This window comes from Ascaphus truei, chromosome 2, assembly GCF_040206685.1.
Source record: "Ascaphus truei isolate aAscTru1 chromosome 2, aAscTru1.hap1, whole genome shotgun sequence".
NCBI classification, from domain to species: Eukaryota; Metazoa; Chordata; class Amphibia; order Anura; family Ascaphidae; genus Ascaphus; species Ascaphus truei.
The window spans coordinates 194,458,289-194,578,411 of record NC_134484.1 but is presented as its reverse complement, the minus strand read 5'-3'; the positions used below and the strand labels follow the sequence as shown (position 1 = coordinate 194,578,411).

Below are 120,123 nucleotides of genomic sequence, written 5' to 3'. Positions count from 1 at the left end.
ATTTAGGATAGCCTTATGTCTAAGCATTTATTTGTTTAGCCCCTTCCACCTCTGGGAAGCTATTCCATGAATTAACTCTCTGTGAAGAAGTATTTGCTCACATCTCCCCTGAACCGCCACCCTCCAGCGTCAGAGAATGTCCTCCTGTGCTAGCACTCCTCTTTCTCTGATATATGCTTCCTTCCTGTACATTGTGTAAACCCTTTATGTATGTGAATGTTTCAATCATGTCCCCCATCTCCTTCTGTCCTCCATGATGGACATATTAAGGTATTTCCTAATAAGTTTAATTATGTAGATCATGCACCATTTTAATAGCCTTTCTTTGCACAATCTTCCATATATTTATGTCCTTCGGGAGATACTGTATGATCTCCAGAACTGAACCCAGTACTCTTGGCGAGGTCTTGCCAATAATCTATAGATTGACATCGCTATCTCTCTCTTTCTGCTGCTATTACCTCTCCCAATACAAGCTAACATCCTAACATAATTACTCCCAGGTCTCTTTCCTCTATAGTAGTGGTCATTATAGTGCCATTAAGATTGTAGTGTTCCGTATGATTCTTGTGACCCAAGTGCATTATTTTGCCCTTTTTGAATTACATTGTAGTTGCCACACTCTTGACCATTCCTCTAATCTACCTATATCGTTAATGATTTTATTTACACCTCCTGAAGTGCCATCTGCAAAAAGGTATTCTTTGCAGACAATAAAGATATAAAAGATCACTGGTCCCAGTACAGGTCCCTGAGGTTCCTCGCGAGTCATCTTGCCCTCCACTTAATGCTCTCCATCTATCACAACTCTATGTCGCCTCTCCTACAACCAACGTCTTATCAATTCAACCACCTTAGAGTCCAATCCCACGCATTGCAACTTGTTTATCAGTCTTCTACGTGGGACTGTGTGAAAGACCTTCCTAAAATCTAGAAAAGCTCCATGTACTGCTCCATCCTGATCTATTACCGTAGTCACGCAGTAAAACATCTATTGGGTTTGTTTGACAGGATCTCCCCATGTAAATCCTTGCTGCCTGGGATCTTGTAGATTGTTAGACTTTAGATATTCAACAATTGAATATTTTGGCAATGTTGCCATTAAATTACCCATTACGAACATCCGGCTCACTGTTGTTACCTTCCTCTACCCTTTGATATTCCCCTTCCCCAATTGTTGACCCTTCACATTTAGCTGTGAAGTACTTTATTTATTTTATTTCCCAAACTACAAGATTTTAATACTGTTTTTCTAAAAATCCTGTTTACACCTCCTCTGCCTTTGTTATTGATCTTTCTTCAATGTAAGCTGTCTTCTGTTCTCCTGGATGTTTCATGGTGTAAAGTCCCACCCAATCACTACCTCTAGCATGAGGGTGGTGACAACTGGATTTATCCTGTCACCTCACTGCCCAGCCACTCACCCCTCCCAGAATAATGTGCCAGCTCTGGATAGGGCAGGAAGATTAAAGGAGCCGCTCCTTTAGATCTCATGCCCTGTGCATCCCAATTAGTGGTCGATGTTCAGCATGGATGGGACAGGGACAGGGGCAGGAGCAGGCAGCCATAGACAGAACTTGGCAGCCCCCACAGAAGAATAAAATACATAGATATATGAAATTACTTAAAAAATAATTTTTAGGGGGTATGGGACCATTAGGGAGCCTTTGTAAGTAAGGACCTCATTTTTAAATTTATTTTTAAAAAGTCACCGAGGCAGAAATCCCCATGCAAAACCATTAATTCTCACTTGTCCTTTATTTATTTTATTTATAAAATGTTTTACCAGGAAGTAATACATTGAGAGTTACCTCTCGTTTTCAAGTATGTTCTGGGCATAGAGTTATGATGACAAATAATACATTGTTACAAATAGAGTTACATAAGTGAACAGGGTATACATTATATACAAGGCATTGCATGCACAGTTAGAGATAATATATATTATAATCATTGGAAGTTAACATTTGTCCTGGTTGAATATATGGTACTTACTCAAGGCGTGTGTCTCCGGCTACTGAGGTCCTCCTGGGTCAGATCAATACAAGCTGCTGCCAGCTGCCGTGACATCACAGTCACTGTATGAGTGACATGTGGGCACCATGCAGAGCAGCAGCATACACCTCACATACTGTATACAGTGCGTGTGTTATGTACTATAGATATAATATCGGTTATGCAGCTTGTGACAGTAGAGGGATCGGTGCCTAAACCATTAAAGCCAAATAGATTAAATACACACTTAGATATGACAATTTAACCCTGTCACTGCTAGAGGGAGCTGCTAAGCTTTGCGTTGCTGGCTTCTCTGGCAGCGAGAGAGAAATGATTCATTGCAATGCAATGTTCTCACCTTTTTTTCTTAGAGGAAACTATTTTGGGTAATGCAACAATTAAAAACCGTTGGCAGCCTGTAGGCCAGAGGTCACTCTGCCTGCTTCTCCTTGCATGTGTTTCATTCCTTTGGTGGTGAAGCTCCTGCTATATGAGTGATACACTGTATAACGCTTGCTGCCATCTTTAATAAAAGTAACATCTCAAGTGGATGCTATTGGGGCCACATGCGGCTGGATTTTTAAATGTATGATTTGTGGCTCCGTCACTACACGGGGGGGTTCTTCCTTTCATTCTTTATTTTCACGTTGCTTTCGCTATGTGACTAAGCTGACATTCGGAGGTATCAAATGGGTTTCCCTGCACAATATTCCTCTTATCCCGATTTAAATATGGCTGCCCAGTATAACGCAGCAGTCGTAGAGTTCAGACTTCCCCTGCCACACCCGTGTCCCGGGACAGCACGCGGCACAGGGAGGATCGTGAGCTCCGCTGTGCTGGGCCTGTTTGATGAGGACGCGGATGAACCGTAAGGGGGCATAGATCAGACTTGGACCCCCCTGTGGGGCTGTGACTGGAGGACCTAACATCTCCAGGTGGTCTGGGACACCGCTCACCCCATTTTTGTTTCCACACTGGCTTCAGTGTAACCTCTCCCAGAATAAACTAATGTGTTTATAAATGAAACACGTCCATGTTATTCAGTAAACAAGTGTCCCCCCTTCTTCATACTGGCTAATTATCCCTGATATTCAGCTGAGAAACCGTATACAGATGTAGCATGATGGTTGGTTGCAAAGTCGGCAAGGAATCCGCCAATGGTACTGGAATCCCCGCGACAAGACACATTGACGATCAAGATTAACACAGCGTTCGTCCCTGCTTCTGAATGGGACTCCGGCTGTGCAAATCCTACCGGGCTGCATGAGTCTGTAAGAGATGCGCAGTGGGAGTAGGCATAATCAGTCACTACAAAACACAAAACAGCGCACAAGGCTCATGGTGAAGTAAGAATGAACAATTTATATTAAAAAGTAATTTAAGGTTCTGAGTACATCAGATAAAGGTAAAACAGGCATGTAACTGTAACTATGACAGTTGTTACCACTCAGGTATCAGGACACAGGAGAAGGCTGCAGCGGATCACCCAATGTCAGGAATCTGCAGTCATATCAGGCTGTGCTTTCATCTGCTGGGCTCTTTAGAAGCGGAGGGTTCCCTTTATGCTTCCACGTAATCCAGGTAGATAAGTCCCAAGCTCCGTTTAGGAGTAGCTGGTAGAAGGACAGTCTCACCCATCAGGGTCAGCTCTGCCTCCCACGCCAGCTTCACTTAACCAGCAAAGTGATAGAATACTAAGGGTACCAGTAGATCAATAAAAGTATAATTCCAACTAGTTTCGTAGCAACTAAAATAGCATCACAAAGAATATTACATTTTATTAATTAGTATTAAATTCACAGTTTAAAATATAATTGTTATTGATCTTTAGTAAGTTAATTGTGCACTTTATAGATTATTGCCATTCAATATTTTATATCAATATGATGGCTTATTACACAATTATAAATAATATATATCTAATTATTCAATATACATAAATATTATTTAGTTCTATTTCAACAAAATGTGTCATTTGATATGTCATATTCTCTAGCCTGCTGTTCCCATGCTTGGCCACCGGGACTGCTGCCACTCTCAATGTCTGGTTCTAGCCTGCAGTACCTATACTTGCCCACCGGGAGTGCTGCTGCTAAACTAAGGAACATTCCAGACTCTGATACCTGACACCTCTGCACCTGTGCTCCACCTCCCAGCCTGCCTATATAAACCTCCCTTTCCTGTTCCTCTTTGCCTGTTTATACTGGTTCCTTAGCTTCTGCAAGGTTCCTGTGTTTACTGCTGTGCTAGCTATTGCTATCCTCCTGTTCCAGTTTCCTCGTTGCCGACCTCTGCTTGTTTCCTGACTTCGCTACCTGCCGCCTGCCTCGGACCCCTGCTTGTTTCCTGACTTCGCTCCCTGCTGTTCCTGCCACTGGGATCCACTTCAGCCGAAGTCCAATCCTTGACATGATATATGATTGTTGTATGGACAGTGTTGTTTAGGTTGTGATACTGATTGGCTCAAACCTCACTGGTGAAGATGTCCTAGAAAGGTCTCTTTCTTTCCCCTTTGCTCCCTCCATATTTTATTAATAATAAAAATGTAAAAAAAAAAACTCATCAAATTGAAACTATATATATATATATATATAAATTTTAAGTTTTCCATTAATAAGAATATTCTATTGATAACATCTAGTTATATATATATATATATATATATATATATATTATACACACACACACACACATACACATACACATACACATACACACACACACATATATAAACACACATACATATACATACACACACACGTGTAGAAACCAGGGGGATCCTGATAACAAATTGAGACCTGAGCTGGCTTCAAGAATTTTAAGCTGAAATATTTTCTAAGTCCTGACTATTTGCGGCCAAGTTCTACGAACTGAACGTAGTTGTCGTGGCTGGAACTACATGCCGATTTTAGTCCAGGTGGTTTGGGATTTACTCGCGGTCAAACTATTTAAACACTCCGGAGCTTAACCAGCGGTGGTGTGTGGAACGTCATGCCGATTTGAGTTCCAGGACATTTCGGGACAAGTCCCGGTCAAAATCAGCTTCATTACCTTGGTGGCTAGCTGCTAAGGTAATGAAGGGGTTAAACCAAATGACCTGATTTGCTGGGGGTAGAGAGGGCGGGGGATGTGGTAGTTGCCCCCCGGGGGGGTGGTTAGGCCTACCAGGAAGCTTGCAGGCAGGACTAAACCCTTAATTAGCTTAGAGGTTACTACTCTCCCCCTACTCACCGAGAGGCCTAACCACCCACCCTGGGGCAACTGCCCCCTTCAACCACCACCTCAACCCCAAATAAACATTAAATTACAATACAACAAAAAATACTAGCCAATAAACCTATTGGTTGCTACGGTGGTTACCTATACCCTGAATTTGAGTACAGATAACCCAATGAATGGGCACCCCACTTCCCACCTCCTCTAACCGCAACAACCCCCCTCCCCCTCAACACATATGTAATGGGCAAAGCCCTATTATCCAGATCGGTTTAATAGAGCATTTGCCCTTTGAAAATAAAACATTAGTCAGAAAGAATACAGTAAATAAAAGTTGTACTTACCCCTGTCAGGATGAAGGCCATCCTTGTCATTCTGGTCCTCCGCGTCTTCAGTGGAAACCGACAGTAAAATAAAAAAAAAACTAGCTAGTGGCTTGTAAATGGTTATTAAACACTATGCCAATTAAGGGGTTAACCCCCTCTTGCTACCCACCCAAATATGATGCTATTTAGTGATGATTAATACTTCATTTAATTATTAGTGATCTTGTGAATTTCAGTGATAAGGAATTATTAGTGAAAGCTGGCTGATATTATAATGTGTAGATTTTGACTTCACCAAGGACCTCTCACAAACAAGAAACAAAGGGAACATGCCAAGCATGTTCTGACCAGACCTCTAAACCACATTGATGAGCAGGAGAAGGAGATAACATTAAACTACAGTACTGATGTGTATACATTCATTTAGACCTTTTGGACATAGTCTATCGAGTACATATATCCAATGTGTCTCTCTAAGATTTAATCTTTTGTGTCTATCTCCACTGAGTAAGGAGGACCCAATGGCTTCAACACCCATTACCAATAAAGAAGTTGGATCTTTATTGTGCTTATCCATATAATGTCTGGATATGCTGTGTGACTGTACACCGTGTATACTATTTCTGCAGTGTTCCAAAAAGCGCATACTCAAAGTATGCGCTGTCTGCCCTATATATTGGAAGCTACAAGGGCAACCTATAATATAGGCAATGAATGTAGATTCACAATTAATCCTGCCTTGTACTGAATGCATGGATCCATTGGAATGAGATCTAACTTGATCAGTTTTATTGAGATGCTTGCATGTCAAGCATCTTGTTCTCCCACGTGAAAAGTTACCATTTGTAGGTTTACCCATCACAATGTTGTTCTCAATCATTTTTAATTTGCTTGGTGCTATCAATGTTTTCACATTGCGTGCTTTTTGAAATACAACTGGTATTTTCAAAGGGCAATTTTAAACCGATAATTGGCTCATTTAACATGATGGGCCAATGTTTCTTTAGAATAGATCTAATTTTCCAGGCTGCATTATTAAATTGCATGATAAACACTGGTATTTTTTAAATGGCTTCTTTACCCATCAAGTGATTTTCTCTTGACCCCAAGTTTAGTTTTTTACTTGACCTTGTAGCGATGGAGGGGATTTGGCCCGGGATTAAAGGGGTTGCACCCCATTTGGCCCCCCTGACCTCACCTGGGAGTCAAAGGGTTAACTGGGCTAAGACCCAGAACTGTGATTTAACCCCTGTAATGACATGTACATGTGTATTCCCCTGTTCCCTTGTTCCCTTGTAAGGTCTGGTTAATCAGTGTCTGCATCACACACACACTAGAATCCATCCGGGAGCACAAGGGTTAATGTGTCCCCAGGTATGGACAAAGCAAAGGAATGTCTCTGAAGCTATCAGGATGACAGATGGCCCTAGAGTCCCAATGGCTAGAACTTAAGTTTTGTTCAAAAGGTTTTATTACCCTCCCTGTCTGTGAGTATGGGGGAGGCGCATACCATAGCAGTTTTTAAGTGTCCCACTTATCACTGTCCAACACAGGTTATCTTGTCCAAGATCCGGAGGGGTAGCTGGCCTGGCATTCCATTTGCACATGTGGGGCCTCAGAAAGGAGACCCCAGAGTTCTACTGCAGATGTGCCAGCTAGCAGGGGGGCCTGTCCTAAAATGTGTTCCCCCACCAAAGATTGGCTGGAGATAATTGCAAACCAATCCCAGGGTCTTAATGTTACAGATAGAGGGACAAAGGGTTTATAACCTGCTGTTTCCCATCTATCCTTTGTCTTCATTTTTGGTCGCCATGCAATGTCTTGGGCTGATTGCTGGATGAAACTGCCAGTTCAGATGGGACTGTTTTCATTATTTTCATCTTTTACGTAAGTGTCTATATTTTGCCTGTTATTGTATAATCTGTTGTGTTCACCTTTATCAAGGAATAAATTCTATTTATCATATCTAAGTCTCGTCCCAGTTCAAACCCAGGTATATATATATATTTATATATATAGTTTTTGGTGTACAATTACAGCCTGTCGCAAGCTCTCGTGACAGGCTTGTAATTAACTGGTGGCAGCGGCGGGATTGAACTGGACCTGGATTACAGTATTCTGCGGGGTACTGTGATCCAGTGGGAACTTGATGGTAATTGCAAGTTCCTGGGACTAAAGATATTGAACACACAGTGTACAACATATAACACAAGATATGGCACCTCCTCACTGTTCCCCTACTTCTGAGAAGCATTTCCTCCAGAACCAAAGTGCCGGCCATCCGTCTGACTGGAGCTGGGCACTGAGACCAGAGGAGTGCATCAAGTCGGCGCAGGGAGCAGCAGCCAGCAAGGCTGAGAGAGAGACAGCAATCGGTGAGCATGAAACCCGGCAGGCTGAGCAAAGATCCACTGCTGCAGCTGCTGTAACCATCACACCGCCCGGAGAGCAGGGAAGGGACCCAGCTCCGGGACGGCAGAGACTTGTGGAGGGAGCGGGTGGTCTTGCACCAGGAGAGGTATTGGCCGTTGCGGCGGCCAGTCCATTTTACCCAGAATTGCTGGCCCTGATGTTTGCACACGGAGAGATGTCCCCAGCAGAGCGGCTCGAGCAGCTGAAGCTGGCGATGATCCGACCCACTTATCCCCTTCCAGAGCCCGGCGCTCAAGCCTCTCCGCTCTGGACTCCGTTGCCCCTTGCTGGGGTTAGTCCACCGGCGGCGGAGAAGCTCTGGAATGAGCCTGGCGCTCAGGCAACTCCGCTCTGGACTCTGTTGCCCCTTGCTGGGGTTAGTCCACCGGCGGCGGAGAAGCTCTGGAATGAGCCTGGCGCTCAGGCAACTCCGCTCTGGACTCCGTTGCCCCTTGCTGGGGTTAGTCCACCGGTGGCGGAGAAGCACCGGCAGCTGCTGCGGCACTGCCAACAAATGGGCCACAATAATGCCCAGTGCCCTGACCGTGCGCGGTCAGGCGAAGAAGCCCCTCAGGGCCAACGCTCACGAGCTGCGGAAAAGATGACCCAGTTAGCGGCATCCTCTGATGGCTCCCGCCCAGCCAGGGCGACAACCCTCCTCGGGACGTCTCCTGGAGAACCTGGACGGGCTGCATCAGCAACAGTGGCGGAGAGCAGCGGCCATCCACCTGATCCCGGCGGGGAACCAGCGGTGGCGGCAGAGAAGACGCCGCCACTCCGGCATCCTGCCGGCGGCAGTTTTATTCGGGGGGAGGGACAGGGGTTGCGGGAGGGGGTTATTTTACCAAGTTTGCATGGAGCTGAGTTCCTCCACAAAGACCTGGGACCCTTGTCCTGCACCGTTTTACCTGTACCCAACCCAGGCGCTGTTGCGGCAGCGGCCCGGCGCTGCCCAGCCCAGATGGGGTCGGCGGCGGCCGCTCCAGTCCCCCTGCAATTGGGACCAACGAAGGCGGCGGTCTCTGCGGGGACCAGCAAGGTAAGCCAGACCAAGTCGCAGACTGACTCTGACTTATGTTTCCCTATGACTGTACCCTGTTGTTTCACTCTAGGGGTGACTGGGGGGTGGCAGGAGATAGGGGCACCAGGGGAGGGGAAGGAAGGGCAGCTGGTAGGGCAGTCAGGATTCCCCATTACCCTGGCGGGGCAGCAAGGGGACTCTCAGTTAAGAGCCCCACTGTTGCAGCCTTGCTCTGGGCTGGAGGTATCAGGGGTTGTGGCAAAGTTAGACCACCCCCGGATTACCTGCCAGCCAGGAGCTAAGGTGGGTGCATCTGCACCAGCAACCCTGAGCTCATCCCCGGTAATGGGGAGACAGTGTCAGGGAGATGGCCTCACTCAGGTGTCCCTAGGATCCAGGTTAGGATTAGTTAGGGAGAAACGGAGTGAGGGGAGGCTGCAGGTAGGTAGCCCGCATCAGTTACCAGGGGAGGGGAAGGAAGGGCAGCTTGTAGGGCCGCCAGGCTTCCCCATTACCTGGGCAGAGCAGCAAGGGGACTCTCAGTTAAGAGCCCCACTGTTGCAGCCTTGCTATGGGCTGGAGGTACCAGGGGTTGTGGCACAGTTAGACCACCCCCAGATTACCTGCCAGCCAGGAGCTAAGGTGGGTGCATCTGCACCAGCAACCCTGAGCTCACCTCTGGTAATGGGGGCACAGCTTCAGGGAGAGGGGCTAGCCCCGTTAGCACCCAGCTCTAGGGTAGGATTGCCTGGGAGAGGGTTGGGTGGGCCAGTGGGAACCGGGGAGGGAAGGCAGCGAGTGAGCCAGCCAGTTTTCCCCGTTACCCTGGCAAAGCCTCAGGGGGTGTCTCAGATCAGCAACCCCCTGTTGCAGCCTTGCTATGGGCTGGAGGTACCAGGGGTTGTGGCACAGTTAGACCACCCCCAGATTACCTGCCAGCCAAGAGCTAAGGCGGTTGCATCTGGAGAGATGCCCCTGGGCTCATCCCCGGTAATGGGGAGACAGTGTCAGGGAGATGGCCTCACTCAGGTGTCCCTAGGGTCCAGGATAGGATTAGCTAGGGAGAAGCGGAGTGAGGGGAGGCTGCAGGTAGGTAGCCCGCAGCAGATCTCAGTGAGAGAAGGAGGGCTAGTGGTAGCCAGGGAGGGAAAGCATCAGGTAGTGACGCTAGAGTTTCCCGTTACCCTGGCAGAGCCCCAGGGGGTTTCTCAGATCAGCAACCCCCTGTTGCAGCCTGGCTATGGGCTGGGGGTATCATGGGCAGTGGCCAGTTTTTGCCACCCCAGGGATACCTGCCAGCCAAGCGCTAAGGCGGTTGCATCTGGAGAGGTGCCCCTGAGCTCATCCCTGGTAAGGGGGAGACAAGGTCAGGGAGGTAGGTGCACTCAGGTAGTTCCAGGGTCTGGGGTAGGATTGCCCAGGGAGGAGAGGAGTGCAGGTGGGCTGCAGGGAGGTAAGCACAGGCTGAGGTGCTGGGCCTAGGGGAGGCTAGGCAGGGAGGCACCGTGGAGCAGGGGGAGATAGGAGGTCAGTGGGGTGTCAGGCAGCTGGCAGAAGCTAGGGATGGGCTAGGTAGGCAGAAAGTCCCTTGCTATGACGGGCCAGGAGTGACCCCCCTGACAGATTCCCCCGGGTCCCCAAAGGAAGGGCTGTGGGTAGATAGGCAGCCAGGGAGGAGAGTCAGGAGTATGGCGGAGCAGCTACAGGGTGTCACAGAGCCAGGGCAGGTAGGGTCCCTACAGAATAGTGACATAGCCCTTTCCCAGACTTGGTTGACAGGAAAGCGACGGTCTGTGCTGGATAGCTGGTCTCCTGCAGATGCAGAGACATGCCAGTCTCTGGGCAGTGTGCAGCCTGGACTGCACCGGGGCCCCTTCACCACGGACTTGGTTCCCAAGGCACTGGGTGGGGGGCAGAGGGAGGCAAAGGAGAATGCCCGGCAGCCAAGGTGGAGCCCTGCTCCCCAAGATCTGGACTTTACAATCCACTGTGGCCAGGACAATGTACTGGACAATGCCGGAGGACAATGTTGCCAGGCCAATCCCTCAGGACTTATTGAGTGCGTCAACGGCGCCAGTGGTACCCCAGGGCCTGGGGGAGGCGACTGGGGCACCAGGCTCCATTGAGCAGGGGAGGTGTGGCGATGGAGGGGATTTGGCCCGGGATTAAAGGGGTTGCACCCCATTTGGCCCCCCTGACCTCACCTGGGAGTCAAAGGGTTAACTGGGCTAAGACCCAGAACTGTGATTTAACCCCTGTAATGACATGTACATGTGTATTCCCCTGTTCCCTTGTTCCCTTGTAAGGTCTGGTTAATCAGTGTCTGCATCACACACACACTAGAATCCATCCGGGAGCACAAGGGTTAATGTGTCCCCAGGTATGGACAAAGCAAAGGAATGTCTCTGAAGCTATCAGGATGACAGATGGCCCTAGAGTCCCAATGGCTAGAACTTAAGTTTTGTTCAAAAGGTTTTATTACCCTCCCTGTCTGTGAGTATGGGGGAGGCGCATACCATAGCAGTTTTTAAGTGTCCCACTTATCACTGTCCAACACAGGTTATCTTGTCCAAGATCCGGAGGGGTAGCTGGCCTGGCATTCCATTTGCACATGTGGGGCCTCAGAAAGGAGACCCCAGAGTTCTACTGCAGATGTGCCAGCTAGCAGGGGGGCCTGTCCTAAAATGTGTTCCCCCACCAAAGATTGGCTGGAGATAATTGCAAACCAATCCCAGGGTCTTAATGTTACAGATAGAGGGACAAAGGGTTTATAACCTGCTGTTTCCCATCTATCCTTTGTCTTCATTTTTGGTCGCCATGCAATGTCTTGGGCTGATTGCTGGATGAAACTGCCAGTTCAGATGGGACTGTTTTCATTATTTTCATCTTTTACGTAAGTGTCTATATTTTGCCTGTTATTGTATAATCTGTTGTGTTCACCTTTATCAAGGAATAAATTCTATTTATCATATCTAAGTCTCGTCCCAGTTCAAACCCAGGTATATATATATATTTATATATATAGTTTTTGGTGTACAATTACAGCCTGTCGCAAGCTCTCGTGACAGACCTATCTAAAAGTCTATTTTGATTGGTTTGACCTACCTGTTTAAATGTTTCTAAAATCATTTTTTTGTCATATCCCTTGGCTACAAATTTGTCCACCAGGGTTTGACCTTGGGCCATGAAGTCAGAATCCATGGAACAATTTTTTCTAATCCTGAGGAATTGGCCCCCCTACATGAGGCTAGCCCCAAAAGAGGAGCAGCAATGGCTGTGCAGCCGGTACAGCAGAGGAACCAACCAGAGGTCCCCACAGCAGTTACCAGCGGCACAGTAGAGGATGTCGATGGGCATCCGATCACAGGCATCGGGCTGGAGGACCACGCGGTCCGCAGAGAGTATTTACGTCCAGGGGCCATGGGCAATCGGTAGGTGATTGGCCTGATGGATCAAGGCACTATGGCACATCTGGAGCAAGCTGATATGGTCAGCCCAGAGCACTTGCACCCATGGACGGGGATATGGGTGAAGATGCCAGCAGGAGCCTCCAAGTCCCAGCAAGTCATCCGGAGTCCCCCGACTGGGATAGTGGCTTGGGGCGCTCCAGTTTTACATCTGATAAGAAAATGCTCCCGTGGTTGCGGCCACATGGAGCCAAAGTCGGGCAGTTGCCCAGGCAGAGGTGCCTTCGGCACCGCCACCCACCACCTGGATCATAGCTCCCCAGCTCTGGGAGCCTACATGTACCAGGGTCACTGAGGAGACCAGGCAGGTAAGCCAGACCGAGCCCAACCTTTGTCCTGACAAGTCCATCCCCCATTTTGACCATTTTTCTGACAGGGTGACGGAGGGCGAATGTCTGGAGCTCAGTGAGCAGTCGTGGGGAGAGGTGCGGTCGGACCCCGATCTGAAGGGCATTAGACCCTGGGCATCCGAGTCGGCCACTGAGATCATATCCGACTCCTTGGAGTCGATCAAAAAGTTCAGCAATCAGTGGTAAGGGGTAATGTTTTTTGATGGTGATCTTATAATCAATACATGGACGTAGTGACCCGTCCTTTTTCTTCACAAAGAAGAAGCCTTCGCTGGCTAGAGAAGAAGATTTTCTAATAAAGCCTCTTTGTAAATTTTCATGGATATACTCCTTCATAGCTTTCGTCTCAGGAAAGGAAAGTGGGTAAGAATTTTCCCTGGGAGGTACAGAGCCAGGCAGCAAGTCGATAGGACAATCTAAAGGACGACGCGGTGGTAAGACCTCAGATCTGGCTTTATCAGAAACGTCGCTAAATTCAGCGTAGACCTCGGGCAATTTTACCTTCTCTTCTTTGGGAACAGTGACCCCACCAATAATCTTGATGGGCCCAGTGCAGTTCTTGGAACAAAAGGGGCTCCCACAGGACCAGTTCCTTGTCAGACCAATCGATACGTGGATTGTGGAGTTGCAAACATGGGAGGCCAAGAATCACGTCCGCCGAAGGATTGTGAATGGCATCCAGCTGGATCTCTTCCGTGTGGTCCTCATCTGTACAAAGCTGAAATATTCATAGTCTAGAACTGTGCCCCCTGTCCTATTTTCTGCATACATTTGTGGGTTCATGTGTAAACCTAATACATGGTGGGAGCATACTTAGACTTCTTTAGCCATATACAATTGCAATCTGTAATTTGCACATCCAATTATCTCACATAATATATCTTTTAAAACGTATAATTTGTTTACTTATTGATTTTTTTTACATAATATATATATATATATATATATATATATATATATATATATATATACACACACACACAGATGCAGCGGCCTTTATTTGATCATTTCTCTGCGCCGTTTTCATAAAGTCTGCTGTATTGCACGCGGCATTCACTCGTTAATCTTCCATGAAGACTGTCAATCACACACATGTTTACCGTTGTTGATTTTCCGTGATTACTGTGATTGTGATTTGTTTGGGTGCTGTTCTGCGTGCTTCCGCCCGATGGCAAAAGTGAATCCCTTTGCACATGGCAACCAGTGAGTTGTGTGTAGTCAATTTGCAGGTGTTTAAAAACTATATAAAAAGAGTGGCCACAACAGTCATCCATTGTAAATTGAACTTGATCGCTGAAGACGTTATAAAATGTAGGCGTTTCATAATTAAAATCTCCACAGTATACACAATGCTTGTCCCGTTATTCTTTATTGTAATCCCTGCTCTTGTTGAATGGACATCATGTCAAGGCCTTATACCAATGAGAAAAAGGGGTTAACTTATGCCCACATATGGTCAAAATACTTTCAGAATTACCAGTGCTCTTGTACTGAGAGAGAGCCTGCTGGAGACCTAAATATTATCAGGAAACAAGAATGACACAAGGCACTTTGGATTTCCTAATGCTGAATTAAATTAAATTAAATTCAGCATGAGAAAATCGGAAGTATTTTGTGTCATTCTTGTTTCCAAGTCCTTATACCAAACCACATTTCTCATATTTTCTGCAATTTATGCTGGAGCAGATAAGAAGACGACTTTAGCAGATATTTACGACTATATAATTGAAAAATATTAATTCTTCACATTTTCACCGAACCAACGTGGATGGAAGCATTCGATAAGGCAAACATTAACTAATGAGGATTGCTTTTTTCACGCAGCCCCTCCTCAGGGAGATTAGTTTAGAAAGAAACTGTGGCGCTCCCCTATAAATTTCCCTTAGATTACAGTGAATAAAAAAAAACCTCTAATAACCAGATAGCGATAATATACTGGCCTTTTTCAGAACTGCAGCTTCACCGGTAACGGATCCTCATAAGTCAGTCGTTGTGAAGTTGTGGTGAGCACAAAGAATCGCCAGAGTAAATATATAAAAACACAATTAATGATAGAACATCTATAGGCTTATCAATATAACCAATGCTCTAACCTAGAAAACATAGTGAAAGTGATGGTTGGTAATAATAAAAGCTGATCACAGCTATACTCACACGGGCAAGTGTGAGCTATTCACATCAAGGTATCTTTTGTTGGTACTCCTCTCTGATCGAATCACCAGTCCTAGGGACTATTTTAATTGAATGGTAGTTGTCCTTATGGTACTCATGTAAATAAAACACTTGTTATAGAGGACAGTTGGAGACAAGTCCTTACCAGAGGTTCCAGAGCAAACTTCAGCCCAAGATATTGTATACTTAATATTTATTTACCACTGTATTGTTCCACTTTTTCACATTTATACTATTGTGGGAGCGCCGTCCAATTCTCTTTTGACGCGTAATAAAACAGCGCTTTTTGGAACACCGTGGGAACATACTCAAAGGAGTGATGACCCACGGTGTTTCAAAACATTTTTGTATCAGACACAATAAAGACCCTCAGGGGCTTAAAATTATAGGGATAGAACATGTTTTGAATAGTGATTATGGAGGCAATAGAATGATGTTACTTAGACAGAGGGAGACGCATTGGATTCATGAACTGGGCACTATGTCTCCCAACGGCCTTAATGAAGATATAGATTTGGCAGCCTTTTTATAAATATGTTTTTAAAATGCGTTTTATTCCTTGGATAGGTGGTTATTTGGTATTTACATTTCTGTGCAATATGTGTTATTACTACTAATGTAAACTCTATAGCTGTTGAATTCAACACGATCATCAATTGATATTTTGAATTTTAGTATCCTATTGTATTTTATTGCAAATATTTAATATTGATTAATTCAGGAGATTGTTAAATTTATTGTCTTTTTTATTATAAGCATAAACACCAAATATTAAATCCAATAATATGCAAATATACCTAAATTTCTACTATGTCAACTGTAATTTTATTTATAATGGAGAGAAAATGGAGTTTTATACTCTTTACATTTATCTTCCATTGAGATTCTGGCGCCGTCTACTGGTTATTTAGAGCCAGTACATCCCAGTTGTATTTAACAGCTATTGAGCGACTAAGGGAAATTGTACCCATTGGTTGACAGCTGTTGGAATTATCTATAAATAGTTAGAGCAGCAGCCTTGTGGATACAGAGCCCCTGACGAAGAGAAAGATTCTCGAAACGCGTGGGCTGTATCCACTAAGGCTGCTGAATTGCAAAGCAGGAGATCCTGAGTCTGATCTGTCAGACTGGTGGAGACAGAGCATCGGCCCTAAGCCCAGCCCCCTGGGGTAACGACGCGAGAACACGAGTGCGGTGACGTCACGAGCGCACGTGACGCGGAAGCAGGAGTGGAGCAGCGCCGAACCTGGGAGGAGGGTGTCTGGAACTGAGGCTCTTTCCACACAAGAAGACGGATACTGAGGCTTTCCCAGCTTGCTGAAACTTCGGAGCAACCATTCTAGATGTGCCTATTACCAACTTATGTCTTGTATGTGTTTTTAACTGTGTTCTTTTAGCATTAAAATTTGACATTTTGCACTATGGGTCTTGCGCCCTTTTTTCCTTTTTTATCTTTGTAGTTGTCTTGGATCCGAGGGTTGGATCCATCCTGAAGGAGCTGCACTTCCCACATGTGAATGGACTGGACAATTAACCATTTTGTATGGTATATTTATTTTTCTATATGTGTATTTTTGGAGACAGTAAGCATTACTGTAATTAATGGCATGAGCGCTAGCTGATTCTATGAATTGTAAGTGATCAAGTTGAGTACAACTTAATAGATTTTTGGGACTAAAGTACATTTGATCAGCCATTGTAGTGTTTTATTCTAGATGCAAGACTAGCAAGATGCAAATTCAATGTGAAATAGTATTTTTTATTTTTGTAATTGTGAGGCGTTTGCTGTTTAACCCTTTGAGTGCCCCCAATACGTAGTCACAATGTCATGGGGACTCACACTCCAGGGACCAATGAGATAGTGACTACATCATCCTAAAACGGCCTGTTTTTTCCTGCTTTGATCGCATTCTACATTCCCAGGGTCTTAGCATCACTAAAAATGAAAATTTATAGTTTACTTGCAGTGCAAAATCAGTCAACTTACATTTCAAAGCAGTAAGAAGACATCAGAAAAACGAAGTTTCAGACCCACACAGCTTTTCATCAGGTACGTTTGTTTCTGATGCTTGTCTACGCCATTGAAATCAAAGGCGACTCAGGGTGCACTGCAAGTATGCTTTCATTTACCTGGTGCTAAGACTGTGAGTCTGCAGTTTGAGTGTGCTGCTCCCTTCTCTGTGTCTGCCTGTGAATGACGTGAAGTGACCACACTTGCAGGGGATACATGCTCCTTTTTGTGATTTTTCTAAATCTTCTTTTGCTCTGTGGCGATATCTGGGAATTGTCCCTCTATTGACTTTGTAGTTTGTTAGTACAATTTAGAAAAACAAAACAAGAAATGTGCGGTATGTACTCACAGAGTTAAAAGTTGAATGCAGTTTTAAGGGTTAGTACACGTGTTAATCCGCCCTATCAGCTCCAGTAAGTGAGTGGATTTGTGTAGGATACAAGCATAAAAAACTGCCCCCCCCCAAAAAAAAGAAATTGTGTGTAGCCCTCTTTCCTCCACCCTAAGTGAGATTGAGATGGGTAGGTGTATCTGACTACGTATCAGTGTGGTGCTGTACCTGTTTGGCAACCAGGAGGGCTGAGCTTCCGCCACGGGGAACATGCGGTATATACTTACACTCGGTGCAGCGCCTCCACTGATGAGGGATCCCAACGTGGTGGGAGTGTGCCCTCACCAGAACAACCATACAGTAAATACACACCATGTGAATAAACAGTATTTACTGAGCATGAGCGATAACTTCAATGAAACTCTCTTTGCATAATATCAATACATCATAGGAATAACATTGCATCACCCTGAATGCAGACCATCCCCTCACCCACATGTCCATCATCACATCACCCTCAGTCCCTTTGATAATGATGTGCTTTATCCCTTGAGTGTCCACAACAATAAGGTGAGTGTGAGGGATAGCGCTTCGGGCCCGGTGGTGCACTTTTATACTACCTCCCTGATCACTGCCCCTGATCAGGAAAATCCTTGGAACTCAGCAACACTGCAGTGATCCCACGCCACACTGCGCTGCTCTCTGCAGGAATGGATACACACGCTGACTCCACAGGGGAGGGACCCCAGCCGGAATGATCCTTTACCACAGTCTCTGCTATGGAGTCAGATACTCTTTCTGCACTCAGGCTGCACGGGCATTCAGGCACTGTCCTGCAGCATGTCTCTTCTTCTCTGAGTATGGGGAAGGAGTCCCTGTCTTAAGGCAATCCCTATCACATACAGTATTCCTCTAGTGTCTCAGGGGACTAACTGGGCCCTGGGGGTATACCTCTACCCTAGCCCCTGCATGCAGAAGATCTCTTGCTGTAGATTCTGTCTGATCCCAGACTCTGGCAGCTCACCGCATGCAACTGGCACTGGTGATATTACACACACTGTATAACTTAGAAAGCAACCTCCCCTTCTTCCTATAAGGGGCTTTTCCCTGACACAGCCAAAGCAACTCCTCTAGATGCACTGCACACAACACTGTCTCTTCTTGTCAGAGCACACAGCACTGCAGCTGCATCACTGACTAGACTTACACTCACCTAAGGGCAGGGTCCCTATCTAAGGGGCCTTCCCTATGAACGTACCCACTAACCTAATGGGGAGTGGGATCTGCTTGGGGGGTAACCTGGCCTAGTGTAAGAGCCACTTGCTCCTTACACACTTCCTCCCCCTTCCTGCTCCCAGCTCCAACTGACTAGCGTGGTCTCTGCAACATTGTATCCTTATCCCACAGGAGAAGCTGCAAACCCTATTTGCTGGCTGGCTGCACGTGATGTGGGTGAAAGGGCAGTCCTCAGAGGCTGCTGGGAATTGTAGTCCACTCAGGACCTCTTTACATTGGGACCGCTTGCGCTATCTTTACTGTGCCTGTTCAAAACTGTAATGGCCGCCGCTATGCTTAACTGCGCCTGCGCGACCTCTAGAGGGCCTTCCTGCCTCTCTGCCTTCTCAATGGTGAACCGGGGAGCCAAAGGGGACCATGCTACATGTGCAATTCTGTTTATTGAATCAATATAATGAAAATAGAGTTTCACCCACATTTAGTCATTGTCTTATACATATAAATGTTGTTTCAGCCTCCACTGAGGTAGTTGAAATGAATTGATAGGATGGAGTCTCGCCCTTTTTCTTGTACATACTGTATACATTTATATACACGATTGTAGTAGAACGAATTGGGCTCTATTTATTTATTTATTTATAAAATATTTTACCAGGAAGTAATACATTGAGAGTTACCTCTCGTTTTCAAGTATGTCCTGGGCACAGAGTAAGACAAATAATACATGGTTACAAATACAGTTACATAAATGAACAGGGTATACATTATATACAAGACATTGTGTGCACAGTTAAAGAAAATATATATTACGGGCGTATGAAACAGTTACAGACCAGGTTAAAATGTGAGACAGCCTTAGATTTGAAAGAACTTAAACTGGTGATGGATGTGAGAGTTTCTGGTAGGTTGTTCCAGTTTTGGGGTGCACGGTAAGAGAAGGAGGAACGGCCGGATACTTTGTTGAGCCTTGGGACCATGAACAGTCTTTTGGAGTCTGATCTCAGGTGATAAGTGCTGCATGTGGTAGGGGCGAGGAGCTTGTTCAGATAGCTGTGTAGCAACACAGCTCAACCAGCACTTTTTCTTTGCACTCAAACAGTGCTATAAAATCAAAAGCAAAAACAGAAAGGCCATCGCATCATACAAAATGACACAACATATAGTGCAATACCTCAGTGCTTATCTGCTCATGAAAAAGGGTCATTTAGTTAAACCTTTTGGGCAAAAGGTTATAAGCCTGCAGCCACTTCACGGCATGCCCAATCTGCAGGTCCTAACACTACCTGGCACAATTATAAAATCACAATAGTTTATTGTAGCTGTTCATTTAAATATAGAAAGTATCTGGCAAACGTCTGAAATTAATAAAGGGAACTCAGCTGCCAGTGCTCACGGAAGTGAGGGGATGTCCTGAAAGGTCCCAGTAAATTTGCATGAAGACAGAAGAAATCCAGGCACACGGGCTTCTCTTTAAGAGGTTTTAATTAGCAGTAAAGACCAAAGTTTCGAATGCCACGCATTCTTTATCAAGGTGAGGGCTGACAGATACATCAAGACACATACATATACCCTATGCTTACCTTATCATGAATCATTTTAGGTGTTATGGCGCAGAAACAGACACCTCAGTGACATACGGCCGCGACAGAGATCCACGCATGCGCATCAACCAACCCACATGGATGTGAGCTCGATGCCAGCATGCGGCACAATGGCCTCATGCCACAGAAGGTCTGGAATGCCCCATCACTGTTGCCAAGGCAACCGGATGCAGTGCTTCTGAAATACCATAGCGCTGTAAACGGGACCAGCCATGGCAACAGAGTTACAATGATACAATGAGGCAAAGCTTCTTGGTGATAGAAAATAGAATAGAAAACCTAATCCTATGCTAAATAGTGCCACCATATTCCCATAAATATAGGGTAAATACCCTTAAGAGCATAAATAAGACGTACAAATCAATAGTGTATATACATGATAGGGAAAAATAAAAAGTTAGGTGGACATATATAAATAAATAAAACCCTACATACAATACAAACTACAATGACAAACTAAATATATCACAAACAGAACAGGAGTGTCACTGAGCAAGGTGTAAACCATCTCATATTTAGAATAAAACTTCCAGTGTGCATATTGGTATAGAATGAGGCAAACGGAGGTAGAAGGCGCAGGACCAACACTGCAATGATACGATCAACGCACGTCAAGAAAACATTTAAGGTTCAATTGTTCATTGAGTCCACCTCCAGTACTTGTCCTTAATTGAGATACCCAATATGCTTCCCACCTTAAAAGTTCCTTGCAGGAAGCGTGGGAACCCTGCGCGTGCACCTGAGATGCCAACGTGCGCGATACACATATGAGGCCCATAATATAGTGTGTGCGCTCGCACGCGCCTGTGTTTTCGTTATTAAGTAGTTTTTTGGGAGATTGTGTTTTGTTTATTTACTAATTCAATAAAGTTTTGTTTTATTTGAAAATGTGCATTGACGCGCTGACGTCACCTCCCCATGCCACGCATGACGTGCTATTCATGACGTATTCAGGTTGTGGACCGAAGGGGACAGACGGCGGAAAATGCAGATATATAAGATACCTGGTAAGTGATGAACATTATGCACCTTGACAAAGAACGTGTCGCTCGAAACGCATTGGTGGAGGCCTGTGGGCTCGTTTTTGTGGTTGATGCCTTGATCCATTAAACATTTTTTATTTTATGGGACACACTCTCTTGCAGTCTTTTTTCTACTGTTTGCAGTGGTGCTCTAACTTTCCTTTGCCTGCCTATGGGGGCAGCCAGGTTGGGAACTTTAGGGTTAAGTAGCAGCCTGTGTGAGAGTTGGCGCGTGGTTTCACTGCTAGTGCAGTGAATAAATTATCCTTGCCCGGCGCGCGCTCTGTAATGCCCGGGACCAGAGGGGGCCGCCAGAGCACTGAGCGTCCGCGGGGTGGTGTTGGTCCGTCGGGAACGACAGGGGCGCCCCCGCACACAGGGAGCAGGTTGGGAGAGATGAGGGAGATGACTCACGGCAGCGAGGGCATTCCGAGGTAAGGAGGGGACGCGCCGTGAGCGCAGCGAGCCCCGCATCCTTACAGTACCCCCCCCTTCAGGGTCGGCCTCAGGACGATCCTCCAATGGTTTAGATGGGAACTTTTTTCGGAAATGTTTGAGAAGCCCAGGTGCATGAATGTCTTTAAGAGATACCCATGATCTCTCTTCGGGTCTAAAGCCCTTCCAATGGACCAAGAATTGAACCTTACCTCTCGAGAGGCGGGAATCCAGTATGGTTTGGACCTCATATTTTTCATTGGCCTCTATGATAACTGGGTCTGGTCTCAGAGTGTGGTCCGGAAAGAGAGGACTGGAGATGAACGGCTTGAGAAGAGATGTGTGAAAAACATTAGGAATTCTCATGCTTTGAGGTAATTGAAGATGGAAGGCCACCGGGTTTACCTGCTCCATGATAGAAAATGGCCCCAGAAACCTAGGTGCCAATTTAGGGAAAGGGGTTTTGAGGTGGATATTTTTGGTAGACAACCAAACCTTGTCCCCTGGCTTGTAGTCGGGTGCAGGTCGGCGACAACGGTCAGCCTGGATTTTCGAAGTCAGGGAGGCCTTTTGAAGTGCTGATTGAATTCTAGCCCAAGAGTCCTGTAGGAGGGAGATGTGTTCATCCACAGCTGGTACTCCAGAGGAGATATTGGAAATAGGTAGGCGAGCCGGGTGAAATCCGTCATTAATAAAGAAAGGCATCTCACGAGTTGATTAATTCCTGGAGGAATTGAAGGCATACTCAGCCCAGGGATGTAATTCCGCCCAGTCATCCTGGGAGTCAGAGACGAAGCACCTTAAATACTTCTTGAGAGATTGATTAACCCTCTCGGTCTGCCCATTAGATTGAGGGTGATATCTTGAAGAAAAAGAGGAAGAAATGCCCATTCTTCTGGTGAAGGTCCTCCAAAATCTGGAAACGTATTGAGAGCCACGATCCGATAAGATGGATGTGGGAATGCCATGGATCCGGAAAATGTCTTTGTAGAAAATATTGGCTAGGGCAGGTGAGGAGGGTAATCCTTTGAGAGGAATAAAATGTGCCATCTTTGAAAACCGATCCACCACTACTAGAATGGTGTTCATGCCAATCGACCTAGGCAATTCGACAATAAAGTCCATGGATATGTGGGACCAGGGGTGCTCCGGAATGGGTAAAGCCAAAAGAAGACCATGGGGTGTCTGACGAGGAATCTTATTGTGTGCACATACCGGACAGGCCCGAGTAAATTCAAGGATGGATTTGGCAATATTGGGCCACCAGAAGGTGCGACGGATGATATCCAAAGTCTTTTTGAATCCCGGATGTCCTGCCGAACGGGAAGCGTGCCCCCACTTCAGAATCTCAGGAATAAACTTGGGCTCTACGTATTAGGTGTCCTTCGGTATCTCGAGATCACTAGGAAGGTGTTTTTGAGATTTGATGATTTTCTCAAGATTCTTGAATGCAGAGACCGCGAGGATCTTTTGCTTGGGAAGGATAGACTCTGTAGTTTTCTCCGGTCTCTCTTCAGAAGAATATTGTCTAGAGAGAGCATCTGCCTTGATGTTCTTGGTGCCGGGAATGTAGGTCAAAATAAAATTAAACCTGGAGAAAAATAACGACCAGCGGGCTTGGCGGGGGCCTAAGCGGCAGGCACTCTCGATGTATAAAAGATTTTTATGGTCCGTGAGAATAGTGAACGGCTCTTTTGACCCCTCCAGAAGATGATTCCATTCCTGAAGGGCCAACTGGATGGCCAAAAGTTCCCTATTGCCCACGTCATAGTTCCTCTCAGCTGGGGAAAACTTCTTAGAGAAAAAACCTTAAGGGTGAAGTTTATCCTGGGGAGAAAATCTCTGGGATAGGACTGCGCCGGCCCCGCAGTCCGAAGCGTCTACCTCTAGGGTGAATGAAAAATTGATGTTCAGGTGTCGGAGGATGGGAGCAGAGACAAATGCTTGTTTCAATGTTTTGAAAGCCGTGACTGTCCCAGGAGACCAAGACGAAGGATCAGCTCCTTTTTGGGTTAGTGCCATAATAGGAGCGATGATGGTGGAAAAGTTATGAATAAATTTCCGGTAATAATTGGAAAACCCAAGAAACCGCTGAATAGACTTGAGGGAGTCAGGTTGCGGCCAATCCACTATGGCTTTAAGTTTCTCTGGGTCCATGGCCAATCCCCTGTTGGAAATAATATACCCAAGAAAGGAGGTGGTAGACTGGTGAACAAGGCACTTCTCCATATTGGCAAACAACCGATTCTCTCGGAGGCGGTAGAGCACAAACTTCGTATGGATGATATGATCCTATAGATTCTTGGAAAAAATAAGAATGTCATCCAGATAAACAATTACAAAACGGTTAAGGACATCCCGAAAGATGTCATTGATAAAGTCCTGAAAGACCGCCGGAGCATTGCATAAGCCGAAGGGCATTACAAGATATTCGTAGTGGCCGCTACGGGTGTTGAAGGCGGTCTTCCATTCGTTGCCCTCCCGGATGCGAATGAGATTATACGCCCCGCGAAGGTCTAGCTTGGAAAACAGGTTAGCACCTTGAAGTCTGTTGAAGAGTTCAGAGATAAGTGGGAGTGGGTAATGGTTCTTCACCTTAATGCGGTTCAGTCCCCGGTAGTCTATACACGGTCTGAGAGTACCGTCTTTTTTCTTAACGAAAAAGAATCCAGCCCCCGTGGGCGAACTGGAATGCCGTATTAAGCCCAGCTTCAAGTTCTCGCGGATATATTCGTCCATGGCTTCCGTCTCAGGCAGAGACAGGGGATAGGATTTGGATTTGGGCAATGTGTGTCCAGGTACCAAGTCTATCAGACAATCGTATGATCTGTGAGGGGGTAGTAGTTCTGATCGAGTTTTGCTGAAGACATCCAGAAAATCTGTGTACGGGGCGGGTAAATCTCCCTTACGGTTGGATGTATTGACCAGCAGTTGAGGCGGAAGTACAGCTGGTGGGGAAGACTCCTCTGACCTTGACCTCCAGACAATGGGATCTTGGGATGTCCAGTTGATGTGAGGATTGTGCTTCTGCAACCAAAGTAAGCCAAGGGTGACTGGTGCATGGATCACATCAAAGGCCAGGGTCTCTTTGTGGGAGTGAGAAGAAAGGGTGAGTGGGCAAGTCTCCAAGGAGATGTATGCCGGGGTGAGCGGACGGCCATCGATCCCGACCAAAGCAACGGGAGACTTCTTCCTAACGAGTGGAATCTGGCTCTGTTCAGAGAAGGTCTGGTCCACGAAATTTCCTCCCGCGACGGAATCAATAAATGCCGCAGTGAAGGTGCGGCAGGTAGGACCAGAGAGGGAGACGGGAATGGTCAACTTTTTGGGAAGTTGCTTCCTGGAAAGGGGACAAGGAGATTTAGCACCCAGGGAGAGCCCATTTGTACTCACTGGGCTTGGTCGTTTCCTGGGCATAGTGGACATTCACGGACCAGATGCTCGGAAGATCCGCAGTAGTAACATAACCCACTGGCTTGGCGAAATTGTCGTATCGGTGCCCGAGGACGCTGGACACCAAGTTGCATCGGCTCCGAAGCCTCCAGAGTGGGCAGCGGGGAGACAGCAGGTCCTGTGGTTAAAGAGAACCTGGGAAAAGGGGCACGGAAGGGCATAAATCGGGGATGCTGGCGCTGAGCGCGGCATACCTGAAGGCGCTGATCCACTCGAATGGCTTGGGATATGTTCCTCCACAATCCCTGGCCTGGGTTGGGTGGTGAGTTCGTCCTTCACAGAATCCGTTAAGCCTCGCCAGAAGACCGAGACTAAGGCCTCCTGGTCCCATCGTGTCTCAGCTGCTATGGTCCTGAACTCCAACGCGTACTGGGCCACGGAACGACGTCCTGTGAAAGCTGAAGCAAAGAGTCAGAGGCAGTTTCTTGGCATGCGGGGGTATCGAAGACCTGTCGAAAGTCCCGTCTAAAGGCTGCGTAATCTCGGGTGATTTTGGGACGTATTTCCCAAATCGGGGAGGCCCATGCCAGCGCATTTCCTGTGAGTAGGCTGTAAACATATGCCACTTTCTTACGACCAGTGGAATACTGCTGCGGGGCCATCTCAAACTGGATCTCGCATTGATTGAAAAAACCACGACAGGCTTGCGGATCCCGAACGTACGGCTTAGGTGCCGGAATCTTTGGGCTTGGGGTCGTGGCGGATACCGGTGCGGCCACAGGTGGTGCCTGAAATGAAAGGTCCTGTACCTGTTGAGTGAGGAGAGCCATCTGATCAGTTAGAGCCTGGACTTGTTGATACATGGCTGTCATCATGGAAGTCATATCAGTCTGGTTTGTGTCTTGTGGGCTCGACATAATGTTACGCCGGTGCTGCCCGCAGACCAGGCTCATCCCTTATACTGAGGTGGTGACGTATATGTGCACGCACCCGCAGCAGAAGGAGCGTGTCCGGAGTGTGGTGTTTCGGCATTGCCAGGCCAGGTGGGAATAGGTGTAGCAATACTTGCCGGTACCAGTAAAGGAAGAAACGTAGTCGTTGCCATTAGCCAAGGTCAGGGAGAGGGAAGATCCGGAAGGTCGAGGTCCAAGCTGAGGTCGAGGGACGTGAGAAGCAGCAAGGTCAAGTGGGAGCCGGGGTCCAGAGCCAGAGAGGAAAGTCCGCCAAGCCGGGTTGCAATCTGAATAATGAAGAGAAGAGGGAGAGCCAGAATAGATGTCAGAAAGAAGAGACTATGTCGAGCAATGTGAGACAGGTACTATATATTGCGGCTGACCAAAAGGGAATGGAGGCAGTCCTGGAGGAACACAAGGAGCTGTCCTGGATTGGTTCCTATGATAGGCAGCCAGACGGGGAGCTTAAGGGTTAAGTAGCAGCCTGTGGGAGAGTTGGGGGCGTGGATTCACTGCTAGTGCAGTGAATAAATTATCCTTGCCCGGCGCGCGCTCTGTAATGTCGGAGAGCGCGCGCCCGGGACCAGAGGGGTCCGCCAGAACACTGAGCGTCCGCGGGGCGGTGTTGGTCCGTCAGGAATGATGGGGGCGCCCCTGCACAGCGGGAGCAGATTGAGAGAGACGAGGGAGACGACTCACGGCAGCGGGGGCATTCCGAAGTAAGGAGGGGACGCGTCGTGAGCTCCGGGAGCCCCGAATCCTTACAGTTAGACATAGTTTTATTGATAGGGCCTATTAGGCCTTGTACATAGTAGGCACCGGCGATCCATAGCCACAGGGATCTGGAGGAGGAGACGCGAAGGGGAGGCGTTGAAGATCAGCAATGTTTCATCGTTTGGAGGCACGCGCGTGATGTCTCGCGAAAACTCTGCCACGCCATCACTCTCATGCATGCGTGCTCTATGCCCGTGCTCATTGTCTTACAGCATTTTGTTTGCAGCACACGCACCTTCGCGCTGACTATGGAAGTGGCCTACAATTGTTTATCTGTCTATATTACCTGTCTCTATCTGTTGTTCTTCAAGTCACTCCCAGAGGCTTCTCTTGCTCTATTTGTAGAAGGGAGCGTCTGCTATAAGTACATAGCAACAGATGGCTCTAAAATATGCTTTCCAATTTGTTTTTGCATATCTCTAACCTCGTCCTTGCTTCAACATTCCCTCATCCTCTTTTGATTCCCTTCATCTCCCCCCCCAAAGGTGCACTTCCCTGACCTCGTTAATTTCTGCACCACCTCCTTTTCACATGATAATAACCTAATTTACCACCCTGAACTACTTTGCACCTAACTATCTTGGTCAGTCACCATGTATTTCTGCTTAGGCTCCCCACATTAACACATGCTTTGGTTCTACAGTAGAAATGATATAAAGTACATTGCAACTGTTCAAAGATCCTTAACTGAGCTCTAAACCTAAGTGTATGTACAAGTGTAGCCAACGGTATCGCAACCCATGGCGCACTCCTGCGGGGGGAATAGCGCCATAGCCCAACCCTTTATCGCATGTGGCTGACTCGAAACTGGGCACTTCACAGCCTTGACGATGTTCTATACACGTGTATAGTGACGTGACGTCACAGGTAGCTGACAAGTAGTCCTGTTCCCAAGTGATCTCTTTCAGAATTTGCAGTACTTGTGTTGTATCTTTAAAATGAGAGGGTCATTTTTTTCACAGAGGGTTGGAGGAGTGTGTCTATATAGGATGACAGGTTTTGTGTTAGGGACCCTATTCCCTATTCCCATCGCGTCACTAAGCTTAGGAGCTTTGATGGATACTGGCAGTGTCATCTGCTGATAGTCTCCCCTAGGTGTGTCATATATTACTTGCATGGGGTACAGTGATAGACCAGAATGGCTAAGTGTGATCAAATACAAAAGCATCCACAATGTTGTTAAGTGAGTTAGTGAGTTAAAATATGTCTCATGGTCGATGAAGTTTGGAGATATCTCATGCATTGTGTTAGATCTCCTCCCATAGGTACAGTGGTTTTGAAAGATGGTAATCATCATGGGCACACTGGAGGGTAGCCTTGTCCAGTCACTATGTCCACTGGGACATATTTTGGAACATTCCTTATCTGGTCCCAATGTTTATGCATAGAGAGAAGGATAGGAACACAGAATAGGATTCTACTAAGCACCAATAACAGATATCAGAGTTCACTTCCAAGTTAGCCATTGACTTGAACGGCAGTGAACGCGGGCTCAATCGCCGATATTAATTAATGCCTTTAATGAATCCCCCCGAGAGAGAAAAGGAGAGAACATATGGGACATTTAGATCCCTCGTTCCTTATTTAAACTATTTAACTTGTGGTGGAAAAAACCCAAATAGTGTTATATTTCACAAGTCATTTTTATCACACAAAAAATGCATGTTCTCTGCAATATTTTGGCCTATATGATTCTTACTGAATACAGCGAGAAGTCCAGATATTTATTGTTATTAACAGTCCCTCACACGAGCATTAGCTCAATTATTTAACAAACTGAACATAACATGCGATATATCTTGCGAATATTGTTTTTTCACCAATTTCATACCGTGAGGTAGTAACATGCAAACACGTTCAATTTTGCAATGATACAATCGAATCTAGTAGAATAGGCCCCGTAACCTTCTAAGGCTAGATAAGATTACCACACAAGCAACTCCTTATTCAATATTATTTTAGCTTAATTTGGGGGATTTTGTGCTACAAACTGTAACTGAAAGTTGTGTTCAAAACAAATGTTATGTTTTTTTTTAATGGGAACATGAAAACCAATGTACGTATAGCAAACATGTCAAATCATCCTATTCCTTAGGTGGTAGTCCTGACTAGGACGTAGGTGAACTAAGGTCAGTGGCATATCATAGATTAATGTAGCTGATTAACACCTTTAATTTATGTAGCCCTTTTTCTGAACCCTCCCAAAGGAACTACTGGTCACTGTACAACACCTGCGGCTCCAGGAGATCTGAGCCTCCGCTAGCTGGGAGCCTGGGGTAACACTCATACACTTACTTAGCACAGCGCCTCCACTTACCCAGGATCCCCGTGATGTGAGATTCCCCTGGGCAAGAAATACAACAACACACATATATGATGCAACCAGTTTTACTATAAGATAATGCACGATACCTTATCACTCTATCTTATAGCAATATGACCCAACACATATAACCTTATACTATAACTGAATAACCTTAGTGGCTCGCCCACTCATCAGGAGTAACGTCTCCGTCCCTTCACCGCGTGCCCCACACACGGTGTCCATATATTTTAAAGTGATGGTATAGGCTCAGTTCTTTAACCACTCGCTCAGTGTTCCTAAAGAGTTTAGCCTAAGGCGGGATCAGCGCCTGTTGACCGGTGTTGGTGCACTTGATGTTATAGTACCTTCCGGTCACGGCGGTGACCGGTACCTCTTCGCAAAGGGTCAGATGAATCACGGTCTGCCTCTTGGGTCTTAATGTCCAGCCGTCTGGTCCCAGGCGACTCGCCAGCAACCTGCTCCGCACGCTTGTCTCTTTGTCCCTAGCTGTCTACACAGTAAGGGTGATGCTCGCTACTACTATAGGCCGTCCCTGCAGCACAGCAACCTTCGGTGACTTCAGTGAACACTCCTAGGGGCCTACGGGGTAGCCTGTCCTATGCAGGTGGGTCACTGACCCCCTGCATCCACACTACCTCTCTCTTCACCTCCCGGATCCCCTCTGACTACTCAACCTAAACCTGCAGCAAACACACTGCACTCACACAGTACCTGCAGCAACCGCACTGCACTCACTCGGTACCTGCAGCAACCGCACTGCACTCAACCGGTACCTGCAGCAACCCACTGCACTCACACTGAACCTGCAGCAACCCACTGCACTCACTCGGTACCTGCAGCAACCCACTGCACTCACACTGAACCTGCAGCAACCCACTGCACTCACTCGGTACCTGCAGCAACCGCACTGCACTCAACCGGTACCTGCAGCTACACTGCACTGCACACACACACTGTGCCTACCTGTCAGCGCTCACAGCACTACCAGCCGTGACACTGACAAGACGGCACACTCACACCTAAGGGCAGGGTCCCTACCTAGGGGCCGTCCCTCAGTACCTACCCACTACCCTAACAGGGATTGGGGCCTGCCTGGGACTTGGGGATCTACCTTACCTGATGTAGGAGCCACTTGCTCCCTACACCCTGCCTCCCCCTTCCTGCTCCCAGCTCCAACTGCCAAACGTGGTCCCCGCAACATTGTAGCCTTCCTCCACAGGAGAAGCTGCAAAACCCTATTTGCTGGCTGGCTGCACGTGATGTGGGTGAAAGGGCAATCCCCAGAGGCTGCTGGGAATTGTAGTCCACTCAGGACCTCATTAGCATTGGGACCGCGTGCGCTACCCTTACTGCGCCTCCGCGACCAACGCGCACGCTCACGCAACCTGTCATGGCGGCCCCCGCTAGCCGGGTGTGCCGCAGAGCCTCGGAGCGCTACATGGGGGTCCCTGGGGCTGAAAAGAGACCGGGGTTACATTTAAAAAAACTAAAATTGAACAAGAATAAGATTTCTTGTATACTGTATAGTCTTAAACCTTTAATATTTCCATGGTAAATAAATGAATTTGAAGAGTTTTTACAATCTGCATTTCATTTATTTTGCTCAAATTGTTTGCTTTGCCTTTGACTGCAAAGTAATTATTAAGCCATAATTAGTCAAAATATAAACCTGAGTAGCTAATAAGCTTGAATCTCGTGTTCCTGATGACAAGAGATACATATTCATTTTTTCATAACATACAAATAAGAGAGATAGTGGAGGGGTGATTTAAGCTCTTGAAGGGTTACTCAGTGGCACTGGATCTCTGACGCTTCCATGTCATGTGATCTTTCCTGGAGCGGTTACATACAGTACTGCACCCAGGCCCCGGACTCTTGAAGTGAGCAAATGCCCACGACGTTCCGGATACATCACTAGGCCTCTAGGGTGTAAGGAAGCCAATGACACTGATAAGTTGTATGTTTTTTTTTCCTGACCCATTACATTGAACTGCTCATTTGAGCACTTTCCTGCCAGAGGTACAATTCAGCACTCCCTTACAGAGCTGCAACCAAGCGCAATGCCCTCTAGTAGCAATGTATGAATATCAATAAGGCTGCGCTTATAGTGCCGGCGACGCTCGACCAAGCGACAGCGCTACCAAAAATCTGGTAGTCACTGTTATTTGATTTTTTTTCAGCGACGGTCTCCCCTTGTGGCTAATCAAAGAGCTTCTCCGTCCCTCTGCCTTCCGCCTTTCTGATGTCACTGGCCTTGCAGCCAGAGACGTCGCCTAAACTTAAATTACAACTATCGAATGGCGACAGTGACGGCGGATGTCACCGGTCGCATCGCCGGCAGTATAAGCGCAGACTAAGGCCTGGGACATAGCAGGTTCAGCCGCGCTGAGCCGCGATCCTGCTCTGCCTCGCCTGCTCAAAATAGAGCTTTTTCCTGTCCTTGCAGGCGAGGCAGTGAGCACGCTCTGGGGGCGGGGCGGAGGCGGAGCAGAGGCATGTCAGGAGGCGGAGCGGGAGGCGGGGCTAGTCCTTCGCTCCCATTGGATGTGACCGCTCACATCGCTTCCCCGAGCGGCAAATTTGAAACTTGCCAGTCTCTGCAAAGTTTCTGAGGCTCTGCACGCATCAGCACGCATGCGGAGGGGGAAACTATAGCCGCGATGATGACAGATGCAGGGGGTTAGTGAATCTGCTCAGCGCGGCTCAGCGCGGCTCAGCGAGGCTGAAGCTACTATGTCCCAGGCCTGAGGCTGCTACCAAGCGACAATATTTATTATAAATCCAAATCAGACAAATACATGCTTCAGCCCAATTTGATAGCAACAATCATGCCCAATTTAGCTAAGGATTATTTAACAGCGTTCGAGCCAGGAGGTCCGCCGGTTCCTGAGATACTCACTGATGTAGTAACCGGGGTTCCCTCATAGACAGTTAAGCGGCGATCCAATAGGAAGCCACCACGTCATCCCGCCAGTTACATTGGGGCTTGCTATTGGCCCCCGGGGTCTGTAACACTTGTTTGATATTCCCTAAAGTGTAGCACACCGATGGTGGTTCTGGGAGCTACAAATAGCACGATTTGGCCCCCCGAGCACCCCTTCCACTGCCACCGCCCACTTCCTGGGTTCAAATTCTGTAAAAAAAATCAGATGTTTTAAAATATATATAGACCTGGTCCCCTTACCAGAACGGGTCCCCAGCTTAGGGACGCTTCCCCGCGCTCTCCCTGGCATAAGGGCAGGTGCCACTCAGTTAGTTATGGCGGTGCGGCGAGATAGCCAGCAGCAGGAGGCGCAGGGAGGCTCCAGCGGCTCTCCACTGGTTGGCGCCGCCATCCGGGCGTGTGCCGCCATGTTGGAGTTGACCGCGCGTGCGCGAACGCTTGCGCAGGAGAAGGCAGAAAGGCCCTCTAGAGGTTGTGCATGCGCAGGGAAGTGGTACGGCAGCCATTAGGATAGTGCAGGCGCAGACAGGAAAAGATAGGCGGCCATTAGAGAGGCACCCATGCGGTCTCCATAGGCAGGAGCCTCCTTGGAAACTACAGTTCTCAGGAGACATAGCTGCAGGCAGTCAGATGTTTGAGCTTAGCCAATAGGACTCAGGAATCCTCCTGTTAAGGGGAGGATCTAGTTAGGGATATTAGCAGGCTGGCAGGAAGGAAGTGACTCAGGGTGGGGAAGCAGACAAGGGAGGAGGTAAGTGTGCAGGGCAGGGACCCATGCATTAGGCCAGAGTACCCTCCCCAGGCCCCAGATAGCCCTGAGTCACCAGTGAGTTACTGCAGCTAGGGACAGACCCCAGATAGGGATGCTGCCACTTTAGCTGAGCAGGATAGCTAGTTGCAACAGTGTTGTTTGCAGTACTGCCAGAGTAGTTAGCTTTGGCTGTGTCAGGGAAAGGCCCCTCATAGAAAGAAGCGGGGTTGCTTTCTAAGTTACACAGTGTTATGTAATATCACCAGTGCCAGTTGCACGTGGTGAACTGCCAGAGTCTGGGATCAGACAGAATCTACAGCAAGAGATCTTCTACATGCAAGGACTAGGGTAGAGTCCCCTGAGACACTGTAGAGGAATACTGTATGTTATAGGGACTGCCTTAAGACAGGGACTCCTTCACCCTACTCAGAAAGAGAGAGAGATGCTGCAGGACAGTGCCTGACTGTCAGTACAGCGTGTAGCTGGAAGAGTATCTGACTCCATAGCAGAGACTGTTCTTAAAGGATCATCCAGCTGGGGATCCCTCCCCTGTGGTGTCAGCATGTGTATCCATTCCTGCAGAGAGCAGCGCAGTGCGTCGTGGGATCACGTTGCGGAGCTGCTGATCACTCAAGGATTCTCCTGGTTAGGACAATAACCAGGAAGGTAGTATATATTAAGTGCACCACCGGGCCCCAACACAGGGAAGCGCTATCCCTCACACTCACCTTATGGTTGTGGATACTCAAGGGATAAGTGCCCAAGCACCTTATTATCAAAAGGACTGAGGGTGATGTGATGATGGACATGTGGGCTGAGGGGATGGTCTGCATTCAGGGTGATGCAATGTTATTTATATGATGTAATGATGTATTGATGTTATGCAAAGAGAGTTTCATTGAAGTTACCGTACATGCTCAGTAAATACTGTTTATTCACATTGTGTGTATTTACTGTATGATTGTCCTGGTGAGGGCACACTCCCACCACGTTGGGATCCCTCATCAGTGGAGGCGCTGCACCGAGTGTAAGTATATACCCCAGGTTCCCCGTGGCGGAAGCTCAGCCCTCCTTGTTGCCAAACAGGTACAGCACCACACTGATAAGTAGTCAGATACATCTACTGAAAGTATCCTATTCTCTAACGTCGCTGCGTTAGAATACGTCTGCTGCCACTCGAATCGATTCACCTCCGGAGGCTTTAAACCCACTCTGAAAGCGCTGATATCTGGAAAAACAAAATGGCGGACGAGCTCGGGAGAGGGCAGTAATTGAGTCAGACAACCAGTGAAGCTTTGTCAAAAACTGTTCTCTCGTTTATTAAAGGGTTTACAGTCAGTTTATATAGCCATCTTGAACATAGAAAAAAACACAGATATGAGTAACATACTTCCCCTTTAATTCATAGTCTGTCTACCTCAGCAAATGACAGTTAGACAGTTTACGATCTGGGAAGTGGCCTGAGTACCAAGTTTGGAGGCAGTTGAAGGAAATGTCATTCTCCAGGACAGTATATTGTGTAAGACATTCGTAAAAGTCATGCTCAGCATGGCTGGCGACATTTCCTGTTTCTTCAGAGCTAAATAAGTCTGAACAAACATAGTTCAGTTTGGCATTAACTGGGTGAGAGGTCACTTTCTCACATCTGACTTGAAAAGACAATTACGTATGACATTTGGCATTTAGTTAGTTTCTGAGATCTAAAATGTTAGTACATAATGGTTATAGAGAAATAGTTATATAGCAAACAAAATGGAGTCCCCCCTGATATACACATTATCAATCCCTCCTTTTGTCATCACAATGACAACCTCTAGGATATGGGGGTCTCGTACTGGATTTGAATATTATCATAATCCACTAAAGGTATTTGGACTCTAGTAGTATTAGGTCTAGAGTCATGGATCATATTTGGGAAACTATGAATGGGGCATTAACGTTCAGTGATGCATATGTGTGATCAACTGACTTACCAAAAGGCATAATCATTTTACATAAAGATAAACACATTAATTTGCAACATGAAATAATAACAACTAATACTACAAATATGCAGACGATAAATATCAGTCCCATAACAATTCTCTTTCCCTCATTTTGTCATGGGTCCATAACCTAACAACTACTATATTGTTTTTGATATTGTTGATATACTTTGTCGTACTGAAGTAGTGGTGCAGGTTTTGGGGGTCCGAAGAAAATAAAAATATATATATATGGCCACAGGAGTTCTTGTTTGTAGAGAGATATATATCGGTGTGGCTGGTATAATATCTTTTCTGTTTACCAGGTTGACTATTACTACAAAACCTATTACCAATTTCTAAATTACTATTCACACTGCTCTTCTGTAACTACTAGCACATTATGGCGACTAAAATTTGTGAAAATTGGTGGGGGCTAATTTCTACCGGGAGCGATTGCACAAATATCCATCTTGCACGCATCTTTCATACTGCATTTATTCAGAATGGCAAAACAGCAGAATGGCTGCTATGGTAAAAAATGGCTGACTTATGATCCTTTCCTTGTGGCTGACACACGCCTCTGGGTGACCTCCCACTTTCCTCATAGCCTCATATCCAATCTTCTTAGTCCCCTCTTATTCTTTAGAGACAGTCTATTTAAAGAACAGTTAACCATTGCATAGTCCTGCTGGACCAGGAGATTGTCCAATTGTGCCTTGTCATTCTTTTTCGGCCATTATATCGGCACAGTTGATTTCTTCTCGGTCTCTTCTTCTGGGGGACTGCTGACATCACCGAAAAGAGGCATAGCGTCGGTGGGGGTGCAACGCACTTCTGGATCAAAGTTTACTGCATATGACACATACATAGAGAGTGATGAGTAGGACAGACACACACACAAAAGCATCCAATAGCTTCGCTTCCAGAGAACTAATCCAACCACCAAGTCCCAACAAATCCCATCCGTCATCTCTACCTTTAAACACTGGACTATTTTCCTCCAAATAACATGACCTGTTCTAGTTGCAGGGTCATATTCTATCTGTCCTCCTATCACAGAGTCAATAACTTCCCTAGGGCAAACTCGTATTTCTACACCCTTCGTAACCAATTTCTTATAGATGGTTCTACAAATGTCTAATTTCATATTGTCTTTTTCTCAAGGGGTTAAATATAACACTAATTTTTCCTGGGGTGCAACCTATTGAATATAGATAGTACATTGGGTTATATTATATATAAAATATGGGCTTTGTTTACTAGGATTCCATTGTGTGACAAAAGGTGTGCATATATGCTATACACAAATCAATAAAAACAAAATAACAATTACTAAACAAAATATACCTGTTCCTACCCTATCACACTATTGTGTGCACACTATTTACACAAACCTAATAGACTATACATTTATAATTAAAATAACAAAACCTGTAAAGAAAAAAGATTATTAAAAAGTTCAAAGTTCATATGTTGAGGCCTGGAATTTTGGCTGTGTCTCTAGGCTTTTCCACTTTGGATACGGTGTAGATTGAAGCAACTGTGGGTGGTGCTGGGATAAGTTTCATATGCGTAACGTGGATCCAAAAAGAGACCTCTGCCATTTTATTTGCTGTAATGGTGATGAGTAGTACTTTTAATAGTAGTAGTAGCGCCTTTTCATCTGGGATGAAGAACGTTCTTGCGTAGGAAATGCTTGACCATTAACCCATCTCTCGTAGGTGCACTTTCAACTTTGACATGTGCCTAGAGAGACTCAAAAATATATTAGTTGCATACAATACTTACTAATTGTTTTACTAAACAGTCACTGTTGTCTTGACTTGCTACAATCTAAATTCATTAAAATTGGTGCCTCAGCTATTGCCAAGCCAAAAGAAAAAATGGCTAAAATAATTCTGAATAGAACTCCAAACTAATTACTTGTAATATAATTTCTTTGAAAAGTGCCGAGCACACTGCCAACCTTAAAAGGCACGCAGCATTATTCTTAAAAAATAAATAAATAATAATTTCAGATTTCGTTCATCCCGGGCACTAAGCCATCTAACTTCTGGGCATAGACAGCTATATGATAAACAGCAATAATACCCCTCTTTTGTTCACATAATTTTTTTATATGTGAAAAATATTACAGAAAGGATAACAACATTCAAAACGTAACTAACTATTGTTGCTCGATCTGTAGCTAAACTAACCTGAATCCTTTGGGTATAAAATTTGCATTAAAAACCCTGAAAACACTACTGAATATAAATATAATCAGCTATTGTCTTCTGACAGAAACATCCTGTAATATAAGAAATTATAGACACAGATTTAAAAACTTTTTTTTTTTTTTTCCGGATTGGAACAAGCTTGAAATAACTTTCTGGGCATCCTGCCAAAACCTTGGAACAAAACAGATAAGAAAAAAAAAAAAGTTAGTACATAATGGTTATAGAGAAATAGCTATATAGCAAACAAAATGGAGTCCCCCCTGATATACACATTATCATCTACCCACCTCAATCTCACTTAGGCTAAGGCCCCGCTCCCAGAGTCAGCGCACCTGCGCTGCTGACAGGCGGTGCGCTGAGATACACAGACCGCGATATGCGGTCTGTAGGGAGCGGGAGCCGGAGCGGGAGGTGGGCGGTTTGACAGGGAGGGGGGGCGTGGCTTGAGCGGAGGGACCCGCTACTCTCCCCCCCCCCCTCCCTCCACGGACTCGGGCTGGAGCTGGAAGGTAAGTTTAAACACACACACGCAGGCACTCATTCATACACGCGCACACACACACAAACACAGGCAGGCACTCACGCACTCATACACACACACACACACACACACACAGACAGAGGCAGGCACTCGGGCACACACACACACAGACAGGCACGCACTCAGACACACACACAGAGAAAGGCACTCACCTGCTTTCACTCCACACTCCTCCCCGCTCCCCGAAGCCTCTCCTCCTCCCGAAGCCTCCCCTCCCCATTGGCTCACAGCCACACACGTCACGCGTCAACGCTAGAAAACACCATTCTCTGGTGTCTCCAGCGGCTGACGCGCTACAGCATGTAGTGCTCTGTGCAGCCAGTGGGGACCGGGACCGGCTCGCGAGGATTCCCCTGCTGGTGGGGAACTCGCGACATAGCCGCCCGCGCCAACGAGCGCAGCGGGACCGAGGCCTTAGGGTGAGGGTAAGAGGGCTACATATAAAACAACTGAAACATGGGATCCTATTGTTTTTAACCCTTCGAGTACCCTATGACTGCTTGTTTTCTTTGGAGAGATCACACAGGACATGATCTGAACTGATGGCAGACAGAAGAGGGTGGCTCATCCCCTTCCATTCTATTGTAAATAAGCCCAACCCTCTCTAATAGTGTCTGACATCAGATGCATTGTAAGTGTAGCCCCCTTTCCCTATGCCTAAAGGAAATACACGGGCGACTGTGTACTGCTGATACCTCTATGCTCACAGGAGGCCTAAGCCTCCGCTTCTGGGAGCCTGGGGTGAGCTCTGTCTCCTGGAGTATAGCGCCTCCACCTATGAGGGATCCCAGCATTGACGGTATAACCCATCACAGGAACCAATACAACCAGAGTAAGCAATAACACAACACAATGTATATAACTGGTCTTTACTGTAACAATACTACACATAACACACAATACTACGTAACACAGTATAGTGGGGTGACCCCAACACTTAGTGGTTCCTCCAAAGTAATGAGGGTGCGGTGGCACCAATAAGCCCTGGTGTCTGTCCCAGCAATCCCACCCAAATGTGAGGTAGTGCTTGTCACGGGAGACCAGGCTAGTTAAACCTTTTACTATAAACAAACACAAACAGAGCCCAGTGCTACATCCAATGGCACAAATACACAGTGAAATACCTATATATTCTCTTGTAAAAAGGGTAATTTAGTTTAACCCTTTGGCCAAAGCGTCTTAAGCCTGCTGCCACTTACATGGCATGACCATAGCAGGGCCTAACACTGATTACAATTCTTAATAACCTGTACAATACTAGGAAGAATTATCATATTTGATCTGTTTGTTTATAGTATATATTGCCATGCCCAGTAGCACTCCGTTTTGACATTTATACACACACATATATATATATATATATATATATATATATATATATATATATATATATATATTTTGGGGCTTAAATGAGCTTACTGGGTATTTGTGTGTTTTAGTTACACCTTTAAACCAGGATCATTTATTGAGCAAAACAAGGTAATGAAAAACATTGAAGTTTATTAGCACAAATTCGCTTACACACAATGATACACAAAATACAGACAAAAAGACACACTTACTGGGGGTCTGGGGTTGAAAGGAATCCCTAGTTGAAGGGAACTCTAAAAAAAGAGTTTTATCCTGACCGGGACTTAGCCCGGAATCTCCTGGAACCCAAATCGCCCTAAAGTTCCATACGCCACCGCTCCCTTCTGAGAACGTGGACTTTCTTGACAGCGAGTTACTCAAAATCTCATGGAAATCAAATCGGCATCAAATCCCAGCCACGTCAGCTACGTTCGATATTGAGAGCTTGGCCGCAGAAAGCTGGTCTTAGTCTCTGGCAGGCAGGCTTTTCTGGCTTGAAATCGAAGCCGGTTGCTCTGCTATTCGCGCAGAAGCAACTTTGAAAAGCCCGCCCGCGCTCTTGCTACCGGAGGACACGAATCTGATTGGCTCACAGGTTCTTATAGCATTCTGAGTTTCATTCACAAAACTCAGTAACCAATCAACACGTGGGAAAATTCCCAAGCAACCAATCAGAGCCCAGCCAACTGGAAAAGCCGGGTCAGCGGGAAATCTGAAATAGCCAAGAGACATGCGCAAGCTTGCCACCTCCGTCCCTGGCTATCTCAATGCCACCCGCTGGGAAAGGCTCCACCAGGTCTGGCAGAGCAAGAGCAGCCCACTTGACTGTCATTGTTCTCCAGACCTGGTACTTCGCCTTTCCCCACTGACCAAATGCTTTTCACACCTCTGGCATGCTCTGACTGCTTTGAACTCCAATGTCCAGCAGACTTACTGGCGCCTATGGGTTAACTTAGGCAGACTGTTTGGACATTGGTTCAGAATGTAACAAGCACATTACATTATATTTTAATACTCTAAGGTACAGTACATGTTTAATTTACTTCTGAGTCTCTGGGAACAGGGGACAGAATAAGAACGATGATGTACTTTATTTCTAGCTGCCTTATTCCTATACACTATCTTTTGGACTCAGTCTGGACTCTGAGTCCCCCCTCAACCTTATATACGGTTGGGGCACCCACAAACCCTACACTGAGTTTGGGTTACCTGGCACTAGCTGGTGTACCCCCTTTTAACCTAGGGATTCCCTCAGCTAAGGGATACCTATTCATCCCTGTGCCTCATATGTTAAGGCTGCCTTTTACGCAGGACATGATTGACAGGTAGTGCAACCAACCATGGCTAGCACCAATTCAATTTGAGTGACATTCTTTCTAACCAATTGTGAGTGCCCTGTCTGTATATAAAGTTGTCATGAACTGTGCTCATCATCCCCTGAAGAAGTGCGCATGCGCACGAAACGCATTGGGCCTTTGAGAGCTATTCACCAGCTGAACTGGTAGAGGAGCAGACTGTTACAGCAGTTCCTGGAGTTGCGGTGCATAGGAGTTGGCATTTGCAGTGCGATCCGGTGTGTTGTCCCGCCCGCTGTGACGCAGTTCCGGGCGCAAACGGAAGGCGTCCTGTGAAGTAGAAGGCAGTGTCGCATCTTCGGCATCAACCCGAGGAGGTACCTGCAGGACTCTACACGTGGCACGCGTCCACCAACATCTGTCGCCGGACCACCATTACACCATCCACCTGCTTATATCCTGTGGACTTGCTGTAAGTAGGATTCCGGTTTTAAAAACACCGGATCCTATACCTGCTCGTCACCAGCTTGCTGGATTTTACTGTGTCTATTAAATCTTCATTTATTAGTCAGCCTACTTGTTTAGTGTTGTTTGTGTCTGTTTGTCTATGTTTATATGTTATATGTTCTAACCATACTTTGTTACACTATGATCTTGTTCTCTTGTTTTCCCTGCATGGCATATCAATTTTGCTGCTGAGGAATCTGCTGTCCACTGGACTAGATCACCATTTATTGGATATCCCAAGCCATCCATTGGACTTTCTATATATCACCTATTTGGACTCTAAGGCGCCGGTCTGTATTTGTTTTCTTTGAGGTTCACTACAGATGCCTTGGGGCATCAGGGTGAACTGATAAAACCTGAGGGGGCAGACAAACGCTGTCTTGTCCTGGCCGTCGGGACTCATGGGAACCTGGTAATACCCAGACCTCAGGTCCAGCATGCTGAACCACTGACTTCCGGATAAGGCACTGAGAATCTCTTCAATCCACGGCAGGGTATATTGATCCGAGACATGCAGTGATTCAGGGTGCGGTAGTCCACACATAGGCACACAGATCCGTTCTTTTTCCTCACTACCACAATAGGGGAGGCATAGGGGCTACAGGATTCAGTCACGATGCCCGCCATCTCCATCTTTTCAGGACATCCCTCACGTCATCCACATCTCTGGGAGCTATGCATCTGGAATGCTCCCGGAATGGAGTGGCATTGTTCAGTCGGATCCTGTGTTGAGCACTCTTGCTGCAGCCCACATCCATTTCACTAGTGGAGAATACCTCTTTGCATTCAGCCAACTTGTCGCTCAGTTGCTTCTTCCATTCCGGTGGTAAGGACGATTCACCGAAGTCAAAAGGGCTTCCCGGATGGTAGCTGCATTCAAATGAGCTAGAGATTCTACTTGAACCACTAGGTATTTTTGACCCAGCGCTTGACCAACGTCAAACCGTATAGGGTGAGGCGAGGTGTTCTGTATGGTTATCATGAACCGACGAGGAAGTGAAGACTTCCACTCCTTCATTTCTAGCACCACTTTGAACCCTCTGTTGGCGTCCTCTTCGGGCATGGTCTCTAGTGAAAAGTACCAGTCGGCTTCATCGCGGCCCAGGTAGTTAGGTACAGCGACCATATGTCTCACTCCCCCTTGTGGAATCTCTGTCAACCCCTTCTCAAGGTTGAAGAATTGTCCAAACCCTTCTTGGGCAGAGATTCTGTAGCACTCCTCTTTGAATACTGGGTGTATCAGTAGAGATGATAGAGGTAATTCTCCGGCTTCTTGCAGATAGGCCCAGATCAGGGCTTGCACCACATCCGCGTTGATCCCCAATTTGATGGGGGAATTTGGATGTTCCTGGGGCTCGTGACATACCAAGGGTTTCACTTCCATGGGGTGGATTTTGTTGGTGTTAAGCTTCGGTATATCCAACCGTACTTGAACCATGCCATCAATGGGGTAATCTTCGCTACTGAGGCCCCACAACTTTATTTTTTTGTCTGCGGACTGCATAGGCAGATGCTTGAGGTGCAGATTGTAAAATGGCCGGTAGATGTATCCAGCAATGCGGAGGAGTATATAACCTCCACTAGTACTCGCACTATGGTCGCAGGTCCTACTCTATTGTAGGCACCCAATTGGGGCTCCTTTTCAGTGTTAGGCGCAGGGGCACTACCCAAGGATGTGGACGGCTGTTCTGCCGAATGCCCGGTGAAGGCCATAGCTCCAGGGGAGGGAGTGTCAGACTTCGGACAGTCCCGTGCAAAGAGACCTTCTTTGTGGCATGTAAAGCAGCAGTTGTTTCGGGTCGCATTGGAGCCAGGGTTAGGAGCTGAGCTCAGAGGCGTTTGGGGTGTCTGGCGGGGAGGTTCCTGGGGGATGTTCTCCTCGGGATTCTCCTTCGCACTAGGCTTCTTGGATGGGGTTCCCTTACTCTTTCCCGTGGGAGACTCTCGAGAGGTCTTGGGAGTGTGGAATCATAATTGAATCATGTTTCCTTATGTGGCCCAGCAACTCCATGAAGCTGGGGGTTTCTCAGCTAGAGGGGCGCCTCGCATCACAAGAGCTATAGGGTGAAAGGGTAGAGATCCTTTCATAAGTTGCTTGAATCGGTACTCATCCACGACCATTGCAGGAATGACTTTCTTTGAGAGTAGTTCCCACAAAGATAGTTGTAGGCGTCGGACAAACGTGGATAGCTCTTTTCCCTCCTGCTGGACAGCACGAAACTGGGCCAGAAGTTCATCTTCATCATCCTCTTCACTATAGACCTGGTTGAGGAGTTCGACTAACTCTTGGGCGGTGGCTTCCCCCTCTGTCTTGCAGTGCATTTGCACAATTTGGGCTGCTGGGGGCTGTAGTCATTCGACTATCCATTGCCTCTTCAGAGCTTTCTGAACAAGACCATTCCTTCAGTATTTGCAGGGTATGGTCTCTTCAAGTCCCAAACTCTTCTTCCCTGATGGGGGTGGGTGATATCCAGGAGAAAGCCTTCAACTTGTGGTAGTTGTGTGTCTGTGAGGACTGCGATAGACCGTCTACCAGTTGCTGTATTGCTTCCCCGAAGTCCGAAACTACTGTCGACCATGGCAGTCAGACCGGCAGCTGTGGACTGACTCTGGACTAGCTTAGTTCTTTCTGGGACTATTGGAGGGATATGGGAGTTCAGCCTTCAAAAGGTACCTCAGGTGCTGGTCCGGGACTGAAATCCGCCATTGGTATTGGTAGGTCTGGGTATATTAAAGGGCAACCAGTGGGCAGGGCTTCCGGAAAATGCAGGGCCCGGGGGCCCTCATCTTCGCTCAAATCATTGCCGGCGGTAACTATGACTATGCTCTATCGGTATGTAGGATCCCACTTTTGACCTAGGGACCGGGCTCTGGCTATACCAGGAAACCACCTTAGGGAGGTGCAGGCTTGATGTGGGGGTGTGGCGGACGAGGTGTCCCCGACAGCGACCATGTGGCGGGAGACTCTTGGAACTCCATGGCCCACTGACAGACCTTTTGTTTGGAGGGTATGGACATGGCTCCCTAAGATTCTGCTTAACTCAGGCACCCCAGGTCTGAATCTCAGCAGCGCCTCCAAATGTAGCCCCCTTTCCCTATGCCTGAGGGAAATACGTGGGCAACTATGGATGCTGCTGTACAAGTATGCTCACAGGAGGCCTAAGCCTCTGCTTCTGGGCACCTGGGGTGAGCTCTTTCTCCTTATGCACAGCGCTTCCACCTATGAGGGATCCAAGCGTTGGTGGGATAACCCGTCACAGGAATCAATACAACCACAGAAAAGCAATAACACAACACAATGTTTACAACTGGTCTTTACTGCAACAATACTACACATATACCACACACTACTACGTAACACAGTATAGTGCAGTGACCCCAACACTTAGTGGTTCCCCCAAAGTATTGAGGGTGCTGTGGCACCAATAACTCCTGGGGTCCATAAGAGCAATCACACCCAAATGTGTGGTAGCTCTACCCCCTGTAAATGTTGGTGCAGGTTGGGTACCTGCCTGGATACTCCAGTACCCAGGTGCCGCTTGCGGAGGTGTGTTGGAGTAGGTCCCATGCAGCGAGGCCTACGACAACGATTCCCCTCTCTCCTAAGGGTCCCACTCCTCGTGGGGTGAGCTCCAGCTGGAGTGTCTCACCCAAGTGTTCTGGAATACTGCAGCCTGGTCCCAGGTCGCGGTGTGGACGTTCGCCACCGGCGCAGCAATAATAATAATGGGAAGAGTCCCTATCTGGGTCCTTCTCTGCAACACGGATCTCATGTGGCTCAGGGCCTGACTGGGGCCTATGGGGCAAAGTCTAGGCCTAGTCCAGGAAGCACTGCTCCCCGGACACTACCTTCTCCCCTCCGTCAGGACTGGCTCACAGGCTTTCCGCCCGTGGAGGAAATCCTGTCCATCCTGCTGCAAGAATTCCATTGGCTGGGACGGTCCCATGTGGTCTTCCCTCTCATCTGAGGATTCTGGAACATGTAGTCCCGCTGCTGCATATGCGGAGCCATTCTAAGATGGCTGTTGCACTCCTGACACTGTGCATGCGCGCCGCACCGCACATGCATGCCTAACCAAAATGGCCGTCTCCACACTCCCAATCATGCGGAGCTCAGGCCAAACAGCAGAGCAGATCCCCGCACCGGAGGCAGGGCAGGGGACTCAGCTACATCAGGAGCCCCAACCCTCACTATTAGTGTGTCTGAGAACAGATACATTGTAAGGACCCCCAATCCTCTGTAATTGTGCGTCTGAGATCAGATGAATTGTAAGGCCTCGGGCATGGTCAGCGCTTAGGCGCTGACCCGTGCTGAGGCGCGCTGGTGCTTACCAGTGAGCCCCTGCAGCCTCAATGAGAGCGGCTTTAGCAGGGGCTCGCGCAAGCATGCGGAAGCGTAAGTCTTAGCAAAATTTTAAATTCAAGCGCTCAAGGGAGCGCAGGGCCGGTCACGTGAGCGGTTCGCCCAATGAGGGAAAACCAGATCCGTGACGTCACAGCCCCCCCCCCCCCCCGAACGGCATGCGGACCAAGGCCAGGAAAAGCACCCGCTTTCCCTCAGCCTCAGCGCACCGCCGTACGGCTGCTGCAACCCTGAACGCAGCTTAAGGAACTCCAACCCTCTCTAATAGCATGTCTGAGATCACATGCATTGTAAGGAACCTGAACCCTCTCTAATAGCATGTCTGAGATCACATGCATTGTAAGGAACCTGAACCCTCTCTAATAGCATGTCTGAGATCACATGCATTGTAAATTGTAAGCTATTACTATACCAAGACAAATTTCCCTAGCCAATTCCAATCTGGCTTTCGACCCAAACACTCCACGGTAACTACCCTGCTAAAAGTTTGCAATGAAATCCAGTGTGGAATGGAACTAGCACAACTTACTGGTGCAATATTCCTAGATTTTGCAAAGTCTTTTGATACTATTGTTCATGTTATCTTGCTTACCAAACTCCAGTGCTCTGGAATAGGGAAGCATGCTTTAAACTGGTTTCATGCCTATCTATCAGGTACTGTAGATCCCAACATGTGTCTATCTCAGGCTCTAACTCAAACCCCTTAAATATCACCCGTGGTGTCCCAAAAGGCTGTTCTGGGGACCCTACTCTTCTCAGTGTTCATTAATGATCTTCCTACAGCTTGAAAGGGAGCTTCAATATACATGTATGCAGATGACACAATCTTATATACACACAGCCCTAGCCTCTCCGATCTTGAATACATACTTCAGTCTGTCTTTTTGAGACTTGAAAATTGGATTTCCCAAAACAAACTGTTTTTAAACACTGACAAGACTGTAACAATGGTATTTATTTATAAAATATTTTACCAGGAAGTAATACATTGAGAGTTACCTCTCGTTTTCCTGGTAAAACATTTTAATAAATAAAAAAATTCTTCTGTATTTGAAAATTGCAGGTAACCCTTTAGGGGTGCTCAGTGAAGCCAAGGATCCTGTGTTGAAAAACACTGGCCCAGAGTATAACTAGCAGCAAACCTAGCTTCAGCATAACCATATGTAATGATTCAAATAAACCCCCTTTCCTACAAAGTATTGCCTTGCAGGCTTCTCTGGCAGCAAACAGGTTAATGATTGCATCATACTGCTTGACGGAGGATCTTCTGCAACACCTCTTTTAAACGCTGATCGCGCATGCGGCAGCTGCCAAGCCGGCATGCCGCCTCCAAATTCTGCCACCCCAGGCCTGGGCTTATCGGGCCTGATGGGAAACCTGCCACTGGCAGCAGGGAATTGGTTAAATAACATAGGGTTACCTGTAGGGAGCTGCCCGCAGCACGGAACCTGCCAGCACCATGTACTAGGGGAGAGTGGCCACTTAGCACAGGCTCTGGGCCTGCAGTATTATTGCACACACATGCTCCAAGTCTCTCCCATAGGCGCCTCCCAGCACTGCACAGTTATCAAAGCACTGCTCAAAGTCCTCTTCTAACAAGTCTTATCCACACCCCTTTAGCTCATGGGCTCAACTGTTTTTATTTATTTACTGATTGTGACTTGAGAACGAGAGTTCAAAATAGTCTAAAAATAAAAGTTGTTTACGTCCTCTTTTTTCAGTTTTGCATGTGGCCATTTCCCGATTTGTCTCCTGCAAACCTGTTGATAGGATTTTATCAAAGGGAAGCGGCCCCCATGTTTATTTATTTATTTGTATATGAGCAAAAGTCTGCATTTCATAAAAAGTTTTAAAAAAAACACAAAATTGAAAATATGTTTGGAACAGCACATGACGGACACAAAATGGCCACTGGGTCAGTATCTCTCTACAGGCCAATAGCAAGTTGCAACGTAATCGGGAGAACTTTCTATGGTTGGCCATATTTAAAAATTATTTCAAAGAAACAATATTTTTTAAATAAAGTCTATTTTGCCGCCCACCAGGGGACTCGTTGGTCAACAGTCCATGGATCATCAGAGTGCCCTCCCCCCCCCGCTACAGGCAAGGTAAAGAAAAATAAAAACATTGGGGGGTGGGGGGGGGGGGGCTTGCCTCTTTAATGGAGGGTGAATAGATGTAGGGAAGAGGTGTGGGGGAAAGATTCAGAGGGGAATGTTGGGTTAATGAGGAGGGAATTGTGGGGATTTAGGTTGGTAGTCAATGGAAGTGAAATGTGAGACGGTTGTGAAGGGAGAGTAGAAAGAAAGGGGCTGCGGGGGAGGGGGAGCAGGAGAGAGATGTGAAAATAATAAAGGTTTAAAAGGGAAATGACTGGAGAAAGATAAGGATGGGAGATGGACACCATAAAAATGAAGGGCAAGGAAGAGATGAAAGGGGCACCACTTCTCATCGGCTCAGTGGGAAGGAGCAAGAACAAAATATAAAAAAAAGTGCAGAAGTACACACTTCGTTTAATTTATGTTAATTGAAATACTCTGTGGTTTGGGAAAGTTATTAAGCCGGAATACAACATATTATTGCTGGCTGGTGGAATGCCAAAATATGTTGTAGTCCTTATTACAATAATGGTTACTTCCTCCCTCTTTTATATCCCGTGTGCTACTGTATGTTAATGACTGTGGCCTAGACAGGTTTATGATCAGCTATACAACACTCCGGACGTCACTACTGAACAAGACAGACTCTACATAGCTTTGGGTTGCTTACTGTTGTAGGCTGAAACAGGCTTTATTTGGTCTACTTGACTGCTAATTGAGCATCTGACATTGCAATGCACACAAGATCTTTCAATAAAAATACTTTATTTATAATAGAAATATTATATAATATAATATAATCATGTACCATCTGTATATTAACTTGTAAATATTATCTTTTATTACAACGCACGATGAATTTTTGGAGGCAGCTTCCCAGATGTCTTTCCAGGTATCAAGATCTATACAGACGTTAAGATCTTTTTCCCAGGATACCATATATTTATCGGGGGTTTGATTGCTCTTGATAGAGGATAGACTTTGATAAATTCTGGAGATGATGCCCTTTGTGTGGGGCGGGTGTAAACACCAATCCTCAAACAGAGTTAAAGTATGGGGTTGGCTTGATTTATAGGCTGATTGGATATGTCTAACCTGGAGAAATCTGAAAAAATCGGAAGAGGGGATATCATGATTCGTTTGCAGAGAAGCGAATGGGGGGACATTCCCTTGAACGAGAATATCTTTGACTCTCGTGAGTCCTTTTTGAACCCAGGTATGGGAGAGCGGGTTTTCTGTGTAAAAAGGAAGAGAGGGGTCCGAGAATAGGGGTTGCATGAGGGAAGGGGTACCGATTAATTGAAACTTGGATTTGAGGGAGTCCCAGATATTACAGGCAAAGGATATCACCGGGTTCTTGAAACTCTTGGTGGTCTAGACTTTTTGTTGAGCCAGAGAAGATTTTTTATTCTGCATGGGGAGCAAATCAAATCCTCTATCTCGACTCACCTCCTTTTGGTTGGGTTTGAATGCCAGCTTACAAGTTGCCCTAATTGAGCTGCTCTATAGTAGTTTTGTAAATTTGGAAAAGCTAAGCCTCCTTCTGATTTGGACTTATAAAGAATATCTTTGCGAACTCTAGGTCGCCTGTTTTGCCAGACAAACTTCAAAATTTTCTTCTGAATATTATTTAAATCTTTCTGACAGATTTTAACCGGGAGAGTTTGAAAGCGATAGGAGTCTAGGTAAAATATTCATTTTAATAGTAGTTATTCTCCCAAACCAAGATATTAAATATGGGTTCCAAGTGGCTAAGTCCTTGACTATCTGGTCAAAGGGTTTAAAATTTGCGTTGTATAAAGTTGAATAATTTTTTGTTAGTTGAACCCCTAGATATTTAATATGGTTCGCGTTCCATTTGAAGTCAAAATTTAGTTGTAGTAATTTTACTATTTCTTTGGGGAGATTTAAACTGAGGGCCATGGATTTGGAATGATTAATTTTATAACCTGAAAGTGAGCCGAATTCTGATAGAACCTGAAAGAGGTTAGGGAGGGATGTGAGAGGTTTTGAAAGCGTCAATAGTATATCGTCCGCAAAAAGAGCTATTTTGAATTCTTCCTGGCCAACAGAAATACCCGCAATATTGGGGTTCATCCTTATTTGGCATGCTAATGGCTCTACGGCTAAGGCAAACAACAAAGGTGAGAGCGGACACCCCTGCCTAGTTCCATTTAATATTGGGAAGGGGTCAGACAAAGAGCTGTTCGTCCTCACAGTGGCCGTTGGTGTGGAGTATAGAGTGTTTATACTATTTAAAATTTTGGCTGTGAATCCCATCTGCGAAAGCGTAGCTGACATAAACTGCCAATCTAATCGATCGAACGCTTTTTCTGCGTCTCAAGAGAGTAATAGAGATGGGCACTTTGTAAGGTTTGCTACGTGTATTAGATTCACTGTCCTCCTTGTGTTGTCAAGGGCATGTCTGCCCAGCACAAACCCGACCTGGTCCGGATGAATCAATTTAGGGAGGATACTATTTAATCTGTTGGCCAGGATCTTTGCGTATAGTTTTAGGTCTGTATTTAACAGCGAAATAGGTCTGCAGTTAGAACACAACAGAGGATCATTCCCCTCTTTAGGGATTACCACCATGGTAGCTTGGAGCATGTCTCTAGGAGGGGGAAGGCCTAGTTGCATCTCATTGAATACTTTGGTAAGAAATGGGAGGAGAGTTGTGGAATATTTCTTGTAATAAAGATTAGAAAATCCATCCGGACCAGGGGCCTTCCCAATTTTCAGGGATTTTATTGCTTCCATAATTTCCAGGGGCTCTATAATTTTTTCAAGGTTTGTGATGTCATTTGGGTCTAGAGTGGGGAGTCGGCATTTTGCTAGGTAATTCCGGATCTTTATTGCTCTTTTCTCTTTAGCCGAGTCTCCCACTGGGCCTGGTAGATTGTAAAGGGATGTGTAGTAGTCCCTAAATGCATCACTTATAATTTCGGGGTTGTGGGATACTGAGCCATTTTTAGTGTGGATGTTATGAATTTTAGCCTTAGCTTGTTTTTGCTTTAATGTGCGTGCCAGCATTCTATCTGCATTGTTACTTTTTTAATAGTATTTCTGTTGAGTCCATCTTATAGCTCTTTCTGTGTTTGACACTACCAAAAGGTTTAGTTCGCCCCTCACTGAGATTATTTGCCTGTAATTTTTCCGGAAGGGGTTTGACTTGTGAATAAGTTCTAATTCTCATTTTTGTGTTAGTGTTTCAATTTGGTTTTTTTTCCCCCCACTATGCTGGCGTGGTTGTGGCGAAGTGGGGAATATTCTGCATATATTCTGGTCATGTCCCAAAATTCAAACAACATGGACAGAAGTGTTCACCTTAATACACAAGATCCTAGAAATCACTGTCCCACATGACCCAGTATATATATTGTTAGGCAAGCCAATAGCCAAAATTCCCCGAAAAAAAGCTAGGGTACTAGCCCAAATGTTAAATGCTACACGGTGTAAAATTGCCAAAAATTGGAAACAACCTGCCCCCCATCCTTAAACCAAATAAACAATAAAATCTGTCATATAGTTTATATGGAAAAACTCTCAGCCTATCTGAACGGTTCTACCTCGCGATTTTCTGAGATTTGGGCCCCCTGGTTTCGCCATGCAGTATATCCCCATATATAGATTAGAATATTCGGAACAGAGTGATACATGTGGTAACTAAATTGTTGTGTACAATGCTATATTTTTACAAATGCTTCCCCTCCACCACCTTCCCACTCCCCCTTTTTTATCTGTTATATGTTTTGTTAATTCTTATTTTGTATGAAAAAACGCTCAATAAAAATTCAAGTAATAAAAAAAAAAATACTTTATTTAGAAACATTATTGCTTTTTTTTAATGGCATTTAAGTATTACAGCAGTTTGGTTATGATCAGGTGGCCCATTCCATGATTCCTCCAAGAGAAAGCCCTGCAATGTGTTCCAGGTTCCGTATGGCAGACAGCAGGTCAATGGTCAACATGAAACCAGGCTCCATGAAACAGCAATGACACATTCCCCCTTAACAATGAAAGTTTTAGGTGCTTAGGACTATAGTATGTGCACTCAAAGTAATGAACAGCATTCTAGGAGTAAAGGCAATTACACTATGAACAATGACGGTGAGTTTGAAGCAGGGGAGTCGGGTTAAATTCCCAGTGTCCTCTCCTTGTGACTTTGGGCAAGTCATTTGATTTCTAATTAATCGCAAAAAAAAATAAAAAAATAGACTGCAAGATCTAGGAGGCAGGAACTCGTGTCTACAAAAAAAAGTATTTGTACAGGGCTGCATACACGGTCAGTGCTATGGGATGGAAACAATTATTATTCACATTTGATTCTTGGTACATAAGTGAAACACACACTATCCCATTGACAAACTTCTATTCCAGGTCCCAGTTACAAAATATAAAAAAAAATCACCCTACTTTATAAAGTAATAAGAATGACGCAGAACAATTTTTGGATCACAAAAAATAAGCCTTTAAAAAAACCTACATGTTACCTCGTAGATTTTTGTTTATAGGTTAATAGTCATATATTTGGCTCAGAAACGCTTTACCTGAGGAAGGAACGTTGTTTTTTCATTTTTTTTTTTTTTTTACAAAAGCCATTTCTTAAACAAGATGCCATGCTACTGTGCCGAAGACTAAACTAGTGAGGCATTTAATCATGATGTGATATTGGTGCATTGTTAATGAGTAATTTTGTATTACATCTATATTGTATAGAAATAGGAAGCTACAGTTCTGAACATGGTTATTATTATAGTTTTGTAACTATAGATGCAATAGTAAATGTAAACTTTAGCCATCATTAAGTATTTAGGTTTTCAAGCTGTTTCAAAAACGGACAAGAACAAGCTCTGCAGTATTGCACTTGTGATCAGAGCACATAATTGAATTAAAACGTAAAAGCTTTATTAGGAACATAATTAAGAAATATATGGTGAAAAGAAACTAAAAGTGCCTTTAACGAACACATTACATATATACAAAAGTTAAAAACTAGTCAGAAGAGGGTCCGATATATCAAGGTAAATAAGTTAACAGGGACATCATGGCTCGTGGGCAAAAGACGCTCTGACGCTTTTTCACCTGTGACACACAGTTAACCCAATCTACCCCAACCTATACTGGAGGTATTTATTGCTGAGGTCAGCCTTCTAATATAACCTTATTGTCTCTTATCAATATTGTATGGGGAGACAAAGACTTATGTTACTAATTAACATCTAGCTGTTGTGGGACTATTTACAGGTCTGCAGGTAAGAGACTAAAGTCCTTGTCCACACTAATTAAACACCCCTTTTCCTAGGTGATTTGTATATTCGAGGCTCCATAGGGCTATCCTATAATGATGCACTCAGCTGTCACTTACCACAGTGAACTTCAATATTATTTTGCCCACGAGTCATGATCACCCCTAGGTTAACTTACTTACCTTGATATATCGGGTATACTTCCCACTAGTTTTTAACCTTTGTGTATATCTGAATTGTTAAAGGCACTTTTCATTCCATTTCACCATATATTTCTTAATTATGTTCCTATTAAAGCTCTATGTTTTAATTAAATTATACACCTTGATCAAAAGTGCAATACTGCAGAGCTTGTTCGTCCCTGTTTTTGATTACTAAGTATTCTGCATGTACCTTGATCCACTTTACTCTAATTTAGGCTGAGCAGGCGGTGATCTTTGTATTAGTTATTTTTCAATCAGTTTCCTAAGAACTTTAATGAACTTAAGAAGAAGAGGGTTCTCTGAGATCAGATCATAGAAATATGAATTTCCTGTGGAAAAAAAAGCCATGAAAAACATGGACTTAGGCCCTTATTATATAACGTGACTTCAATGGGCTTTCTGTGCAATAGATTGGAGTTATCCCACTTTATAAAATAAGGACCGTAATCCATTAAAATGTAACACACTTAAAATACATTTTCTTCTACTGTATATGCTCACATTGCACCATGGGGTGTATAAAAATAGCTCACATACTTCATTCAAAAATACAGGGCCTCATGCAGAGAGCAGCGAATTTTAAAATTGGAGAGTTTAATAAAAAGTAGCTTTTTTGGAGAGTTTTATTCTCCATATGCAGAAATGTGCGAATTCTGCAATGTTTGTCATTAATGCGTGTGGCGAGTTAGAATTGGAGAGATGCGCGCTGTAGAAATGTGTTAAAAAAAAATCGCGCATTTTTTTTCCCTTTCCTATAGGCGGCGAGCTCCATGTAATTGCCAACTTTTCTTGGCGAGGCAAATACTAGCAAATCGCGCCATTTTCTTGGCGCGAACAGCTGCTAGATGCCGTTCGCGGCTCTCTGCATTAGAAGAGTTTTAAAACTGGCGAGATGTAGGTTCTCGCCAGCCGCGCGGCGAGATTTTGAAAACGAAAAAAATAAATGGCGCGTTTTCCGTAACTCGCCATTTTCGTGCGCGAATTTCCCCAAAAAATGGCGAGATTTGAAATAGCGCTGCTCTCTGCATGAGGCCCACAGTATGGTAAAATATGTTTCATATATGTATGCTGAGTTTGAGAGTGTGAAAGCTAAAAGTGCTTTGCAAAATTTGAATTTTGCTTCACAAAAATGTTGGCCTTGTTGGAGCTTGCAATGAGCCAACATTTTTGTCTTAACCGTGAAACACTCATCGAAAATAATTCCTTAAGGTTTTGTAAATGTATAACACTGCGCTCAGGGTAAAATGATCACCTAATGTAAAACAGGTAAACCACGCCTACTAGTACTAACTCATTGGAAGATTTAAGTTTAGCACCATATGGCATATTTGTACTGTACGAACATAGAGTAAAAAGTAAATTCAGTCAGTAACAGAGACAAAGCTCATATTCCTGCATGTTTAGCTTGGTGCATACGTGGTATATGTTTGGTGTCCGCTTTCAGTATTGGGTTTGGCCTGGAATTGTGTCATTCCCACCCCTGTACAATGGTGTGAGTGGAGAGGACTAGAGGGAAACTGGTTGATGAAGATAATGATTCACATCTCATGCCTACCATAGCACGGAGCTAATGTGGCATACACCACTGAAATCCACGTTCCCATTCAACACTGAAGATTTGAGCTATCATGATTTTGGTGCATGGCGTAAAAACATAAATTTGTGGTTACTCGAGCCAAGATTTTCACAAAATCAGCTCAAACTAAAAGCCACTGAAAAAAACAGATTCCATCCAAGAACTCCTCAGTGATCCAATAGTATACTGATAGGAGGGTTTCCGTTATGTGATCTGAGCAGAAGTGGGAAACGGAAATGGCTGCGACCCAACATATTTTGTAGCAACCAGTAAGAGAGACGATCTGAGTATTACATTTAAGGCACGGACATCTTTTCCCCCTATGTAAATGTGCACAGTAAGTGGTAAATTTAAGAGCTACCAGCCAAGAAGAAGTACAGTTTGTAGATGTCCATTTAGACCTGGAGCTACTTGTCTTTCCTAGTGAAGTTTTTGCTAACCACATCCCTATATAATGCATTTTGTGATATACTGAATAAGGTGCTTTCCTGAGCTCCACTAAGAGACACGATGGCCCAAAGTATCAATCTTTGATTTAGTGGCCAGAGTAAGCATTAGAAAGTCACTGATTTAATAGGCTGTATCCGAGTCTTCACAGAGCATTCCACTTGTTTATAAGTAAATCAGTTTTCAAGTAAATCTTCCCATATGCTTCTTAGACAACCTAATAAATGCCACTCAGAGCGATGATGTCATCAAGAAGATCCATTTTCCCCAAACCATAGAGTACTCTGGCTACCTTCCCCACTGTGGCACTCTTGGAGTCTTTCATATGCCATTGACGCAGCATTTGATACACTTTTTCTTTCAGTCCATCCCTGTCATAGTCATGGTCAATTTCTTCAATTTCTGGTTCGCGAAAGCCAAGGTTGCGAGCAAATTTTTTCCAATCTTTTGATAAACTATCCCTTAGGAGTTTCAGGTGTTGTTCACCAACCACAGTGGTGCAATCTGAAACAAAGACAGAAAAAGAACATAAGAAAGAATGTCTAAATCGAGCATAATAAACAAGCTACAGCCTCATATTGTCTTGCATGACATAAAAATACATTTGTAAACAATCATGTAGTAACAGCATCATTATTGCCTGATGTAATATGAGGCATTTTAATACTACAGTAAAATGTTAAAATATTTGTCAAGTTGTTATAACTTTTGGTCTGATTAAAGAGATGTTTGTTCAGGTACAAGAGCGTCAGAGAGAAGTTTCCTGAGGCAGAGGTGCTCAACTCCAGTCTTTAAGCCCCCCAACAGGTCAGGTTTTCAGGTGGTTCAATCGGAGGCTCCCAACCTAAAATAACACCCATATTTCATTACTAAAACATACCAAATACACCACGTTCTTCATAGTATGAATAGTCTGGTCTTTCCATCCTTCTAGCTTCGCTGCTCTTCTCTGCGCTCATTTCTCTGGTAATGCTCATAAAATTGTGATTTCCAATCTGAATACCTTTACTATTCGATATACTGAGGTTTAGAGCTTTCTCTAAGGAAAGACAAACAGATAGGGAAAGTAATGTTAAGATTTTTAGTGCATCTGCTTTTTTTTATACAAGACACGCAAACTTAAAACAAAAATCATTGATATCAGGCACTTTTAGTCCTTCCTATGGAAGCAGAGTACAGTGTGTAAGGAGACATATTATAATCAACCCTCTTAAACAAACTTGTAGGAGCAAATAAGATTGTGCATGAGTGCACATAGTCTCATTATTCCACTTGAAGAGTGTGAAGCAAATAAATATTACAGGCATACCCCGCATTAACATACGCAATGGGACCGGAGCATGTATGTAAAGCGAAAATGTACTTAAAGTGAAGCACTACCTTTTTCCCACTTATCGATGCATGTACTGTACTGCAATCGTCATATACGTGCATAACTGATGTAAATAACGCATGTGTAACAGGCTCTATAGTCTCCCCGCTTGCGCACAGCTTCGGTACAGGCAGGGAGCCGGTAATGCTGTTCAGGACGTGCTGACAGGGGCATGCGCGAGCTGCCGTTTGCCTATTGGGCGATATGTTCTTACTCGCGAGTGTACTTAAAGTGAGTGTCCTTAAACCGGGGTATGCCTGTAGTGACCAACCCGACAGTAATTAATGTCCACACTTCTTACTCTCTAACCTCAAACTCTGATCGAGAAAGCAGCCAAGGCTAAGGTATGAAAGTAGTGGATCATTTAGCCACAGTGTAAGAGCAGAGCAGGCAAGCACAAAACTATTTCTTGTGCTTTTAGTGTCATTCAACTGGATGAAGCTGACCTATTTACCAGCACTGGGAAGTAGCTTCACTGTTCATTAAAAAAAGGACCATGGGCCCCTTTTGCAATATGTCGTTCATTTAAATGGAGCTAATCTCTTCTCCAGCATAGGCTTCCAAACATTGAAGTTTTAGTTGAGAACTAACAAATAGAAACACATTGATGTTTAGATTCCCAGGCTCTTATTAATTAAATTACCCGTGCTGCAGAGCGCAACAAGACCAAGGACACTTTGGTCCCTATTTGACAAGTGGTGCTAAACCATAAGGAACCATAACTGGCACTGCTGTCCAATGGGATAGCACCCCTTAGTAAATATGGGCCTTGGAATGATTGTAATGATTGATTAATAATTAAAATAGTTTGTCCAATTAAAGACATATATCAAAATTCAGTTGAAAAGAAAATTAAAGATCCCCTGTGAATAGGATCATATTGGACTATTTGGGAATAAAATACAGTAAACAAAATGTGTTTCTGCTTCAAAACAATTCAATGGCAGTATGACCCCGTGTTAGCTCTACAGAACAGTAGGTAACATTTGTGCTATATATTTGTATAGTAGCAACTACAGTATGTACGTAGAGCTTTCTAGAGGAATCATAAAAGACATAATACATGGATGTATAATACAAAATAACACTATTTGAATATGGAAATAAAGAATACAAGTGCATAGATTACGAGGCACGGTCAAAAGTGAGAGAGGCTGGGCACATTTTCATTTTTCTTATAGCTGCACAACGACAACATTTAATATAATGTAAAGAATAACATAAGAAGAATCCTGGTCGTCCTAATAAATTAGAGATAAATGATAGACTAGTAGAACTGAAACAGGACTTTTAATTATCATGCAATGTATCAGTAGTGACACTTGAAATGGTTACAAGCCGTAGAGGGTGGGACTGTGTCCACTTCAAGGAAATACTGTAGGACACAGAACAGAAAGACTGGAGGAAACATAATGGACAATATAATAACCTTTGAAAGGCATTTACAAACTCTACTAGGAAACAATCCATTAAGGGTACTTTTGAAATACTCCAGTTAACTTTGTAAAAGGTTATGTATGATTTTATCAACATAGACATTGTAGAAAGAAAAATATCCTTTTGGTTGCACTGTAGATAATCTTCCGGATTATAGAAAATGTGAGAAAATAAATAGAGGAGAGGCAGCAGTCTATCCCAGATAAGTGTAACACACACAATGCGGTGCAGGCCATCCGGATTCATATCAAACAGCACACAGTGGTGCAAAAAGTTACCTTTATTCTAGAAAAGGAAATTGGCGTTTCAGGCCCGTACACGGCCTTTCATCAGGTAAGTGTGACAAACAAGTGTCAAGCAGTGTACTTTATATACCGCTCAACCAGTCCCCGGATCTATAGGAAGTGACATCTTCGGACTGGAAATTGCAGCTGCGTCAAGTTGCTAAAGAACCAAACCCGCACAGCAAAAATTCTGTGTCCAGACGGATATGGATATAATTTGTTTTAAATATGCGGAGATAAACATCACAAAGTTCCAGCTTGCAAACAACTACCCAAATTTCTACTCATACTATTACTCTCTTTAGCAGGTGATATTGAACCTAACCCAGATCCTCCCATTTCAACTATGTCCCATACCCCTGAGAATTCCACCGTTAAATTCCAAAAAGGGCTATCTGTCGCCCATATAAATATCCGGAGCCTGCTGCCCAAACTGGACGAACTAAGGGCATGGTGCCTTATGCAAAAACCCAAAGCCATCGTTCTTACAGAAATATGGCTAACCCCTAAAACCCCCGATGCAAATATCGCCATTCAGGGATACTCCATTTCTAGGAGAGATAGGTCAAAGAGAGGAGGAGGTGTGTTATTTTATAGTGCAGACACCTTACAATTTACACTGTTAAATTGCCCCCCAAGCCCACCCTCTTTTGAAATTCTAGTTGGCAAAATCTGAATCCCCTTTTCTAAGCCCATCTTGCTTGCTGGCATCTAAAGCCCCTCTACAATCCCTGACTGATATCACCCAGTTTCTTGGCTCCATTTCCTCTCTGAATGAGAAGATTGAGCTACTAGTTCTTGGGGATTTCAAATACAATTGGCTTGACCCTAAAAACCACAAAATCCAGATACAAATCAAATCGCTTAACCTATCGCAACTCATTTCCCAACCCACATGGACAAACCTGAAATCGCACAACCATTCCTTGCTAGACTGGATTCTCTCCTCAAACCCCAGCAGAATCCAATCCTCTGGCATCCTTCCTGATATTTTCAGTGACCATGCAATAGTGTACTGTGTAAGGAAAATTAAACCACCCCATTCAAGCCCTAAAGTTCTCCTCACTAGAACATTTAGAAACTTTAACCCACAACAGTTTCTGGATGACCTTACCAACTGCACATGGCACAGAATCAATTTAATTCCCGACTCTGATTCTGCGCTCGACTATTTCCAATCAGAGTTCTTAAAACTCTGCGATACCCATGCTCCACTACGCAAAATAAGGGTACGGGGGACCCACCTTCCATGGGTTACAACTGACCTTATAGTACTCTACCAGTTCAGGGATACCTTGTGGAAAAGCTACAAAGTAACTGGCACTACCAAGGATCTCAATCAATACAGATGCCTGCGGAACATGTGCACAAGGCAAACAAGGCACGCAAAAGCACAATATTACTCTGACAATCTCCTCCAAAATACATCAAACCCAGCTAACTTCTGGAAGGTTATCTACAATATATTCCAGCCTCCTAACCATCAACAACCAAGTAACATCACTAAGGGGGATATTACTCTGACAAACCCCACTGACATTGCAAATGCATTCAATGATTACTTTGTGGGGTATGCCACTAACATATTAGCAAAACGCAGCCCAAACCACAAACCTGAATCTCATCCTGGGTGTACCTACATAGCCCCACCCCCTCCCAACACTGCCCACAATTTTCAATTTGGCCCAGTATCCGAAGGAGATTACACAAGCGCTCCTCAAATTAAAACTAAGCAGCAATGTAGACCTGACTTACTACAATCTAGGTTCCTACGACTTGGTGCCCCAGCCATTGCCAAACCAATTGCTTCCATAGTCAACTCTATCCTGTCTGCAGGCCATATCCCTAAGACCTGGAATACTGCCAGAGTTGTCCCAATCTTCAAAAGTGGGCACAAAAACACTGTCTCAAACTACAGGCCAATCTCACTTCTCCCAATTCTATCCAAAGTCACGGAAAAATGTGTCCACTCCCAATTAAGCGATTACTATACCAAGACAAATTTCCCTAGACAATTCTAATCTGGCTTTCACCCCAAACACTCCACCGTAACTACCCTGCTAAAAGTTTGCAATGAAATCCAGTGTGGAATGGAATGGGAACAACTCACTGGTGCAGTATTCCTAGATTTTGCAAAGGCTTTTGATACTGTTGATTATGCTATCCTGCTTAACAAACTCCAGAGCTCTGGAATAGGGAAGCATGCTTTAAACTGGTTTCAGTCCTACCTATCAGGTAGATCCCAACATGTGTCCATCTCAGGCTCTAACTCCAACTCCCTGGATATCACCTGTGGTGTCCCGCAAGGCTCTGTTCTGGGGCCCCTACTCTTCTCAGTGTTCATTAATGATCTCCCCACAGCTTGTCAGGAAGCCTCAATACACATGTATGTAAATGACACAATCCTATATGCACACAGCCATAGCTTCTCTGACCTTCAACACATACTTCAGTCTGACTTTTGAGACTTGAAAACTGGATTTCCCAAAACAAACTGTTTTTGAACACTGACAAGACTGTAACAATGGTATTTGGGACCAAGACTACATTTTTAAAGCTTCCAGCGACTGAGCTCCAGATTAGAACCAACGCTAACACCACCCTAACCCGTCACTAGTTTTAAATACCTGGGCATATGGTTTGACTCCACTTAACATTCGGAATGCACATTGATACCCTGACAACCAAGACCCATGCCAAACTAGGGGTACTTTACAGGAACAAATCCTCCCTAAGTCTCCTGGTCAGAAAGCGTATCGCACAGCAGATGCTAATGCCAATTATTGACTATGAAGACATAGTATATGGCTCGGCACCTCAAACACACCTTGGCAAACTTGACACCCTCTACAATTCAATTTGTCGTTTTGTTCTCCAATGCAACTATAACACACATCACTGCGAAATGCTCAAAGAACTAGATTGGTCATCACTAGAGTCTAGGCGCAAAGTTCACCTTTCCTGTCTTGCCTTAAAATTCTTTATGGGCAAGCTACCCAGCTACCTGAACAAGCTCCTCACCCCTACCACATACAGCACTTATCATCTGAGATCAGACTCCAAAAGACTTCATGGTCCCAAGGCTCAACAAAGTATCCGGACGTTCCTCCTCTTACCGTTCACCCCAAAACTGGGACAACCTACCAGAGACTCTCACATCCACCACCAGTTTAAATTCTTTTAAATCTAAGGCTGTCACACATTTTAATCTGGTCTGTAACTGTTTCATACGCCCATAATATATATTATCTTTAACTGTGCATGCAATGTCTTGTATATAATGTATACCCTGTTCATTTATGTAACTGTATTTGTAACCATGTATTATTTGTCTTAACTCTGTGCCCAGGACATACTTGAAAACGAGAGGTAACTCTCAATGTATTACTTCCTGGTAAAATATTTTATAAATAAATAAATATGTATATACATTTTATTGTTCTATAAAACATATTTCTATGTCTCTACTAAATAGAGTCTAAATGACTCTTTTATACAGGCATGTAGGATCTTCTGTTTACATTTATCCCTCCACTTGTGTTCTCCAAGTTTTATTTGAGGGTGCCGTCTGGATACGGGATTTTTGCAGGGGACATTTGGTTCATTAGCAACTTCTGCAATTTCTGGCCCGATGAAGTCGCTTCCTGTAGATCCGGGGATAAAACATAGATTGCGGCACTCGCAGCCAAAATAGCTGGCCTGGGTGCACCTGGAACTGAATTGGAGTGTCAAAAAGTAGAAAGAAATTCAGACACTCGCATGGTTAAAAAGAAAATGCAAAATAGTAATCTATGTATTGTGTGAGTATCCGGTGTGTGCTTCTCTGTATGGTGCGTGTATCTGGTGTACACATCTGTGAATGGAGAGTGTATTTGGTGTGCGCCTCTGTGTGTATATGGTGTGTGAGATGCCCGGTTCTTGGGCCAGTTTGTTGGGCTTGCCCCATGGGCTAACATTTGCCAGTCAGCCCCCGATTTCCACACAATGTGGGGAAAACATTTGTACTCAACTGTAATGTGTCAGTTTTGGAGTAATCAACTTTTGATATTGATACCAAGGGTTGAATGTGTGAGGGTATTTGGCCTATTATGGCTCTTACCTGAAGTATTTGGGTGTGGATTGTATCCAAAGTTTCCCGTCTGAAAAATATTGGGATTCATTTCACCTAAATCACAAAAAGAGACAATGCTAAATAAGCACAAGATTTGCTGTAATGTATAAGAGAAAGAAAGTAGGGATGTGAAAAGCTTTAACATTGTTCTACCCAACGTCAGAGGGAAATTAAGTTATAATTAATAGTGTAAAACCTCACACTTTGGGTGGGACTGTTCTACGGACACCGGGTGTTTAGGTGCCAAGGGCACCCTCAGTACTTTTGGGGTCACCACACCGGGGTGTTGGGTATTGTGCTGTGTATTGCATTATGATATTGTATTGTGGGTGTGTTTATTGTTATAGTGTGTTATAATAAAGAAGTTATATTATATTCAGTGTATAGTGGTTATTGAGTCCTATGTGGGACCATGTTGCTCTGCTGGGATCCCTCATAGGTGGAGGAGCTGCACAGAATGGAAAGAGAGAGGTCAACCCAGGCTCCCAGTAGCAGAGGCTTAGGCCTCCTGCGCGCCAACAGGTACACTAGCACGCGTAGTTACCTGAGTCATAGGAAAAGGGGGCTATACATGTATAGTAAAATAGAGGTATCATTTTCTGAACATGTTTCCCCTCTCGTTTTTCCTGCCGTTTCACTTTCTGGAGATGATGTATCAAGGCAAATTTGGAGCAAAATCGATATAAAGTGTGTCCTTTTCATCTTGCGTGTCAATGCATCAATTTCTTTGCTCCAAGTTGGAGCAATGTTATCTCCCCCATTTTGTACAGTAGTAGGAGATTGCAACGTGTCAAATAATCTTTTAGCAGAGCAATTGGGAACACTTTTACTTATGTAAATTTTGGATGATCTTACCCAAAATGCTAAAAAATGTAAACCTAGATTAAAAATACTAAAATCTTGAACCCATTCTTTCAAAGAACAATAATATCAAGGTAGATTAGGGTGGAAACAGATATTTGTCCATCAAGTTCAACTGTAATTTGGCAAGATAACCTAATTTATATAGTTTTATTAATCCATCAGAAGGCAAACAACAATCCCAGTGTAACATGTCCATATTATTTATCATGCTTCCTTTCACTAATGGCAATGAGATCTCTGAATCAACATCCTTCCTATGTTTTGTATATTTGGTTTATGCCTTCCTTTCTAAAAATGTGTCCAACCTTTTCTGAAATATATCTACTGTATCTGCCATTAGTCTCCATGGGTAGTTAATTTCACATTTTGACTTCCCTGTAAAGTACACCTTTCCTTTGCTTCTGGTGAAATGTCCTTTCCTCCAATCTCAAGGGATGACCCTGGGTCATTTGTACTGTAATAGGGATGAGAAGTTCTTAGTTCCAGAATGTATTTTTTGCCGAGTGTATTCCATTAACAGGTTCTTTCCTCCCTGACCGTCCAATCCAATCCTCCTGATATACATGATCCCAGACCAATCCCTAGGCGGCAAGCAAGTAAGCACCTCCTAGAGGCAACCATGTCACTAGGGGCGACGGCGAGAGAGGAGGACCGCGGGAGCGGAGCAGCCGAGCAGGGTGGTGGCAGAGGAGGACGGTGGTGGGAGAAAAGGACGGAGGACCACCAGTCCGGTGAGTGGAGCATGGCGGCAGAGGAGTTGGATGTCCCGGCGAGAGCGAAGCAGGGCAGAAGAGGATGGCCGGGGAGGAGCGAGCCCCAGCGGTTTGACCCGGAAGTCTTCACTGACTTCCGGTGCCTGCAGCTGCTACAGCTCGCTCCTCCCTAGCTGTCCTCCTCCTCGCTCTGACAGCCGCCCTGCTTCACTCCCATCGTCCAACTCCCCCTTTTCCACTGCCCTGCTCCACTCACATGGTCCTCCATCCTCTTCTCCCGCTGCCCTCTCCTGCCACCGACCTGCTCCACTCCTGGCCGCGGTCTTCCTCCACCAAAGTTAGTTAAGCAGCGCCGCAGCAGCATTGTTAAGGGGGTGAAAGGAGGAGATGAGGAGAGGGGTGCGCGCACTGCAGCTTCCTATTGGCCCACGTGACCAGTACCTGAGAATGACATACCTGCACCCCCTATGGAGGTATGTATCTCAGGAATCACGGAACCAGAGCAGAAATTAATGCGGTTCAGCTCCGTAGACCCCCTGCTTCCTACCTAGGGGGAGAAAAACTTTGTGGGAATTTTGTTTTGTTTTGCGGGGGGAACGGGACAAGCGGCTTTAAGTGTGCTTGCCTAAGGGCTGGACATACCCTAGGGATGGGCCTGATCACAATTATAATTCAAAAGCACGCTAGCAGCCAATGAGTGCCCCACCTCTCTGAATACGAACCTATTTTAGGACAAGTGGTACACCTCTCATATACACTAGCTAAAGATTTGGGTACCATAAAAAATGAATGCAAGAAGAGGTGCTGGTGGAAGTAGTGATTTAATTTACACTTGCATGATTAAATAAGTGTAATCTGCCCCTTATTGGATAAGAATGTGCCCTGGGCACAGGGATCCAGAATAGCACAAGAAATCATATTAAACAATAGGGTATCTGCTACAGTTAATTTCACGGAAAGGGACAGACATGAGACGCGGAGATAAAATACAAAATGGTATAATAAAACTATGTATTAAAGCACATTCCTAATAGCCTGCGATGTGCATGGACAGAAGACATTCCTCGATATAAAGCCACTCACCTCTTACATGCCCTCCATCTCTTGGAAATACATATTTCGGTTGTTGTAGATATGGATCTGCGATTCCTGATTCAGGTACTGGAATTTTATAAGGATCAGGCACTGGAAAATTGGTGGGTGCAGGCCAAAAGGCACGGGGAGCATGAGGAATTGATGCAGAGCCAGGTATACTCCTCAGGCCATTCCACATCTCAGGTGCTGCGTGCGAACTGAAGGTACTACCCTGATGTCCAGGGTGTTGGTGGTAATCCTCCTGTCTGAAATCTGAGCCATGAATACTCGGACTGGGCATGACGTTTCCATAGTTGTAAGATGCTGCCGTTTCAGCTGGTTTATTAAATGCACCTATGGGGGGACTATTGCTTAATTCACGATTCATTGGAGGAACTGGGTTCATCTCGGAGGCTTCATTGAACACCCTCCTGCTTCTCATTTCTGCTGCATTGGGAGTCTGAGAGTAAGGTACGCTTGCCATGTTGTCAATACGGCTGCCACTTTCATGATACTTGTACTCTTCCATCAATTTTCTCTCCAAGCTCTCATCGGCTTCACACTCTATGGGCTCATTAGAAGCAGGATAAAACAAGAATTCATCGCCAGAGTTTCTGGTCAGCGGGCCCTGGGAACTGTGCAGTGACTGCGGCTGATCTACACAAGGACACATTAAAGTATGCTTAGTCTTCCCCTTGTCAGGTTACATATTACCTACATTACACATAACCAAGTTCGAAAACAGATCACTTGCAATATTAATGGAATGGAATGAGGGCAAGGGTTCAGAAGAAATAAAAAAAATCATGTAGTGGTTAAGATATATGTTTAATGGGGGAGGAACAGGTGGTATACAAACAACACAGATCCATGTTGCACAACAGCAATGGAAAAAATAAATATATAGAGGATACTTACACCAGCCCCCAATCTCAGATAGGGAAGGCCCTCTCAGCTAGGGAAGGCCCTCTCAGCTAGGGAAGGCCCTCTCAGCTAGGGAAGGCCCTCTCAGCTAGGGAAGGCCCTCTACATTCCAGGACAAAAAGGAAGAGTAGAGGCTCCACAGATTTTGAACATTCAAATTTTTATTGAAGCCAAAAATATTCCAGCGTTTCGGCTGTCTAAGCAGCCTTTGTCAAGGAATGGCAAAAATGGCAAATGTCGAAACGTTGGAATATTGTTGGCTTCAATAAATATTTGAATTTGCTTAATCCGTGGAGCCTCTACTCTTCCTTTTGTGGAGGAACAGGTGGTGTCATAAAGCAATAGATTAACACGGACAGAACATGTCACATCCTTTTATCATTGTGCAAACCGTGACCCTGTCACTCTGTTTTATGTAATGCTTTGCTTTTTGTTACATGCATTTTAGTTTTTGATGACATGATTCAAGGGATTTTGTATCTCAAATCAAAATGGAAAAACATACAGTATCTTCTAGATTTGCAAGAAAATAATATTTATATCTACAATAATACTACAGCTCAACCCTGTTATAACACGATCCGTTACAACGTGAATCTGCTTATAACGCGATGCAAGCGTGGCTCCCAATTTTCGTACTTATGAATACTTTACAACACGATTATTGGTATCTTAAATACGTTATTGTATAATGCATACAATTGTACATTATTTCTAACACAATCCGCTTATAGCGCGATGTGATTCTTTGGACCTCAAGCACAGTTTTATAACGGGGTCGAACTGTACCTCATCAACTTTATTGGCACAGTTTACTCATGGTCTGTGATGGCGGCCAACAGTATTATTCAACCCGACTTAAAAACATTGCCAGCCCCTCCATCAGGGAAGGTGTTAACATAAGTTACCTCGTGGCTGGATACTTGGAGGTTCTGCTCCACAATCCAGTTGTAAGGACTCCATTCGTTCAACAAATCCTTTTGGTTTCGGAAACTCACTCTGAAATATATAATATACACAGCTTCCTCTTGAAATAGATAATAGAAAATAATTGGAACAAATTCCACAAATCCCACTTACAGGCTTTTATTCTTCTATTTTTAAAGTTGACATTAACATTATACAGTATATTCAAATTATTTCAATCTGGAACTTCATGGCAAGTTCAAGTTTTCTGTTTAAACCCATGCGACATTTAAATGCAGATCTTCATCTTTTACCTACAGATGTACATTTGCCATGTTTTTGCTAGATACCAAGTTAATGAAAAAATAAATAATTCAATTGTTATTAAATAATTATTATGAATTACTTTTGGGAAAAATCAATAACATGTGTAGTTAATGTGCAGATGACTAGTGCTTATTACCCATAAAAAGGCACATATTCCACACTTTTTGGGGATTGTATATGGGAAAAGTATGAAATCTATTTCATTTACACTAGGTCTTTGCATCCAGGATAGCAATGGTTTGTGTCAGATATTGGTTGTATAGCTTATAGCAGCCTGTGTGTAATGCACCTCTTGCCTCTAGAAACTATGGGCATGTCTGTCTTTTCATGTCTCCTTCATTCCACACACTGGCTTACACCTGACTCCTTTTAATGTATCCAGTTTTCGAGTCTCACCACTCCACTTGAAGATTCACTATATAGAACACAGTCTAGTTTATCTCAACCCCATATAAGCTTTATTTGGTATAAATGTGCTTCTTTCCTACTTTGTGGGGAAACACTTGTGGGGTTTGAAAGCTCTGTACATGTTACTGCATTTCATCTATAAAGAACTCTTGTTGATCCATTAAAATGGTGGTGGGTTATGGGGTTAGAGCTTGCAGGGATTGTGTGTTCATTAATTTTTTATTTTCAACTGATATCAGTAGTTTGGAGGCTGGTGGACCCTCCTCCCTGGGTTTAAGCTCACCCCACCCCACTTAAGCAGCAGGTTATTCCATGTACTTGTGTAGAACAGGCCCGCAGAGGCCATTCTCCATCCACTTCAGGAGGTAAATGAGAATTTTCACAGGTAGTGTTAGGACCTTCATACTAGTTATGCCGTGTAGGGGCTGCAGGTTTATAACACTTTGGCTAAAGCGTTTAACTAAATGACCCTTATTTAGGAGATTACTAACATTGAAGTATTTAACTATGCATCTTATCACATTAGATGTAGCATTGGGTATTTTTGTCTTTTGTTGTATACATTTGGCCACGCTCAGTAGCACTCGTTTTGACACAAATATATATGCACGATATGGTGGGTGCTGGGGTTAGAGCATGCAGGGATTGTGTGTTCATTAAAATGAATCACTAGGAAAACACTATATTTAATACTGCGTTGTGGGATGAGAAGAGTAAACCCAATAGGATAACGATTCATAACAAGGACTGAAACACATGCAACATTTGGCATTTGACATTTGGATTTTGGCATCAAATCGTCCTAATACTGTGAAATTTCAGTTCAAAACGGTAATGTGTGGCCAATTTATTTCGCACACTATTGTGTAGTACTGTATTATAGGAGCCTATAAATAAAAAAAGTTGTGGTAGTGTGTCGGCTTCCCCTCTGCTGCTAGACCAATCACCGGCGTTCCGAATAGCCATCCTGCATTCGGAGGCTATTTAAAGTGCATACCAAGCAGGGTTTTAAACATACACCTTGATAAAGCGCATTTGGAGCGTGAAACATGTCGGTGTGCGCATTTTGTATGTCCATGAGACGCTAATAAGATTAACAAGTGAAGGTGATCAAGTAAAGCGCAAAAAACAAAGAGTGATCACTATTCTTAAAGTGAATATTAAACACTGTAAAATACAGTAATAAAGTGAAAAAATATGAAATAATTAATATCAGTGCAAATACAAATATAAAGTTGTAACTTCCTGCTCAAACCCTCTGGTGGGGCCGGTTTTCACAGGTCCCAAAACGTAGGAATATATTCTCACAATCCAGGGGGAGCATACTGTACATGGAAAAGACAACAGCACAAAACAATATAAGTGCAGGTGTAGTGCAAAGGTGAGTAAATGTCAGTCTTTATCTTGGGTCTATATCCAGCCAACTCACAAGATGTAAGCTGTTTTCAGGCAATATCAAAAGCTGTCGCAGTCTGCTGCCTGTATATCAGGTAGAGCTGTATCACCACCCAGAGAGTTTAGGAGAGACGAACCTCAGCAGTAAAAGACAACAAATAGCTCCATACCACAGATCAATTGAGTAAAAAAAGGTTTATATTCAAAAAGTATAAAAAAAAAAACGCACTTACAAAAATGCTATATAATAAGGGCACATAACACTAACGGAGAAGCCACACAGTATACTCGCTCACCACACCGCCTCCGCTGGAACTCCGATCATTCACAGGAAAGCCCTCTGGGGTCGTTAATCAACCAGCTAGTGGTATCTGCTGCCTCCGCTCCGTCGTGTCCACGAGGTAGTGACGTTACCTCCGATCCGGCTTTCGTGGTGTGTGGGCAGTTTGGCGCCGCGTCTCCTACGTGCTCAGTGCAGTGCTGTGTAAAGGGGGGTACTCCCACTCAACGCGTTTCGCCCAATCAGATCACGGCTTCACCATCAGGAGTGTACCTCCCCCACCTATCCAGTTGGTTTATATACCCAATGCAATTCTAATCTCATTAAAATATACTAATGATCTGTGCTAATTGATTTTAAGGAAACATATACACAAATACAGAGTTGGTAATAAAATATGGAGTGATTAACACAATGTAGCTATTCACAGGAAATATCAGTAACATGATTCATACAGCATATTGAGAATAAACTTCACTTGTTTTAATGTTAAAAATTAGCTCTAAATAAAAACTAAAAAAAAAGGACTCATGGGAGATAGATATATCCCTCTCTGAAGTAGTTAACCTCTTACTTGTCTAACAGTTCACTCTCACTTTGCCCATTTATTCCATCAGGTGGTCTTTTATTTGAGGTAGTTCTTTTTGGATGCTATGTATAATGTCTGTCTACAATAATAATAATGTCTACACTGTCACTGTGGCTTAGTGTAGTCAGTTGCACTTCTCCTGGTGTTACATTGTCGCCTTTGCTATATTTTAGACCAGGCCTGCACAACTCGTAAAGCGAGAAGGGCTGCACTGCTCCAAGGATAAAAAATTTGGGCCGCACGGGTAAAATCATCATCATCATCATCATCATCTTTCCTCCAGCACCTCTCATCATCATCATCCTCATATATCTCCCCCAGCACCCCTCATCATCATACTCATATCTCCCCCAGAACCCCTCACTATCAACCTTTGCGATACTCCCCATCTATCTCTCATACCCCATCTCTCCCCTTCACCCACACACATAATACTCCCTCTCCACATCAAACACACAATACCCCCCTGCACCTCACATCCTTCTCCCCCGTGCACTTCACATCATATCACTCTCCCCCCTGCACCTCACATCACTCTCCCCCTGCACCTCCCATCATTCTCACCCCTGCACCTCCAATCACCCCCCCTGCACCTCCAATGACCCCCCCTTCACCGCCAATCACCCCCCCTTCACCTCCAATCACCACACATCACCCCACTGCACCTCACATCACCCCGGCACCTCACATCACCCCACTGCACCTCACATCACCCCGGCACCTCACATCACCCCGGCACCTCACCCCCTGCACCTCACATCACCCCTCCTGCACATCACCTCCCCTGCACATCACCCCCCCCCCTTCACCTCACCTCAACCCCCTGCACCTCACATCACCCTCTGCACATATCCACGTTGGGAGCAGGGGGGGGGGGCGGCCGCAGAAGAGCTCAGCTGGCTGTGACTTCGCCCTCCGTCCCACATTGCGAGCGGGGGGGGGGGGAGGAGGGTGGAGAAAGGAGGGAGCAGGGAGGGGGGGAGCGGGCCCTGCGCATGCGCGCCGGGATTGCGGGGAATCGCCGCCATTTTTTTTAAACTTTATTTTTTTATTTATTTATTAAACTGGTGCCCGGCCGGACTCATCGCGGGCCGCACAGAGAGGCCAGACGGGCCGCATGTTGTGCAGGCCTGTTTTAGACCATGCAATGCTCTTTTTTGATGTTGCATTTTGGATTCATGACTCATTATCTGCGTTAAACACCTTTTTATTTACATAAGGGCCATAGCCAGTCATTAATTATTTTTTTTGTAAACAAGCATCTCTTTTTGCAATGAGTATCACATTTTGCAATGAATATCATGTTTCAAATGAGTATTATTATAGCCTGCTCTCTATTTAGAGCTAATTTGCATATCATTATTATTGTTCATCTGATTCTTCTCCGTTATGCCCCCTCAATTATGGGATTATTGATTGGTATTATAGTGTCTATATTATGGCCACAGCCTGTCATCATTTTTTGTAAATAAGCATTTTTTTGCAATCAGTATTAGATTTTACAATGAGTATCATTTTTTAAATAAGCATTCTTTTTGCAATTATTATAGCTTGCTTTTTATTTAGAGCTAATTTGTATATCACTATTACTATTCATTTGATTCCTCCCAGTTATGCCCCTTTGTTATATGGGTCATATCCTTAGCTACTTGTGGATAGTTTCTCATTAATCCAATATATGTTAAGATGATTACTTGTTTAACATTAAAACGAGTGAAGTTTATTCTCAATATGATATTACTTCTGAATAGCTACATTGTGTTAATCACTCCATATTTTGTTACCAACTCTGTATTTGTGTACATGTTTCCTTAAAATCAATTAGCACAGATCATTAGTATATTTTAATGAGATTAGAATTGCATTGGGTATATAAACCAACTGGATAGGTGGAGGAGGTACACTCCTGATGAAGCCGTAATCTGATTGGGCGAAATGCGTTGAGTGGGAGTACCCCCCTTACTATTGAGCACACAGCACTGCACTGAGCACATAGGAGACGCGGCGCCAAACAGCCCGCACACCACGGAAGCCGGATCGGAGGTGACGTCACTACCTCGGGGGCGCGACGGAGCGGAGGCAGCAGATACCACTAGCTGGTTCATTACCGACCCAAGAGGGCTTTCCTGTGAATGATCGGACGTCCAGCGGAGGCGGGGTGGTGAGCGAGTATACTGTGTGGCTTCTCGTTAGTGTTATGTGCCCTTATTATATCGCATTTTTGTAAGTCCGTTTTTTTATACTTTTTTAATATAAACATATTTACTTAATTCATCTGTGGTATGGAGCTATTTGTTGTGTTTTACTGCTGAGGTTCGTCTCTCCTGAACTCTCTGGGTGGTGAAACAGCTCTACCTGATATACAGGCAGCAGACTGCGACAGCTTTTGATATTGCCTGAAAACAGCTTACATTTTGTAAGTAGGCTGGATATAGACCCAAGATAAAGACTGAAATGTACCCGCCTTTGCACTACACCTGCACTTAGATTGTTTTTGTGTTGTTGTCTTCCTTTCCATGTATGCTCCCCCTGGATTGTGAGAATAAACATTATTTTATGGGGCACCTTGTGACATCTGCCTTGATTAGTGCTCCGTTCCATCATCTTTTGTACTGGACCTACATCACGTATTGCACATGGGGGACTGGCGGGATCTAATGAAGGACAGCAGGCATGCCTGGAGGAATTTATAGGGACTGGCATTGGGCTTATATGCTATAGTCCCTTATATTGCCTTAGGCCGCACCTATTGTACCGGCGACGCGATCGATGACGTCACCGTCGCCATTGCGAAAGTTGTAAGCAGATTTGGAGACGTCGCTGGCTACAACGGGAGTGACGTCAGCAAGGGGGAAGGCAGAGGGGCTGTGTGATTGGCTTATAGGCAGTCACATGGGGAGACTGTCTCTGCAAAATCAAATTCTAGTGACTACAATGATTTTGGTAGCGCCGTTGTGTCCACTATAAGCACACATGACGGTATCAATACAATTGTTTTAAAGCGACATTGCGTCGCCGGCACTATGAGCGCCTATAGCCATTGTTGTGAGTACTAGGCGAAGGATTCTATCACTTTCTGAGGACTGCTTCCAAAGCCTACTCAAATCCCATTAAAAGCAGTCCCATTTGGCAATTATTATGCTGCATCATTGTGCTTAGGAGGGTCTGATCAGCTGAGCACCATTACCTGGACTACAGCTGAGACTATAAAGAAGCCCAGTTTCTGCTGACAGTCGACGCACAGGTAACAAAATTGGCCTGAAAGTTGGCTATTGCCTGGCACAACGATCATGCACTGTCTTGAAATCAAACCAAAATCTAAATATTGAATATCACCTCAACGCTCACATTATTGCAACTTGAAAAGAAGTATGATTAACATAATATCACAAACTGCAAAACACTTCCATGTAACACTGACAATCTCAGTCGCAACAAACTGTCCGAAAGTTGAAAAAACACACACACACACACACAACACACACAAAAAAACCCACATACAACTAATTCTCAACAAGAACGTGATGCATGAACAATTGTACTGATATTGTGGAAAACCAAATCAAAAACGTATTGTGCAGTAAGTAATTATCACTGCCACCTAGATGTCAAAGTAAAGCAACAGGTTGTTGTATAGTGTTTGTTATCGTGGTCACCAATTTATTTATTTTATATATTTAATTTCTCTGAAATGGTTCAAGCAAACTGTCTGAAAATTTAGTACAAGCTGTAAAATAATACTTGTAATATTTTGTATCATGAATCTAGTCTTTGAGACGTAGTTTTTTTTTTTTTAGCAATTACAAAAAAAAAAATGATTTGCGAGACAGAAAGTACCCCTCGCATTTTCAACAGAATCGGCCACGGCGTTTGGCCTGTGCAGAGAGAACACAAACAAAGTCTAGTTATTGTCTTCACTTTGCTCGCTCCTTCAGCAGCCTATGCCCAATATAGATTGCATTTTGTACACTAGAACATGTTTTAAACTTAGATAAACCAGATGGTCAATCAGGTTAACTTACTTTAATTTTAACCACATCTTCATCAACATGCTTCTCTTGGTTGCCGGTATAAAATGGCCTGAATTTCTGATCACATTCTGAAAGACAAGAGGCACACCAGATATTTCCCATGCAACATAGAACCATTTTAGAGAAAATACAAAAAAAACAGCGCACAACGCTAATAGTGTAAAAAGTTCAAATATAATGACTAACACAATAAAGTAAGTATTCTGCGTACATCAAGAAATATTTAAAACAGCATGTCGGGGAATGTGTTACCCATGCACCAACCGCAGGAACAGACGTCACTGGCAGGATCTCATCCGATGCTTCATAAGCTCTTTTATCCCAGTATCGTCACACTGGTAAGTTGGTAGCTTATAAGCCAGTCCTATTGTCCAGGTAAATTCTGGTGCAGGTATAACAGTCCCAAATTGGTAATAAAGCTCCTTGTTTGTGGCGAGAGGTTTAGTCACGGAGAGGATGTATTGGCGGTGATGCAGTGCATGTCCGCGTCCCGCTGCTTCTCCATCTGCCTTTCGATGACGTCACCCGGCTGCACCGTGGGGGACTATAGGCTCGACCTCTCACCAGACACAGTTTGAACAAGCAGCATTGCAATGGTGTAGACTTGATCGAATCACTCAAATCTTGGCACTTATCCAACGCGTTTCGAAACTGGCACGTTTCTTCATGTTCTTCTAACATTATTGTGTTGATCATTATATTTGAACTTTTTACACTATGAGCGTTGTGCGCTGTTTTTTTGTATTTTCTCTGTTCTAGCCCTGGGGGTGTCTGAGCCACCCCTCTCCCCACGGCTGCAGACGCTCTCCTGTATCATACAGAGATTCACGTAGTATTTTATGCACCCTTGCACCCACCTATACACCTCACTTGGTTGTTTTTTGGTTGGTTAGATTTAGAGGTAGATGGTAGTAGCGCACTTTCCCTTCACCGTGTCTCCTGTATAGAACTATTTTAACTTGCTCCTGAGGCCATATATTATTTTTTTATAAACAAAGGTTCATCTATTCCAGTGGTCCTCAGGCCAGGTATTAAGGTTATTACTGCTTCAGCACAGGTGGCTCAATCAAAGTGACAGACACTCAGGGCTGCCGACAGGGGGGGGGGTTTAGAGCCAGGAAAAATGTCCTGGGGGCCCCGGCCAGTGCTGGAAGTAGGGCCTGGCCAGAGGTCAGGCCCAACTTTTGCGTTTGGCTGCTGGGCTCCGATTGCCGCAGGACCCCGACTCTCCCCAGCTGCTTTGGGCCTCTCTCCCACCGGAAGCTGGGCCTGACTTCACTGACTGTCACTGGCAGGAGAGGGGGGTCAGCGTGGCAGAGAGGCAGAGAGGCCAGCAGCAGCTATGGAGAGCTGAGATCACCCCCATGTTAAGTGTGTGCGTATGTATGTATGTATGTATGTATGTATGTAACTCGATATCTCAATAGATCTATATATATAGCGCCGCGTAACGTTACCGTGGCAATGTAGCGTCAAATGATGCCGCACGGCCATTTTGAATAGTGCTGCAGGAGAAAATCATGATTTTAAAGCCAACAAGACAGCAGAAGGCTGGCAGACTCTGTCAGAACCCTGCCGCAGGTAAGTGTTGTGGGGAGGAGGGGGGGGCAATTACTTTTTTTTGTCACTTTTTTTACCCACCATAACTTAACTAAGTATGGTAAAACCTATCCCTTCCTTATTTTTTTGCATAGCCAGTATAACCAACCTCACACTGATGAGACCCATTAAGGTCGAAACAGCTGTCTGTGGGTGGGTTTACTGGCTATGCATCTTAACCCTGGCTGTGCTCAAAGCTGTGACCATGCAGCAAACTTAAGCCTATAGGGAACCATGTTTATGGTTTTGAAGCAAAAGGTGGAACTGTGTGCTCATTTGCATGTCATTTCCCAGAATCCCTTGCTGCAATGGAAGTGCTGTGTGATAATGGTGAAAGGCGGGGTTGCAGACCTGTCTAAGAGCGCTCTCTCTCTCTCTCTATTTTGTAGGAGGGGGTATTGTCATTTGTATTTTGGGGGGTGTGGTCGTTTGTAATGTGTGTGGGGGGGGGGATTGTGTGTGTGGGGCGGAATTATGTGTGCATATGTGGCGGGTTGGGGGGGGATTGTGTGTGGCGGGGAGGGAATGAGTGTGAGGGGGGGATTGAGGGAGTGGGATTGTGTGAGAGGAGGTAATTGAGTGATGCAGGGGAGAGGGGGAACAGTGAGAAAGGGGGGGAGAGAAATACATAGGGGGAGGGGGGGAGGAAGAGGGAGAGAGAGGAGGTGTGAAGGGGGGGTGGGAGTTCGCTGGGCTGCTGACACTTGATTATGACAGTAATGATTAACTACAATAATTAATCTGCAACTATCCATAAAGCTGCATCAACAGATTAACCTATATTAAACAAAATAATATAAGGAGCAGACAGCACTCAATAAAGTAAACAAAGAAGGATAAGATTAAGCTAGTGGTGTAACGGGAACAGTAGAGGACCCTCACACCTCCAAACTACAATAATAAATAATATAATTCCAAGCACTCAAAAAAGCAAAATGAATAATAACAGCTAACCTGTAATGAATATGCAATAGATATTTAATAGGATAGTGTATACAGGCATACCCCGCATTAACATACGCAATGGGACCAGAGCATGTATGTAAAGCGAAAATGTACTTAAAGTGAAGCACTACCTTTTCCCACTTATTGATGCATGTACTGTACTGCAATCATCATATACGTGCATAACTGATGTAAATAACGCATTTGTAACAGGCTCTATAGTGTCCCCACTTGCGCACAGCTTCAGAACAGGTAGGGAGCCGGTATTGCTGTTGAGGACGTGCTGACAGGCGCATGCGTGAGCTGCCGTTTGCCTATTGGGCGATATGTCCTTACTCGCGAGTGTACTTAAAGTGAGTGTCCTTAAACCAGGGTATGCCTGTATAATGCAAAGGAACACAGAATGCAAAATGAGTGAGTGAACTAGAACTCAAAGTCATAAATAACACCCAAGGGACAAGGGTAAAAATGAAGGATGTGGATGGGGGAGGGAAAGGTAAGGTAAGGGGGGGAGGAGGGGGGATAAACACAAGCAAAGGAGGATAAAATGAAAGGTACAAAGAGGGGGGCAATGTTTCAGGGATGAACCCCTTCTTCTGGCCCGTACTCTATGGTCTAAAAAGACCATAGGTACTTCCCTCTCCCTAAATCCTAGCCTCCAAAAGGACATCAAAAAAGCCTAATAAAGGGATAAGCCCGAACAGTGAAAAATACAAAGCTGTCAGATGAGGAGTTTTAGGCTCAAACAAGCATGTTAGTCAACCAGAGTCCAAAAGCATCAGGTAACAGAAGTAAAGGGACAAAGCAAATAATGGCTAAATGATACAAGCTCACAATAACTGGAACCCTGGAGGACTGCAGTCAGCTGTGTAGAGTCTGTACACAGAATTTAGGGAGAGGGAAGTACCTATGGTCTTTAGACCATAGGGTACGGGCCAGAAGGGGATCATCCCCGAAACGTTGCCCCCCTCTTTGTACTTTTCATTTTATCCTCCTTTGCTTGTGTTTATCCCCCCCCCCCCCCTTACCTTTCCCTCCCCCATCCACATCCTCCATTTTTACCCTTGTCCCTTGGGTGTTATTTATGACTGAGTTCTAGTTCACTCACTCATTTTGCATTCTGTGTTCCTTTGCATTATATACACTATCATATTAAATATCTATTGCATATTCATTACAGGTTAGCTGTTATTATTCCTTTGGCTTTTTTGAGTGCTGGGAATTATATTATTTATTATATTAAACAAAAGATTCACCTTTAAAAGTAGGCCTGTCCTCTGGTTTATCTTTCCAGCATAGCTGCATCAGATCTAATGCCTCTGGTGGGCAGTCCTCCGTCAGGTCTTGTAGGTCTGGCCTCTCCCCAGCAATGATACGAAACCCTACTTGGTTTTCATGAAGTGCATCTAGGACAAACAAAAGATAAATGTGATGGGGAGGGTCACATAAATCCGAGCACTTTCCCCATGCATAGCTATACTTTTATTACACATTGGCATTGCATGGTGGATCCACTTATTCACTTGAGTCCCATAACTGTGCTTAACTCATTGTGTACCAAGGTGGCATTAATATGGCTTACTAATAGCATAGAGCACAAATAAATCTGCTGGTTGCCACCATCTGAAGCATGCCAGGAATAACCACTTGTACAAAGCAAACATCACTATTAGTTTGGGGTCTTCCTCAGTTCCTTCGATGTTCAGTACTCATTGTTTAATACGACTTGAAGCCAATAAGTTACATCAAAGTGCAGACATTGTGGGTGCATTATTATTGTGTTGTGATAAATTAAAATCGCTCAGCCATATAATTCCTAAACTCTTCTTCTCCCCACTGGGGCGGAGAATATGAAACAGATTGAATTGTGTAGTTCAGGGGTGGCCAAGTTCAGTCCTCAAGGGCAACCAACTGGTGGCTCAGGCATTGACTTTTAAATACCAAGCAACTCATTCAGTTCTGGGCTTCTATTTCCTGCCAACTCATGCCCAATAACAGACTGCAGAAGACATTTTGAGCAAAAGGATCAGGTCAGTCATTGACTGAGCCCACTGATCGACTGAAGAAGAGATATCCTTAAAACCAGACCTGTTGGTGGCCCTTGAGGACTGGAGTTGGCCAACCCTGGTGTAGTTCAATCGTTTTTTTTTAGTCCGTTCTACATGGTCTATATTACATGTAGGAACGTTACAAATATTGGACTTGACTTGCTTAGTAAGATGAGCTATATCCCACCTCACTCTTGCAGGTTATTTACATAAGTAGATAAAAAATAAAATCTACTAATCTAAAAATGAATAGGTCCACAATTACATTCTATTTCTTCATCTATTAAACAAGTGGGGCAATATCAGAGCAAAGTATATTGACTGACACAAAGTGGCAGATATTAATATAAACTCAATTAGCATAAAGTTCATTTCTACATAGACACTTTTTAGAACTTCATACAACGACCTAGTGTTATTTCCCTGCACATATTTACTGTTCTTTATCTTTCTTGGTTCATGTTTCTCTTTTTTTAGCCCGTATTTCATATACTGTGGAGAAGAGTTCAACTCTAGTAAAATTAATGAGAATAAACATCTTCTCTGGTATGGGGAAAGCCTCCCAACTGGAACCACTGTCTTGGTGTGTGCCTCTTGGTTTTAATGCAGATAAGTATTATATATAGCGAGCAACAGAGAAAAACAGCCGTGAAAGAGAAGCTGATAAAGAAAGATCAGCTGGGTGGGAGACCATACTTTTTGCCCAAAACCTCTCCTGTAGTATTTTATTGCACATGATTAGACAGGAAAATAGAAGCCCAGGACTGAATTAGTTGCTTGCTATTAAAAACTCTGTACATACTGCACTCAAAATAAAATGCATAAGATCACTGTGCTAAAGGCTAACAGACAAAGGAGGACAGACCGTTTCTAAATGAGTTTAACTGGAATTATATTAATCTGAACGAGGCTGTAATCTTCCCAAGTAAGCCGGAAGATGATTTCACAGCATATTAAACATGGCTCTAAGTGTAGGAAAAGGTTCATGCACAAGTTAAAAGTAACATGGCAAGTTACAGTCTAACACAGATCTACATTTCGTCCCAGTTCACCTACACTTTAAAAGATCATGTTGTATTATTAAATTAGGGTTCTGTTAAAAAAAAAAATGTATGTAAAAATCTGGAATGTGGCAGGAAAAACAAAAGGCCACTTTCTGATCCAATTCCTATTCTACTGAAGATATACCCCCGATTGACAGTATTTAATATATGTATATTAACTTTAAGATGTTAAAAGAATGATGCTGGTGTCTTACCTTCATAAGGTTCCTTGTTAGTCAAGATCACCCAGATCACTATACCAAAGCTATACACATCCGACTTCTCAGTGGACTTGGCGTTTAAAGACTTCAGGTGCTCGGGCGCCATATACATCAAGGTTCCCGCATTGTCCTTCTTATTCTTGCTGGAGTTACTGCTCCTGCCTTTTTTTCTCTCTTCTTTTGTCAGTTTGCTCCATGTTTTGAAGATGGCTACACCAAGGTCTGCAATCTGCCCAGATAACGTAACATGCATATATGTATGTGTGTATAAAATAAGCATTAGGAAAACATTTGACATTTGAGAGGTCAGTCGTACACAGTGTTCTAATATGTCTTACTAAAAAGCCTTCATTCTGGGCGTCACTTAATTTAAACGATACTGGTGAGCGGTTTAAGCTGGCCAGGAAGTTTTATGTTTTGGGAGCTACAGCAGCTAAGTATAAAAGGCTAAATTGGAGTAATTCTGGAGCAAAAGAAACGGTACAAGATATAGCAAAGAAAATCCTATTTCTTTCAATAGGTCTTTTTTCTGTGATACATACAGTATGGTTCAGTTATTTTGTCCCAGAATTGCTCCACTTTTGCCTTGGTACATATTCCCCTATGTATCAATGCATAGAAAAGCGTGTTCTGGCACAATGCTCCACTGTTTGCCGTTTGTTATACGCAAGAAGCTTGCTGGACATGGTTCTTACATCAGGACTCGGTCAGCAGGGAGGTTTATGCAGAACGAGCAGATTTGGGGGTAAATAGTGGGAGGGGCAGTACAATATAGATGACGAACGTGACACATACCATTATAATATGTGCAATATTGATAAACTGGTGCACAAGACAAAAATGCCCTTTTGCCCCAGTTTGCATCAAATGTACATAGACTCCCGATGTGGACACAGATTCTTCACTCTGTTATTTGACTGACTCCTGCCAAGAGCAAATGCTGACAAATAAAACATTTACCTTAATGTGAAAATCATCATCCAGCAAAATGTTTTCTGGTTTTAGATCTTTGTGAATCACATTCTGGTTATGTAAGTAAGTCATTCCTTCCATCGTTTCCACAATAAAACGGCTTTTCACTGAAAGAGGGACATTAACCTACAAGCAAAATACATGAAATAAGGATGTGTTACTAAATGTAGAAGCGTTACCCTATAAGCATTCAACACAAAACTTTTTTATGCAGTTCTTTATATCAGATTACTATTAGTGTCAATGGTGAGAGAAGGTTATTGGCACATGAAAAAGGACTGTGGTGTGGACAGAACATGTGCAGAAAAAACACTTGTTTCCTTCCTTATCTTACGGTTTCAGCTGCCAGGATTTCAGGAACTGAATGCACAAAAAATACCAAAATACTGTTTTCAAGATCTCAGACACAGTATAGAGCAAAAATGGAATGTGTGTCTCAACATTGAAAAAGCAAATTCTGCTTATCAATCTTTTTTTCATAAAAAAAACCTAGAGGATGTACAGGCAGTCCTCGGTTATCCAACGGAATCCGTTCTGGAAGTAGCGTTGGATAGTGAAACCGTTGTAAAGTGAGTCCCATGTTAATCAGTGGCGGTGAGCGTTGGTTAAAGTATTCCGGTGTTGAAAAATGGCCCGCAGGGTTGCGTTGGATATACCATTAGTTGTAATGTGAAACGTTGGATAGCGACGACTACCTGTACACATTTCTTGCATTCTTTATTTAATGGTAAATATCCATTGAAAAAAGGATAAACGTACAGCATTTGCACATCTATTATAACACAAGAATACAAATATTGTAAACCAAAGTCCCAAAAGGTAAATCATATATACCTGGTACTTCGGAGTCATAGTTTTTTCTAGTCTTAAATCTTTGGGAAAATATCTGTTATTCACAAAATATATGTCTTCTAGAGACGCTCCTATTTCAGAACTAAATTCAAATAATGATTACACCCAGTCTATATATGTATATATTGCATGTATATTGTAATGCATGTGACAATTTAAATGGTTCTTTCCTTTGGGTTAGCTTGTAATCATTATGGCTTTAATAAACAGCAATCATCATCATCATCACCTCTACTTTTGAAAACTCTGTAACTAAAGTATAGTAAACCATCTCTAATATCAAGGTAAATTACAACATATACTGCACTTTTGTTTTTTATATTTTAAATGGGGTCATCATCAGTAACCTGTTTTACCATGTAAATTAATTACCCTATGGATAAAGAGGAGACATTAGGTTTAAACAATACAGGCACACAGATATATTGGAGTCATTTCTCAGCATGTAGGGATTGTTTCAGTAATCCCAAAAATATAAATGATGCATGGTCCGGATTTACACGGAACATTATAAAGGACTTACTAAGACAATAAGTAGCAAGATATTGTTCAACACGTTGCTTTGAAAAGATACCTAGATGAATGGATGTACAAGCTACATAAGTTATTGAGGGACAATTGTGAAGTCGTGGGCCATTTCACTAGCCTTTGTACTCAAACTGTGACGTTTATGCTTTGTAAGCTTATGCTAAACAGGTAGAGTAGTAGACGCATGTTAGGAAAATATAACTGCCATTTCAGCAGCTGAATAAAATATTTTGACCTAACATTGGAAAAATTATCTGTGTTGTGTATTAAGTAACATACAGTGTGAACTTTCACTTCCTCGTTTTAGTATCATAGCTAAAGGAACTGCCTGAAGCAATCTCTGAATGTCACAAAATGAATAATGTGGATTGTATTGATGCACATATTAAAAGGGAGGGAGAAATAAATATTAAAAAAAAAAAAAAAACAAGCCGCAGCTTGGACTGCTGCTTTAAAGAACAAAGAAAATAGTCAGAAATATTCTTTCTACACTTTTAAACCATTTAAGAGACAGATTTGCTTATGTTGGCACTTTGTGTGCACGCTGGCGAGTGAGAAGCAGAAGTGCAGCAAACCTTTTTTTTCTACAGAAGAATATTTGTGCATTACTTCTCAGCCACTACAGGAGCACTATTCCTGTCTTCAGTGAGTAATCTGTTGTCTGACCCGTGAATAACAGAATATATACAGTGACTGGTGTGTTTCACATAACAATGGAATGGAACCTCTGGTACAGAGAAAGGAAAAACATTCCAAACCCCTTTGGGTAATTTTCAGATCATCCCTCAAGCATATTTCAAAGGCATCTACCAGTGTACTAACACAACCCATTATTTACGTCTCATTCTGTTTCAGTCACAACATGAACAATGAGAATACAGGGTGGAAAAGTGAAACATGCCCAAACAAACTTGTGGGTACAAAAAAATATGCTATATAGCACCTCTGCCATGTAAGGCCCAAAATATTCTGCTGCCAAAAAGTTCAGGATTGAAGTTATTGTAAAATATCACACAGCCCTAGTTTCATACCTGCATTAGAACAGTCATCAAGTTTCCCTTCTTCATGTACTCCATCACGAGAGAATAGTTCCCATCTTGTATGATAAGGCCAAGCAACTTCACGACCCGGTCATGCTTGAGCCTATGCATTATCTTACCCTCTTCAAGAAGAGCAGAATTGTACCTTGAAAACACAACATAATATACCATTAAAAGAAAGCTTCCGGACAACCATAATATAAACAATATACAGCTCAACCTTGTTATAGCGCAATCCGATACAACACGGATCCGCTTATAACACGGTCTGAGTGTGGCTCCCAATAACATAAGCAGCAAATCTCCTACCATGCGGTTTTCTATCTTCCCTGCTTTTCATTTGCCAGGGAGCTTGCTGCCTGTGCCCCTCCTCTCCGGCGATAAATGACGCCACAAGGTCGTGTGACGTCCCGTCGCCATGGCAACGCAACGTAATTTGACGCTGGGTTACCATTAATGCGCGGTAATCTGTTGTGACATGATGGAAAGGAAGGATTGGGTTTATCGAGCGGGATTTTGGTTCAGACATGAGATAAGACAAAACCGTCAGCTCTATGGAATGTAGCATTTCATGCATGATGTCTCCCCATGCTCTGAAGGCGGATATGCTGCATTGTAACGTTATATTAAGTATGACTACGTATTGAAGCAGCTTGCGGAACATGACGCCTCAAATTACTGCTGTCCCTTAGTATTTACAGTTGCGGGCCCACTACTGCCTTTTGCATGTGCCCTGTATACCGCTCATTCCTACCCATAATGCCCTCTACCCTGCCACTTATTACCCTCCTATAATGCCCTCTAACAGTGGAAGTTGCTCCGAGGCCCTCACACAAGATCCGGATGGTCCGCTGGCAATGTGATTTTGAAGACATCAGTTACATAAACTGGAACAACCTACCGGAGACTCACATCCACCACCAGTTTAAGTTCTTTCAAATCTAAGGCTGTCTCACATTTTAACCTGGTCTGTAACTGTTACATACGCCCATAATATATATTATCTTTAATTGTGCATGCAATGTCTTGTATATAATGTATATACCCTGTTCATTTATGTAACTGTATTTGTAACCATGTATTTGTCATCATTACTCTGTGCCCAGGACATACTTGAAAACGAGAGGTAACTCTCAATGTATTACTTCCTGGTACAATATTTTATAAATAAATAAATAATATAGTCATGTGCGTGTCCTTGTTTGGTCACTTTTGTCTCACCATTGTATGTTTCAGGTTCTTTGTAGTAGAGCTCCATGACATAATGTATCACTGTATGATTCAACCTAAATTTAGGAGGTTTTTTGTTTCACCTTTTGGAGGCTATTCAGCGACAAAATTATGACACTCACTGTCCGATTCTTGGAATCATAGGTTTGAGAATTATGCCAGGTCATGGATGGCTTTATGCCATATATTATTTTGTTTTTTATACAAATGTGACATATCACTACCCCCCCTTTTTGTGTACTAGGTTACTTCAAAGTGTTAATATCTGCATAGTTAATTCCATTGTTTGGTAGGTTGGATGACGTGTTTCTTTATATTCCTGTTTCTCCTATAGTTTATTGATGGATGCTTCTGTACTGTATATGGTGCATCAATTTAACACCATATTATTTTTGTTATTCTTTTCTTATCAGTAGCTTTTGTATTTTCAAATTATGATTAATTTCATGATTTTATAACGTTATCAGGTGTCTTGAGAATTCGCTTTATACAAATAGATTTGTTTGACTTTGAATACACAACTAATGTTAGATCTTAGCATTAGAATTAAGAGATGATATACATTCAATGTATCATTTTATTGTCAGTTTATAGTCTTTCTATATATGCATACTATTTTGTTTTCTGATCTCCGTTTATGTGTTCTTTTAATATGTTTTTATTTTATACAAGTGTTTAGCACTGTTCCCCCAATCAGCCAAGCCTGTTTGCAATTTTTATAATTACTCAGCATCTATGAGTGCTCATTTCCTGCTAGTCCATTACTCATTGAGAAAGCGCATATTCTGCGTGAAATGACTAGTTTGTTCACCACTTTTTGTATGTTCTAATAAAGCCTTATCATCTGTCACTATTTTGGGGACCCCATTTTTTCATATTGCCAGTGGATCTTGTGTGAGTGCCTCGGAGCAACTTCCACTGCTATTGCTATCACTCTGTCTTCGGCGTCACCCCAGGTGGGGAGGAGGAGGTGTTTCCCACTGTGGACGTGCAGTCCAGTACAATTAAAGAGAACGGAAGAAGGCTGACATAGGGCTTACATTGTGAGGAAAGACGGCATTTCCTTACTCTCACGGCCCCTCATTCGGCCCTTCCGACAGAACCACCCTGCACCATTCCAGACGGCGGAATTCAGACATCGATACGGGGTCTACATGGAGGGGTAAGATGATATTCCTTACCCCCCCTTACTCTGTTCCTCCGGTAGCAATTGTTCCCTCCATCAAACACATAGTTTTGTCTGGATTTACTTTTATCACGCTCCCCCCGATCTCAGTGAAGACCCTCGCTGCGCTCTTTTGAACGCACTCCAAAGTGCAGGACAATTTTTTCTTTTTACCCTATAATGCCCTCTACCCTGCCATTTATTGCCCTACTATAATGCCTTCTCTCTTGCCACTACATGCTCTCTAGCGCTCCAGTGTCCTCGATTAGTGGTTATATAATCTCCCTGCATGCTCCTTGGAGCATCAGATCTGAAGTAAACCTTTATTGTATAATTCTCCCTTTGTTATACAATTGTCCTGCAGTGCCTCACATGTGTGCCTCCCCCCCCCCCCCATCAGCCCGGACATTAAATACCCATATTCCCAGCAGTGAGTGGTGCCCACCGACTTTAAAAACAAAGAAAGCATAAGGCTTTGCACAAGTGTTATTAATCATAGCCTGCACTGTGAAGTGAGGAAATGAAAGAAAATGAGGGGGGGGGGGGCTAAATGTCTACATTTGGGAGCACACACAGACACACAGTCTCTTTATGGGAGCTGGCTGTGATTTTCCTCTCTATCCCTGTCTGCCAGAAGTTGAAGGCAGACGCAGGGAGAGGAGAGAGCCGACAGCTGATGCAGATGCCGGATAAGTCCTGCGTGGGGGTGCCGCCGGGCCTGGGACAGCTGCGAGAGTTATCCCAGCTCTCCCCCTTCGGCGCTGCGGAATCCGAGCAGTTCAATGTTCGTGGCCCAAAAATGTTTTCCGCGATCCGCATACAACGAGATCACATTCTGTGGACCCCAAGCACCGCGCAATAACGGGGTTCAGCTGTATTTAGATAGAAACTGTATTAATAGCCAATTCACATAGCTCTTCTGGGTCTTAAAACACACATTTGTCTTGGTGAGGGTCCATATTGATAGTCAATAATGTGTAATTAGTCTGACAGATACCAGGCCAGTGTATAATGAGATTTAACAAATTGTATAAGAATTCACCCTACCCCAATTCTATTATCACCTACTGTTTGTCCCCTCTGCATGTCATCTGCAACCTAAAGTATGGAGCCTGCCAAATTCTACAAGCCAAAAACAGTTGACAGTCCTGAGTCCATGCAACAACATACTGTACCCACTGACAAATCATTCACCTTCCCTTTCCCTCAACAGCATGGAAAAAGCTGGGCAATGAAAAGGTCTATAAATAAATCATGCCTGTGTGTCTGAATAGTTATCAGCAGAGTCCATGTCATGCATAGTGAGGAGTGTCGGGCTAGTAAAAGAAGCATGTGTATGTATGCATGTATGTCTTTATTTATATAGCGCCATTAAAGTACATAGCACTTCACAGCAGTAATACACGTGACAATCATACAAATAACAGATCATGGGAATAAGTGCTTCAGACATAAAAGTAACATTTCGGAAGAGGAGTCCCTGCTCCGAAGAGCTTACAATCTAATTGGTAGGTAGGAAGAACATACAGAGACAGTAGGAGGGAGTTCTGGTAAACGCATCTGCAGGGGGCCAAGCTTTATGTATCAGGTGTATAGTATTCCCCACTGTGCTACTCATATGCTTCTTTAAGCAAGTGTGTCTTAAGGTGGGTCTTAAAGGTGGATAGAGAGGGTGCTAGTCGGGTATTGAGGGGAACGGCATGCCAATTATTATTGCAAATATGAATAAACATGAAGAATGTCAGGTTGGAATGAATAGTTTGGCCGATATATTACACTATGGGTTTGAAAAATATCACAGACAATGTCCACCATAAAGATGTATTGTAAAGTAGTTCCTGTCTAAGGCACAGAAAACCAACTGACACCTTATCAGGGGCACAATAACATTATCATCAAGAAGTAACCGGCGCTTCAGGACATAAAGAATTAGTGCAGCTATGTAGGTGCACAGAGGAATTAGTCCTGTGTCTAACTCTATTACCAACAGGGCGGCAATTGTGGGCTCTTTTTACTTGTTTGATTTGAAAGTAGGGCTGCTAGTGTAAATAACATTACAATGTGTTTTGCAGAAGCAAGGCAGCAGAGGAAATACAAACAGTAATGCAGGAATGTCCTCTATGAGGCAACAATTGTTGAGGTGAGCCATTACAGGAAATAAAAGGTGTAAAAAAAAAAAAAAAAAAAAAAAAAAAAAAGAAGTACTGTAGTATTGTTCAAATAATAACATTGCATCTTCAATTGACACTGTAGTCTCCAATTGATTTGGAGGGCAGCATAAAGGTATGATATGTCTAACGTTTGGAGTTTCAGCAAAGCAAGAGTCTTCACTGGCATCGACTGAGGAGGAGAGTTGAAAAACGTTGATGTGTGGTTAATAATGCAATCGGAAGTGGTGGAGAGATGATAAAAATAAAATAAAAAGAAGGCAACACTATCAGAACACTTTTTACTGTCCTCACCACTGCTCAATCTCGGTCAACAGTCCAGGAGTTTAATATCTCTCCACTTAACACATGCTTAGCCAATTACTCTAGTCTTACTACTGATAATACTTGCTTAAGAATGTATTTCACAAAGACAAAATCTGACCTGTCGGTAGCTCTCCAAAACTGAACTTGAGCACCACCTGCTTTAAAAAAGGGACAGTCCCATTAAAAGTAGCTCACAAAAAAAAAAAAAAAAAAAAAAAAAAAAGGAAGCAACCTCATAGCCGACTTCCTTAACTCTTAGAGTGCCCTAATGATGTACCGGATATGGCACAGGGCACACGAGTCCCTTGTGCCGCACCAGATATGGCACTATTAAAATGCTAATTTTCGAGGGGTCGGTCAAGCTCACTACTCCATCTGAGCATTTGGGGTCAGGTGCGACTATGTGGTCACATTTTTTTTACACTTCCCTTTACAGAGATACTGATTAGAACCAGGTCTTGCCTCAGTTACCATCTTTAAATATTTGGGTATGTGGCTTGATTCCAATTAAACATTGATTCCAAATTAACAAACGGACACCCAAAAGCTATCCCAAACTGAGTGTACTTTATCAAAATAAATCTTACCTAGGCCCATAGGTCACAAAGCACATTGCACAGCAGATGCCAATGTATGGTACAGCACCCCAAATTCACCTCAGCAAAACTTGACAACTCAATATACCGTTTTGTCTTATTATGTAACACCCACCATTCCGATATGTTAATTGGACTAGGTTGTCTTTCCCTTGAATCCAGACGCATTATACATCTTTCCTGTCTTACCTTGAAATATTTTATTGACAAGTTACCCAACTATCTGAGCAGGCTTCTCAACCCTACTACACACAGCACGTATCTCCTTTGATCCGCCTCCGGATACCCGCTTATAGTCCCACGGTTCAATAAAGAATCTGGTCGCTCTTCCTTCTCGTACCGATCACCCCAGTGCAGGACAATTTACCCTCAAACCCGCTTCCTGTCTACGTTCCTTCAAGACTTTGGCTGTTTCCTACTTTAAACATGTTTGTAACTGCAAATTGGAAAGTCAACTTTTTTTCCCTAGCAAAGTAATTTTATAAATCATTCGAGTCAATAGCTGTAAACTCAGGATCCCGCAGCGATACCCTGTATCGGATCTTAGTGAATCCTGGCCTACTTGTCCTTCACGTTTAGCTGATTTTTCTACTGATGGCATCATAGTTAATTTACAAGAAAAGCAAATAAATATGGTTTAAAACGGTGCCCCATACAAGTCTCAAACAAGCATAAAGATCATCCAAAGCTTTTGGTAACCATGGTGATGTGTAAAAAAAAAAACATTTCAGGCATAAGTATCTAACAATCAGAGAGCTAACAGAATAATGCAGGAAATTAATACTAAAGATATGTTAGGACTGGACAAAAGTGTATTGAGAAAGATCCTTTTACCACACACATTAGAAGTGCACCAGTGCTCAGACCACACACTACAATGACGGTGACTAGGTACTTTCACAAAAATACAGGGATGACAAAAGCCTTTTTTTGCTATCCTTACCAGAGGAACATTTTTCTTCTCCAGGCATCACCTATACTCTTTCACTTCTGATTACGGAAGTTATCACCAATGCTTTCAACCCTTTTTCCTGCCCTTATGATGTATCCGGTACGTCATGGAGGGTCAGCATGGGCGACATCCTCCTATTAAAGCACATTTTCGGGGGGCTTATCAGGTTCATGGGATCACAATAGAAATTAAGCCCCCACCACGTCACAGTGGGGAGGAAGGGAATGAGAACATGATCATGTGATCCCTACCGAAGTGATCACACATTCGTGATCCCAGAAGTCCGGTGGCACTAAGGTTCATGGCTTGTCCTTTTACCCTCTATCTCACAATCTCTACTGGTTGGGCCACCAAAGCTTATGGGCTAAGGCCAACATGCACACAGACCATTGTGGTACATATTTACACTTTAAAGTGGCTGAGGATCTTTCGCCCAAAAATGTATGGGCTCCAAAGCTCCTTCCCCTGAGAGATAGATAGAATGTATGCTAGTTTGCATTGACATTTTTCCAGTTTCTCTCCTCCACATACCATAACCACAGCAACTTTTATCCATATACATTTCTCATTCCCAGCTATAGGTTTCTTGAGGGAACATGTACCAAATTGGTGCAATTTGTTCCAAAACACAGGGCAAACATTTCCATCGATGTGTACCATATGTATGAAGCGTGTTAGTCTTACTTCTTAACACTTAGCACTGATCTTTTATTGAAGCCACCAAAAGCGGAATTATCTCAGCCAAAAAGAAAGGTTACGGGTGCAAGGTTTGATAAACCTCATTATAATACTGAACTGACTATCTCCTCTCCTATAACCACTTCTCATGGTGCAAGTGGAGCAACAAATGGACCAAAGCCCTTGATACATTGGCGCACAGTTAAAATGATGCAATTTGCCCCGGTTATGGGAGCAATGCTCCAGGTTGCAGCGCTTGATACACATCTCCTTTTACTCATCTCACACGTTCCTGGTACATCTCCAAAATCAAATTTTGTAAGTCCCATTATTCTGCAGCCAAACTAATAAACAAATGTTTGCGATCTGTACATAGGAATTAATTTTTTTTTTTTTAATTATTTACTGTTGATCAATGTTTTTTGAATACTGTATTTATTACAGAATGATTTAGCTCACTGATGATATTTACCTTTACTTCCATTAATTATGACATCAAATTGTTGGCCTTATTTTGCACAGCACTTGTGAAGGATTTGTTTTTAGTAACCCTTTGACACTCCGATTATTTGGGTCAACATTTCAGTAAACATTAAAGTTGCATTACATTACATTACAGGGCAACTGTGTGAGTAAGCACCGGGGCAATACAAGCTAGGTGGTAGCACTCACCTTGATAAAGGTTGCATGTAGCAACCGAAATGTTGGTTCTCTTTGGCTTTGTTAAATTGTTTTTGCAAGACCGCAGTCCCCTCACCTACATTCCTAACACAGAATACAAGCTAGATACAGCTGATATGTATGATTTGCAGGTTTTCTGAGGCTATTACAATTTTAACAGCATTATACGGTACATGCTAACTGTTTATGCAATAGGGATTGAAACATATCCAAGTGCGTAAGCCCTCACAGCAAACTCTATTACAAAGTATGTTGTGCAAATCCCTTTAGACATTAAGAATACATATTGCCCACGCATAAGTTGAATCCATAAGACATCACTTATAAAATGCTCTACTGTGCACCAAAACTTACTCAGTTTGCTTAGATCCAGTATATACGGTTTTCAATATGACTAGTCCATGGCATCGATGAAAGCATAAGGACACCATGCCAAATCCCCCTGCATCGATCTGCTCCTTGTCAATTAGATCCTTGGGGCTCATTCGGATGCCTTCCAGTGCCATGTTTGCAGCTCACGTCCACCTGGCCTTGCAAGAGATACTTCTGGGGTAACCCTGAACAGGAGAATGAAAGTATTGAGGGTGATGCACAGTTGCAGAAAGAAGTATTGGAAATAGGTGATATATATTCAATCTAATATTGGTTTTGAACCCTCCCCCGCCCTACAAAGTTCTGTATTTTGATGAGGCAGTGGAGTAACCCACATAAAAGTTGGAAACATATATGTTTATTCACTATTCAAAGTTTTACATACATATGCAGCATAAATTAAAATCTATATGCTGTGTCATTTAAGGATTACCATTCAAAGATGACCCTGAATGGAGAGAGGGAGAGAGGGAGAGAGGGAGAGAGGGAGAGAGGGAGAGAGGGAGAGAGGGAGAGAGGGAGAGAGGGAGAGAGGGAGAGAGGGATATATAGATACAGGCATACCCCGGTTTAAGGACACTCACTTTTAGTACACTCGCGAGTAAGTACTTATCTCTCAATAGGCAAACGACAGCTCTCGCATGCGCCTGTCAGCACGTCCTGAACAGCAATACCGGCTCCCTACCTGTACCGAAGCTGTGCGCAAGCGGGGAGACTATAGAGCCTGTTACACATGCGTTATTTACATCAGTTATGCACGTATATTACGATTGCTGTACAGAACATGCATCGATAAGTGGGTAAAGGAAGTGCTTCACTTTAAGTACATTTTCGCTTTACATACATGCTCCGGTCCCATTGCGTACGTTAATGCGGGGTATGCCTGTACACATACACATACACACACACTTAAAGACATGTCTTAATTAACAATGATTTATGCAACTTATAGACCACTATCCATAGATATCCCTGGAAGGGAAGACACAAATATAAAAAGAGATTATCCGTAAGAAGAGGACCTCGCGGCCCCCAGGTAACTCACCCTCTTTGTGCACATAAGAGAATGGTTTACGCAGCTATACATAGGTTCCAATTCAATGTGAACTACTGGAACCCAGCGTGCACCCCAGCAATGTGACTACTGGAACCCAGCGTGCACCCCAGCAATGTGACTACTGGAACCCAGCGTGCACCCCAGCAATGTGACTACTGGAACCCAGCGTGCACCCCAGCAATGTGACTACTGGAACCCAGCGTGCACCCCAGCAATGTGACTACTGGAACCCAGCGTGCACCCCAGCAATGTGACTACTGGAACCCAGCGTGCACCCCAGCAATGTGACTACTGGAACCCAGCGTGCACCCCAGCAATGTGACTACTGGAACCCAGCGTGCACCCCAGCAATGTGACTACTGGAACCCAGCGTGCACCCCAGCAATGTGAACTACTGAGACCCAGCGTGCACCCCAGCAATGTGACTACTGGAACCCAGCGTGCACCCCAGCAATGTGACAACTGGAACCCAGCGTGCACCCCAGCAATGTGACTACTGGTACCCAGCGTGCACCCCAGCAATGTGACTACTGGAACCCAGCGTGCACCCCAGCAATGTGACTACTGGAACCCAGCGTGCACCCCAGCAATGTGACTACTGGAACCCAGCGTGCACCCCAGCAATGTGACTACTGGAACCCAGCGTGCACCCCAGCAATGTGACTACTGGAACCCAGCGTGCACCCCAGCAATGTGACTACTGGAACCCAGCGTGCACCCCAGCAATGTGAACTACTGGAACCCAGCGTGCACCCCAGCAATGTGAACTACTGGAACCCAGCGTGCACCCCAGCAATGTGAACTACTGGAACCCAGCGTGCACCCCAGCAATGTGAACTACTGGAACCCAGCGTGCACCCCAGCAATGTGAACTACTGGAACCCAGCGTGCACCCCAGCAATGTGAACTACTGGAACCCAGCGTGCACCCCAGCAATGTGAACTACTGGAACCCAGCGTGCACCCCAGCAATGTGAACTACTGGAACCCAGCGTGCACCCCAGCAATGTGACTACTGGAACCCAGCGTGCACCCCAGCAATGTGACTATTGGAACCCAGCGTGCACCCCAGCAATGTGACTACTGGAACCCAGCGTGCACCCCAGCAATGTGACTTCTGGAACCCAGCGTGCACCCCAGCAATGTGACTACTGGAACCCAGCGTGCACCCCAGCAATGTGAACTACTGGAACCCAGCGTGCACCCCAGCAATGTGACTACTGGTACCCAGCGTGCACCCCAGCAATGTGAACTACTGGAACCCAGCATGCACCCCAGCAATGTGACTACTGGAACCCAGCAATGTTAACAACTGGAATCCAGCGTGCACCCCAGCAATGAGACTACTGGAACCCAGCGTGCACCCCAGCAATGTGAACTACTGGAACCCAGCGTGCACCCCAGCAATGTGACTACTGGAACCCAGCAATGATAACAACTGGAATCCAGCGTGCACCCCAGCAATGAGACTACTGGAACCCAGCGTGCACCCCAGCAATGTGAACTACTGGAACCCAGCGTGCACCCCAGCAATGTGAACTACTGGTACCCAGCGTGCACCCCAGCAATGTGAACTACTGGTACCCAGCGTGCACCCCAGCAATGTGAACTACTGGAACCCAGCGTGCACCCCAGCAATGTGACTACTGGAACCCAGCGTGCACCCCAGCAATGTGAACTACTGGAACCCAGCGTGCACCCCAGCAATGTGACTACTGGAACCCAGCGTGCACCCCAGCAATGTGAACTACTGGAACCCAGCGTGCACCCCAGCAATGTGAACTACTGGAACCCAGCAATGTGAACTACTCGAACCCAGCGTGCACCCCAGCAATGTGAACTACTGGTACCCAGCGTGCACCCCAGCAATGTGAACTACTGGAACCCAGCGTGCACCCCAGCAATGTGACTACTGGAACCCAGCGTGCACCCCAGCAATGTGAACTACTGGAACCCAGCGTGCACCCCAGCAATGTGAACTACTGGAACCCAGCAATGTGAACTACTGGAACCCAGCGTGCACCCCAGCAATGTGACTACTGGAACCCAGCGTGCACCCCAGCAATGTGAACTACTGGAACCCAGCGTGCACCCCAGCAATGTGACTACTGGAACCCAGCGTGCACCCCAGCAATGTGACTACTGGTACCCAGCGTGCACCCCAGCAATGTGAACTACTGGAACCCAGCGTGCACCCCAGCAATGTGACTACTGGAACCCAGCGTGCACCCCAGCAATGTGACTACTGGAACCCAGCGTGCACCCCAGCAATGTGAACTACTGGAACCCAGCAATGTGAACTACTGGAACCCAGCGTGCACCCCAGCAATGTGAACTACTGGAACCCAGCAATGTGAACTACTGGAACCCAGCGTGCACCCCAGCAATGTGACTACTGGAACCCAGCGTGCACCCCAGCAATGTGAACTACTGGAACCCAGCGTGCACCCCAGCAATGTGACTACTGGAACCCAGCGTGCACCCCAGCAATGTGACTACTGGTACCCAGCGTGCACCCCAGCAATGTGAACTACTGGAACCCAGCGTGCACCCCAGCAATGTGACTACTGGAACCCAGCGTGCACCCCAGCAATGTGAACTACTGGAACCCAGCAATGTGAACTACTGGAACCCAGCGTGCACCCCAGCAATGTGACTACTGGAACCCAGCGTGCACCCCAGCAATGTGAACTACTGGAACCCAGCGTGCACCCCAGCAATGTGAACTACTGGAACCCAGCGTGCACCCCAGCAATGTGAACTACTGGAACCCAGAGTGCACCCCAGCAATGTGAACTACTGGAACCCAGCGTGCACCCCAGCAATGTGAACTACTGGAACCCAGCGTGCACCCCAGCAATGTGAACTACTGGAACCCAGCGTGCACCCCAGCAATGTGACTACTGGAACCCAGCGTGCACCCCAGCAATGTGACTACTGGAACCCAGCGTGCACCCCAGCAATGTGACTACTGGAACCCAGCGTGCACCCCAGCAATGTGACTACTGGAACCCAGCGTGCACCCCAGCAATGTGACTACTGGAACCCAGCGTGCACCCCAGCAATGTGAACTACTGGAACCCAGCGTGCACCCCAGCAATGTGAACTACTGGAACCCAGCATGCACCCCAGCAATGTGAACTACTGGAACCCAGCGTGCACCCCAGCAATGTGAACTACTGGAACCCAGAGTGCACCCCAGCAATGTGAACTACTGGAACCCAGCGTGCACCCCAGCAATGTGAACTACTGGAACCCAGCGTGCACCCCAGCAATGTGACTACTGGAACCCAGCGTGCACCCCAGCAATGTGAACTACTGGAACCCAGCGTGCACCCCAGCAATGTGAACTACTGGAACCCAGCGTGCACCCCAGCAATGTGAACTACTGGAACCCAGCGTGCACCCCAGCAATGTGACTACTGGAACCCAGCGTGCACCCCAGCAATGTGACTACTGGAACCCAGCGTGCACCCCAGCAATGTGACTACTGGAACCCAGCGTGCACCCCAGCAATGTGACTACTGGAACCCAGCGTGCACCCCAGCAATGTGACTACTGGAACCCAGCGTGCACCCCAGCAATGTGAACTACTGGAACCCAGCGTGCACCCCAGCAATGTGAACTACTGGAGCCCAGCATGCACCCCAGCAATGTGAACTACTGGAACCCAGCGTGCACCCCAGCAATGTGAACTACTGGAACCCAGAGTGCACCCCAGCAATGTGAACTACTGGAACCCAGCGTGCACCCCAGCAATGTGAACTACTGGAACCCAGCGTGCACCCCAGCAATGTGACTACTGGAACCCAGCGTGCACCCCAGCAATGTGACTACTGGAACCCAGCGTGCACCCCAGCAATGTGAACTACTGGAACCCAGCGTGCACCCCAGCAATGTGAACTACTGGAACCCAGCGTGCACCCCAGCAATGTGAACTACTGGAACCCAGCGTGCACCCCAGCAATGTGAACTACTGGTACCCAGCGTGCACCCCAGCAATGTGAACTACTGGAACCCAGCGTGCACCCCAGCAATGTGAACTACTGGAACCCAGCGTGCACCCCAGCAATATGAACTACTGGAACCCAGCGTGCACCCCAGCAATATGAACTACTGGAACCCAGCGTGCACCCCAGCAATGTGACAACTGGAACCCAGCGTGCACCCCAGCAATGTGAACTACTGGAACCCAGCGTGCACCCCAGCAATGTGAACTACTGGAACCCAGCGTGCACCCCAGCAATGTGAACTACTGGAACCCAGCGTGCACCCCAGCAATATGAACTACTGGAACCCAGCGTGCACCCCAGCAATGTGAACTACTGGAACCCGGCGTGCACCCCAGCAATGTGAACTACTGGAACCCAGCGTGCACCCCAGCAATGTGAACTACTGGAACCCAGCGTGCACCCCAGCAATGTGACTACTGGAACCCAGCGTGCACCCCAGCAATGTGACTATTGGAACCCAGCGTGCACCCCAGCAATGTGACTACTGGAACCCAGCGTGCACCCCAGCAATGTGACTTCTGGAACCCAGCGTGCACCCCAGCAATGTGACTACTGGAACCCAGCGTGCACCCCAGCAATGTGAACTACTGGAACCCAGCGTGCACCCCAGCAATGTGACTACTGGTACCCAGCGTGCACCCCAGCAATGTGAACTACTGGAACCCAGCATGCACCCCAGCAATGTGACTACTGGAACCCAGCAATGTTAACAACTGGAATCCAGCGTGCACCCCAGCAATGAGACTACTGGAACCCAGCGTGCACCCCAGCAATGTGAACTACTGGAACCCAGCGTGCACCCCAGCAATGTGAACTACTGGTACCCAGCGTGCACCCCAGCAATGTGAACTACTGGAACCCAGCGTGCACCCCAGCAATGTGACTACTGGAACCCAGCGTGCACCCCAGCAATGTGAACTACTGGAACCCAGCGTGCACCCCAGCAATGTGAACTACTGGAACCCAGCGTGCACCCCAGCAATGTGACTACTGGAACCCAGCGTGCACCCCAGCAATGTGAACTACTGGAACCCAGCGTGCACCCCAGCAATGTGAACTACTGGAACCCAGCAATGTGAACTACTCGAACCCAGCGTGCACCCCAGCAATGTGACTACTGGTACCCAGCGTGCACCCCAGCAATGTGAACTACTGGAACCCAGCGTGCACCCCAGCAATGTGACTACTGGAACCCAGCGTGCACCCCAGCAATGTGAACTACTGGAACCCAGCGTGCACCCCAGCAATGTGAACTACTGGAACCCAGCAATGTGAACTACTGGAACCCAGCGTGCACCCCAGCAATGTGACTACTGGAACCCAGCGTGCACCCCAGCAATGTGAACTACTGGAACCCAGCGTGCACCCCAGCAATGTGACTACTGGAACCCAGCGTGCACCCCAGCAATGTGACTACTGGTACCCAGCGTGCACCCCAGCAATGTGAACTACTGGAACCCAGCGTGCACCCCAGCAATGTGACTACTGGAACCCAGCGTGCACCCCAGCAATGTGACTACTGGAACCCAGCGTGCACCCCAGCAATGTGAACTACTGGAACCCAGCAATGTGAACTACTGGAACCCAGCGTGCACCCCAGCAATGTGACTACTGGAACCCAGCGTGCACCCCAGCAATGTGAACTACTGGAACCCAGCGTGCACCCCAGCAATGTGAACTACTGGAACCCAGCGTGCACCCCAGCAATGTGAACTACTGGAACCCAGAGTGCACCCCAGCAATGTGAACTACTGGAACCCAGCGTGCACCCCAGCAATGTGAACTACTGGAACCCAGCGTGCACCCCAGCAATGTGAACTACTGGAACCCAGCGTGCACCCCAGCAATGTGACTACTGGAACCCAGCGTGCACCCCAGCAATGTGACTACTGGAACCCAGCGTGCACCCCAGCAATGTGACTACTGGAACCCAGCGTGCACCCCAGCAATGTGACTACTGGAACCCAGCGTGCACCCCAGCAATGTGACTACTGGAACCCAGCGTGCACCCCAGCAATGTGAACTACTGGAACCCAGCGTGCACCCCAGCAATGTGAACTACTGGAACCCAGCATGCACCCCAGCAATGTGAACTACTGGAACCCAGCGTGCACCCCAGCAATGTGAACTACTGGAACCCAGAGTGCACCCCAGCAATGTGAACTACTGGAACCCAGCGTGCACCCCAGCAATGTGAACTACTGGAACCCAGCGTGCACCCCAGCAATGTGACTACTGGAACCCAGCGTGCACCCCAGCAATGTGAACTACTGGAACCCAGCGTGCACCCCAGCAATGTGAACTACTGGAACCCAGCGTGCACCCCAGCAATATGAACTACTGGAACCCAGCGTGCACCCCAGCCATGTGAACTACTGGAACCCAGCGTGCACCCCAGCAATGTGAACTACTGGAACCCAGCGTGCACCCCAGCAATGTGAACTACTGGAACCCAGCGTGCACCCCAGCAATATGAACTACTGGAACCCAGCGTGCACCCCAGCAATGTGAACTACTGGAACCCGGCGTGCACCCCAGCAATGTGAACTACTGAGACCCAGCGTGCACCCCAGCAATGTGAACTACTGGAACCCAGCGTGCACCCCAGCAATGTTAACTACTGGAACCCAGCGTGCACCCCAGAAATGTGAACTACTGGAACCCAGCGTGCACCCCAGAAATGTGAACTACTGGAACCTTTGGTTGTTTGATGAAGGCAGTTATTAATGTAATATAAAAGAAAACTACAATTGTATGTTTATCATACATACATACATAGTGTATAGTGAAGCACTATGTACATTAATAGCGCTATATAAATAAAAGACATACATACTAAATTGTATTGGTAGTAAAAAAGGTAAATATTACACCTACAACAGATAAATTTTAAAAAGAGCATGACAAGCACATTGTACATGCAATACTTATCTTTTTACTACCAATACATTTCATACAATTACTATACTACTGTATGAAGTTGCTCGCTCTCTTTGTCTTCTTTTCCATAGATTTGTGATGCGGAGCCAATGTTCTTGAGACGCACCAAACTAGGATTTAACTTTTATATATGCACTTATATCTGCACTTTAAATGATTTTTTTTTTAATTGAATTTTAGTGTGACTGTATGGTCACTAGCACTTCTGTTCACCAACTGTAATCACTCATGATCAGCACAGCTGACACCTATACAGTTTGTAAGATAATTCACCCTTATTCTAGTCTCAAAGGAAGTTACACAATAGTAAACGTCCTTTTAGACTTTGATACACAGCCACATCTAGACGAGCGCCATATTATTCTGTTTTGTGTATGTAGCACCCTGCTATAATCTTTCCCCTTGCCCTGCAGGCCAGCCCTGGTGAGCTGCAGGCAGTGCCAGGGTTAACTAGTCACCAGGCTAAGCAGGTGAAATACACTTCCCCTTTATTACTTTTATGTTGCCACTTCAGGCACATCCAGGCATACCCCGCTTTAAGGACACTCACTTTAAGTACACTCGCGAGTAAGGACATATCGCCCAATAGGCAAACGGCAGCTCACGCATGCGCCTGTCAGCACGTCCTGAACAGCAAAACCGGCTCCCTACCTGTACCAAAGCTGTGCGCAAGCGGGGAGACTATAGAGCCTGTTACACATGCGTTATTTACATCAGTTATGCACGTATATGACGATTGCAGTACAGTACATGCATCGATAAGTGGAATAAAGGTAGTGCTTCACTTTAAGTACATTTTCGCTTTACATACATGCTCCTGTCCCATTGCGTACGTTAATGCGGGGTATGCCTGTATCTGTTTGTGAGCAGTTGGATCACATTACAGGATGAGGGCCTTGCTACAGTAAAATCCACCCAGTTAGGCCGCACTTATAGTGCCGGCGACAGCGACGGACGTCACGCTGCGGCCACTGGAAAAATCAAATTGAAGTGACTTCCAGTGATCGCGACCAAGCTGTCGCGTTGCTCCTACAATAAGCGCACGCGACAGAGTCAATACATTTGTTTTGAGGGTGTAAGTCCATGGTTTCAGCTTGACTATCCAGGGGGAGAGGGATCCCAGAGGAGTTTCTTGCATAGGGGATCTCTTTTATCTTAAAGGGATCCCAGGGAAAACACCCACAGAAGACAGATACTTCAGGCAGGAAGAAATGAGAACACTGTCCTTTCTTGTTGTAACAAACAGGGGTGAGTTTCCTGAATGTAGGGTACTTGAATTGGGGACCAAGAGAGGCTATTCTGGAGAGGAGGGTGGTGAATCCAGACACCACGTTCAATGAAAGGCGTGAGGACCCAATTCTACATTGACTACATGGAACTGTCTGGGAGGGGGTGGAGGGGAGGGAATAGCAACTGTCCAAGACACTGATTATAACAAAAAACGCCGGTGGTGTCGCGTGGCGTGACGCCGCACGGCTCAAACAAAATACAAAAATTTTTTTATGTAAACACACCTATAGCGACATGCGCAACGCCTGGAGCTGCAGACTCCTGAAGAGACTTTCAAATTTGTTTCTGGCAATCGACGGCCGCGTCACGTGAGCGGTTCAGCCAATTAGGGCGAACCACTCACAGCTACACCTCCAGCTGTGTGAGCGTGATGTCACTAGATCGTCTGACAAATCTTGGCTCGTATGAAGAACCTACTTACAAGACGTAGGATATAAGCCAGCGATAACAGGAAGCTAGGCAACAGCTACTCTGATGGATAGTGTCAATTGTGGTAAATCTCAAGAAGAGAAAACAACGGAGAGAACCACTAGTGCAGACCAATAAAACTTTTATAAAAATGTATAAAATAGCAGCAATATATGTACTCACACGGTGTATATTATAAACAGGCACATCAAATAAGAAGGTGAGCTTTAAGATGGTCTCGCGCCAGAGAGGTAAGGTGTACGGGCCGTCTGTCTTGGGTTTCTCCCGCAGCTTGATCGCTTCGGATGGCGTCTTACGTCACATCCGCCGGTGTCTTTACGACTTCCGGATATGCAGGGAAGGAGGCAGGGATACGGCAGCTGATCCTCTCGACTTGAAATCACAGCTCACACTTGCAGGCTCTACGCGTTTCGCTGATCTCAGTCAGCTTCGTCAGGAGCATAATCACGAAGCTAACAGATCAGCGAAACGCGTAGAGCCGTATCCCTGCCTCCTTCCCTGCATATCCGGAAGTAGTAAAGACACCGGCGGATGTGACGTAAGACGCCATCCGAAGCGACCTGGCTGCGGGAGATACCCAAGACAGACGGCCCGTACACCTTACCTCTCTGGCGCGAGACCATCTTAAAGCTCACCTTCTTATTTGATGTGCCTGTTTATAATATACACCGTGTGAGTACATATATTGCTGCTATTTTATACATTTTTATAAACTTTTTTTGGTCTGCACTAGTGGTTCTCTCCGTTGTTTTCTCTTCTCCTTGAGATTTACCACGATTGACACTATCCATCAGAGAAGCTGTTGCCTAGCCTCCTGTTATCGCTGGCTTATAGCCTACGTCTTGAAAGTAGGTTCTTCATACGAGCCAAGTTTTGTTCCCATATCATTCATTCATTGTGCGGCAGAAGTGCACTAGATATCTTTCTTCTTTTGGGGTGTTCCTGACATATGCTCCCTCCTAATCCTGGATGTGTCTACTCGTTATAGGGAATCCATACAATTCCCATTGGAGAATAAGAGAAACTATACTACAACCAAGCGCTCAACCTATTGTGAAATATGTGTACAATAAATTATAGTGAACAACAAATATGAATTAATTGATTAAATGTGACAATTAGTGTGTCCAATGTAATTGGATAACCACTAAACACAATGGTCCACAAACCACCAAATTAGGGGAGGGTATGGGAATGGGCTGCCTAGGACTATAAACAAGCAATTCCATATAGCTATAAACAAGAGAGTGTTGGTACAGAGAGCAAAGTCCTTGGCGCACTATCAAGTGCGTGAACCTGATATTATAGTCCTGCTTTTGTAGAACTAGTTCGTAAATGTCCACAGTCTGACCTTGTGATTTCCTTCGAATATTCGATTATCTGTAATCAAAGAGAACAGGAGACCATTGCGCAGTATCTCATGTGAATTGAAGCCTCATCCACACAGCTGCTAGATACTTACATCTAGATGGGTATATGCAGGCCTTGAAAGGTATCTTTAGACCAGAGGTTTGTGTCTCTCGCAGGGTTCCCCACTGGTGATGCTCCCGCTCCACAGATGGCCGATTCGCCCAATGGTACACAAAAGATCTTTACTAGTTCTACAAAAGCAGGACTATAATATCAGGTTCACGCACTTGATAGTGCGCCAAGGACTTTGCTCTCTGTACCAACAATTCCCATTGGAGGTTGAGAATTTTATGTTTATTTCACCTTACACTGGATTAATATTTTAGTTTGAGCACTATTTTATCACTAAATATTTTATCATTTTTTATTTGTGGAGCAGTGTTTTAAGCGCCTATCTAAATCTCTTGGGTTTACTAGATCAGCTGACGCCATGTTCTACTGTTCTAAGGCTGATGCCATTGCTCACTGACAAGCTGTCCTGATTACTGCTGAAATCTGCGCTATTGTTCTATGGCGGCATGCCCTATATGCTGAACCACAATAAAGACCACCACTATTGAAAAAGTTCCTGGCGCCCATCTCTATTTTTCCTGCACTTACCCACTCCTCTACAGCCCAGGCCTTGACCCACGGAGAGAGACCCCGAGACAAAAGGTAAAACCACGGAGCTAACCTCTAGTAAAGCAGGTCTAAACCCTGTCATGGAAACATCAGAGACACTGTTATTCATGTACCCCGTATCTCTGGCAGCCGGGTGGGATAGGGGTGTTACATGTATAACTAAGGCTGCGACCACGCTGCCGCTGACCGCGCTTGGCGAGGTCAGTACAATCAATTTTAATTTGTCCGCCCATGCTCACGAGCGTGCACATACGCTCACGGGCGCTTGCCGAGACAAATGAAATTGACTTTCAGGTGCGGTGAGGGGTCATATTACCTCATCAGCCAATCAGCGCCAGTCGGTGTTTTGGCCATGCCCCCGCTGACAAAAGAAGTTGCCGGACATCCGAACGCTTATGGTTGTAGAGTTGGTGACGTCACCAATCAAGCATGAGCCCGGTTCGTGGCACGGGAGACGCAGCCACACATACACACATTATAAAACTTGTGAGCACATTCACATGTCTTAGACAGGTCTGAAACCCTGCCTTTCAACCATTATCAAGGGATTCTGGGAAATGACATGCAAATGAGCACACATTTACACATTTTGACTTAAATCCATTATTGCATGGAACCTTTAAGTAATTGCTTGCTGTTTTAAACATAGCTTTTAAACATAGCCTGGGATCAGATGCAAAGCCAGTTAACCCACTCACAGACAGCTGTTTCGACCTTTTGGGTCTCATCAGTGTGAGGTTGGTTTTACTGGCTCTGCTATATATTTCATAGCCTCCGGCCGCTATTTCTTCATTGGGGCCCTAACAGTATAAGTCATGCACTGGAATGGTTAATAACTCATGAAGGCCTAGTTTGCTATTGCAGCCTTGGATACACTTATTATATCCAGGGCTGGGCCTAGCAACAACATGAGAGTTTCAGCCTGGGGGAGGATACTGGCTGGGTCGCCTGAGGTTAATGTGATGCCTGTCAGGATCAGACCTGCTCTGTTATGGGGCAGGGTTACAAGCCCAACCCCCAGGGTATATACTGACACTCTCCCAGAAGTCAGAGACTCTCTTCCCTCCCCCTGTGGAGTGGGTACGATCTACCCTGTATCCCATCAGGGGATACAGGAGGAGCTCACGAGGGAACCTACATGGGCCTCAAGCCTTTAAAAGGTGACCTTCAAGGGATCATGGAAGCTGCGACTTCTGCTGTAAGACAATAAAGAATCATGGAACCATCTAATAGTGTGGCTTACTGCCCGGGCCATACAAGAAGTGTCAGCATGGACCATCCTGGGCTCCAGGATCCTCACTGATTGGAGGCACTGCCAACTGAGAATGAAGCCCCCAGAAAGCCTGTCCTGATTCTCCCCCCGCCACCCCGGAGCAACTCAGAGCCTCCTTTACTACCAACAGGTATGCACCAAACCACACAGGTAGCAACCCAGATCTCACATAGGGTGGGGGAAAAGGTGATTAAATATATATCTCAAATAAAAAGATCACTTGTGAGCACATTCACATGTCTTAGACAGGTCTGCACACCTGCCTTTCACCATTATCACCTAGCATACAGTACTTCCACTGAAGCAAGGGATTCTGGGAAATGACATGCAAATGAGCACACGTGTCACCTTTTGCCAAAATGGGTTTCAGGCAAAAAGTGACACATAGTGTACTCATTTGCATGTTATTTCCCAGAATCCCTTGCAGTGGAAGCACTGTATGCTAGGTCAGCGGTGCGCAAACTTGGGGGCGAGGCTGACTGCAAGGGGCACGGGGTTTACAGAGGCCCTGCGCGCTTCCCGAAGGCACTTAAATTAAGTGCCGGGGGAGCTGCAGGGCCTCTGTAAACTGCACTTACCTTGGCTCCGGCGGCTTTACACGTGTCGCCATGGCAATGCGGCGTCATGTGATGTCGTGTTGCTATGGCAACGTGACGCCCACGCTGGAGCCGAGGTAAGCGGGGTGCAGGTTAAAAAGTTTGCGCTCCCCTGTGCTAGGTGATAATGGTTGAAAGGCAGGGTTGCAGACCTGTCTACGGCTGCGCTTATAGTGTCGGCGACAGCGACGTCACTTCAAAACAAATGTACTGAAGCCACCGTGTGCGCTTATAGTAGGAGCGGATTGGTTGCGTCAGCGTTGCCATCGCGTCGCTTTCGCCGGCACTATAAGCGCAGCCAAAGACATGTGAATGTGCTCACAAGTGATCTTTTTATTTGCTATATGCAAACGTTGGAGGTTTCTTGTTGCCTTTTAAACCCACCATAACTTGAATGTGATGGGGTATACACACATTATTTAGGTTATGGTGCGTGAAAAGGTGACGAAATTATATATATATATATATATATATATATATATATATATATATATATATATATATATTTCACCCTTTTTTTTTTTTTTTTTTTAAAGGATAACTGATTACAAATCAAAGTTAAACTACTATTTGCATTTACAAACAGCTGTTTATTTTTTTGTTTTTTTTAGTAAGGCAGTGTTTATAAATTAAATTGTAAAAATGTCATTGTGATAGTATTTATGTCAAGAAAAACTTGTCAGTCGTCGTCATATACTTCATTGGCATCATCATTACTGGGGACCCTTAACTAGACCCTCACGACACCCACGTTGAGGAACATTGAACAGGTTATAGGCAAAGTCACTGGCCGCCCCTGTTCCAAACACTGACTCACGGCCCGTGCATTGCTGGGCCCCTAACTAATATAAATACCACCTCCACAACCCGGAACTACCGGACACACACCCGTCCCTCGGCACAACACCTTTCCGTGTCTATTACATGCGGGCGGGGGATCCCAAATGTAACAGCAGACTGCTCCCCAACAACACGGGCCACGGGCAGGCGATGTGTGCCAGCCACAGGGTCCCTCCCAGCACAGGGCATGTGCCCCATCCAGCACAGGGCATGGGAAGACTGTGCACTCAACCAGCACACCACCGTCCAATCCCACGGTCTTAAATGAGACCCGTACTTGCTGCTGGTCAATGTAACTTGGTGCTGCATCCAATGACCCACAGACCTGTGTGGGGTCTATCTTACAGAACTTATCCCCAAATCCCCCCCCCCATAATTTGGCTTCACTGTGGCTTGGGTACAGTACCTATGCGGGGTCACTTTTGCAGGCCCAGGATTGATTCTACATTGTCTGGCTCCGCCGGATACAGATGTGCTGGAGCAAGCAGTACGTTCCTCCTCCAGTTCAGCCTCGTGAGGTGAGTGTCCTCTCCGCCCCGGTGCAGGGGGCTCAGGCAGGTGAGCGCTGAGTGAGGCGCTCTCAGCTTGCACTTGGTCTTTGCTATGGGACACAGAGCTGCATGAAGCGAGCTGCTGGAATTTCCAAGAACTGCTTCCTGGTATGGGCTGTGCCTGTAACTACACCTCCCCCTTCCCTGTATATGTGCAACTGCTCTGACATACAGCAAACTGTGCCCCACCTCCTTTTTTGCTTTCCCATCTTTCCTCCAACCCCTCTCTCTCATTCCTCTCCCTTCCTCCTCTCCCTCTATCCCCCCATCCTCTCCTCCCTCTGCCCCATCCTATCCCCACTTCCCCCATCCTATCCCCACTCCCCCCATCCTATCCCCACTCCCCCCATCCTATCCCCACTCCCCCCATCCTATCCCCACTCCCCCCATCCTATCCCCACTCTCCCCATCCTATCCCCACTCCCCAATCCTCTCTCCCCTCCCTTTCTCCCCCATCCGCCTTACCCATCACCCATTCTTTCCTCCCTCTCCTCCCTCTGCCCCATGCTATCCTCTTCTACCTCTGCCTCATCCTATCCTCTATCCCCTCCCCTCCCCCATCCTCTCTCCCCTCCCCATCCTCTCTCCCCTCCCCCATCCTCTCTCCCCTCCCCCATCCTCTCTCCCCTCCCCCATCCTCTCTCCCCTCCCCCATCCCCCATCCTCTCTCCCCTCCCCATCCTCTCTCCCCTCCCCCATCCTCTCTCCCCTCCCCCATCCTCTCTCCCCTCCCCTCCCCCATCCTCTCTCCCCTCCCCCATCCTCTCTCCCCTCCCCCATCCTCTCTCCCCTCCCCCCCATCATCTCTCCCCTCCCCCATCCTCTCTCCCCTCCCCTCCCCCATCATCTCTCCCCTCCCCCATCCTCTCTCCCCTCCCCTCCCCATCATCTCTCCCCTCCCCCAACCTCTCCCCCCTCCCCCAACCTCTCTCACCTCCCCAAACCTCTCTCCCCTCCCCCAACCTCTCTCCCCTCCCCCAACCTCTGTCCCCTCCCCATCCTCTCTCCCCTCCCCATCCTCTCTCCCCTCCCCCAACCTCTGTCCCCTCCCCATCCTCTCTCCCCCCCATCCTCTCACTCATCCCCCATCCTCTCCTCCCTCCCTCTCCCCCATCCCCTCCTCCCACTCCTCCCACTCCCCCCATCCTCTCCTCCCAACCCCCCATCCTCTCCTGCCACTCCCCCCATCCTCTCCTCCCACTCCCCCCATCCTCTCCTACCACTCCCCCCCATCCTCTCCTCCCACTCCCCCCCATCCTTTCCTCCCACTCCCCCCCATCCTCTCCTCCCACTCCCCCCCATCCTCTCCTCCCACTCCCCCCATCCTCTCCTCCCACTCCCCCCATCCTCTCCACCCACTCCCCCCCATCCTCTCCTTCCACTCCCCCCCATCCTCTCCTTCCACTCCCCCCTATCCTCTCCTCGCACTACCCCCCCCCATCTCTCCTCGCTCTACCCCCCCCTCCTCTCCTCGCTCTACCCCCCATCCTCCCCTCCCACTCTCCCCATCCTATACTCCCACTCCCCCATCCTCTGCTCCCACTCCCCCATCCTCTGCTCTTACTCCCCCGTCCTCTCACTCCCACTCCCCGTGTCCTCTCACTTCCACTCCCCCTGTCCTCTCACTCCCCCCACCCTCTCCTCCCACTCCCCCCATCCTCTCCTCCCACTCCCCCCATCCTCTTCTCCCACTCCCCCCATTCTTTCCCCATCCTCTCCTCCCACTCCCCTCTATCCTCCCTATCTCCCAATACTACTCCCTCTCCCCCTATCCTCTTTCTTCCCTCTCCCCCCCATCCTCTCTCCTTCCTCTCCCCCACCCTCTCCCCCTCCACTCCCCCCATCATCTCCTCCCTCTGCCCCAACCTATCCTCTCTCCCCATCTCCCTCTCTCCCCTCTCCCCATCTCGCTCTCTCCCATCCTCTCTCCTCCATCTCTCCATCTCCCCCATCCTGTCTCCATCCTCTCCTCCCTATCCCCCATCCCATCTCTCCTCCCTCTCCCCATCCCCTCTCTCCTCCCTCTCACCCATCCTCTCTCCTCCCTCTCCCCACATTCTCTCCCCATCCTGTCTCTCCCTTCCCCATCCTCTATCTCCTCCCTCTCTCCCCATCCTCTCTCATGCCTCTCTCTCCCCCATCCTCTCCCTCTCCTCGATCCGCTCTCACTCCCCCTATCCTCCATCCTCTCCCCCATACTTTCTCCCTCCCCTCCCATCCTTTCTCTCCCCCGTCATCTCTCCCCCTCTCCCCTCTGTCTTTCACACGCACTCTTACGGACACAAGAGATACACACTTACGAACACAGACACACAACAACACAGATACACAGACACACACTTACCAACACAAACACTTACCAACATAGACATACACACCCACACGGAACCGGGAGATCTAGAGTGGAGCAGCTGTGCAGTGCTCTGCAGAGCCACCTGCTGCCCAGAAGTGGTTAAGCAGTCAGGCTGCCTTGCTGTCCTCCCTTCTACCAGCTACACAACTGGCATCCTGGGAACTCCTCTAACCTCCGCTCTCCTCCTACCTAACCCAAACCGGGAGGACATCGGCTCATTAATAACCGGGATTTCCCCGGCTAAACCGGAACATCTGGTCACTGTATTTGTAGGTCAAGTAATATTTCCTCCAGTCATGGACTGCTAGGCTGAAAGGGCAGTCCCACGTAGGAGTAAATACTGTTTGATGCAAGTAAGGCTTTGTCCCCGCTGGCGCTGAGCACGCTCATGCTTGGAGAGCATTGGTGGACTTTAAATTTTTGCACGTGCTCGCGGGGGGGGGAGGGGCAGAGGGGACCCAGCAGGGGAAGCTGAGTGCGCTGGTAAGTATAAAAAATGTATTTACCTGAGCGCCGGTGAGCGTGTGGGCACGCACATACCCGCGCGCATCGCGTGAGCAGGGACTTGCATATATATATATATATATATATATGCAAGTCACCTCGCCAAGCACGGCGAGCTCAGCGCTAGCGGGGACGCAGCCAAGGAGTGCAGGAACAATTATTTGCTGTACATAGGAGATCCGTTTTTTTGTTTTAGGAACCCTATAATTATATTGGGAAACTCTGTGGAACCCCAACCCTCTCTAATAGAGCGTCTGAGATCGGATGCATTGTAAGGAACCCCAACCCTCTCTAATAGAGCGTCTGAGATCGGATGCATTGTAAGGAACCCCAACCCTCTCTAATAGTGCGTCTGAGATCAGATGCATTGTAAGGAACCCCAACCCTCTCTAATAGTGTTTCTGAGATCAGATACATTGTAAGGAACCCCAACCCTCTCTAATAGCGCGTCTGAGATCAGATGCATTGTAAGGAACCCCAACCCTCTCTAACAGCGCGCCTGAGATCAGATGCATTGTAAGTGTAACCCTCCCTGCCTGGCTTCTAGGGAGATTACATTGGGGTGTTATGTATGGATAGTCCGCGTGGGTTACTGTGACACGGGCTAGATTCAGGTGGCTGGCCAAGGAGGTAGCAAGGTTGTAGAATAAGGGCGCCAGGAACGTTTGTCATACAACAGTCTTTTATTGAGATCCCCAGGCACGGTGAGTCCACACCACACTTTATACAACGTTGTAATATCTCATTATTTCTTTATGGTGACACAATGCTTTATGCTTCCATGTATGCCCGCTCTTAACACTCAGAGGGAGGGATGTATCTTAGTTACTTAACTGTTCTGAGAGCTGCCCCCCGTTCTTGTCTTCAGGATATCTCTCTGTATTATCTCAGTAATGCTAGTCCTATTGGGACATTTAGCATGTCCTGTACACCTGTGACCCCAATACCTTTGCATTGTAAGGCACCCCAACCCTCTCTAATAGAGATCAGATGCATTGTAAATTCTTCTGTATTTGGTACAATTTTCAAATGACCTGAAAATAGCATGGAACCCTTTATGGGATGCCTGGTTGAAAAACACTGCATTACCACAATGTAAACATTTATTAACCAATGCAAGGTAACCAGACATTCCGGTTTTTAAGGGACTGTCCCGGTGCCCTGACTTTCTGTGTAATGTCCCATTTTTTGCAGAGAAGAGCAGCTGCAGCTCAATGTTTCCACTGGCCATTAGATTGTTCTGCGCTGCTCACGCAGCTCCACCTCTCCCTGGCTGCAGTGCGCACGGGAGATCTAGAGTGGAGCAGCTGTGCAGTGCTCTGCAGAGCCACCTGCTGCCCAGAAGTGGTTAAGCAGTCAGGCAGCCTTGCTGTCCTCCCTTCTACCAGCTACACAACTGGCATCCTGGGAACTCCTCTATCCTCCGCTCTCCTCCTACCTGCCCAAACCGGGAGGACATCGGCTCATTAATAACCGGGACTGTCCCGGCTAAACCGGAACATCTGGTCACTGTATTTGTAGGTCAAGTAATATTTCCTCCAGTCATGGACTGCTAGCCAGCACAGGGTATAGGCAGACTGCACTCACAAATATCTAACCAGTGTAAAGATCCTGGCTAGAAAAGAAACCCACAGTTGCACTCTATGGGGACAACAATAGGTGGGACAAAATATAATCCCAGGCTTGTAGCCTAAAGGTGTCAAACGACGCAAAACAAAAAAGTTTTATTAGGGCATAATGGGGAATATAAACACGGGTGTAGGGTATATATACAAGTGTATTAAAATTAGGTGGTAGTGACACGGGGTTCATGAGGGTATTAGGCTCCTCTAAAACCCGCAGAAAGGTACCTTATACTCAGGGGAGAAGTAATCCCCGAGTGTATATATAGTATAGTGTGTGGAATATATCCAAAAAAAGTATATACAAGGTTCCTTAGATAGAGCTCCTACTGGTACAAACGTACAAACGCTGGTTACCTTAAATCACACTGGCAGTATGATGTATGGCTTTTGCACTGTAATCAAAAGCAGACACAGTGTAACAAATCATATACAATGCAGCATTACCCAAAACATATCAGTATAATGCTTAGGTGTCAGCTTACAATAAGCACTTGGCAACAATATGTGCAAACATGGATAATATGTTAGGTAATATTCTAGGCAAAACACAGCATAAAAACAGCTCTACCAGTATATACATATAACGTTTACACACTGAAAATAGCCTGATCCCTAGACTCTGTCTCACTGCTATAACCCGTCAGATATTACAGCGGGATGCAGACAAGTGAGTAATATCCATGTAACCTATAGTATGCTCAAATAGCTCAGCTTGCTAAGTTGGGGGGCACTGTATAAGAGAGAGAAGAAAGGTGTATGTACACCAGTGCTATACAACCAGTTTATCCAGGCATGTATGCAGTTACTCGGTACACCAGAGCTCCTAGCACAGCGGGTCGCCACCATTTTGTCCCACCTATTGTCCCCATAGAGTGCAATTGTGGGTTTATTTTCTAGCCAGGATCTTTACCCTGATTAGATATTTGTGTTCTCATATAATCTATTCCCTATGCACCATGGGATTTTATGTTATTTGAGGTACTTTTGGAGAGCGATAAACGTCCGATGTGTTTTATAGACTCTGCACTCAACCAGCACACCACTGTCCAATCCCACAGTCTTAAATGAGGCCGGTACTTGCTGCTGGTCAATGTAACTTGGTGCTGCATCCAATGACCCACAGACCTGTGTGGGGTCTATCTTACAGAACTTCCCCCCTCCCCCCCCATAATTTGGCTTCACTGTGGCTTGGGTACAGTACCTATGCGGGGTCTCTTTTGCAGGCCCAGGATTGATTCTACATAGTTGGCTCCGCCGGATACAGATGTGCTGGAGCAAGCAGTACGTTCCTCCTCCAGTTCAGCCTCGTGAGGTGAGTGTCCTCTCCGCCCCGGTGCAGGGGGCTCAGGCAGGTGAGCGCTGAGTGAGGCGCTCTCAGCTTGCACTTGGTCTTTGCTATGGGAGACAGAGCTGCATGAAGCGAGCTGCTGGAATTTCCAAGAACGGCTTCCTGGTATGGGCTGTGCCTGTAACTACACCTCCCCCTTCACTGTATAAGCCTGTGTTATGTATTTATAAAATGTAGTACCAGGAAGAATACATTGAGTTACCTCTCGTTTTCAAGTATGTCCTGGTTTTCAAGTATGTCCTGTGCAACTGCTCTGACATTCATACAAATGTCTTCCCTATACTACACATACTTTTATGTTTTCTTGGTAGTGTGACCAGATTTTGAAATGTAAAAACCCAGACACATTAAAAAAAATATTTAGAAAACAAATTAAATCTGAAACTCTGCCCCACCTCCTTTTTTTGCTTTCCCCTCTCTCCCCCATCCTCTCTCCTCCCCATTCTCTTCCCTCCCATCTTCTCATCCGTCTCTCCTCCCTCTCCCCATCCTTTATCCCCCCATCCTCCCTCTCCCCCATCTTCTCTCTCCTCTCTCTCGGTGTTTCTCTCTCCTCCCTCTCTCGCCCATCCTCTCTCCTCCCTCCTCCCACTCATCTTATCCTTTCTCCCCCATCCTCCCTCTCCCCATCCTCTCTCCTCCATCCTCTCGCCTCCATCCTTGTAGATAGATGAGGAGGGTTAAGACTGCAGTGCCCAGCATGATCCTCATGACTCTCACTGGGCTGTGACGTTTCCCGGCATCAGCGGGCAGGTAGCCACTAGGTGTCCATTGTGGCCACAGTATAGACACAAACCCACACGCCTTCTACGTTGCCTCTCAGTAGGTGACAGGCTGGTCCCTCCTAGAGGCATGGGCTCATCTAGAGTCATTGCTGAGGGAAACACTGGGCCTGTAGATGAGAAGGGAGAAGATGGTGTACCTCGGGTGCATTTGCTTCTCTCCATTCTTCTTTCCTGAAGACGCTTGTCCATGCGGATGCAGAGAGTTACCAGATCCTCAAGCCCGGCAGGTCAGTCGTGGAACACCAGTTCATCTTTGAGGCAAAAAACTGCAACTAGGGCCTTGTCATTCCAGCCAGTAGCAGTAGCCACAGTCCGGAACTCCAGCACATAGCGTGCCACGGTATGATCCCCCTGGGAGATGTTGAGCAGAGTAGAAGCGGAAGTCACCTTACGAGTATTGAACACCCTCCTGGACTCCGCAATGAAGAGCGCGATATCCGACGTCAGGTCCTGGCGTTGCTCCCAGATTGGACAGGCCATGCCACGGCAACCTCCGTCAGCATGGATATGCTATATGTCACCTTTGATCGTGGAGAAGGAAAATGAGAGGGAAGCAACTCAAATTGAATTGAACATTGGTTCAAGAACCCCCGACATCCTATGGGTTCTCGTGCATACCGGTTGGGAGTTGGCAACCGCGGTTCGAAGGTCGGGGTCATAGGAGCTGAAGTCGCTGGAAGTGGTCCAGGATTAACGGTGGAGATGGTCAAATGTCTAACCTGGTCAGTAAGGCGCCTCTAGGTCTTGCTTTAATTGGTTAACCTGTTGGTCCTTACGGGCGAAAGATCCGGTTACTTGTTGAAACCACCCTTCACAGGTGTCTAATCGTTGACCCTCCCCAGCGGGTCCATGTTGGTTGGGCTGAGCATATTGTAACGCTGCGCACACCACAAACAGGATTACGACCGCGGGGCTGAGGTGGGGATGTATTAGCACCGACCTACAACCACGCAGTCCGGTCCGGAGTGCGCAATCCAAGTCGTGTAGCCGGGTCACGGTTGGAGAGGTCTGGGTTGTTAAGGTACTTGCCTTGGTTCAGTGTTGGAGAGATGAGAGTGGTAGATGTCTGTAAACCGTGGTCCAGGAGTAGAGAGGGTAGAATGGTCGTGGTACGTAGCCGGGGTCAAAGGGTTGGAGATAGTAGAAATCCACAGTGAAGCCAAGGTTCAGGACTGGAGAAAGTACTGGTAAAATACAAGCAAGGATCAAGGCACAAACAGCACAGGAAAACCAGAGACATAACATAAAACACAGACAAAGCTCAGTTTTTAGCACATCTAGTGAGACTCATACACGGTACAAGCTTGTTAGGTGTCCAGTATGTTTTACAAACAGCACAGGAACAAAAGAACTGCGCATAAACCAAAGTTTATGCTCAGGAATGAAGGAGTGGGAGAGCCCAGAATAAGAAGGGCAAGGAGCCAATCAAGGAGCAGAGGTGTGAGAGAATCCTCCAATGGCAGGAGTCAGAAGGAGTAGTAGGAGATCCGCATCAGGTGGGTGCATACTGGCGATCAGCTGATTGGGTGTGGATGGTGCGCGGCATGGCCTGATGATGTCATGTGATGTCGCGGGAGTGTAGCGTCCCCGCCAAGGTCGTGCCTCTACGCCACTGCTTCTGCATGCGCGCGCAGGTCCAGCCGTGTGTGGCCCTGTATCCCTGCCACGTGACGCGCCCGTGGGGCGGGGCTTCTGGGCGGACCTTACAGTATCCCCCCCTTGAGGGAAGGCCTCCGGACGACCCATAGATGGTTTAGATGGATGTTTACGGAGTGTAGCGTCCCCGCTGAGGTCGTACCTCTGCTCCGCTGCTTCTGCGTGCACACAGGTCCAACTGTGCGTGGACCAGTATCCCTGCCGCATGACGCGCCCGAGGGGCGAGGCTTTGCGGCGGACCTTATATTAGGTTGTCCTGGAACTCAAATTGGCATGAAGTTCCACACGCCACCGCTGTATGAGCTCCGGAGCTTTGAAATAACTTGACCGCGAGTAAGTCCCAATTATCCTGGAACTAAAATTGGCTTTAATCCCCAGGCGCCACCGCTACGTTCAATTCTCAGAACTTGGCCACAAAAGTTGGTACTTAGAAAATATTTCGACCTGAAATTTCTGAAGCCGGCTCACTGCTATTTCTCCGAGCATCTTTTGGTGGTTTCAAATTTGCCGCTGCTGTCTTGGCGCTTAGAATCTCGCGAATGGATTGGCTGAGGGATTCTTATAGTATTTCAGAGTTCATTCATGAAATACGCCAGCCAATCCGAGCGTGAGAAAAATCCTACCATCCAAGCAGAGCGTTGCCAAGCTCAGATTCTGAATCTGACAAAGCATGCGCCAAGCTGGCACCACTGCCACTTGTCAGTCAGATGCCACCCACGGAGTTAGGCTCCTTAAAGTGTGGGCTGGGCAAATGGTGGTCCGATGACTCCCATTCGTCCCAGGACATGAGTACTTGGGGCTAACTCCGGTACCCAAATGGCTTTCACATCTTGGCAACCTCTGAGGCTTTCATGTCCGGGACCCGAGCAGACTTGGTGGGACCAAGCTTGGCAGCCACATGGTCTCTCGGAACTATGGACATGGAAGTTTCCAGCTCATAATACCGTGCACAAGCATATATACCATTAAAACACCATGTAATAAAAAAATGTACTTTTCACATATTTTTTCTAAGTCTTTTGGGTAGAATGAAAAAACGCGCAGGTTCATTTTCACGGCTGTTTTCTCTATATATTGAAAACCGAACTTAGGTTTCTTAAAAACCCTCGCAACCGCATATATGGTTGGAGTACCCCCAGACCCTGTGTAACTGGCATTGAACTGGGGATCCCTCTGTTACTGGGGTTACCCCGGTACCATTCTGGGGATACTTTACACCCCTATACCCCACTTACCTTTCTGGTCTGTGCTGAAGCAGAGAGTCCTAGCGGTGAGTCGCGAAAGCATTTTCCAGAGCAGATTTTGACCAGAGCCTTGTGCCTACATGAATCCGGGCTGCCTGTACTGACTCCCAGGTACATTATTGGGGTGCCTGGCAACTCTGTACCCCAACTATCTAGGCACAAGCTGATAAGACTTCCTCTGCAAAATCCCCCTGAAACTCGTAGCCTAGCAATCTCTGCTTACTGGCACCCCTGGAAAGGTAAAAACACATATACATTCTTTATTGTCACGCAATCACATACATTTCATGTACGACAAATGGGTCCAAGAGCTGATACTGTAAACCCCACAATATGGCTCAGAGGTAAGCAGCCGGGCAGAATACCTTTATTGATGGCCTGGTTACCCCCATACATACAGAGCGTTGCAAGGAGACGGCGAACCTCTTTCTGAGAGACTTCCAACTCAGCCTTTTGCCTGTTCATCCCGGGTGGCAACAACAGCATTCAGCTCCAGGTTAGTTCTCATATCCTTGTATTCACTGTGTAAGTGACACTTTGTCTTCTCCAAAGATACACACTTAACGATCGCTGCAGACAGACCCCTCTGTAGCTCAGTCTTCGCTTCTTGCTCTTTAACGAACCGTTCATGGAGGAGATCACAGTCCTGCCTGGCACTTTGTGGTGCATGCTCTTGTTCACCTTTAGCCCGGCTCAAGGAATCGCCAACCTTTTTCTCATCGTTTTCCTTTGCCGTCTCCTTTTGAATTCACGCCTCCATCACTGGCTATTCTGCCATTCCCAGGAGGATTCTGTCAGTCCCTGTAGGCTGCAGAACATCTCGGCTCCCTTTGGAATTGTGATTTCCTGACTTCGCAGGCTCATTAAAAACGTTTCTGCAACTTCCGCTGTAAGTGGCAAGCCTCTTTTCTTTTCCCTCTTTCTTGTCTTTGGTAGGCTGTGAGGCATGAGCATTACTGAGCTCACCTTCATCGCTCAAAACTTCTGCATGTAATCCTCACCCAGCACATGTTGCTGCTGTTGCAGTTGCTGGAGACAATATTCCTCAGTACTCATCGAAATTAGCACTAAAATGGTTAAAATACATCATTACTATTCCTGTAAATTTAGTGTTGCGTTTAGAAATGACAGGTTGGTTTTTATTTTACCAGTAAGACAGTGTTTGTAAACGTATTTGTAAAATTGTATTTTTATGGGGTATTTTTCTGCGCCCTCCAAGGCTAAACAAACCTACTTTTCTTCTCTAATCAACACTCATACGTCTAACCCATGCCGCCTCTTCTCTGTCTTTGAATCTTTACAGAGACCACTGTCTGTTACCTGTTTTTCTTCCTTCTTTTCACCTGAGGACTTTGCTGCCTATTTCAAGACAAAGGTACATTATATTAGTCAAGACGCCTCCTCTGCATCCTTCTCCCATCCTACACCTCTTCCTAACTCTCCTCTTGCCTTCCTCAACACCTTTTCCTCTATCACAGAGGAGATTGTGTTGCTACTGATCTCCTCTTCTCCCTCTAGTACTTGCCCTCTTGACCCCATTCCCTCCCATCTCCTCAAACCTCTTGCTCCTACGCTAATCCCTACACTCACACATATTTTCAACTCCTCCCTCTACTCTGGTACCTTTCCCTCCTCCTTCAAAGAGGCAACAGTTTTACCTTAACTCAAAAACCGCAAGCTTTAACCTACCTATTTCTCTAATTATCATCCTGTCTTCCTCCTGCCTCTTGCCTCTAAACTACTTGAACACCTTGTATTCTCTCGCTTGCTCCATTATTTAACCACCACCTATTCTCCCCTAGATCCTCTACAATCTGGCTTCCGCACTGCTCATTCCACCGAAACAGCCCTCACTAAAATAACTAATGACCTCCATGCTGTCAAAGACAAAGGTCATTTCACTCTGCTCATATTACTCGACCTCTCTGCACCTTTTAATACTGTGGACAACCCTCTTCTGCTTCCATCTTACTATATATTTCTGAAAGTGTCCTATGTGTCCGTGTCTGTATGTGTCTCCCTGTGTCCCTCCCTGTGTCCCTAGCAGCAATCTCATTGGACCTTGGGCCAGGCCAATGAGATTTCTCCCTTGGGCCGCCCGCCCCCGCACACCTCTCATTGGCCTGAGGCGGAGTGACGGGCCAACACACACACACACCCCTCCCCGATGCTCCACTCACCCCCCCCCCTCCCTGATGCTCCACTCACCCCCCCATGCTCCACTCACCTCCCCCCCCGATGCTCCACTCACCTCCCCCCCCTCCCCGATGCTACACTCACCTCCCCCCCTCCCTCCCCGATGCTCCACTCACCTCCCCCCCCTCCCTAATGCTCCACTCACCTCCCCCCAATGCTCCACTCACCCCCCCCCGATGCTCCACTCACCTCCCCTCCCTCCCCGATGCTCCACTCACCTTCCCCCCCTCCCTCCCCGATGCTCCACTCACCTTCCCCCCCTCCCTACCCGATGCTCCACTCACCTCCCCCCCCATGCTCCACTCACTTCCCCCCCATGCTCCACTCACCTCCCCCCTCCCCGATGCTCCACTCACCTCCCCCCCCCTCCATCCCCGCTGCTCCACTCACCTTCCCCCCCTCCCCGATGCTCCACTCACCTTCCGTCCCCCTCCCTCCCCGATGCTCCACTCACCTTCCCCCCTCCCTCCCCGATGCTCCACTCACCTCCCCCCCGATGCTCCACTCACCTCCCCCCTGATGCTCCACTCACCCCCCCCCCCAATGCTCCACTCACCTCCCCCCCGATGCTCCACTCACCTCCCCCCCGATGCTCCACTCACCTCCCCCCCCCCACACACACCTTAGCATCACCCCATCTCCATAATTTCGGGTCACTGTAGCTTGGGTTCAGTATCTATCCGTGGTCTCTGTTTTGCAAGCCCAGGTCTGTCTTTACATTGCTTGGCTCAGCTGGATGTGTTGGAAAAAGCAGTACGTTCCCCCTCCTTTCCAGTTGCTGTGTGTTTTCCACATTTTGGTGAAACGCCAGCTCTTCATGCGTAGGTTTAAAAATACAAATGACCAGGAATTTCTAACAATTATTGTTCTGTCTTTATTTTTGAAATCCTAGTAATTCCCTGTTTTTATGTTTGAGAAAGTACACCCTTAGGACACTAACCTTTAGCCAAGTCCTTATTGAGGTTTTAGGTGGTGGGGGATAGGGTTTGGGGTATTGCTTTACATTTAGACATAGAAATTCTAATTCACAGGCAAGACTGGTTTCAAATAATGTTTGTATCATTTCACTGCCACTCATTTTATTTGAGGATATTGTTCCCTACCGGGTGGTTTTCCCCTCAAAGTTCTCTTTTCCCATTGATGGCAGGAGTGATTCATAGTAAAGATAAGAAGGGGAAAAAAAAACGCAAAGAAAAGCAGCAGCTGTTTGGATACGTGCACTTGGCTGACATTTGGCAGTAAGAATAAGTTGCAATGTTTGCAACTTTCGCTGATAATCTCTCTTACTTGAAGCTAAGGCTGACTATTACAACCTTGAAACTTGCATACACACAAAGTCTTCCTCTAAGTGCCTGGGTTTACAGGAACCGTGTAGCATAGCGATGATTCATAGGCTCAGGGTGAGATGGGTGGGTAGCCGTGTTGGTCCTTTCTTCCATGTAGTAACAAAGGAAGTAAAGGTAGCAGGTGGTATAATACAAGCTTTTGAACCTCTCAGGGTCCTTCATTGGGTATCAGTATCCGCAGAATTTTTTTTTTAGTGCATATCATTGTTGTACAGGTAAAAGTCATTAACTACGTTATTTGAGTGCTAAGGAAAAATGCGATTAAATGTTCTTTTTTTTTTTTTACATTATTTCAAAATCATACTTAATGAGTTTTATGTTTTGGTTACTCTGAACTATGACTTAGGCACGCAATGATTTTTTTTCAATAGAAATATCAAGAAATTGCAAGTCAGGAAGTGCATTTGGTGAGTGCCTCTACAACGACGATATATTCTTGTGTAGCCCTGTTTCCCCCTCTCTGGAAGTGGAATGCTGGCTGGTAACTGAGGTGCGTGCATACATGTTAGGGTCCAGGATAGCTGAGAGCTAAGTAGTTCGTGATGGTGTGGGGAACAGGACAGGCTTTTAGTGAATTCTACTTGCTTCTCAGGGTGTCAGCGCCTGCAGGTAATCTTCTGCTAAATGTCAGACTCCTCAGAGTGGGAAGAATGCTGCCAGATTTACGGTGCTCTAATTAATATATTTTGCAAGCAAATTCGTCCAAAAAATGTTTGCCATATTCAATAAAATGTAGCTGTGAACATTTTTTTGGGGTGGGGCGTGGGGGGTGGGGGGGAGGGGTGTAAGAGGTAGCTCATTTGCATATAAAAGTTGCAAAAGACGTGCAGAAGGGCGTACAGATTATTTTCCCTTTTTGCTAATGTGACTGAAGCATCTGCCTTCTCCATTGATGGACAATATATATCTGGCATAATCAATAGTGTGAGGCAATAACTATTAATCAGTTAGAAACCAAGGTTGTCATCAAGGCATGTGTGTATTCGTGTTCGGGTGTCTGTGTGTGTGTATGTGACTGTTCTGTGAAATATACACAATTCCTGCCAGCTCTAACCCCACCAGCCACTAAAACATATATATTTGTGTTAAAAGGAGTGCGACCAAATGTACACGGCAACAGACAAGAATTCCAAATGCTACGTCCAATATGACAAGAAATATATAGTTACATTCATAACTGTTTGTCTTCTCATAAGTAAGGGTTATTTTCAGTGTTCGACAAATCACCCAAAAATCTACTCACCCAACCAAAAAAATCTACTCGCCACATAGTCCCGCCCCCAACCCTAGTCCCGCCCCCAACCACGCTTTAAAATAAAATATATAAATAAAATAAATTTAATAAATTCCTAATCAGAACAACATTCGTTTTTGACAAATGTAT

General features: G+C 45.6%; 1 protein-coding gene across 3 annotated transcripts; it reads right to left on the bottom strand.

Moving 5' to 3' along the window:
• Positions 1-50,879: 50,879 nt before the first annotated feature.
• RIPK1 (receptor interacting serine/threonine kinase 1) lies at positions 50,880-111,582 on the bottom strand. 3 transcript variants are annotated; one of them, XM_075585752.1, is made up of 12 exons: positions 111,366-111,582; positions 90,646-90,848; positions 82,507-82,660; positions 80,084-80,221; positions 79,118-79,352; positions 77,068-77,217; positions 73,259-73,335; positions 66,240-66,330; positions 64,417-65,064; positions 61,745-61,810; positions 55,433-55,591; positions 50,880-55,056 (listed from the first exon to the last, which is right to left on the bottom strand). In XM_075585752.1, the coding sequence occupies exons 2-12, from the start codon at positions 90,795-90,797 to the stop codon at positions 54,770-54,772; spliced, it is 2,157 nt and encodes a 718-aa protein (XP_075441867.1). In that variant the 5' UTR covers positions 90,798-90,848; positions 111,366-111,582; the 3' UTR covers positions 50,880-54,769. The 3 variants fall into 3 exon arrangements, with proteins under 3 accessions (XP_075441867.1, XP_075441866.1, XP_075441868.1); XM_075585751.1 differs by lacking the exon at positions 111,366-111,582 and adding an exon at positions 105,538-105,810; XM_075585753.1 differs by lacking the exon at positions 111,366-111,582 and adding an exon at positions 101,854-101,949.
• Between the last annotated feature and the right edge of the window lie 8,541 nt (positions 111,583-120,123).

Coding starts and splice junctions, on each gene's coding strand:
- RIPK1 (XM_075585752.1), bottom strand. CDS start 90,797: ATGGCACTGGAAGGCATCCGAATGAGCCCCAAGGATCTAATTGACAAG. Junction 77,218..79,117: donor TAACAAGGAACCTTATGAAG/GTAAGACACCAG, acceptor TGTTTGTCCTAG/ATGCACTTCATGAAAACCAA. Junction 73,336..77,067: donor GGACAGGCCTACTTTTAAAG/GTGAATCTTTTG, acceptor CTTGTCTTTCAG/AATGTGATCAGAAATTCAGG.